This window comes from Pipistrellus kuhlii, unplaced genomic scaffold, assembly GCF_014108245.1.
Source record: "Pipistrellus kuhlii isolate mPipKuh1 unplaced genomic scaffold, mPipKuh1.p scaffold_m20_p_84, whole genome shotgun sequence".
NCBI lineage: Eukaryota > Metazoa > Chordata > Mammalia > Chiroptera > Vespertilionidae > Pipistrellus > Pipistrellus kuhlii.
In genome coordinates, this window is record NW_023425589.1 from 624,830 (window position 1) to 757,522 (window position 132,693).

The following is a 132,693-nucleotide window of genomic DNA, read 5'->3' on the forward strand; positions in this document are numbered from 1 at the left end:
CGGAGGGGACCAGGTGCGGCCCCTCTTCCTGATGCGGCTCCCCCTCCCCCCGAAGTGGTTCCGCAGGAAGTGGCAGAGCTGGTCTGCGCCTGCAGCTCCAGGGGCCTGGCTCCGGCTCCGGCTCCGGCTCTGGTTCTGGTTCTGGTTCTGGCTCCGGCTCCGGCTCTGGTTCTGGCTCCGGCTCTGGTTCTGGCTCCGGCTCTGGTTCTGGCTCCGGCTCCGGCTCTGGTTCTGGCTCCGGCTCTGGTTCTGGCTCTGGTTCTGGTTCTGGCTCCGGCTCCGGCTCTGGTTCTGGCTCCGGCTCTGGTTCTGGCTCCGGCTCTGGTTCTGGCTCTGGTTCTGGTTCTGGCTCCGGCTCCGGCTCTGGTTCTGGCTCCGGCTCTGGTTCTGGCTCCGGCTCCGGCTCCGGCTCCGGCTCTGGCTCTGGGGAGGCGCCCACACGCCCCGGGAGAGCGGGCGGCCGCGGCCGACCTGCCTGTCAGGGCCGCTGTCAGTGCCGGGCTGCTTCCGGGCCGCTCAGACCGGCCACCGGAGAGCCGCATCCTGGCGGGGAAACTGAGGCCCGGAGAGAGGTAGGTGGGCGGCCGCAGAGGCGGGGGGCCGGGGGCCGCGGCCTCCCGCAGTGGGTGATTCTGCCGGATTTGGGGGCTCCTGGTTGTTGGGCACTGGGATAAGCTTTTGGCGGGACAGTCCCAATTTTTAACGATTTGTCCCACGGCATTTTCATTTATTTTTTCATTTTTTTATTTTTTAAGATTTTTAAAAAATATATTTTATTGATTTTTTACAGAGAGGAAGGGAGGGAGATGGAGAGCTAGAAATGTCGATGAGAGAGGAACATCGACCAGCTGCCTCTTGCACACCCCCCACTGGGGATGTGCCCGCAACCAAGGTACATGCCCCTGACCGGAATCGAACCCGGGACCCTTCAGTCCACAGACCGACGCTCTATCCACTGAGCCAAACCGGCCTCGGCTGTCCCACAGCATTTTTAAAAAGTCCGGATTTTTCTCAGTCCCAATTTTTAACAGTTTGTTTTAAAACACCGCGGGACAAATTGTTAAAAATCGGGACGTCTGGTCATCTTACACTAGGAGTTTATTTAAGGTAAAACACACACACACACACACACACACACACACACACACACAAAATGGTGTTGCCTGATCTTGGAGGCTGAGGTGGTTCCCAGGACGGTGACTGGGAGAGAGGGTGGCGGTGATCGCGGCTGGAAGGGGTGTCCCTGAGTCTGCTCCTTCTAACATCTGACGCAGGAGGCAGTCCCAGGACCCGCAGGAGGCAGTCCCAGGACCCCGGAGGGCACGGCATTTCGTTTCTCTCAGTCGTTCTGCTGAGTCGGAATCCTCTGACATTACATGGACTTCTTTTTCACTGAGATAATGAGGAGTACCCACTGAAGACAAGTTTGGTTTAGTCCCTGAAAGTGTCTCCTCCCTGGCTGGGTGGCTTGGCTGGTTGCTAGCTGCCCGGTGCACCAGAAGGTTGTGGGTTTGATTCCTGGTCAAGGCACATACCTAGGTTGCAGGTTTGATCCCCAGTCCCCCCGGAGGCAACTGATTGATGCTTCTCTCTCTCTCCCCCTCCCTTCTTCTCTCAGAGATCATAGTGACCTAGATTACACTTTGAAGAGAGAGAGAGAGAAAAAAGAATGTCTTCATTTCCTTTGACTTTTAAAAAATATTATATATATATATTTTATTGATTTTTTAAAATATATATTTTTATTGATTTTTTTTACAGAGAGGAAGAGAGAGGGATAGAGTTAGAAACATCAATGTGAGAGAAACATAGATCAGCTGCCTCCTTCACGCCTCTTACTGGGGATGTACCTGCAACCAAGGTACATGTCCTTGACAGGAATCGAACCCGGGACCCTTTAGTCCACAGGCCGATGCTCTATCCACTGAGCCAAACTGGTTAGGGCACCAAGCCCCAGCTTTATAGTCAACCCTTCCCCCTCCCCTGGCAAGCAGGGGTTTGCCCCCTGCCCTGAGGTTGTCATTTCCCCGGAACACATCTCCGCCTTTAAACACTGGAGCGAGCAGTGGTGACCGTCTCACCGGCAGCCAGGGCTGTGGGGCCGGGCCACCGGCAGGCCTGCCGCTTCCTGCTCTGGGCTCCGGGCCGGCGTCTGGGAAAGCTTTGTGAGAAAAGACAGGTTTGTTTCCACTTCCTGTCTCTTCGCCTGTCTGTCTTGCTTCCTCTTTTTTTAAAGAAAAGAGATTTTAAAATTTATTTTCAGAGAGAGGGAGAAGCATTGATGTGATGTACAACCGGCGTCTGTACCCTTCGGTGGCACCGGATGCTGCCCGATCAGCGGGCCACCTCGGCCAACACTCTTTCTTTTCCTGTTACTGAGGTACATTTAAAAATATAGAGAGCCCGAAGCGGTCTGGCTCAGTGGATTGAGCGTCGGCCTGCGGACTAAAAGGTCCCGGGTTCGATTCCGGTCAAGGGCATGTACCTTGGTTGCGGGCACATCCCCAATACGGGGTGTGCAAGAGGCAGCTGATAGATGATTCTCTCTCATGGATGTTTCTAACTCTCTATCCCTCTCCCTTCCTCTCTGTAAAAAACCAATAAAATATATATTTTAAAAATTATATATATAATTGACTTCAGAGAGGAAGGGAGAGGGAGAGATAGAAACATCCATGATGAGAGAGAATCACTGACCAGCTGCCTCCTGCACGCCCCCTCCTGGAGATTGAGCCCACAACCCGGGCAGGTGCCCTGACTGGGAATCCCACTGTGACCTCTGATTGGTGGGTGGACACTCAGTCACTGAGCCACACCAGCTGGGCCATGGTTAGCTTTGAAACCTTAAAGGAAACCTGTTTCTTGGAGGAAAGACCTTGACACCTCCCTCCCCCTTCTCACAAATAGCCTGTGAACAGAAGACGTGGGTTTCGGTTTCTTGTGGAAACAAAGGTACGAGATGGAAATCCTAGAAGTTCTTTGGGTTATGGGGGGTTAGGGTTAGGGTTATGGGGAGTGGGGGGTAGCCCGTAGCACACAGAGCCTGTTTTAGAGACCTTGAGGAGCTGAGGGAAACACGGAAGGCCTCGGGGTGGTTGAGGGAGCTTGGGAAAGCTGAGGATTGGGGTGTTTAGGGGAGGGAAGGTTTGAGGGTGGGCTGGCTGTAAAGGTGGAGAGGTCTGTGGGGTGAAGCTGGGAATACTGGGAGAGGGAGGGCACAAAGGAGGTGGGGAATGGCAGAGCCAAGCCTGGGGTGGGTGCCTCCAGAGGCGGCGAGGCCTGGAGCAGGGTGAGTTTGGGCACGTTGTGTTCTGAGCCTCAGTGGGCTGTTCTGGGAAATGGGTGTAAGCATCCCGATCCCAGAGTGTGGCAAGGATTCCAGGGACTGAAGGTAAGGGCTCCCTGAATGTTAGGCACCTGGGCCAGTTTCCAGGGACTGGCGTCCCAAGAGGAGGTATGAGGACTAATAGGGACCAAGAAAAGATTCTTTAAAAATTATATATATCAATATATATTGATTGATTTCCGAGAGGGAGGTGAGTTGGAAACATCAGTGATGAGAGTCATTGATTGGCTGCCTACTGCACTCCCCCTAACCAGAGATCAACCTGAAACCTGGGCATATGCCCTGACTGGAATGAAGCTGTGACCTCCTGGTTCATAGCTCGATTCCCAACCACTGAGCCACACTGGCAGGGCCAGGGGAGATTCTAGAAGTGTCTGGGGGAGCAACCACTGGGTTTAGGGGCTTCCCAGGGTGTGAGTTTGACTCTGTCCACCCTCCCACTGAAACCTTCCCCTTCAGCACTGCGGTCTGGCCCCTGAGGGGGCTGGGCTGGGCGGAACTGCAGCCTCAGACACTTCCTGGCCCTGGGATCGCATCTGGACGTTAGCTGAGAGGCCCTTTCCCCAAAGGACAGGGCAGACTGCACGAGGTCTCCCTGGGACGGAAACTCATGTGTAAGGGCTCGGGGCAGGCATGTGTCTTCCTTTCCTCTTTGCTTGTCTGTCTGTCCTAGCTCTCCCTGCAGCCCAGGGTGGCTTTTGTGGTTAAAACAGCTTTAGGGCTGCGCCTGCTCTCCTGGTCAAGTCGGGACTCCAGGCCGGTGCACCAGGCGCCCTCCCTCTGCTCCTCGGACCCTCGCAGTGCTCCTGCTCCTCACCCTCCAGCGGTGCTGGGGGCGGGGGCTGCCCGTGGCATCGTCTCAGAACTGACTTCCTCCGGGTGGGGTGTCACCCTGGGGACTCTGGCAGGGGTGCTCGGACACCTCACAGGCTCCAGATGTGGCATAACGCACACCCCGGGCTTCTCCCGGTGCTCAGGGTCCGCCATGTCCTTCTGGGAGGGCGCCGTGTGGTGAAGGCCGGGCCCTGGCCCTCCGGCCAGCCCATCAGTGTCAGCTGTGCGCTTGTGTTCAGCTCAGTTTTACTCAACCTGCGACCATATTAAACGCTCTCAGCCCCCGCTTCCAAACTGGAGTCCTTCCAGCCTGCCTACCACGGTCACTGCCACCACCACCGCCGCCATCGCACAGCCTCTGCGCCGCCCCCCGGGCCCGGGCTCAGAGGCGAAGGAAGGCGCCGCACACCAGCCAGTCGCTTCCAAGTCCTTTATTTGGTTCCCGCGCTCAGGCCTGCATCACAGGCCGCGACTTCTCCGCCTGCAGCTTCACTCCGGAGCCCGCGAAGCCCGTGCCGCCCTGGGGTGTGGGGGGGAAGGCGGAGTGAAGGCCGTGGAGGGGCAGAGGCGGCCCGAACAGGAAGGGTGGGCGGGGCCTAAGGCAAGGGGCGGGTCTCCTGGGAAGAGGGCGAGGACCAGGATAGGTGTGACATCGAGGGCGGGGCCTTGGGGAGGGGTGTGGCCTGAGGAGGAGGCGGGGCTTGGGGAAAGTGACCTGTGAAGTGGCGGGGTCTTGGGGAGGAGTTTGTGAGAGGCGGAGCTTGGCCTGGCGAGGAGGTGGGGCTTGGGGAAGGAAGTGGCCTGACAAGGGGGCGGGCCTTGGGGAGGAAATGGCCTGGCGAGGAGGCGGGGCTTGGGGAGAGGAGGGGCCTGGCGAGGAGGCGGGGCCCTGGGAGGGCGGGGCTTGAGGAGGCGGGGCCCTGGGAGGAAGGCAGGTGGAAGGGCCCCGCTCACCCGCTGCAGCACGATGATGTCGCGGTCTGTGAGCTTCTCCCCGTTCACAGGGTCCACCATATCCTTCCGGATCAGCTTCTCCACGCACTCCAGGGTGACCACGGCGCCCCTGCGGCGAGTGGGAGTCACACGCCGCCCGCCCAGAGGGGCCGCCCCCAGCCCGCCCCTCCGGCAGGTGCCCCGTGGCTCACGAGGGCCGCAGCACGGCGCACGGCGTGGCGTTGCTCAGGCTGTCCCGGGTCACGGCGCACACGTAGCGCTCGCTGCGCGTGATGAGCCCCACGCGGTCCACGGAGCTGTCCAGGGGCGTGAACCGCACCGGCGTCAGGTCGGACATGCGCAGGGGCTTCCCGGACATGGGGCAGGTCACGGTGCGGGACTGGAGGAGGAGAGAGGCAGGGCTGGGCCGGGTGCGGGAGGAGGGGGAGGTCCCGGCGGGGAGACACTGGAGACGTGGGCGCAGGGGGCTCGCTGGCGGGGCTCACCGGCTTCTCCAGCTTGGTGGCTTTGGCCTCGGGGGTCAGCGACGGGATCCAGAAGCTGGGCAGCATCTTGTCCTTGTCCTTGTCCTTGCCTGCGGGGCCGGCGGCGCTGGGACCCGCTTGGGCATCATCTGCAGGAGGCAGAGGGTTCCCATGGTTAGGTACTTGGCCCCCAGGGACCCCCGCCCTCCCACAAGCCTGCCCCCTCACCTGGGCCAGCTCCCGGGGCGGCCTTGGGCGTGAAGGGGTTGAGGGGCCGGCTGACGATGGCCGCCTCCTTCTCCAGGAAGCCCCGCACCTGGTCCTGTGCCGCCGCCCGCTGCAGCTCCTTCTGCTCCTCCCGCCGGGCGCCCCGCTGCTTCTCGTAGGCCTGGGCGGCGGGAGGAGGGAGCGGTGAGCGAGGCCCTGCTTGGAGCTCACATCCAAACACCAGCACACCTGCGCTCCCTCCTCCCGCACCTTCAGCTGCCGCGCGATCTCCTTCTTCTGGTGCAGAATGTACTCCAGGATCGCCTCCCGCTCATACAGGTAGCCGTCCGGGCTGCGAGAGGGCGGAGGGGAGCCTGGGCCGGGGCCATCGGAGGCAGTGACGGAGCGGGCGCCCACGCCAGCTGCGGTGAGGGGCCAGATGACAGCCCAAGAGCCCACCCTCTATTACCAACATGACACACACAGGGTCATGCCGCCTCTCAGACGAGGACGCTGAACCTGAGGGGTGGGGCAGACCCGCCCCCACAGTCCCCTCCCGTGTTCCCAGCTCACGTGACGACGGGGTCATGGCAGGGCTGCAGGGAGAGGCAGCAGCAGTCGAAGTCCTTGACGGCATCCCGGCTCAGGCGGATGTTCTGGGTCCCATAGCCTGAGGCCGCTGGGGACAGGCAAGAAAGCGCATGGAGAGCCCGGCCAGTGTGGCTCAGTGGTTGGGTGTCGACCTATGAACCAGGAGGTCCTGGTTCAATTCCCAGTCAGGGCACAGGCCCGGGTTGTGTGCTGGATCCCATGTGGTGCCTGCAGGAGGCAGCCAATCGATGATTCTCATCATTGATGTTTCTCTCTCTCTCTCTCGCCCTTTCTTTCTGAAATCAATAAAAATATATTAAAAAATTTTTTAAAGAAAAAGGTGGAGAGAAAGGAGATATGCCTCTCTCCAAACGGTGAGAGGCACCGGGAACTCAGAGGTGAGGAGACTCAGAGAAACAGGCAGTCAAGAGTAGGCTGTGTTGCCGAAACCAGTTTGGCTCAGTGGTAGAGCATCGGCCTGTGGACTGAAAGGTCCCGGGTTCGATTCCGGTCAAGGGCACTTACCTTGGTTGCGGGCACATCCCCAGTGGGGGGTGTGCAAGAGGCAGCTGGTCAGTGTTTCTCTCTCATCGACGTTTCTAGCTCTCTATCCCTCTCCCTTCCTCTCTGTGAAAAATCAATAAAATATATTTTTAAAAAGAGTGGCTGGCCCTCGCCGGCTTGGCTCAGGGGATGGAGCGTGGGCCTGTGGACCGATGGGTCCCGGGTTCGATTCCGGTCAGGGGCACGGACCTCAGCTGCAGGCTCCTCCCAGCCTGGGCCCTGGCCAGGGCGTGTGCAGGAGGCAACCAATGGCTGTGTTTCTCTCATATCGATGTTTCTCTCTCTCTCCCTCTCTCTCCCACTCTCCCTAAAAATCGGTGGGAAAATGTCCCCGGGTGAGGATCAAAAAAGAGAGAGAGAGAGAGAGAGAGAGGGCCGTGCGGTCTCTGTGCTGGGGGCGCCGCACAGCCCACAGGAAGTGTTGCCCCGGAGGGAGAGTGACAGACGCCAGTCACCCTCTGGCTCTGCCCAGCTCCGGAGCGGCACCTCTCCCGCCTCCTTTCTCCTGCGGGAACATTGCTATGGCAACAGTGCCCTCCCAGAGGGGCCCAATGCGGAGCCCTCCCACGGGTGCTGGGGCTGGGCTGTCACCCACGGGGACCAGGGGCGCGCCCGTACCTGTGTCCTTCTTCTTCTCGTGGTAGGTGTACACGGCGCCCGCCGTGCAGTTCTTGCCGTGCCGCGTCATCCTGGGGAGGAGGGAGGAGGGCGGAGGGAGGGGCCGGAGGAGGGAGGAGGGAGGGGCTGGAGGAGGGAGGGGCTGGAGGAGGGCGGAGGGAGGGAGGGAGGAGGGAGGAGCGGGAGGGCCGCGGGGAGGCAGGGAGGAGGGGGGGAGGAGCTGGAGGGCCGCGGGGCCAGAGGGAGCCGCTGCGGGGCCAGGGGCAGGGAGGACAGGCCTGGGACAGGGAGGACGGGCCTGCACGGCCGGGGGCTGAGCTGCGCCCGCGAAGGGGAGCGGGCGGCGGGGCGGGGGCCTTAAAAGCTTACGAAACCCCTGCACGTCCCAAAGGGAGGCGTCGCTTTACCTTGGAAAAGGCCCGGGGTTCGGGGTTCGCTTGCAGAAGCGGGCGTCCTGCTGGCAGGCGTGGCCTTAGGAGGCGTGGGAGGAGCTACCTGAAACCGGACGAAAGGTGGTTATTATTATTATTATTATTATTATTATTATTTTTAAAGCTTACAAGGATGTTCTCTCTTTTTTTTTATTAAATTATCTGTGTACATATTTTAGCATTGCGCCCCCTTCCATACATACCCTCCCTCCCCAGAGATTTGTCTCTTTTTTAAAAAATATATTTTACTGATTTTTTTTTTTTTTTTACAGAGAGAAGAGAGAGGGATAGAGATTAGAAACATCGATGAGAGAGAAACATCGATCAGCTGCTTCTTGCACACCCCCTACTGGGGATGTGCCCACAACCAAGGTAAGTGCCCTTGACCGGAATCGAACCTGGGACCTTTTAGTCCGCAGGCCGACGCTCTATCCACTGAGCCACACCGGTTCCGGCCGCGGGCAGAGCTCGGAGGGTGGAGAAGACCGGGCTGCGGGCAGAGGGACGGGTCAGCCTGCCTGGGAGGGCTGTGGGTGCTTCAGCAGAGTGGGCGCGGGCCTCTGCCGGGGTGCATGCGCCCGAAGCCTCAGAGACGCCAGCACGGGAGCAAGACCACAGCGGCTCCCCCAACGGAACGTCCCCCGCCCGGGAGGAAGGGCCGTAACTGCCCGTCATGGAGACCAGCACAGAGATGCGACTGAGTAGGCGTGTGCAAAGCATCATGGGTAGATCATAAGAACACAAAGCTGCCTGGCCGGCCTGCTCAGTGGTTAGAGCGCTGCCAGAGGCCAGAAGGGGTCGCAGGTTCGATTCCTGGTCAAGGGCACGTATCTCGGCTGCAAGTTCCATCCCTGGCCCTGCTCCGGACTCGAGTGAGAGGCGACCAACCACGTGTCTCTCTCCCATGGATGTTTCTCTCCCTTCTCGCCCTCTCTCCCCCACTCCACCCCCTCGTCCACTCTCTAAAACAGCGGTTCTCAACCTTCCTAAGGCCGCGGCCCTTTGACACAGCTCCTCGTGGTGGTGGCCCCCAACCATAAAATTACTTTCATTGCTACTTCATAACTATAATTTTGCTACAGTTATGAATGGTAGTGTAAATATCTGTTTTCACACAGTTACAATTCATAACAGTAGCAAAATTACAGTTATGAAGTAGCAATGAAAGTAATTTTATGGCCGAACCGGTTTGACTCAGTGGCTAGAGCGTCGGCCTGGGGACTGAAGGGTCCCGGGTTCGAATCCGGTCAGGGGCATGTACCTTGGTTGCGGGCACATCCCCCGTGGGGGGGCGTGCAGGAGGCAGCTGATCGATGACTCTCTCTCATCGATGTTTCTGGCTCTCTGTCTCTCTCCCTTCCTCTCTGTAAAAAATCAATAAAATATATTTTTTTAAAAAAAGGAGGAATTGTTGTTCCTGCAGCCTCTCCCCAGGAGGTCTGACAGGGACCCGCCTTGTGGATCTTGGACACAGTGTATCCCACAGGTGGGAATGTCACTCACGTTCCTCCCCTCCCTCCCCTCCCCCGCTCCCTTCCACTTAAAAAAAAAAATCAATGGAAAAACTATCGTCACTCCTTGGGTGAGAATTTAAAAACAAAACAACAACAACAAAACATAATGCTGGGTGAAGGTAAGAAATTAAAGATCAGCCCTGGCCAGTGTGGCTCAGTGGACAGAGCGCCGGACCATGGAAGGAAGGGTCCCAGGTTCAATCCCTGTCAAAGGCATGTACCTCGGTTGCTGGTCCTGGTCGAGGCCCATGTGGGAGGCAACCAACTGATGTATCTCTCTCACATCGGTGTTTCTGTCTGTCTCTCCCCCTCCCTTCCACTCTCTCTAAAAAAAGTGAGGATTAACAAAAAACAAACAAACAACAACAAAAAAAGTAAGGATTAACAAAATACTACAACAAAAAGTAAAGGAGATCGCTAACAAGCTATGTGCCCAAACGATACATTTTAAACAACACCTACACACGAAAGCAACTGCACAGATTAGAATGTTTGCCAGGTAAGGGAGGGACTGACTAGGGCCGTGGTCGGCAAACTGCGGCTCGAGAGCCACATGCGGCTCTTTGGCCCCTTGAGTGCGGCTCTTCCACAGTACACCACCGCCTGGGCCGGTCTGTGTGGAAGAAGTGGCGTTAGCAGAGGTTTAGGTTTAAAACATGTGGCCCTCCAAAGAGATGTCAATCGTGGTCCTGAGGCTATCTGGCCGAGGGGATGGGCAAGAACAGGAAAAGGAAGAGGGCGGGTGCAGGGCCAGTGTGGGGAGGACTGAGCGGTAGGACCTGCCGGGCCCGAGTCTCAGGGCGGCCCCCACTCCGTGTGGCTCCAGACGGCTGGTCCTTTTCCCCCCCGAATCTCAGTTTCCTTTGGGGACCCCCAGGGGGTCTCGCTGCGGGGCCTGGACTGCAGGGAGGTCACACCCAGAGCTGGAACACACGGGAATGTTCTATCCGGCTCTCCGGTTTCAGGGGGATTGAGGGGTGTGTGTGTGTGTGTGTGTGTGTGTGTGTGTGTTTGGGGGCGACATGCCCAAGGGCTCCCACATGTAAAAAGCAGCTAAAGCAACTTCATCATCACTCCCCTTTGCTTCTGGTTACTCAGGAACCCGCTTGGCCCTGGCCAAACCCGAGGCGCAGCCTCTCCGGGCCGTGGCTCTCGCTCGCCCCCTAGTGGTGCCTTCCAGAAGCCGCTTTTTCGTGGTGAGGTCTGTTTCTGCAGACCACGGCCCTGACCTTCCGGACGCATCCCTGACCTTCAGGACGCATCCGGGCGGCTTAACAAGTGTGCTCACCCCGGCAGCCGCCCCCGCCCCCCAAAGCGGCCTCTGCAGGAGCGCACCGCGGTGCACCCCCAGGCGACCCAGAGCCCAGACCCCCGCTTCCTCCCGCCCCAGCTTCTGAGCCAGGGCCCCGCACCTGTGCCCCTGCCCCGCCCGCCCCGCTTCCGCCCAGCCCCCGCCACCCGGAGGGGCGAGCTGACCTCCGGACACAGCCCCGCTCTATTCTTAGTCGCCCACTGCCTGCCCCGCTGCGGTGTCTGGCTCCGAGCGGCTTGTCCCCTGGCCAAGGGCAGGCTATTTCCATGTCTTTGGCCTCCGGGCGCGGACATTTCCCTTCAGGAGAGAGAGGCACAGCCGGAGGTGTGTGTGTGTGTGTGTGTGTGTGTGTGTTCACCTGGCCAGGAAACACTGGGATAGCAGGGTGACGCTGCCCGACCCTGACCACAAGCCAACCCTGAGCCCCGTCTCGTCCATCCTCCAACCCCAGCCTCCCGCAGGCCGGTCCCACCACCGCCCCGCTCTGCACAGAGCAAACTGAGGCTTAGAAGTGAAGCCCTCGCCGGTGTGGCTCAGTGGACAGAGCGTCGGCCTGCGGACTGAAGGGTCCCGGGTTCGATTCCGGTCAAGGGCATGTACCGTGGTTGCGGGCACATCCCCAGTAGCGGGTGTGCAGGAGGCAGCTGATGGATGTTTCTCTCTCATCGATGTTTCTGGCTTTCTATCCCTCTCCCATCCTCTCAGTAAAAAAATCAATAAAATATATTAAATAAAGAAAAAACCACACTGAATGGTACACTTTAAATGGATGAGTGTTATGTTAATTATATAATAAAAAAATAATGTCTGTTTTAGTTTCTGAAAGGGCAAGTTTTTTTTTAATCCTCATCTGGGAATACATTTTTATTGATTTTTAGAGAGAGAAGGGAGAGAGAGAGAAACATTAATCCGATGCCTCTCATCCAATGCCCCCGCTAGGGATTGAACCTGCAACCTAGGCAGGTGCCCTGAGCAAGAGTCGAGCCCTCGACCATTTGGTGTATGAGATGATGCTCCAACCCACTGAACCACCCGGCCAGGGCCGGCGAGGGCGCGTCTTCACAGACAGAATCACCCCACAAAGGCTCGTTGGCGCCCTCAGTGACTTCTGAGACCCTGAGGCCAAGGGGGCGGGGGCAGTGCCAGGATTCTGGCCACCGGGTGACACTGTCTCCTGCGTGAGGCCAGTTTCTAAATAGAAAGCAGGGCGGTGCCACCTGCTGCCACTGGTATTTCGGAGGGCACATCGAAGTAACAGCTAAGTCCTCACCAGAGGATATTTTTTCCATGATTTTTTTTTTTATAGAGTGGAAGGGAAGGAAGGAGAGGGAGGGAGGGAGGGAGGGAGGGAGGGGGAGAGAGGGAGAGAGGGAGAGAGGGAGAGAGGGAGAGAGGGAGAGAGGGAGAGAGGGAGAGAGGGAGAGAGAGAGAGAGAGAGAGAGAGAGAGAGAGAGATAGATCAGCAACCTCTCACACGGGATCGGATCGAACCTGCAACCGAGGCACATAGCCCTTGACTGGGAATCGAATCTGCAGCCCTTCGGTCCTCAGGCCAAACCTGAGCCAAACCGGCCAGAGCACACCAGCTAATCTTTTTTTTTTTTTTTTTTTAAACATATTTTATTGATTTTTTACAGAGAGGAAGGGAGAGGGATAGAGAGTTAGAAACATCGATGAGAGAGAAACATCGACCAGCTGCCTCCTGCGTACCCCTCACTGGGGATGTGCCCACAACCAAGGCACATGCCCTTGACGGGAATCGAACCCGGGACCCTTCAGTCCGCAGGCCGAGGCTCTTTTATATATATATAAAAGCAATGTATCCGTGCAAGCATACATTCACTGCCGCAGTTGTTCCAAACACACTAAAAAACATTCCAGCCCTGGCTGGTTTGGCTCAGTGGATACAGACAGCATCAGCCTGTGGACTGTAGGGTCCCGGGTTCGATTCCAGCCAAGGGCACAGGCCTGGGTTGCAGGCTGGATCCCTAGGAGGGGGCCTGCAGGAGGCAGCCGATCACTGATTCTCTCTCAGCATTGGAGTTTCTACCTCTCTCTCTCTCCCTTTCTCTCTGAAATTAATGAAAACGTGTAGTTAAAAAAAATAAAAATAAATGTCAGCCTCTTCCACGAAGCCCACCCTGACCAATTCTATTAAAATACAATACAATACAACGAAAACATGACCATGATACCGTGAGCACAGTAACAATTCCTAAGCATCACCTGCTACCCGGCTGGTGTGCCAGTCTCCCTGGCTGTCTCCCAACTGGGCTGAATTCTGAACAGTGGTTCTTTTTTTCCTTTTAATACATTTTTATTGATTTCTGGGAGGAAGGTAGAGGGAGAGAGAGACAGAAACATCAATGATGAGAGAATCATTGATCGGCTGCCTCCTGTCCTCCCCCGACTGGGGATCGAGCCGCAGCCCAGGCCTGTGCCCTTGACTGGAATCGAACCCGGGACCCTTCAGTCCGCAGGCCGGTGCTCTATCCACTGCGCCACACCGGCTGGGGCTAAACAACGGTTCTTGACCTCGTGGCAGGGACGGCAATTCCTAGGAGAACCTAAAGGCGGCGCTACCAGCCTCTCTCCCTAGACGGCCAGGCCAGGGGGCAGAGGCCTCGGCGGGAAAGGAACCAGGAGGGCTGATGGCACTGGAGGAACCGCAGACGCAAACAGGCTGAGAGCAGGAAGAGAGAATTCCCGGAGAGCAAATGCAAGCCTCTGAGGTTTATGGAGGCCTGGTGGTCAGGCCCTGTGCGGGGCATTTTACACAGTTACCTCCGCCAGGCTCCACCCCAGCCCCGTGGGTGCTCCGAACAAGGAAACGGAGGCACAGAGAGAACCCGGGCCGGCAGAGGGGGTCAGACAGCTGTGCAGGCCTGGCCTAGATCGCCAGGCGCCGTGCCGGACTCTGCAGGTAAGAGTGTGTGTGCCCGTGTGTGCCCGGCCCCTCCGCGTGGAGACCGGCCCTTCTCCTCCCGCGGAAAAGCCGCTCTGCTAAGGCCCCGAGCCGCCACCCTCAGTGCTTCACCCTCTGGGCTAGGAGCCCAGGCGGGGCGGCTGGACTCCTGACTGGGCGCTGGCACTGCCCGGCGCCTGGGGGGCAGGGAGCTCAGAGCTGGCACCATGGTATCAGGGAACCCCTCCTGCCACTTCCCACCTGCGGGGAGGTGTCATCGATGCCCTGATCACCCAGCCAATCAGAACATTTATCATAAAAGCACCAAACCCATAGAAACGGTCATCATATCCTTCAAACAGTTATGTCCCGGGCAGGTGCAAAGTGCTTCCACGTCTCCAGCCCTGGGCCCTCATGTCCGACTGGGGAGGTGGGCTCTCCCGTTTGTAGGTGAGAAAATAGCACTGACCTATGAACCACACTGTCAGGGCACAAGCCCCAACAGGGGGCAAGCAGGAAGTAGCCCATCACTGATTCTCATCATTGATGTTTCTCTCTCCCTCTCCCTCTCTGAAATCAATAAAACATATACATTAAAAAAAAAAAAAAGTTTGGTCGGCAAACTCATGAGTCCACAGACCCAAATACCAACAGGACAACGACTGGAATTTCTTTGGAGAGCCCAAGTTTTTTAAACTTCAACTTCTTCTAACCCCACTTCTTCAACATAGGCTCGCCCAGGCCGCGGTATTTTGTGGAAGAGCCACACTCAAGGGGCCAAAGAGTCGCATGTGGCTTGAGAGCAGAGGTTTGCCGACCACTGCCCTAGCCGGTTTGGCTCAGAGGATAGAGCGTCGGCCTTTGGACTCAAGGGTCCCGGGTTCAATTCCGGGCAAGGGCATGTACCTTGGTTGCGGGCACATCCCCAGTAGGGGGTGTGCAAGAGGCAGCTGATCGATGTTTCTCTCTCATCGATGTTTCTAACTCTCTATCCCTCTCCCTTCCTCTCTGTAAAAAATCAATAAAAAATATATCTTTAAAAAATAAAAACAAAAAGTCAGTGTGGAGGAACTGGAACCCTCACACAGGGAGAGTGGGGGTATAAAGTGGAGTACCCGCCTTGGAAAACTCTGGCGGTTCCTCAAAAGGTTAGACATAGAGTTACATTTGCTTCAGCAATTCCACTCCCAGTGTCCACAAAAAACACCTGTACACCAACGTTCACAGCAGCATCTTTCATAATAGCCCCAAAGTGGGAACCACCCAACTGTCCATCGATTCATAAACAGATAAACAAAATATGGTATAGCTCATGCAGAGGAACATTCAGCCAGAAGGAAGTACTGGTATAGGCTACAAGACAGAGGGACCTCGGAAACATTATGCTAAGTGAAAGGAGCCAGACGGAATCCTGCAAAATCCAGATGAGGTCAATCCATTCAGATAGAAAGTAGATTTGTGGTGGCCTGAGGCTGGGGAGGGAGTGTAAAATGGGGAGTGACAGCGAATGATGAAAATGTTCTAAAACTGATCATGCTGATGGTTTCACAATTCTGCAAATATACCAAAAATCACTGAATTGTACATTTTAAACGGGTGAACTATATGTTAGGTGAATTACCAATATAAGCCAATAAAGTTGGGTTCCAAAAAATATATATTTTATTGATTTTTTTTTTTTTTTTTTTTTTTTTTTTTACAGAGAGGAAGGGAGAGGGATAGAGTTAGAAACATCGCTGAGAGCCGGGACCGGTTTGGCTCAGTGGATGGAGCGTCAGCTTGTGGACTGAAAGGTCCCGGGTTCGATTCCAGGCAGGGGCATGTGCCTTGGTTGCGGGCGCATCCCCAGTGAGGGGTGTGCAGGAGGCAGCCGATTGATGTTTCTAGTTCTCTATCCCTTTCTCTTCCTCTCTGTGAAAAATCAATAAAAAAATATTTTTAAAAAAGAAAGAAACATCGATGAGAGAGAACCATCCATCAGCTGCCTCCTGCACACTCCCTACTGGGTATGTGCTGGCAACCAAGGTACATGCTCTTGACGGGGACTGGAATTGAACCTGGGACCCTTGAGTTCGAGCCAAACCGGTTAGGGCTGGGGTTTTTGTTTGTTTGTTTGCTGTTGTTGTTTTTTTTAAAAGGAGGCCAGCAGGATTTGAGTTTGGCCTGCTGACGCCTGGCATAACGGAATCGGTGAAATGAGGTGACAAAGAAGCAAGAAGACAAAACTCAGATGGCAGGATTATCAACAGAATAACCGACCCAGTTTCTTCCACGAATCAATTGCGCACACACACAAAAAATCAGAGTGGAGTGAAGGGGAGATTGCTCTAAGTTAGGAGAAACTTAGACACTGAGAGACGACTGTTTTATGGAAATTCTGTCCCGGCCTTCCTCCGGACCCTGAGACTCCAGCCCGCGGGAAGGAGGCCGCAGCGCTCCCACCCCTCCACCTCCTGGAACTCACCTCGCAGACGACTCCCGGCTCCTCCGTGGATGCTCCAACCGTGCCCCTACCCCGGAAAGGAGCGCTTGTTTTCCCTCTTAGCTCCACCCACTTCCGCGCCGGCGAAGGAAACCGGAAGTAAAGCTGCCCCTACTCGCGGAGGTTCCTCATCTGTCTTGGTAAGTCTTCCCTTTTTCTCTTGCTCCCACCGGAAACCTAAGTGTCAAGTCGAAGGTTCCGGTTAGAAAAGCTGGTTTAAATTACGGGGTGCGCTTGGTGCGCTTAGTATCTACGAGGCATTTCCCGGGCCGGGCGATTTCCTGCTTGTACCCAAAGCTTTGCGTCTCTCCAAGCCCGAGTTTAAGGACTAATCTCTTCCCCCAGACATTGGGAACCCACTTCTTAAATATATATCCACTTTTTTGTTATTGTAAATAAAGAGACCATTAAGAGGGGACAACGTCTCTGTCCCCATTTCTAAATGGAACAATAGAGGAATCGAAAGCCAGAGCCCTTCGCATCACCCCAGGAAACAGGAATTTATTACGGCATACTATTCACTTGCCCCTAGGGGACCAAGGCATGCAGTTCCTGCCAGTTTCTAGAAATATAGAAATCTGATATCTGGAGGCCTAGACGTTTAGTTCCCTAACTTGGCGGGGCTCACTCCCGCTGGGGAAGCAGGAGAGAAGCAGAGCAGGCGCCTATCCAGTTCCCTAAGTGTGGGGGTGTCTTAGGCCTTCCTATAGGGCCCTGGACCTTAGGCCCTTCAATATAAGGTCCCTTTAAATATTTTGTCCCTTACCTGAGTCCCGCCCAGGGCAGGTAGTCGCAAACCCCGCCCCTCTGCCAGAAACCGCGGCGGGGGAGGATTACAGAGAGCCGGAGCCAGCAGGGAAATCCCTCCTTTTTTCTTCCCTCCCCTCCCTCCTGCCCCTCTTCACAGCTGGCCTCAGCTGGCTGAGGAGGCCCCGAGATTGAGGAGGAGGGGTCAGTGCTCACAAGTCTGGGCAGGTAGGTGAATACCCCTGGAGGCAGGGCCTGGCTTGGGGACCTTGGCATTAGGCTCCTTGACCCTTGGGGGGCGGGGGGTCCCATAAATGTAGGGCCCTCCAAGCCCAGGAGTTCAGAGCTTCTTCCCCCACCTCCCCCTGGACTCAGGAATCCAGGGCCCTGTTCTTGCCCTCTTCCTGTAATCTTTGATCTCTGTGGCTGGATGTGGCAATGGGCATAGAGACAGAGGGATGCATGTGGAAATAAAAGGGAGGAAGGGATCCTGATGGCCAGTGGGCACGTTTAGGAGCGCTTACTGTGTGGCAAAGCTGTGCTGGGGCCGGCAAGCACCGAGGGGAAAAAGATGAGCTCCCTGCTCACGTCCTCGGAGGCGCGCTGCCTCTGCTGGAGTCCTGCTCCTGAATCTTGCAGACCGTATACCTTGGGCAAGTCCTGTGACCTCTGTTTCCTCACCTATAAAATGGGGATAATAACAGCACTATTGTGAACATTGAACTGTTATATAGGCAAACTGCCTTGAACAGAGTCTGGCCCCAAATACAGGCAAGGGCAGTATCTGCTATTATTATTATTATTATTATCATCATCATTATTATTATTATTCATGAGCCACAGCGTCCAGGCAGGGAGACCTTGCCTCTTTCCGGAGGGGCGGAAGCACTGGTCATCTATACCTAAGGTGACCAGACATCCCGCTTTTTAAAAATGTGTCCTTCCAAACATCGGGACTTTTTAAAAATGCCACCGGGTGCGGGACAAATTGTTAAAAATCGGGACCGTCCCGCCAAAAGCGGGACATCTGGTCACCTTATCTACACTCCCCCTCCCCCCGTTCCAGGTGGTCCGCAAAATATGAGGGGCAGGGGCCACCCCTCTCTGCTGCTGCTGTACCTGGGCTTGACCACCTGTCTGGACACCTCACCCAGCAGGGAGCAAGACCAAGGTGAGGTGCTTGGGGGGGAGACTCTGACGCCCACCTTCCCCGATCCTGGAACCATGGTGTCTGCCCGCCTCCTCCCCCAGGGCCCCCCAGCACTCCTTCCGCTCGGGTTCGGCTCCCTCCATGTCCCTAGTCCTCCATTTTGTCCTGTCCCTCCTGTTCTCTGGGCCCAGAGGTCTTCCTGGACCCCCCCGAGGCTCAGAGCTACCTGGACGGCCACCACCGGGTTCGCCGAGCCAACCACTGGGACCTGGAGCTCTTCACGCCCGGGAACCTGGAGCGGGAGTGCCTGGAGGAGAAGTGCTCCTGGGAGGAGGCCCGGGAGTACTTTGAGGACAATACTAAGACGGTGAGAGCCTGGGGGGGGGGCGCTCCAGGCCATCTTCTTCAGGCGGGGGGGAGGGGGGGGGCTGGTGCTCAACTCCCTCTTTCCCCCCTGGTCTCAAAAACCTGGGTGGCTGGTTGGGTGTGTAGGATCTGCCAGCTGACACCTTGTCTTCCCGCCTTCTGTACGCCCACCCCTTCCAGGAGCGCTTTTGGGAGACGTACATCCACAATGGCAAGGCAGGTGAGTGGGAGCCACACCCTCCGGTGCCGGCGGCTCAGGCACTCCCCGCCCAGATTCTGCCAGCCCTGGGTTCCTGGAGGTGGTTAAAAGCGTCCTCTCTCTCTCTGATTAATATATTTTTTAATATTTTATTGATTTTTCACAGAGAGGAAGGGAGAGGAACAGAGAGTTAGAAACATTGATGAGAGAGACATTGATCAGCTGCCTTCTGTACACCCCCCACTGGGGATGTGCCCACAACCAATGCACATGCCCCTGACCGGAATCGAACCTGGGACCTTTCAGTCCGCAGGCCGACTGAGCTAAACAGGTCAGGGCTGATTAATAGTTTTTAACTTTGGTTTTGAGAGAGAAATAGAAACATCAATTGGCCGCCTCCTGCACGGGGATCTGACCAGGAATCGAACCGGCAACCTCTTGGTTGCATGGGTCACTGCTCAACCACTGAGTCACACCAGCCGGGCAAAGCATCCTCTCTTTTGAGATGATAGGTGGGCCTGAGGGAACCCACCATACCTCGTGGCAAGAGGTCCCGTGCTCCCAGGAATCAGGAAGTGAGGGTGGAGGGAGGAATTGCAGCCCGGCGCCTGTCAGGCCTCAGGCTCCCAGCCGCTGGCCCACCTGGGAGAGCCCCAGCCCTTGTGCAGCGTGGTTGCTAGGGGGGGTTGTTCCCTAGCAACACATCCTGGTCAGGCCAGGCCATGGAAACCTGTGCATCCTCACCGGACCAGTCTGCCCACCCTCAAACCCTCCCCTCTGAGGCCCTGGCATGGCTGCAGCCTTGCTGCTAAGGGGGGGAGGGGCCGCTCCCTAGCAACGAGGCCCGGCCAGGCCGGACCCCGGAAGCCAGCCCGCCTGCCACCGCACTCACTACCTGGCTGGCTTCTCCTCCCCGCAGCCCATCCCAGCCTCTGTCTGGTTGCTAAGGAGGCCTTCTCCCTAGCAACCACACCTAGCCACACTCAGGCTTCAGGACCCTAGGCCTCCTGCCCACCGGAGGACCCCCCTTCCAGGCACCAGATGCCCCACCCCCTTGTGGCCTGGTTGCTAGGGGTGGATGTACCATAGCAACAGGCCCTAGGTCTGGGCAGGAGCCTTCACATTGGAGACGGGTTGCTAGGGGGAGGTAACAGCGTTGCTACAGGCGGATGATGCCTGGTTACTGCTTGAATCCACCTCAAACGTGTCCGAGGGCCTGCCTTCTCAGGGCAGCTTTTTGTCAAGAGGGCCAAGAGCCGGGGTTTGCTGTTTGAGGGGAGCACCTCCCTGCTCCCCCCGCCCCCAGCCCCCCAAGTGCTGAAGATGGACTCCCCAGCAGCAAGACCTAGCAGAGCCTCGGGAAGCTGGAGTCCGCCCTGCACACCCTCCCCTCCCCTCCCCTCCTCTCCCCTTCTCTCCCCTCCCCTCCCCTCCCCTCCCCTCCCCTCCCCTCCCCTCCCTTCCCCCACACACTTTCCGTAGACGCAGGCCTCGGTGGGCTAAGGGGGCTGCAGCTTAGGGAAGGGGCCATCTGCTACTGGAGGAAGGTCTCGAAATTCCTCCACTGATAAGTGAAACAATTTTTAATTGATTTCAGAGAGGAAGGGAGGGGGGAGAGAGAGAGAGAAGCATCCATGATGAGAGAGAGAGAGAGAGAAAGTCATGGAGCGGCTGCCTCCTCACGCTCCACACTGGGGATGGAGCCCGCAACCCGGGCCTGTGCCCTGGATGGGAATCGAACCTGGGACCCTTCAGTCCGCAGGCCAAGGCTCTGTCCACTGAGCCACACCAGCTGAGGCGGTAAATGAATTTTTTCTAGCCTTCTGGTAAATCCTAAAGCTTTCCTGTGGGTTCTGCAATTCCCCCAGAGTGGAGAGCTCGCCCCTCTGTAAAAGGGGCTGCATTCCAGAGGGGGGCAGGGTTGCCAGATTAAATACAAGAACTACCCCCACCCTCTTTCTGAGTTACCGTATTTTTCGGACCATAAGACGCTCCGGACCATAAGACGCACCAGTTTTTAGAGAAGGGAAATGAAGAAAAAAAGATTCTGAAACAAATAGTGTCCTAAAATATTTTATGTGCATTAAAACCCAACATCACAGTCATAAACACATGTAATCAACCCTGTAAAGTAAACAGCAGCATTTAGAACCATTTTAGAGCCGGGCAAGCACACAGAGACCACACAGAGCCGGGCAAGTAAAAAAACTTTTTTTTTAAGTATATGTGTAGGCTATATTTGGACCATAAGACGCAGGGACTTTTTCCCCCCACTTCTGGGGGAAAAAAAGTGTGTCTTATGGTCCGAAAAATACGGTAAATTTCAAACACACATGAATCTTTTTTTTTTTTTTTTTTTTTTTTTAGTATAAGTATGTCCCCACTTAATAGATGGGATATATCTGTATTTAAAAAATACTTGCTGTGTATGTAAAGTTTTGTGGGGTGTCCTATATTATTATTTGTTAAATCTGGCAGTGTTCAGGTCGGGGGGGGGGGCTGGGGCCTTGAGAGCTGGCCACCTGACCTCCCTACCTTACCTGAGATCTTAGGATCTTAGCAGATGGATTGCTTAGGACGACGGTCTTGAACCACCCTCCAGGGAGGGGCTTCTGTGGTCAGGGGGAGACAGCTGCCATGTTTCCTAGTGCCCGTTGAAGGTATCGTAGGTCCTCTACGCATTTAATCTCATTGGATGTTTGCAGCCTGTCAGAGCGGGACGATGGTCCCATTTCAGAGCGGGGAACGGGGGCCAGAGCAATGAGCCAGGTCAGCCAGCTGGGAAGTGGCCCCAGCTCTGCCCGGCTTCCTGGCCGGTGTTCCTCCCTCCGGAGAAAGGCTTTGGATGTTGGGGTGTGTGGGGTGGCAGCCCCTGGGCAGTGGCTCCCTCTCCCCCCTCTCCCCGTCCCCCTCCACAGGGCGTGTACGAGTGGACGTAGCAGGCCTGGTTGTGGGGCTGACGTCTGGCATCCTGGTCATTGTGCTGGCCGGCCTGGCAGCCTTTTGGTACCTACACTGGCGACGTGGCAGAAGCCAGCTACCCAGCCCTCAAGAGTAAGGGGACTTGGGGGGGGAGGGGAGAGGGGGGGAGAGAAGGGTGAGCAGGGCGGGAGGACGGGCCAGCCGAAGGAGATGGGCCAAGGGTTGGGGACTGGTGGCCGCTGCTGAGAGGTCTCAGGAGACAGCCCTGAGGAGAGAGAGTCTGTGAGGTGTGTCCGGTTGTGGCGTGTCTGTCTGTCTGTGTCCTCAGTACCTGGCACACAGTAGGAGCTCCATCAGCACTGACCGCCCGTCTTTTTTTTTTAAACATATTTTATTGACTTTTTACAGAGAGGAAGAGAGAGGGATAGAGAGTTAGAAACATCCACGAGAGAGAAACATCGACCAGCTGCCTCCTGCACACCCCCTCCTGGGGATGTGCCCGCAACCAAGGTACATGCCCTTGACAGGAATCGAACCTGGGACCCTTCAGTCCGCAGGCCGATGCTCTATCCACTGAGCCACACCGGTTTCGGCTACCTCCCGTCTTTGCAGTACTGGGTGTCGTTGTGGTTATCAGTGTGCGACTCTTGTCTCTGGCAGAGCAGCAGCCTGTGGGCGTCGGTGGTATGTCAGTTTCCGTGCTGCAGGGTGCAGCGAATGTTTGTGTGCGGGCGCCTGTAGGAGCTGTCTAGGTGTGTCTTTCTCGGTGGCGGTGGCGTCAGTCTGGGAAGGATGGTGGGTCGGGGGATTGTCAGGAGTTTATTGTCAGTGGGTGGTGTCTCCGTGCTGTGTCTGTCTCTGTGTGTGTCCACCTGCCTCCAAAGGCTGTCGTCTTTTTCCCCCCTTTCTCTGCCTGTCCCTGTGTGTCTGTGAACGAGTCTCTCTCTCTGGGCAGTTGTTTTCTGGGTCTGCCAGTCCCTGTGCCTCTGCCTGTCCTTTTGAGGTGCCTTTCTGCGCGTGTGAGATTGAAGGTGACCCTCTTTCTTTCTTTCCTGGCTCCTCACTCCCTTCCACATGTCCCCCTCCCAGCCCCAGTCTCTGGGTCCCTAAGTCCTCCCTCCTTCTCCCTAGGAGTCTTCCTATATCCCTAGGTTTCCCCCTGCTCACGGTGCTCCTTCTGTTCCCAGGGCCGACCTCATCAGCCCTCTGAGCCCCCTCAGCTCTGCGGGCTCGCCCACGCCCCTGCCGCCGCCGCCCCAGCCGCCGGGCCTCCCCACCTACGAGCAGGCCTTAGCGGCCTCCGGGGTGCACGACGCACCTCCGCCGCCCTACTCCAGGTGCGGGGGCGGAGCCATGGGCGTGGTCTGGCGGGGCGGGGCGTGGGTGGGGCGGGGCTTGGAGCTCATTATTCCGGGCCGGGTTTCGGCGCGGGGGGCGTGGCCCAGCCCGAGGGCGGAGCTTCCGAAGGGGTGGGCCTTGTGCCCAGAGGGCCTGGGATTGGCTGGGGCGCCCGGAGCGGTTCGCGAAGGTCTGGGTTGGCGAGGAAGAGGGCGGGGGGTGGAGGGTGGAGGGCGGAGGGGGGCGGAAAAACAGCCGGGTCTTTGACTCCCCACGGCGCCCCTCCCCACGCAGCCTCCAGAGGCCTCGGTGAAGGAGCTGCTTCGGAGCCGAGCCGGCTTCCCCGAACCATGCCCCAGATTCACACCGGATTCCGGAAGCTCTCCGAAGACTCTGAAAAAAAAACTGCGGAGCTGAACTTGGGGGGACGGGGGGTGCCGCGGGTAGGGGTCGTCCGGTTCGAGGCCTACCCTGCCTGGCACACGTGTTTCCGCCGCGTACGCTGGACTCACGTCTTCGCGAAAGTGTTCCCGCGCCCCGGCACCCCGCGGGCTCCGACGCGTTCTTGACCTTGTGGGGGGGGGCGCCGTCATCCCCGCCCCCGGGGGCAGGCTCGGAGCCAGGCACGCAGGCCGAGTGTGCAGACTCGCGTGTGAGGTTGGACACGGCCACCTCCCTCCAGGGACACGGGACACACACACGCACACACAGGCCCCGCCCGTGCACACGCGTGTCTCCATGCGCTCCCCGCGCGCGCACAGGGGCCCTTTGCAACCCGGGGGGACAGGGGGGGGGCATATTTGCAACCTTACTCATCAGGGGCAGGCTCTTCCCCCTCAATAAAAGCTCTTTGGAAAAGACATACACACACACACACAAAGTGAAAAAATGCACACAAAAAATGGAAATAAACGGAATCGCGACCCCAGGCGCGTCTGCGCGCAGTGGAGCTGGTTGTCTGTGCCCGTGTTGCGCCCTCCACCCCCAAGCCCGGCCTGCGCTGTCTCTCGTTCACCCTCTCCCTCTCTCTCTCTCTCTCTCTCTCTCTCTCTCTCTCTTTTTTTTTTTTTTTTGCATTTGCACGGGATTGTGGGAGGAAGCGGAGAACAGCCAGACACCCCGCCGCCCGCCCCCCTCCCCTCCCCCCTCCCCCAGCCGCCTTGTGCAAAGATGGCTGCACCGTGAGCGCCGCGGAGGAGGCGGCGGCGGCGGCGGCGGCGAGCGAGCGAGCACCCAGCGCCCGCACCCACCCCGGGGCCGCCCGGGACGCCCCCTCCCGAGCGGCGCGCCCCCCCTTCTCTCTCTTGCAAGCGCCGGGGCAAAGGCGGAGACAGCGGGGTCCCTCCCCCCCTTTCCCTCCAGGGGGAACCCCCTTCCCCCCTCCTTGGCTCGGCGGCTGCACCCCCTCCCTTGTCCGCCCCTCCGCCCCGTCCCCTCCCTCCCCTGCCCGGGCCCTTCCCGGGCCTTCGGCGGCGGCAGCAAAGGAAAAAAGAGAGAGAGAGGGAGGGAGCGAGAGGGAGAGGGAGCGAAGGGGGGAACGGCGGCAGCAGCGGAGGGAGCGGCGGCGGAGGAGAGCGCGCGCGCCCCCTCCCTCCCTCCCGCCCCCTCCCCCTCCCCCCAATCTCCACCGCGGCCAATTCATGGACAGGAACTACCCCAGCGCCGGCTTCGGGGACCCGCTCGGCGCCGGGGCGGGATGGAGTTACGAGAGGTCAGCTAAAGCCAGGTAAGGAGCCGGGGGCGGCCCGGGGGAGGGGGCCCGGGGGCGGGGGCCGCGCGGAGCCGGGATCGGCCCGTCCGGCCCGGCCCAGCCCGGCCCGGCCCGCCCGGTGACGCGTGCATCGCGAACTCCCCTCCGGCTTGCAAGGGAGCGGCCTTCCTCGGTTTGCAACGCCGCCGTCGCCGCCCCAGTTTGCAAATTGCAAACTCCGCCGCCAAAGCCAGCTCCGGCGTGCAAGGGGAGGGATGCAGCGGGTGTGTGCGTGTGTGTGTGTGTGTGTGTGTGTGTGTGTGTGGAAGTGGGGCTGCAAAACAATTTCGGACGGGAAAGGCCTTGGGAAAATGGGAGGGACTGGCGAGGCCAGGCCTGGATTTCCCCCCATCCTCGGATTCCCGGCTCGCCGACCCCTCCCCCCCGCACCCCAGGCTTCTGCGCTTGCAAAGGTGGCGAGGGAAGGGGAATCGGAACGTGCATCTGGGGGGCGCGCCCCCTCCCAGGTCCCATTGTTCCGGGACTTGCTCGAGGCCGCGCCACTCGGGCCTCACCCCCCCCCCCGAAATTCCGCGCGCAGAGTGGGCCCGGCCCCGCCCCCTTCCGAAGCTGGGGTTCCGCGTGTGTAAGGCGGGGGCGGGGGGGCTGCTCCTGGTATCTGAGACACGCCCCCTTTCACCCCCCCCCCCCAGGCAGGGAATCCTGTTTGATGGCCAGGAGTGGAGTGTTTGACCTCTTTGAGTCTGGGCCACGGATTGGGGCCCCGGGGTTTTGTGCATTATTGCCTGGGAGGATTGGGGTGTGTGGTTGTGTGTGTTGGTGTGTGTGTGTGTGGCCGGCAGTCTGTGGGCCTTCGCCTCTGCCCCTTCCCTGCTGTTTGTTTGTGTCGCGCCCTCACTCCTCACCTGCCCTGAGCCACCTCCCTCCCCCACACACCTGGGCTTCCCAGCATGGCTGGGCATGACCACACGTGTGTTCCATGTGGGGCTCTTCCCTCTGTATCTACCCATCCTTCCCCCCATCCCCCCCCCCTCCGGAGTTGGATACTCTTTGCAACACATACTTGGCTTTGCGTGGTTCCATGCATTTGAACCTCAGCCCGAAGGGGGGCTGGGCGGTGTTCACGGTCGCACTTGAACCTGGTCCTTTATTATCCCCTTCCCCTCATCCCGCATCCCTCCCATTGGGAGAACGGCCTGCCTCCTGCTCCTGACTGGCTCTGCACCAGTCCTGGAGGTCCGGGGCCTGTGTGTCCCCACGTGTCTGCAGGAGCAGGGTGTGTGTGTGTGTGTGTGTGTGTGTGTGTGTGTGCGCAGCCTTGGGGTTGGCCCCAGGTTTTGTGTCACCAACTGGGTGCCCTCCCTCCCATGTAGCCCCTCCATTTTCAACTCGAGGCACTTTCTCTGACTCCACCCTCTCAGGGTTTGTCTCAACCTGGTGCATGTCTCTGTTTGTAAACGGGAGGCTATAGGGGCCCTATTTGCTGGAACTCGGGGTTCCTACTGCTGCCGGGGCTCGAGTGGGGACCATTTCTATGGCTCTTTCGTTGGGCACCCCATTCCCTCAGGGCCCAAGTTCCTTAAAAATATCCCCCTCCCCAGTTCAGCTGGAATATTCTCCCCCAGCTCCCCGAGGGATTTGCTGAATTCCCTTCTCCGAGGTCAGCTTAGGAGGTTACCCTAACGTCTCCCCCTCCCCACCCTCCGCCCCAGCTTGGTCTATGGCAGCTCCCGGACCTCGCACCCCGAGACGGACATCTTACATCGCCAGGCCTACGGGGCCCCCCACCCACTGCAAAGCTATGCCACCAACCACCACCCTGCAGGTACGGGGACACCCCCCCATCCCGCTCCCACTGAGTCCTCCCCTCCCTCCGAGGCAGCTGATTGGCTGGGGCAAGCCCCGCCCCATTCTCATTGGCCTTGCCCCTGGCTTTCGGCCCGCCCACGTCTGTCCTTCCTCTGATTGGTTGGCCTGGAGCAGCTCAATTTCACGCCGGATTGGTCCGCCTCTGCTCCTGGCCCCGCCCTCTTCCCCTCCCATTGGTCCCATCCCCACAGCCCCCACATCCCACCTTCTCTTCCTGCCTTTTCCTTGTCTCCAGTCCAGCCAATCGCTTCCTTCTGGGTTTTACCTGATCTCTCTGCTCCGGGTTCCTCTGAACTCTTCCCTTCTGATCGCCGTTCTTCCTGATTGGCAGTGATTCTTTGGACAGCCTCCTTCCCCCCTTAGATTGGCCCTTTCCTTATCCTCCCCCGTGGCTCTGCCTCTAAGGCTTCTGATTGGTCCATTTTTATTATTTATTTTTATCCTACTGCCCTCCCTGGATGGGCCAGCAATGAGACTGGGGAGTCCCATTTGATCGTGACCTTCCTGGTTGGCTCTGTTTTTCCTTCCCCTATTATTTGTTTTTCTGGATCCTTCTCACTTTGACTCGGCCCCTTTTCATGTGTCCTCTTAGTCCGACTGCATAGCTCAGGCCAGGCCATGCCTTGTCCTTGCTGGAATTGCCCAGATTCTTTAGCCTCACCCTCTGCCTCCAATCCTAGCAACTCCCTGCCCGCTGGCTCTCTCACTTCCTTCCCTTCCGGATTTTTCTATTCCTTTGCCTACCTTTCTCTTCTTGGGCTCCCTGCCCTGTGACCGCATTGCACCCCATCCTGCTTCCCCTTTCCACCCTGCCCTGTCCCCGGCCTCGCTGACACTCTGTCCCCTGTTCCTGGCCAGGCCTCTCTGGACTCTTTGACACTGGCCTCCACCACGCAGGCTCCGCAGGGCCCGACGCCTCCGTCATGAACCTCATCTCGGCCCTGGAGTCCCGGGGCCCCCAGCCAGGCCCCTCTGCCTCCTCTCTCCTCTCCCAGTTCCGGAGTCCTTCCTGGCAAACAGGTAAGCCCGCTGCTGCCGGCTTCACAGAGAGGGCCGGGGTGGGGCCGGCTTGTGGTCCACCCTGACCCGCGGTCTCCTCCTCCGTCATCCCCAGCCATGCACACGCCGGGCCCCACGGAGCTCTTCATCTCGGGCGCCCTGCCGGGTTCCAGCACCTTCCCGTCCTCCTCGGCCCTGTCGGCCTACCAGCACCCGGCTTCCTTCGGCAGCCGCCCCTTCCCCGTGCCCTCGTCCCTCAGCCTCCAGGACCCCCCGTTCAGCCCGCCCGCCAACGGGCTCCTGTCCCCCCACGACGTGCTGCACCTGAAGCCCTCGCAGGCGCCCACGGTGCCCTCCTCGCTAGGCTTTGAGCGCCTGGCGGGGGGCGGTGTCTTGGGGCCCGCCGGTCTCGGCCCGGCCCAGACCCCCCCTTACCGCCCCGGCCCCCCAGACCCGCCGCCCCCTCCCCGGCACCTCCCGACCCAGTTCAACCTGCTGGCTTCCTCCTCGGCCGCCGCGGCCGCCGCCGCCGAGCAGTCCTCCCCGCAGCTCTACAACTTCTCGGGCGCCACCCCGGGGCCCCCCGAGCGGGCCCTGCCCCGCCAGGACACGGTCATCAAGCACTACCAGCGGCCGGCCAGCGGCCAGCCCCCGCCGCCCCCGCCGTCCGCCCACGCCCTCCAGCACTACCTGAGCTGCGGGGGCAGCTACTCCTCCATGGGCCACCGGGCCAACCTGGCCTGCAGCCCCCTGGGCGCCGGCGAGCCCTCCCCGGGCGCCGGGGAGCCCAGCAAGGCCGGGCCCAGCGGGGCCGGGGCCGGGGCGTCGGGCAGGGCCGCGGGCCCCGAGGCGGCCGGAGGAGGGGCGGCGGGGGGCGGCGCTGGAGGGTACCGCCCCATCATCCAGTCCCCCGGCTATAAGACGGGCAAAGGCGGCTACGGGGCAGCCTCGGGGGCTGCCAGCAGGCCCCCGCCGCCCCGTTCGACGGCCACCCCCAAGTGCCAGAGCCTGGGGGGCCCGGCCTATGCCACCGGGAAGTCCTCTGGGGCTGGCGGGGCGGGAGGCCAGGCCTATTCCCCCGGCCAGCCCCAGGGGCTTCTCGGACCCCAGGCCTACGGGCAAGGGTTTGGAGGGGGTCAAGCCCAGGACTTGAGCAAAGGCCCTAGCTACTCGGGGGGCCCCCCTCAGCCCCCGAGCGGCCCCCAGCCTCCGGGCCTGGCCACGTGTCAGAGCTACTCCCCCGACCAGCTGCAGGGGCAGCTGTACGGGGTGCAGGGGGAGCCGTACCCGGGCCCGGCCGCCCACTCCCAGGGGCTGCCCACCGCCAGCCCCTCCCTCAGCTACAGCACCGGCCACTCCCCGGCGCTGTCGGGCCACGGCGGCGGCTGGGGCCCCGGCTCCCTGGGCGGCGGCGGCGAGGCCAGCCCGTCCCACATCATCCGGCCGCTGCAGTCGCCGCCGGCCTCCTCCGGGCGCCCGCCGGGGGTCGGCTCTCCGGGGGCCCCCGGCAAGTACCTGAGCTCCGTCCTGGCCTCGGCCTCGTTCCTGGCGCCCCCGGGAGCCGGCAGCTACGCGGCGGCCGGGGCGGGCGGCTACAAAGGCAAGGGGGACGGCTCCGAGCTGCTGGCGGGCCCCGGGGGCCCGCCCGCCGAGCGCACCGAGGACGAGGAGTTCCTCATCCAGCACCTCCTGCAGGCGCCCAGCCCGCCGAGGACCTCAGGGGCCGACGGCCTGGTGGGCGAGGACGGGGCGGCCGACGCCTCCAAAGGACTCGGGGGCAGTGGCGGGGCCGGGGGTCCCCCGGGCGCGCCCTACGAGCTGGCCAAGGAGGACCCCCAGAGGTACCACCTGCAGAGCGTCATCCGCACCAGCGCCAGCCTGGACGAGGGCGCCACGGCGGCCCTGGAGCTGGGCCTGGGGCGGCTGAAGGAGAAGAAGAAGGGGCCGGAGCGGGGCGGGGAGACCCCCGAGGGGCTGGCCACCTCGGTCGTCCACTACGGGGCCGGCGCCAAGGAGCTGGGGGCGTTTCTCCAGAAGAGCCCGCCGCCCCCGCCCCCGACGGCCCAGCCCGCCCCGCCCACCCCGCACGGCCTCCTCCTGGAGGCGGGAGGCCCCGACCTCCCCCTGGTGCTGCCGCCGCCTCCCCCGCAGCTGCTCCCGTCCGTCCTCAGCCACACCCCCAGCCCGTCCTCCAGCACCCCCAAAGTCGGAGTCCACCTCCTCGAACCGGCCGCCCGGGACGGGCCGCCCCAGCCGCCCCCGCCGCCGCCCCCTCCGCCGCCCATGCCTCTGCAGCTCGAGGCTCATCTGCGCAGCCACGGGCTGGAGCCCGGCGCGCCCAGCCCCCGCCTGCGGCCGGAGGAGGGCCTGGAGCCGCCGGGGACCATGCAGGAGCTGCTGGGGGCCCTGGAGCCGCTGCCCCCCGGGCCCGGGGACGCGGGCGTGGGCCCGCCCAGCGGCGAGGGCAAGGACCCGGCGGGCGCCTACCGCAGCCCCAGCCCGCAGGGCCCCAAGGCGCCGCGCTTCGTGCCGCTCACCTCCATCTGCTTCCCGGACTCGCTGCTGCAGGACGAGGAGCGCAGCTTCTTCCCCACCATGGAGGAGATGTTCGGCGGGGGCGCCGCCGACGACTACGGCAAGGCCGGGCCCCCCGAGGACGAGGGGGACCCCAAGGCGGGCGCCGGGCCCCCGCCGGGCCCCCCGGCCTACGACCCCTACGGGCCCTACTGCCCCGGCCGGGCGTCCGGAGCCGGACCCGAGGCGCCGGGCCTGGGCCTGGACCACGGCAAGCCGCCCGAGCTGCCGTCCACGGTCAACGCCGAGCCGCTCGGCCTGATCCAGAGCGGCCCCCACCAGGGGGCGCCCCCGCCGCCGCCGCCGCCGCCGCCCGAGCCCAAGGGCGGCCTGACCTCGCCCATCTTCTGCTCCACGAAGCCAAAGAAGCTGCTCAAGACGTCCTCCTTCCACCTGCTGCGGCGGCGCGACCCGCCCTTCCAGACGCCCAAGAAGCTGTACGCCCAGGAGTACGAGTTCGAGGCCGACGAGGACAAGGCCGACGTGCCGGCTGACATCCGCCTCAACCCCCGGCGGCTGCCCGACCTGGTGTCCAGCTGCCGCTCCCGCCCGGCCCTGTCGCCGCTGGGGGACATCGACTTCTGCCCGCCCAACCCCGGCCCCGACGGGCCCCGGCGCCGCGGCCGCAGGCCCACCAAGGCCAAGCGCGACGGCCCGCCCCGGCCCCGCGGGAGGCCCCGCATCCGCCCGCTGGAGGCGCCGGCCGCCCCGGGGCCGGCCCTGTCCTCCGCGCCCGCCGACGGCGCCAAGAAGCCCCGCGGCCGGGGCCGCGGCCGGGGCAGGAAGGCCGAGGAAGCGGGGGCCCCCCGGCTGGAGCCGCTGAAGCCGCTGAAGGTGAGGGCGCGCAGCACCTGAATCGTAGCGGAAGGAAGTCCTGGAGGGTGACTAGGGATATGGGTTTCTATTTCTTTTTTATATTTTCATCTTTTAAAATATTTTTTACTGGTTTTTAAAAATACATTTTATTGATTTTTTTACAGAGAGGAAGGGAGAGGGATAGAGAGTTAGAAACATGGATGAGAGAGAAACATCAATCAGCTGCCTCTTGCACGCCCCCTACTGGGGATGCGCCCGTAACTAAGGTACATGCCGTTGACCGGAATCGAACCTGGGACCTTTCAGTCCGCAGGCCGACGCTCTATCCACTGAGCCACACCGGTCCTGGCTCTTTCTTTTTTATATTCTTATTTTTAAAAATATTTTTACTGGGTTTTTTTGTTTGTTTTTCTAGGGAAGGGAAGGGAGAGGGATGGAGAGAGAGAGAAAGACAGAGAAACACGGATGATAAATATCATTGATTGGCCGTGTCCTGCATGTCTCCCGCTGGGGATCGAGCGTGCCTCCTGGGCATGTGCATCAGGCCAGTGATCTCTTGGTTCCTGGCTCAAAACCCAACCACTGAGCCACACTGGCTCCGCTGGTTTATATTTCTAAAACCTGCGAGGGGATGACTCTAATTGGGCCGAAATGCCAGGACTGCGATCGGAGAACCGACACTCGGGTTCTAGAGGGAGCTGAGAGGTTGGCGCTTGGGTTCTTCTTCATGGCGGATCCTAGATGCCTGGGCCTGGGGGGGAGGGGGGAGGTGCGGAGCCCTGGGCCCCCTGCCTGGGCGAGGAGAGGCCAGTGAGTAATAAAAGGATGGAACCGAGTCCTGTCGTTCTGCAATCCCAGGGCGGCCGCGGACTTGAACTCAAGGACTCCGTGGGCCGCGTCTGGGGACTTCCACGTCGGAGTCTGACATCGGGAGGGCGCTGGGTTCTGGACGCCTGGGTCTGAGGGAGGAGAGAGGGGACTTGGGGCTCGACTCTCGGGCCCTGACCCCCCTTCCCTTCCCCCCCCACTGCTCCCGTATTTAGATCAAGCTGTCCGTGCCCAAGGCTGGTGAGGGTCTGGGGGCCCCGTCGGGGGACGCCCTGCCGGGCGCCGACCACAACAGCCTGGACTCGAGCCTGACGCGGGAGAAGATCGAGGCTAAGATCAAGGAGGTGGAGGAGAAGCAGCCGGAGATGAAGTCCGGCTTCATGGCCTCCTTCCTGGACTTCCTCAAGTCCGGCAAGCGCCACCCGCCGCTGTACCAGGCCAGCATGACCCCGCCGCTCAGCCCCCCGAAGGGCGGGCCGCCCCCCGGGCCCCGGGGCCTGCAGCCGCCGCCCCCCGCCGGCCCCGCCGTGCCGCACCCGCCCGCGGGCGCCTTCGGGCTGGGGGGCGCCCTGGAGGCGGCCGAGAGCGAGGGGCTGGGGCTGGGCTGCCCCTCACCCTGCAAGCGGCTGGACGAGGAGCTGAAGCGCAATCTGGAGACGCTGCCCTCCTTCTCCTCGGACGAGGAGGACTCCGTGGCCAAGAACCGGGACCTGCAGGAGAGCATCTCCTCGGCCATCTCCGCCCTGGACGACCCGCCCCTCGTGGGGCCCAAGGACTCCTCCCCTCCGGACGGGCTCCCCTTGGCGACCGAGGCTCCTGTCCCGGGGCCGCCCCCTCTCCCCGGGCTCCCCTGTGCCAGCAGCAATGGCACGCCTGGTGAGCTGGGAAAGAGGGACTGGCTGTCTGTGAGGGATGCTGGGAACCATTCAGTGGAAGGGACGCTGGGTGAGGGGGCGTAGATTTGCCTATCTATGGCGGGAGCGCTGCTGAGGGCACACAGGTGTTTTGAGAAAGGGGTGTGTTTTTTCCTAATCTGCCCGCAGGTGCTAAGTGGACGGGCAGGGGCCCCGAGGTGGGCACTGGAGAATGCTTGGGGACAGGGCAGGTTCTAAGTGATGAGGGCAGCTACCTGGTCAGGGGGTACCCGGTGAGCTTTTTATTTTTAATTTTTTAAATATATTTTATTGGTATTTTACAGAGAGGAAGGGAGAGAGATAGAGAGCTAGAAACGTCGATGAGAGAGAAACATCCACCAGCTGCCTCCTGCACTCCCCCTACTGGGGATGTGCCCGCAACCAAGGTACATGCCCCTGACCGGAATCGAACCTGGGACCCCTCAGTCCGTAGACCGACGCTCTACCACTGAGCCAAACCGGTTTTGGCTCGGTGAGCTTTTTAAACTGGCAGGGGATCCGGTCCCTGAGAAGTGTTCTGGGAGTGAGTGATGAGTGCTAAAGAGCAGGGAGATTTCGGGGGGCTGAGAGAAGGCTTAGGGAGGGTAGTGTGTGTGTATGTATGTATATATATATATATATATATATATATATACACACACACATATATATATATGTGTGTGGGTGTGTGTGTGTGTTTTAAATATATTTTATTGATTTTTTTACACAGAGGAAGTGAGAGGGAAAGAGAAACATCAATGAGAGAGAATCATTGATCAGCTGCCTCTTGCACACCCCCCAATGGGGATGTGCCCGCAACCAAGGTACATGCCCTTGACCGGAATCAAATCTGGGACCCTTCAGTCCACAGGTGGACACTCTATCCACTGAGCCAAATCGGTTTTGGCTATTTTTATATTTTTTAATATATTATTGATTTCAGAGAGGAAGGGAGAGGGACAGAGGAAGAGAAACATCAATGATGAGAAAGAATCATTGATTGGCTGCCTCCTGCACGCCCCACACTGGGGACTGAGCCCAAAACCCAGGCATGTGCCTTGGCTGGAATCAAACCCGGGACCCTTCGGTCCACAGGCTGATGCTCTATCCATTGAGCCAAACCAGCTAGGGAGGGTGGTTTAAAAAGAGACCGGAACGCTGACTGGCCTTGTGGAAGGCAAGCGGGGCAGGCGGTGGGTATGGCGAGTCTGTAGGGGGCTCTGATCTGAGGGTAGCAGGTGTTGGGGTTTGGGTGTGGAGCAGGGCATTTGGGGCAGTTAATGAGGGGGCCTGAGGGCTCGGAGAGGGATGTTACAGAGACCCATTAGGAGTTAGCACGGAGGAGGAGGGCATCGGTTATTCTGAGAATGGAGGCTGACGTGGGTGGAGGAGGATGGGACCTCGGAGCAGGACAGAGGTTTGGTTTCAGAATTGGGAAGACCAAGGAGGCACTGGGGTTGGAGCCAGGCGAGGGCGTCGGGGCCACCAAGCCACGTTCAGGACTAAAATGGGCATTGGGGTGGGCGCTGGGCATGGGCCTCGGGGGCCTGGGCGGCAATAGAGGCAGAGGGCTCGTCACGGGAAGGGACGTGCATGTTTAGGGACGAGAGGTTCCGGGGTGGAGATGGCATTTGGAAACGGGCAGATCAGAGCAAGGGATTTCGAAGGGACTGGGCCGGGGAGCAGGGGAGAGATGGCCAGAGTGGGGGACAGTTGGTGAGGACAGAGCTTTAACAGCATAGAAGACTCCTGACCATGATGGGGGGCGTGGGTGGGACTGAGCAATGGTGTTGGGATACAGAGCACAGAGACGGGGTCTTTGGAGGCTGGGAAACAGCAAGGACCGTCCGGGTGGGAGGACCGAGGAGGACATTGGAGAGAGAGGTCACAGGGACCCGGGCTTCCTGCGGGTGGGTGTCTGTGGAGGTGCGGATTGACGGTCAGGAAGGTGACTGGACAGGTTAGGAGAGCAGGTGACCAGACGCCCATCCTGCTTTCTAACAATTTGTCCTGCAGCGTTTTTAAAAAAAGCGGTTCGTCTGGTCACCTTAGGTTAGAAGAGCAGGTCAGATGGGAGCCTTGGAGGGGCCAGGGCGGAAGAGTAACAAGAAAAAAAGAGAAGAAAAGAAACGGAGGTGAAGGGTGGGTGGGGGGCAGGGGTAGCCGTGTGGGAGCTGGGGAGCTCCGTGTCATCAGGAGGGATGTCTGGGTGGGGGGTGGGGTGGGGATGGGGTGGGGGTGGGGTGGGGTGGGGGTGGGAGCTGAGGAACTGTCTCATCAGGAGGGATGTCTGGGTGCGGGGTGGGGGTGGGGTGGGGTGGGGGAGGGGGGGGGGGGGGGGGGGGGTGGGGGTGGGGATGGGGTGGGTGCGGGGTGGGGTGGGGGTGGGGGTGGGGATGGGGTGGGGTGGGGGGCGATTGGCGCCCTAGAGGAGACTGGGCGGAGCTGGGGGCACCGCTCAGACAGCAGACACCTTGATGGGAAGCAGGCTGGAGCTCAGAGGTGGGGAGGAGGGAAGGGGGCCCCTGGGGGTGCAGCCCTGATGCTCCTCTCGCCCCCAGAGCCCCCGCTGCTGGAGGAGAAGCCGCCGCCCTCTCCGCCGCCCGCCCCAACGCCCCAGCCGCCGCCCCCGCCGCCGGCCCTGCCCTCGCCTCCCCCATTGGTGGCTCCGGCTCCGGTTCCAGCTCCGGTTCCAGCTCCTCCGGCTCCGGCTCCGGCTCCATCACCGGCTCCCATGCCCGCTCCGGCTCCGGCTCCGGCTCCGGCTCCGGCTCCAGGGCCTCTGGCTCCCGCTCCCGCCCCGGCCCCGGCCCCGGCCCCGGCCCCGGCCCCGGCCCCCGCACCCAGCTCGCCTCATCCGCCGCCGCCTCCGCCGCCGCCCGCCCTGCCCTCGCCCCCCGCCCCGCCGCCCCCGGCCGCCCCGCCCGAGGAGCCCGCGCCGTCGCCCGAGGAGCCGGAGCCGCCGGACGCGCGGCCGCTGCACCTGGCGCAGAAGCAGGCGGGCGCGGCGCTGTGCGGGGACACGGACGACGAGGCGGGCGAGAGCGGCGGCGAGGGCATCTTCCGCGAGCGCGACGAGTTCGTCATCCGCGCCGAGGACGTCCCCTCCCTCAAGGTGAGCCCCGGGGACCCCGCCCGCTGGAGGCCGGGCTGGTCGGGCGTCACCCCGGGGACCCCGCGCCCGCAGGAGGCCGGGCTGGGCGGGCGTCACCCCGGGGACCCCCGCGCCCGCTGGAGGCCGGGCTGGGCGGGCGTCACCCCGGGGACCCCGCGCCCGCTGGAGGCCGGGCTGGGCGGCGGGGACAGCGCCCCTGGCGCCCCCCCCCCCCGGGCCCTTCTGAGCGCACAGCCCGCGGGGACGGGACGGCAGCCTCGGAGACGCTGTTCCGTGTGTCTGTTCCTAGAACGAGCTAACCCGCCGCTAACGGTTTGCTCTAGTTACCCTGGGTGCCGGGTGGCAGTGCGGTTACAGCGAAGCGGGGGAGCTCTGGTCCCTGGAGGGCGTTGCATGACGTAACTGTGAACGTGACGTCACCTGTGATGCCGTCGCCGATGGGCTGGGCATGCCTATGTGTCAGGCACAGCTGAAACCTTTTAGGCAGATCCCTGCTGCCCATTCCTCCACACCAGCCAGTTCCAGCCCCGAGGGCTGCATCCCTCGGCCTGGATATATAGCCACACCCGCTCATTTGCATATCAGTCTGACTGTTCATTAGCATATAACCACACCCACTCATTTGCATATCACTTCACACTCAGAGTGGGGCCTTTGCAGCCGGGCCTCGCTGGCCTGCAGAGCTGTGACCGCGTTACCTGTCTGCCCTTTGCAGAAGGTTTGCTGGCATCTGCGGTGCTTGGCTCCTGGGCAGGTAGAGTTGGGCCGGAGGGTTAATGCAGGATAAGTGCTGGGCAAGGCCCTGCCTCGCTGGTTTGGCTCAGTGGACAGAGCATCGGCCTGTGGACTGTGGGGTCCCAGGACTGAAGGGTCCCAGGTTCAATCCCAGTCAAGGGCACACGCCCTGGTTGCAGGCTGGATCCCCAGTGGGGGGCGTCAGGAGGCAGCTAATCAATGATTCTCTCCCCTCGTTGATGTTTCTCCTTCTTCCTTCTTCTCTGAGATCAATAAGAATATATATATATTTTTTAAAGTGTTCACTTCTCTAACTGGTTTGGCTCAGTGGATAGAGCATCAGCCTGCGGACAGAAGGGTCCCGGGTTCGATTCCGGTCAAGGGCATGTACCTTGGTTGCGGGCACATCCCCAGTAGGGGGTGTGCAGGAGGCAGCTGATCGATGTTTCTCTCTCATCGATGTTTCTTGCTCTATATCCTTCTCCCTTCCTCTCTGTAAAAAATCAATAAAATATATATATATATATATATATATATATATATATATATATATATATAATTTATTTTTATATATGGCAGAGCAAGGAGGAGGGTGAGCACTCGGAAGGGCAGGGAGCCATTGAGTACCCCGATGGCGACCCCAGAAGTGGAGGCCATTCTGCACATGAGTCATTGTCGCTGGCTGGGTGTTGACAAGGGGACAGGGCCCATGTTCTGGCCTCGGGGTACGCTGTCACGTTTCACTTAACCCTGGGTGTTGTTCCTTCTCACATGCAGACGGGGCGGATTAACTGTAAGGGTGATGACGGTTATTACACCCTTTACGGAGTGTTTTATGAGGTGGACGTTGTGTAGTTTCCTGGCATTATTTTTAAGCCATTTCATTGCGGGGAAAGGAGAGCGAATAGAATCCCGGGTCTGTGTGTACCCATTACTCCGCTTTCACCATCGTCCCCTCCTGGCTGGTCCTGCTCCCCCTGCCCCGCCCCAGACAGCATAACCTTTCACCCATATTTTATCGTCTTTTTTGGCATGCAATCTGACACATTTCAAAGAACGGTCAGGAGGGATTTGTAAGTTGTAAAGCAAAGTGCTAGCCGAAACCGGTTTGGCTCAGTGGATAGAGCCTCGGTCTGCGGACTGAAAGGTCCCGGGTTCGATTCCGGTCAAGGGCACGTACCTTGGTTGCCGGCACGTCCCCATTAGGGGGTGTGTAAGAGGCAGCTGATCGATGATTCTCTCTCATCGATGTTTCTAACTCTCTGTCCCTCTCCCTTCCTCTCTGTAAAAAATCAATAAAATGTATTAAAAAAAAAAAAAAAAAGCAAAATGCTAGAATGAATGCTTTTGTCCCACCACTCAGCCATCCACCAGAGCGTTCCCAGGGCCTTGAGTCTCGAGTGTCACCCCCTGGCTGGTTCTCCTGCGTCCCCCAGGGCTGTACCACCTGGTAGTGCCCTGTGTACATGATTTTACCCTCACGACCTCTGGGCCCATTTGGCCAGTCAGCCTGGGACAAGCGAGGGACGTGTTGAATAGACACCCATAGTGGGAACTGGGGCCTGGCCTGTATGGCTCAGGGGTTGAGCGTCAGCCTATGAACCAGGAGGTCACGGTTCGATTCCCGGTCAGGGCACATGCCCAGCTTGCAGGCTCCATACACAGTAGGGGGCGTGCAGGAGGCAGCTGATCAATGATTCTCTCTCTTCATTGATGTTTCTGTCTCTCTCTTCCTCTCCCTTCCTCTCTGAAGTACAAAAATAAAAAATAGTAGGAATTGGACAGGATTTGGGGCACGTCACAGTCAGAATGTAGTTTAATCTTTTTCCCCCTTTAACTGTGGCATCCTATGCATGCCACGAAGTTGATCCTCACCCTTGTGAAGTGTACCATTCGGTGACATGAAGTATATTATATTGTTGTGCAAAACTGTCTCCAAATTTTACCTTTTTTTTTTTTTGCTATAATTTTTTCATAGACTTTGTATGGCCTCATATGAGTATTGTGTGATATTTCCTTTTCTGTTTTTAAGGGATCTTTTCAACAGTGTGTATAAGGTAGTAATTAATTGTTCTTTGAACGTTTGTTACAACTGCCTATAAACCTGTCTAGGGCTCAGGGGGTAGGGTAGGAATTTTAATAATAATTATAATTTTTTTGTTTTGTTAGTATTCACCTGAGGATATTTTTTCCTTTTTTAAAATTTTCTTTATTGATTAAGGTGTCACATATTTGTCCTCAACCCCTCATTCCAACCCCCCCCCCCTTTTTTTGAGAGAGAGAGAGAGAGTGGAAGGGAGGAGGAAAGAGAAAGAAACACCGCTATGAGAGAGGCACATTGATTGGTTGCCTCCCACATCGCTCCCACAGGGGCCAGGAATCAAACCTGTAACCCAGATACGTGCCCTTGACTGGGAATCGAACCCATGACCCTTTGGTGCATGGGCTGATGCTCTACCCCCTGAGAAAAACCAGCCAGGGCTGCAAGATTTATCATATACATGTAGATAGATAGATAGATAGATATTTCAGAGAGGAAGGGAGAGGGAGAGAGAAACATCAATGATGAGAGAGAATCATCGATCGGCTGCCTCCTGCACACCCCTCACGGGGGATCAAGCCTGAAGCCCAGGCATGTGTTTGACCGGAATCGAACCCGTGACTCATCAGTCCATAGGCCGACACTGAGCCAAATAGCATGGGCTCCAAGATTTATCTTTATAATCTACCTTCCTTTTTAAAAAAAAAAAAAAAAAAAAAAAAATATATATATATATATATATATATATATATATATATATATATATATATATATATATATATATAATATTGACTTTTTACACTGGGGATGTGCCCGCACCCAGGGTACATGCCCCTGACGGGAATCGAACCCGGGACCCTTCAGTCTGAAGGCCGATGCTCGATCCACAGATCCAAACCAGTGAGGGCCTACCTTCCTTTATGAGGGATTATTATCCCCATTTCCCAGGGAAGGAAACTGAGGCACAGAGCAGTAGAGCAGTGTTCCCAAAGCTTTCCCAGCTGGGCCCTGCCCGCAGCCCCGCTGCCCTCAGCGCCAGACCCGGCGGCTCTCTCTGCAATTCTGTCCAGCACGGACGACGGAGCAGCCCGCGCTCCTGGGTGCTCAGCCCTGGGCACGGAGCAGGGCTGTGGGCAGGGACCGCGGCTCCCAATTTACAGACGAGGAAGTCCATGATCAGAGAGAGGAAATCATTGGGCTGGTGAGTTCTGAGCCGGGCACGGAGCCAGAGCCATCTGACACCACCTCCCGCTGGCCTGGGGCAGAGGAGGGGGCTGGGCGAGGACTCGGCGCTTAAAATACAACACACACGTGTGCGTTGGCATGGGGGACGCATGGCCTCGGGGCTGGGCCACCAGTGCAGTCGGGGACTCGATCGTGTGCCCGGAATCGGGGCAGGCAGGCGGCATGGTTGTGGAGGGCCTGACTCTGACTGTCCTCTAACTGGTACGAATCTCTGCCGCCTCTGAGCTAGACGGGTACAGAACCTTCCTGGGCCTCGGTGTCCCCATCTGTAAAATGGGCTGATTGCAGCAGTACCTCCACCATGCAGCGTGAGGGCCCGGCCGTCACGGTTTGCTCAGTGCCCTGACCGCGGGTGGCACGCTGAGGTGTCCCGTAAGCTTTGCCTCTCGTATTCATCGTGTTGATCTGGGGGCATTTCTGGTGGAGAGCTTCGCCACGTCTTTCTGAGGCCCTTGTGCTAGAACAGAGAGCACATATGTTTGGCTTTGTAAACCACTTAGGGTCTCTGACATATGATCTTTCCTTTTCCTTTTTTTTTTTTTTTTTAAATATATTTTATTGATTTTGTACAGAGAGGAAGGGAGAGAGATAGAGAGTTAGAAACATCAATGAGAGAGAGTCATCGATCAGCTGCCTCTTGCACACCCCCTACTGGGGATATGCCCGCAACCAAGGTACATGCCCTTGACCGGATTCGAACCCGGGACCCTTCAGTCCCCAAGCCGACGCTCTATCCATTGAGCCAAACCAGTCCCCGCTTTTTTTTTTTTTTTTTTTTTTTTTTTTTTTACAATTTTTTAAAAATGTAGAAACAGCTGAAGCCGGTGTGGCTCAGTGGATAGAGCGTTGGCCTGTAGACTGAAGGGTCCCGGGTTCGATTCCGGTCAGGGGCATATATTGTACCTTGGTTGTGGGCACATCCCCGGGTGGGGGGGGGGGGTGTAGGAGGCAGCTGATCGATGTTTCTAACTATCCCTCTCTCTTCCTCTCTGTAAAAAATCAATAAAACATTTATATATATTTTTTTAAAATGTAGAAACCGCTTGGCCAGCATGGTTGAGCGTTGATCTGTGAACCAGGAGGTCACAACTCGATTCCTGGTCAGGGCACAGGCCCGGGTTGCAGGCTCCATCCCCCGTGTAGGGTGTACAAGAGGCAGCTGATCAGTGATTTTCTCTCGTCATTGATGTTTCTCTCTCTCTCTCTCTCCCTCTCTTTTTCTCTCTGGAATCAATTAAAAAAAAAAAACCAACCCCTCATATTTTTAAATGTAGAAACCATTCTTAGCTCTTAGATGTATAAAAATGGGCCAAGGGCCATCGTTTTTTTCCTAGAGCAGCGGCAGTCCAATAGAAATATCATGAGTCATAACCGTCATTGAAACTTTCTTGGATCCACATTTAAAAAAAAAAATGTTTTATTGATTTTTAACAGAGAGGAAGGGAGAGGGATAGAGAGTCAGAAACATCGATGAGAGAGAAACATCAATCAGCTGCCTCTTGCACACCCCTCACTGGGGATGTGCCCGCAACCAAGGTACAAGCCCTTGACTGGAATCGAACCCGGGACCCTTCAGTCTGACACTCTATCCACTGAGCCAAACTGGTTTCGGCTGGACCCACATTTTTAAACAGTTAAAAGAAGGGTGAGATTAGCCACAGGAATGTCTTTCCTTTAACCCAGCCTATCTAAAATAGCATTTCAGCATGTAATTAATATAGAAAAACTTGGTGTTTTACGTGGTGTGTTGTGCTTTTTTTATACCAAATCTTCGGAATCCAGTGAGTATTTTACACCCGTAAAACATTCAGATCAGCTGCATTTCAAGTACTCAAGAGCTATATGTGGTGAGAGAGGGGCTGCCGACCCATCTGTAACCTGGGTGTGATCATAGTCACTCTCAGTTCTTGGGGGTGATGAAGACTTAGCAAGATGCAAACTCTGAGCTCATGAGTGTTGGTTGGATGGAGAAAAGTGTGGGGAGAGTCTGGGAAGCATGGGCAGCTTGTGATGGGCCGGGATACGAGGAGTCGGGCCTTGGCCAGGAAGCACCAAGTCTGGAATGAATGGGAGACTCTGCTCTGGGTGGCTCTGCAGGGAGGTGGCTGTGGAGGTGTCGGTTCTGGAGACCGTCTGCTCCCTGCATGACTTCTGTGACAGGGACTCCCCTGTTAGTGGACCTCAAAGGCTCCCTGGGTCTAGCTTCCTCACCTCCTGCTGCTGGCTGTCCTTCTCTCAGCTTGTCACAGTTCAAACTCCCAGGGCAGAATCTGATTGGTCGAACTCAGCCTTCGGGGTCAGTGGGCGGGGCCACGTCCCCGGTAAGTGGAAGTGGGTGTTGGCATGAGGAGAGGCAGGAAGGACATGGCTTTGGGAGGAACTGGCACTGGTTGAGGAGCTGGCAGGGACGTTTGCCAGTTGACTGGGTCCGATGATGTGGGCGGGGGTGGGGGGAACACCAGGAATCCTGGGAGAAAAGTGGTTTGAGGGAAGACGCCAAGCCCAATGGGAAAGCAGTGAGCCCAGGGACTTAGTCCAGCCAGCGAGTCAGCTGACTCCTTAGAGAAAGCAGACAAGCAGTGGGGAGAGGCAGAGGTGGGTGGTTTTCTCTGGCTTGGGGCGGGGGGGTGGGGATGGGAGCACTGATGGATTTCTCAAGGGCTTCTGAGAACTAGGACGGCACATTCTAGTCACAGTGAGAGAGGTAAGCACCCTTGGTGGGGGACCCAGCATATGCAAAAGCTTGGAGTTCAAAAGTATGGGGCTTGCTGAAACCGGTTTTGCTCAGTGGATAGAGCATCGGCCTGCGGACTGAAGGGTCCCAGCTTCGATTCCTGTCAAGGGCATGTACCTTGGTTGTGGGCACATCCCCAGTAGGGGGGTGTGCAGGAGGCAGCTGATGGATGTTTCTGGCTCTCTATCCTTCTCCTTCCCACTCTGTAAGAAGTCAATAAAATATATTATTAAAAAAAAAAAATAGTAATAAAGGGTCTGGGACTTGCTCCAGCCAGTGTGGCTCAGTGGTTGGGCATCATTCTATGCCCCAAACGGTTGCCAGTTCAATTCCTTGTCAGCGCACATGCCCGGGTTGCACGCTCGATCCCCAGGGGTGGGCATTCAGGAGGCAGCTGATGGATGTTTCTCTTTCACATCCATGTTTCTCTCCTCCCTTCCTCTCTAAGTCGGGGGCGTGTCTGCTGAGCGTGGAGGGGTGTGCATGGCCGGCTGTGCAGGGGCAGAGTCTCTCCGTGCCCATCTGCCGCCTGCTGAGGGCTTTGGAGCCGGGGAGGATGTACATGGACTTTCCCGTCCGTGGGCCGCTGGCCTGGCTCCCTGAGGAGCCAGAGGGAGGGCTGAGAACCACGTTCGCTGGAGGAAAGCACGTCAGGTGGGGGCGCCTGTGTCCCTTGCCCGTCCGCCTCCCGGCCCATCCTGCCTCACTCTCGTTTGAGGCTCTGGCCCGCGTTTTCATCAGGCTGTGGATCTGGTCGGTTGATCTGACTGGTCTGAGGGACGTGAGGCATCCGGACTGTGGGAGCCGTCGCCGTTGACCCCAAACCCAGGGTGGGTAACCGACACCTGGCAGCCAGCCCTCCCTGCGGCCTCTGCTGCCAGGGCAGACATTACTAATTGATCCCAGCACTCGCTCCTGCTGAGCCTGGTGCTCAGGGCAGCCACGGCCAATCGATTGGCGTGATCGTCCAAATGCTGCCGTGGCCCCCTTGACTGTGGCTTCTCCTTCCTCTCTGGGTCAGCACGATGCACGTACCCCCGTGTGCTTAGTCTCCGCGTGTCTGCACCACTGCGAGCTGCTCCCGTCTAGAGCCACAGCCGTCACACACATCCCTGTGGCCCTGGCCACCACCCAGGCCCCGCGAGGAGAGGGACACGGTGCTTCCGAGACGCATTTCGGCGTCCCTTCTTCCAGGAAGCGATCTTGGATTCAGACTGAGTTCAGGGTCCGCTCTCTAGGCTTCTGGGGCATCTGCCATGAACACATTCACTTTATTTCTTTTAAAATATATATATATACTTTATTGATTTCTTACAGAGAGGAAGGGAGAGGGATAGAGAGTTAGAAACATCGATGAGAGAGAATCATGGGTCAGCTGCCTCCTGCACACCCCCCACTGGGGATGTGCCTGCAACCAAGGCACGTGCCCTTGACCGGATTCGAACTTGGGACCCTTGAGTCTGCAGGCCGATGCTCTGTCCACTGAGCCACATTGGTTAGAGCCATTAACACATTTCTTTCTTTTTTTCTTTTTTTAAATTATTTTAAAAATATTTTTTATTGATTTTTTTTTTATAGAGAAGAAGGGAGAGGGATAGAGAGTTAGAAACATGGATGAGAGAGAAACATCCATCAGCTGCCTCCTGCACACCCCCCACCGGGGATGTGCCCGCAACCAAGGCACATGCCCTGCCCGGAATCGAACCGGGGACCCTTCAGTCCGCAGGCCGACGCTCTATCCGCTGAGCCACGCCGGTTGGGGCTGACCACGATGTTTCTGTCGAAGGGGGTGGGTACCGAGGGAGGTCGGAGGGCCGGGAATTGGGGGGGAGGGCAAGGCGCAGGCCGGTGCTGACCCACCGCTCGCCGCCCCCTCAGCTGGCGCTGCAGACGGGCCGGGAGCCGCCGCCCATCTGGCGGGTGCAGAAGGCGCTGCTGCAGAAGTTCACGCCGGAGATCAAGGACGGGCAGCGGCAGTTCTGCGCCACCAGCAACGTGAGCCCGGGCGGCGGGGGCCGGCTGCGGGGTGTCCCTCCGGGGTCCGCCCCCCGGGGGCGGGCGGGCGGAGTCTCCCCTGTGCCTCTCCCCCGCAGTACCTGGGATATTTCGGGGACGCCAAAAACCGGTACCAGCGCCTCTACGTGAAGTTCCTGGAGAACGTCAACAAGAAGGACTACGTGCGGGTCTGCGCGCGGAAGCCCTGGCACCGGCCCCCGGCGCCCGTCAGGTACCCGGGCCGGGGCCGGGCGGCTCGGCCAGGGGCTGGGGCCGGACATGGGCCAGGAAACTGTCAGGAGGCGGGACAGACCCAGAGAGAGGAGGGTCCAGGGCCGGGGACAGGCCCAGGGAGGGATGGATAGTGCAGGGAGGGATGGACAGACCCAGTGAAGGATGGACAGTCCAGGGAGGGATGGACAGACCCAGGGAGGGATGGACAGACCCAGAGAAGGATGGACAGGCCCAGGGAGGGATGGACAGTCCCAGGGGGGGATGGACAGACCCAGGGAGGGATGGACAGGCCCAGGGAGGGATGGACAGTCCCAGGGGGGGATGGACAGACCCAGGGAGGGATGGACAGGCCCGGGGGGAATGGACAGGCCCAGTGGGGGGGATGGACAGTCCAGGGAGGGATGGACAGGCCCGGGGGGGATGGACAGGCCCAGGGAGGGATGGACAGGCCCAGGGAGGGATGGACAGTCCAGGTGGAAATGGACAGACCCGGGGAGGGATGGACAGGCCTGGGGATGGATGGACAGGCCCAGGGGGGGATGGACAGGCCCAGGGAGGGATGGATAGGCCCAGGGGGGGATGGACAGGCCCAGGGGGGGATGGACAGGCCCAGGGGGGGATGGACAGGCCCGGGGGGGATGGACAGGCCCGGGGGGGGGATGGACAGACCCAGGGAGGATCCGCCTCAGTGACAGGGAAGGTCTGCGCTGAGAGCTGTGGGCTGGGCAGGGGGTCCCAAGGGGAGAACCTGGGTGTCTGGGGGTGCTGACTGTTCCCTCCGGTGTCCCCTCCCAGGCGCTCGGGGCAGGCCAAGGGCCCGGCCTCTGCAGGGGGCAGCTCGGCCCCCGCCCCCAAGGCCCCGGGGCCGCCTCCTAAGCCCGAGACCCCCGACAAGACGGCATCGGAGAAGCCCCCGGAGCAGCCCCCCGAGACGGCCGCGCCCGAGCCCCCGGCCCCCGAGGGGGCGTCCCCGCCTCCGCCTGCGGAGAAGGAGAAGGAGCAGGAGAAGGAGCAGGAGAAGGAGCAGGAGAAGGAGAAGGAGAAGGAGCAGGAGAAGGAGAAGGAGAAGGAGAAGGAGCGGGGGGCCCGGGGGGACCGGCTGCTGCGCGGGGAGCGGGGCCCGGGCGGCCGGCAGGCGCGGCCGGAGCGGGGCCTCGCGGGGCAGCCCGCCGCCCGGCTGCCCAAGACCCGGCCGGCCAAGGTGAAGGCCGAGCCGCCCCCCAAGAAGAGGAAGAAGTGGCTGAAGGAGGCGGCGGGCAGCGCGGCCGGCGGGGGCGCGGCCGGCAGCTCCTCGGACTCGGAGCCGTCCCCCGGAGTGGCCAGCGAGGACGGTGAGGCCCGGGCGGCCCGGAGCCGGGGGCGGGCGGGGGACGGGGGGCGGACAGGACACCCGGCCTTCAGGGGGAGGCATGGGCGAGGGCTGTCCAGAGAGTCCAGGTAACATGAGTAGGACTGTCACAGTAATAAGTAAGTGAACAATGCCAGCAGGAGACCAGCTGGTGTGGCTCAGTGGTTGAGCATCGACCTAGGAACCAGGAGGTGAGGGTTCGATTCCCGGTCAGGGCACATGCTGGTGTGAGGGGCATGCTGGAGGCAGCTGATCAATGATTCTCATCATGGATGTTTCTCTCCTTCTCCCTCTCTCTAAAATGAATTAAAAAAAAAATATATATATATATATATATATATGTGTGTATATATATATATATATATATATATATATATGCATGCTATGCCCTGGCCAGTTTGGTTCAGTGGATAGAGCGTCCGCCTGCGGGCTGAAGGGTCCCGGGTTCGATTCCAGTCAAGGGCATGTACCTTGGTTGCGGGCGCATCCCCAGTGGGGGCTGTGCCAGAGGCAGCTGATCAATGATTCTCTCTCATCGATATTTCTAGCTCTCTATCCCTCTCTCTTCCTCTCTGTAAAAAAAAAAAAATCAATAACATATATTTAAAACAAAACAAAACAAAAACAAAAACTAGCCAGGCTCTAACCAGGTAGTGCAGTTGGTTAGAGCAGTGTTTTTCAACCTTTTTTGGGCAAAGGTACACTTGTTTCATGAAAAAAATCACTAGGCACACCACCATTAGAAAATGTTAAAAAATTTAACTCTGTGCCTATATTGACTATATATAAAGTAATTCTCTTGAATAGGAATCAAATAAACACAAAGTATTTTATAATTACTTTATTATGAAATATTAAGTAAACAAAATAGTGAAAAATTATAAAATTCTTGTCTTGTCTGCACCTACGGCACACCAGGCAACATCTCAGGAACAGGAACAGCGGTTGAAAAACGCTGGGTTAGAGCATCATCCCAAGACCCGAAGATTGCAGGTTCGACCCTGGTCAGGGCACATGCAAGAATCAACCACTGAATGCATACATAAGTGGAACAACAAATCAGTGTTTTTCTCTCTCTCTTCCTCTCTAAAAATCAATCAATAATAAAAAATAATTAAAAAATATATATATAACTAGCCAGTAGCTAACAACGATGGGCATGTCTCATCACGTGGTGGGCGTCTTCTAAGTTCCTTGCTCATCTCGCATCCTTCTCACAGCAGTCTTAGTGGCGGGTGCTGCCCTCACCCTCACACGCAGCTGGGGGTGTGCCCGCAACCAAGGTACATGCCCTTGACTGGAATCGAACCCGGGACCCTTCAGTCCTCAAGCTGAGGCTCTACCCACTGAGCCACACTGGTTAGGACGGTAGTCGATTTTGGGGCATTTACATCATCAAAGAGGAAAACCCTGCACCCTCTGGCTATCACTCCCCTGCCCTCCCCTCCCTCCAGCCCTAATGTCCCACCTCCATAGACACGCCTCTCCTGGACTTGTCTGCTAAGTGGATCATATTATACAATTCGAGGCCTTTTGTGTCTGGCTTCTTGCACTGAGCACAGTATTTTTGAGGTTCACCCATGGATTGGTGCTCCATCCCTTTTCCTGGCTGAATACCATTCCATTGTATGGATCGACCCCGTTGTATTTATCCATGTGCCAGCTGGCGGGCCTTCGGGCGGCGCCCACCGTTTGGCTAATGCTGCTATGAGCATACACGGACAGCCCTGGGTGTTCGGGGCCTGGGAAATGGGAACTGAACTCTGTACTCTTTTTTTTTTTATTGATTTTTTTACAGAGAGGAAGATAGAGAGATAGGGAGTTAGAAACATCGATGAGAGAGAACCATCCATCAGCTGCCTCCTGCACACCCCCCACCGGGGACGTGCCCGCAACCAAGGCACATGACCGGAATCGAACCCAGGACCCTTCAGTCCGCAGACCGATGCTCCACCACTGAGCCAAACTGGTTTCGGCTGTACTCTTTTATTTATTTATTTATTTATTTATTTTTATTTTTATTTTTTAAATATATTTTATTGATTTTGTGCAGAGAGAAAGGGAGAGAGATAGAGAGTTAGAAACATCGATGAGAGTCATCGATCAGTTGCCTCTTGCACACCCCCTACTGGGGATGTGCCCACAACCAAGGTACATGCCCTTGACCGGAATCGAACCCGGGACCCCTCAGTCCCCAAGCCGACGCTCTATCCATTGAGCCAAACCGGTTTCGGCTCGGCTGTACTCCTTTAAAAAAAAAAAGTGTGTGTGTGTGTGTGTGTGTGTGTGTGTGTGTATTATTGATTTCTTGCAGAGAGAAAGGGAGAGGGATAGAGAGTTAGAAACATCAATGGGAGAGAAATATGGATCTGCTGCCTCCTGCACATCTCCTACTGGGGATGTGCCCACAACCAAGGTCCATGCCCTTGACCGGAATCGAACCTGGGACCCTTCAGTCCACAGGCCGACGCTCTGTCCACTGAGCCACACTGGTCAGGGCTGAACTCTGTACTCTTAGGGGGAGCGGCTTCCCTTCCAAGGGTCAGTATCCATCTCTGGGTCTGGGGGAACCCCCCCCCCCCGCGCGCCCTTCCCCCTGCGCCCCTCCCCCCACCCCATTCAACCAGGACTCCCTCCAGGGGGAGGACTGGATACCCTGAAGGCTTTGTCCCGTCCAGAGGCCTCAACACCAGCCCTCCCAGCCGCCCTCTGTGTGCTGGACGCGGGCACGCTCTCCTCTCCCGGGTCCCCAGAGAAAGTTCTAGAAAGACGCTGCGGTGCCGGCTCCTCTCCTCTGCCTCCCCTCCCCGCCCACCCGGCGTCCTCAGCCTCTTCCTGCGGGTGCTCATTGAGCACGTGCTGTGTGCCAGGGCGGGCCCAGCCGAGAGCAGAACAGACAGAAAACACGTGTCCTCACGGGAGCTCAGAGTCCGGCCGGGAGGCCATCAGATAGCGGGTTACGTAACAGAAGACAAAACCACACGGAAGCCCACCGGGGAGGCCGGGCGCAGCTGAGGAAAAGGGGTCGGGGAAGAGGATCCGGGCGGCACCCTGGGCGCCGTTTTTGGGGAAAGGGGAGCCGTGGGAGAGGCTCGGCAGTGACATCACCGGAGCAGCGGGGCCATGTGACTGCGAGGGAGATCGGGACAGAGGCCAGGGCTGGAGCCAGCGGGAGAGGGTGACGGGGGAGGGCAGAGAAGGAACAGGACCAGCCGACACCGGTGTGGCTCAGTGGGTAGAGCCTTGGTCTGCGGACTGAAGGGTCCCAGGTTCGATTCCGGTCAAGGGCATGGACCTTGGTGGCGGGCACATCCCCAGTGGGGGGTGTGCAAGAGGCAGCTGATGGATGATTCTCTCATCGATGTTTCTAACTCTCTATCCCTCTCTCTTCCTCTCTGTAAAAAATCAATAAAATATATTAAAAAAAAAAAAGAGAGAGAACAGGACCAGGTCTGGGAGGGACAGGGGGCCTGGGGCCGAATGGCGGGATTTCACCCCAGGCCACGCAGGAGATGGCGGTGGGTTTGGGCTGAGGCCTGATGGGTCTGACCCCCCACTGCCTAGGGGTCACGCCAGATCCTTAAACGGCTGTTAGCGGGGACCCTCTCCAGGGACCCCCGATCGGCATACACCGCGTGCACGTGTCTCCGGCCGCTTCCTCCCCGGGCCTCCTGCCTGTCTCTCTCCGCCCTCTCCCTCGCGCGTGTCCCTCCGCGGCCGGCCTTGGCCTTGGCCTTGCTGCTCCTGGCTCTCCGCCGCTCCCCAGCGGCTCCCACACGTTCCCGCGAGCCTCGGGGCCGCCCTCCAGGCCCCCCGCAGCCCCTCCCTCCGGGGCCCGCAGAGCGCCTCGTCCTAGACTCCCGTCTCAGGGGTGGTCCCCGTGGCCACCGGCCCCCGGGCCAGGCACCTGAGAGGTCCCAGTCCTCCCCCTCGCTCACTGCCCCTCCCTCTGCTCTTTCCCCATTCCCCCTCTCCATAGCCTGTCCCTCCTGCCCTGCTCCAGCCTCACCCTTTCTTACTTTAAAAAAATATATATATTTTATTGATTTTTTTAAAAAAATTTTTTATTGATTTTTTACAGAGAGGAAGAGAGAGGGATAGAGAGCTAGAAACATCGATGAGAGAGAATCATCAACCAGCTGCCTCCTGCACACCCCCCACCAGGGATGTGCACACAACCTTGACTGGAATCGAACCCGGGATCCTTCCATCCGCAGGCCGACGCTCTATCCACTGAGCCAAACCAGTTTCGGCACCTCCTCCTTTCTTTTTTTTATTAAATATATTTTATTGATTTTTTACAGAGAGGAGGAGAGAGGGATAGAGAGCTAGAAACGTCGATGAGAGCGAAACATTGACCAGCCGCCTCCTACACACCCCCTACTGGGGATGTGTCCACAACCAAAGTACATGCCCTTGACCGGAATTGAACCCGGGACCCTTCAGTCCACAGACCGACGCTCCACCACTGAGCCGAACCGGTTTCGGCTCCTCCCCCTTTCTTACCTGGCCCATCGCCCTGAGCTCTGGCCTCAGGCCTCCGGCAGTGCCCCACCGGCCTCAGTGGGTCCTGGTACACCTTCCGGCTCCCCTGCCCCCAGCCCTCCTGGCCTCCTGGCACCCACTGGGAAAGCCCTTGGCCTCTGCCCCTCCCGCCGGGGGCCCGGCCGTGTCCCGCTGGCACTGATAACGCACCGTCCGCGCCTATCTCCTCCCTCCATCTCGCCCTCTGCGATCTGATCTCTGGCTTGATTCACCGGCTCAGACACCAGCTAGGCTGCTGCTTCAGACTTGGTTGAAGCTGCATGGAACTAGTGCTAAGGTGACCAGACGCCCCGCTTTTGGCGGGACAATCCTGATTTCCAACAATCTTTTCTTTTTTTCTTTTTTTTAATATATGCTTTTTATTGATTCTTTACAGAGAGGAAGGGAGAAGGATAAAGAGCCAGAACATTGATGAGAGAGAAACATCGATCAGCTGCCTCCTGCACACCCCCCACTGGGGATGCGCCCGCAACCAAGGCACATGCCCTTGACCGGAATCGAACCTGGGACCCCTCAGTCTGCAGGCTGACGCTCTAGCCACTGAGCCAAACCGGTTAGGGCGCAATTTCCAACAATGTGTCCCTCGGCGTTTTAAAAAAAAGTCCCGACTTTTTTTTAAAATGCCGAGGGACACATTGTTGGACTCTTTCAAAAAAAATCAGGACTTTTTAAAACACCACGGGACCCAGGACAAATTGTTGGAAATCGGGATGTCTGGTCACCTTAATGCTGAAACCGGTTTGGCTCAGTGGACAGAGCGTCGGCCTGCGGACTGAAAGGTCCTGGGTTCGATTCCGGTCAAGGGCATGTACCTGGGTTGCGGGCACATCCCCAGTGGGGGGTGTGCAAGAGGCAGCTGACGGATGATTCTCTCTCATCGACGTTTCTAACTCTCTATCCCTCTCCTTTCCTCTGTAAAAAATCAATAAAATTAAAAAATAAAAAATATATATTTTTTAAAAAAATAAAATAAAGTCAGACACGAAGCTTAGCAGCGGGAAGGCTGTCGCTGGCTCCTGGCCGGCCGCCGCCCCGTGGCTGGGCCTCCCGGAGAGCGGGGTTTCTCCCCTGGTCCCCGGTGCTGGGGCCTTGGTCTGCCCCCCGGGGGCGCAGAGAGGGCGGAACCACGAACCCCGCCCCGTGTCCCCGCAGAGCGGGCGGTGCCCGGGCGGCTGCTGAAGACGCGGGCCATGCGGGAGATGTACCGGAGCTACGTGGAGATGCTGGTGAGCACCGCGCTGGACCCGGACATGATCCAGGCGCTGGAGGACACGCACGGTGAGCTGGGCGGAGGGGCAGCGGCGGGCAGCCCTCCCGTGCCCCAGCCCCACCGCGCACCGCGCACCGGGGCGGGACCCTCCTGACGGCCCTCCCGTCTCCAGACGAGCTGTACCTCCCGCCCATGCGCAAGATCGACGGCCTCCTGAACGAGCACAAGAAGAAGGTCCTGAAGCGGCTGTCGCTGAGCCCGGCCCTGCAGGTGCGGCAGGCTGGGCGGGAGGCTGGGCCGGAGGGGCTGGGCCCAGGTCAGGCGCGGAGCACACCGGGGCCGGGGCAGGGTCCCCAGAACATCTGGAGGGAGCGCGGGCTTGGCGGGGGAAACGTTGAGAGCAGGGGTGCCTGAGGTCTGGGATGGGCTGCTGGTGGGAAGGCCCAACAGAGTGCGGTTGTGGAAGGCAGGTTTGGGGACAAAAGGTAAACTGAGGCCTGCAGGAAGGGCTCATGGACATAATACAGGCTCTTTGACAGAGAATCTCAAGCTTCAATATATATATATATATATATATTTATTTATTTTTTTAATATTATTTTATTGATTTTTTACAGAGAGGAAGGGAGAGGGAGAAAGAGTTAGAAACAGCCGAAACCGGTTTGGCTCAATGGATAGAGCGTCGGCTTGGGGACTAAAAGGTCCCGGGTTCGATTCCGGTCAAGGGCATGTACCTTGGTGGTGGGCACATCCCCAGTAGGGGGTGTGCAAGAGGCAGCTGATTGATGACTCTCTCTCATCGATGTTTCTAACTCTCTATCTCTCTCTTCCTCTCTGTACAAAATCAATAAAATATATATATTTTTAAAAGAGTTAGAAACATCCATCAGCTGCCTCCTGCACACCCCTCACTGGGGATGTGCCCGCAACCAAGGTACATGCCCTTAACCGGAATCGAACCCGGGACCCTTCAGTCCGCAGGCCAACACTCTAGCCACTGAGGCAAACTGGTCAGGGTAGTATTTTTTTTAAAAAATACATTTTTATTGATTTTGGAGAGGAAGGGAGAGGGAGAGAGACATATCAACGCCCCACACTGGGGACCAAGCCTGCACCGCAAGCATGTGCCCTTGACCAGGAATCGAACCGTGATCGACACTCAACCACTGCGCCATGTTGGCCCATCCATCTGTGTGATTTCTTCCTGGAATGGCTAGGGTTCTGAGGTGGAATGGCGGGGTGGCCCCAGGGAATTCTGGGATAGAATATAAGCCCTGAGATTCTGATAGGGAAGTTGGTGTCATGCTGAGAATCTTGGGGTGGGATGTTAGGGTGACGTGGATTCCTGGGATGCGCCCTGAGAATTCTGAGGGACGTACTTGTGGGTCAGAGAATTCTAGGATGGGTTTTGGGCTGGCTTTGGAAATTCTCGGCGGGATGCTAGTTTGTAGGGCCTACAAAGTTAACTTGGATCTAGAGTCCTGCCCGGGATGTTGAGAGCGCTCTTGAGAATCCGGGATTGGCTGGTAGCCTGGCTCTGAGGAGTCTGGGTAGGATCTCGTGCTAGGGTTAACAATCCTATTATTTGGCTCAGTGGATAGAGCATTGGCTCTTGGACTGAAGGGTCCCGGGTTCCATTCAGGTCAAGGGCATGTATCTTGGTTGCAAGTTCCCAACCCTGGTCAGGGCACATGCAAGAGGCAACCAATCAGTGTGTCTCTCTCACATCAATGTTTCTCTGTCTCTTTCCCTTCCGCTCTCTAAAAATCAATGGGAAAATATTATCAGGTGAGGATTAACAAAAATAAAATGAATAAAAATCAGATCTTTTTTGGAGGGAAAAATTCCATTGTTAAGAAAAAAAGGAGCCCTGGTCAGTTAGCTCAGTAGGTTAGAGCCTCATCCTGATACACCAAGGTTGGGGGTTCAATCCCTGGTCAGGGCACGTACAAGAATAAACCTGCGAATGCATAAATAAGTGGAACAGCACATCGATGTTTCTCTCTCCCCCTCCCTCCCTCCCTCCCTTGTCTCTAAAAATCACTTTTAAAAATTATTTTAAACAAGACAAGCCATTGTAGAATATAGACATGCCTCATCTTACTGTGATTCACAGATATTGCATTTTATTTTTATTTTTATTTTTTACAAATTGAAGGTAAGACCCTCCACCAGCAAAAAGCTTACCACTTGGAAAGGCTCAGATGATGGTTCACATTATTTTGACAATACAATATTTTTAAGTGAAGACGTGTACATTTTTTTTTTTTAGACAGAATGTTATTGCACACGCAATGTTCTACGGTATAGCGCCGTAAACCTACTTTCATATGCACCTGGAAACCAAAAATTGTGTGGCTTGCTTTATGGCGATGCCCGCTTTATTGCGGCGCCTGCTTTATTGCGGCGCCTGCTTTATGGCGGCGCATGCTTTACGGCAAAGCCCGCCTTATTGCGGTGTCGCTTTACGGCAATGCCCACTTTACGGCAGTCGGCGGTGGAATGGAGCGGGTGTTGCCAGGGGATACCTGTATTGGGGTCGGCCTGTGGGTTCCGGGGTGGGACGGCAGCCTGGCTTTAGGATTCGGGGATGGAGTGTTACCTGGCTCCGGGGATTCTGGACTTCCGGCTGGTCGGAGAGTGTTGAGGATTTGGGGGTGGCTCTGAGGGTCCTGGGCCGGGAACAGGCATACAGGTCACCCGCCGCAGGCCTGGGCTCCCGGGGCCTTGGAAGAAGCGAGACTCCCCCCCGTTTTCTTTCTTTTTTTAATATATATTTTATTGATTTGTACAGAGAGGAAGGGAGAGGGATAGGGAGTTAGAAACATCGATGAGAGAGAACCATCGATCAGCTGCCTCTTGCACGCCCCCTACTGGGGATGTGCCCGCAACCAAGGCACATGCCCCTGACCGGAATCGAACCCGGGACCTTTCAGTCCGCAGACAGACGCTCTATCCCCTGAGCCACGCCGGTTTGGGCCCAGTTGTTTCTTGACCTGCAGCCTGGGGGGAAACTGAGGCATCTTGGGGGACCTGAGGCCCGGGCGGAGGGTGTGGTGCCCCCTGACCCTCCCTCCCCCGCAGGACGCCCTGCACACGTTCCCGCAGCTGCAGGTGGAGCAGAGCGCGGAGGGCTCCCCCGAGGACGGGGCGGTGCGGCTGCGGCCGGCCGGGGAGCCCTACAACCGCAAGACGCTCAGCAAGCTCAAGAGGAGCGCCGTCCGGGCCCAGGTGCGGCGGCGGGCGGGCCGGGGGGGCTGTCCGGGGCTGGGCGGGTGCTGACGCTGCTCCACCCCGTGTGCCCAGGAGTTCAAGGTGGAGCTGGACAAGTCGGGGTACTACACGCTCTACCACTCCCTCCACCATTACAAGTACCACACCTTCCTGCGCTGCCGGGACCAGGTGAGTCCCCCCCCCCCCACCCCCGCCTCCCCACATCCCCACCTCCCCGCCTCCCCGCATCCCCGCATCCCCACCTCCCCACATCCCCGCATCCCCACATCACCACCTCCCCGCCTCCCCGCCTCCCCGCCTCCCCGCCTCCCCACCTCCCCACATCACCACATCCCCGCCTCCCCACCTCCCTGCCTTCCCACCTCCCCGCCTCCCCGCCTCCCCACGGCTCCCTGGGGAGCTACCCCTATTGGCTCTAACAGGAGTCCAGGCCCCCAGTCCCCTCCTCCCTCAGACCCAGGGGTCCAGGCCCCCAGTCCCTCCTCCCTCAGACCCAGGGGTCCAGGCCCCCAGCCCCTCCTCCCTCAGGCCCAGGGGTCCAGGCCCCCAGCCCCTCCTCCCTCAGACCCAGGAGTCCCGCTCCCAGCCCCTCCTCCCTCAGACCCAGGAGTCCAGGCCCCCAGCCCCTCCTCCCTCAGACCCAGGGGTCCAGGCCCCCAGCCCCTCCTCCCTCAGGCCCAGGGGTCCAGGCCCCCAGCCCCTCCTCCCTCAGACCCAGGGGTCCCGCTCCCAGCCCCTCCTCCCTCAGACCAGGGGTCCCGCTCCCAGCCCCTCCTCCCTCAGACCAGGGGTCCCGCTCCCAGCCCCTCCTCCCTCAGACCAGGGGTCCCGCTCCCAGCCCCTCCTCCCTCAGACCAGGGGTCCCGCTCCCAGCCCCTCCTCCCTCAGACCCAGGGGTCCCGCTCCCAGCCCCTCCTCCCTCAGACCCAGGGGTCCAGGCCCCCTGCCCCTCCTCCCTCAGACCCAGGGGTCCAGGCCCCCAGCCCCTTCCTCCCTCAGACCCAGGGGTCCCGCTCCCAGCCCCTCCTCCCTCAGACCCAGGGGTCCAGGCCCCCAGCCCCTCCTCCCTCAGACCCAGGGGTCCCGCTCCCAGCCCCCTCTTCCAGGACACTGATCCCTAGACCCCTGCCTCCCGCCACCCCAGGCCGTGGCGCCCGGCCCCAGCTCCGTGTTCCCCCGCAGACGCTGGCCATCGAGGGCGGCGCGGAGGACCTGGGCCAGGAGGAGGTGGTCCAGCAGTGCATGCGGAACCAGCCGTGGCTGGAGCAGCTGTTCGACTCCTTCAGCGACCTGCTGGCCCAGGCCCAGGCCCACAGCCGCTGCGGGTGACCCCGCCCGCCTGGAACCGCGGATTGGGACAGAACTGTGTCTCCAGGCCTGACTCGAGGCCCTGTCGCCAGGGAACTGGGGAGGGTCACTGGTCAGGGTGTGTCCGTGCTGGCCCTCCGGAGCAGGGTTCAGAGTTCAACTCCCCTCCCTCCCCAGCCCTCCCGCTGTCCGGTGTACAGAGAAATTATTTATATATATGTATAAATGTCTATTTAGTAACGGTTCCCCCTCCTCCGTGCCCCATCTCCCCCCCTCCATGGCCATAGCCCTCACCCCCTCCACCTTGTACATAATGTATAGGAAAAATCTATGTATGGTTGAGGGGGGTGGGGCTGCTTTTGAGAGCTGGGGGACCCACTGACCCCCCCCCCTAACCCCCCTGTTACAGGCCAAGATCTTTGCTAAAAGGCCATTCCCTCCCCCAGGGCTTCCGGTGGGAGGGGGAAACGCATCTTGTTAATTATTTTTAATCTTATTTATTGTACATACCTGGGGCGGGGGGCGGGGGAGGTGGAGGGGGGAGACGGGTCCCCTCCTTTGGCCCCTCCCATTCCTTTTCTACTGCGATTTGTCTGTGTCTCTCCCCACCCTCCCCCCCAACACACCACCCCCATCCCATTGTTGTCTGGATGTGGTTCTATTTTTTATCGGTCTCCCCTCCCCGCTGCTCCCCTCTCTCTAACCCCCTCTGCTCCCACCTCCCCCCTCGCCCCTCCACCCGTTGTCTCTTGCTCTTTCTTGGGCTTCTGTACGACTCAACTTGTATACACTGTGTACACACAACCAGCCAAACGAAAACCCAACGGCAAACACTCGACCGTCGGCTGGCGTGGCTCTGTCCTGCGACGTGTGGGCGGGCCGGGGGTGGGGGGGTCCCCCGAGGGTCTGGGAATGGATGTGGCCTTTCTGGAGCCCTGGGTGGTGGTCGCACCGCGGACCATGTATCGGTTATGTCTCGCTGTGTAACAAGCAGCCCGCCCCAGAATTTAGTGGCTTGAAACAAGGAGCATCATCGAATGGTGTCTGAGGACCAGGAATCTGGGGGCGGGTTACCTGGGTGGGGGCTGGCCTAGCTCTGTCCCAAGGATGCCATTGGGTCCTCAGCCAGTGGGCAGGGGTTCTGGGGGAGGAGGAGGAACTGTGGGACGGTACATCTGAGCCATCTTACCCCAGGGCGGGAGGTGGGGATTTGCCTGGAGTTTCAGGATCTGATTTTTTAAAATTTTATTACTATTGATTTTTTTTTTACAGAGAGGAAGGGAGAGGGAGAGAGAGTCAGAAACATCGATGAGAGAGAAACATCGATCAGCTGTCTCCTGCACACGCCCCCCTGGGGATGTGCCCACAACCAAAGCACATGCCCCCAACCGGAATCGAACCTGGGAGCCCTCAGTCCACAGGCCCACGCTCTATCCACTGAGCCAAACCAGTCTTGGCAGGATCTACTTTTTTTTATTATTATTATTGATTTTTTTTTTTACTGAGAGGAAGTGAAAGGGAGAGAGAGTCAGAAACATCGATCAGCTGTCTCCTGCAACCCCCCCACCCCCACCCCACTGGGGATGTGTCCGCAACCAAGGTACGTGCCCTTGACTGGGATTAAACCTGGGACCTTTCAGTCCGCAGGCCGACACTCTATCCACTGAGCCAAACCGGTTTTGGCGTGAGCCAAATTTTTTAAACTTCTTCTAACGCCACTTCTTCAACATAGACTGGCCCAGGCCGTGGTATTTTGTGGAAGAGCCACACTCAAGGGGCCAAAGAGCCGCAGTTTGCCGACCACAGGTCTAGACCATCCCCACTGTGATGGATGGTTTCACAGAATGACTGGAATCATGTGAGACCGTAATGGGAGTTATGGATGGGCCGTGGACTCTCTGGGACCCTCTGAATCAGCTAAGAGCATCGAGAATGGACTTGAACCCTGGGATGCTGAGCTTATTGCCTCGGAGGGAGTGGCACCTTCCAGGTTCTTGGTTGAATGGATGCCACCTGGGGGCCAGAGTCCCCAGGATCAGCGTTGTTCTGGGACAGAGCTCTGTCTTCGGACGTGGGTGGCGCAGTCAGGTGGCCATCGGGGTTCGAATACCCTCGTGGTTGGCCCTTTGTCATTCAACTGTTCCAGCTGAGTCTCAGCTCTCCCACCCTCAGTTTTGTCATCTGTAAAATGGGCTTTCGGCGAGATGAAGGAAACCTGCGTGAAGCGCTGGGCACTGCGAGCACTTGGCTGCTGTCACCCTTAGAGGAGACCTGAGAGGTGTCGGAGGTCCAAGAGATGGCAAGAAGGACTGACAGACGGGATGGACAGATGGACAAAGGACCCAGAGAGACAGTCACTGACAGAGCCCGGGGGAGGCAGGAACCGGAGAGGAGAGCCGCACGGGGGCACAATGTGCCCAGGGCGATGCCATCTGGGTCACGCCAGCCTCTGGCTGCTGCCTGATGGTGTGGAATGGCGGTGGCAGCCAGTTGTCATGTGGGTTTGTTGTCATGTGCCTTGTTCCGGGGGCAAAGGCGAGCGCTCAGCTTCTCCCTGGGCCTCTTGGGGCCTCCGAGAGCCAGGGTGTCCCGGCCAAGGGCTTGGCGCTGTTTGGCAGCGCAGCCAGAACTCCGGCCTTGTGCTCGGGCGGGCCTCACCCCTGGCTCTGGGCCTTCGGTGGGGGTGTTGGGTCTTCTGTGGAAACTGCTAGAAACATCCCCTCCCTGTCCCCCAGAGGTGGGGAGGAGGAGGAGGAGGAGAGGGAGGGGGCGGGCTCGCGGGACAATGCATCGGAGCCTCGCTCATTCCCGGGCGGAAGGTGGAGCTGGTGCCAAGGATCCTGTGATAACGAAGCCGGGAGGGGACAGCCAGCGATCCTTGTTCTGCTCAGGAGCAGGGAACACAGAGGGACATTCGTGGTGCTGGCCTCCGGCCTGGGACATGGCTCTGTGGCCGCCCACGTCACACAGGGCGCGGAGGACCAGACCGAGGCGGTGGGGCTGGGCTCGAACCCGGGCCCAGGAAGTGGGTTCTGGGTGGGTGTGCGGAGAGCCCTCTGGCCTCGGACCCGGATGTGGGGGGAGGGGCCGCAGATCACGGACTGGGGACAGCTCTTCGGGGGGAGGTCAAAGTTCAGGCCTGGGGACAGGTGGGAGGATGGGGTTCTGGCTGGTGTGTTAAGTGTTGGGGTTCCCAGACGCCTGTCCGGTGGGCTTGGGGGATGGGTGAGGGGTGGTCTCCAGCCTTCTAGGGCAGCCAGTGGAGCAGGGAATGGGGGGGGTCCTGGGTTGAATGTTGGGGAGTCAAAGGTTTCCTAGCAACACTTCTGCCCCTCCCAGGAGAGGCCCAGATGGGGTGCGTCCACACCAGCCCAGTTGGGAACATTCTGGAACTGAGAACTTGCCAGCTGGCTGCTCGGACACCAATCCGTCCACCTGTCCCTTCCTCCTCCGGCCAGAAGCCCTTTCAAACATACATCGGAGGTGGGAGGGGGCGGGTGGGGTGTATGGCAGTTGCTGCCAGGCTCCAAAGTCTGGAACTTTCTAGAACACCCATGGACCTCCCTGCGGTGGTGGGAATCTGCCTGTTTGCCTTGGGGTAGCCACCAGCCACGTGGGAAGAAGGAATGGGCTCTTGAAAGGAGGCCAGTGTGCCTGAGGACAGGCCCCTGCCCTTGTCCCGGCCAAGTAGCTCCGTTGGTTGGAGCATCGTGCAGACCCAGCTGGGTTGTGGGTTCGATCCCCGTTGGGGCACAGGCAGGAGACGCGTGGGTGCATGGATGGGTGGAACAACGGGTCCGCGTTTCTCTCCCTCTCTGGGCTCATTGGGGGGAAAATAATAGTCACATGTAGCTTCTGGCTACCCTATTGAACAGTGTCGTTTTAGAATGTTCCAGGGGGGAAAACAAATTCTTTTTCCAACATTACACCTCATCCCGACAAATGCCCACCAACACAGAAAAGGGTGGGATGGCCTGTTGAAGGCTTACCTTGTTCTCAATGGCCCCTGCCCCGGGGTTCTAGATCCGATGGTTCTAGGTGGGCGTGGGCCGAGGCGTGTGTGTGTGTGTGTGTGTGTGTGTGTGTGTGTGTGTGTCACCGGCCTCCTCTAGCCCTTTCCCCTGCCACACAAGCACGTCCTGACGTTGGCAGTGACCTTTATTTCTCTGGGGCGGGGTTTTGTACAGCAGTGACCGGGCTGGGTGCCCGGGAGCCCCTCCCCCCACGGGGCCTGGGTGGGGGGCGGAGGCGTTGGCAGAGGCACGCGGTGGCAGTGGCCGCAGGGCCGGGGTCGTGGCGGGGGGGGGGGGGTGTAGTGTAGCCTGGGAGACCCAGGAGGGGGAGGGCGGCTGGTCCCTGGGGCTCTGCTGGTCCCCCTACAGGAGGACGCAGGGGCAGCCCTTGGCCTTCTTCCGGGGGGCGCTGGGCGGGCTGGGCGGGAGCTCCTGCTCCTGGTACTTCCTGTGGGGAGAGGCTGGTGAGGCTGGGCCCGGGGGCTGGGGACAGGTAATTGGGGGGGTGCGGGGGGGGGGTACCACGCACCGGACAGCCCGCACCAGCTGCTCGAAGGCCTCGTCCACGTTGAGACGCAGTTTGGCCGAGGCCTCGAAATAGGCGACGTGGCGGGAGGCGCTGAAGGTGTGGGCTTCCGATCGGGGCACCTGGGGGTGAGGCGGGGAGACACGGGAGAGACTCAGGTCCCTGCACCAGGACGGGGCAGAAGGACGGACACACTGTGCGCTGGAATGAGGGGAGGGGGTCACACACGGTGCGCTGGGGGCTCAAGTGGAAAGTCCCAGAGATCCTGTGGGGGACACGGAGGGGGCTCGGTGCCCTCTGAGGAGGGGAGAGCCTGGCCTGCGCAGACGTGTGCCCTCCTGCAAGTGAGAGGACAGTCCGTGGGGCAGAGAAGGGGGTGTTCCCAGCAGAGGCCAAGCAGCGAAGGTTGGAAATCCCCCAGAGCTCACTCTGAAGATGCGCTCTGCAGGCAATGCCATGGCAGAGGGAGGTGGTGGGAGCAGAGAAAGGAAGGGCCGAGACCCTGGTGGGCACCCCAGGGCCAATGTGGGGAGCCACGGAGGGCTGGGGGCAGGGGAGGGGCAGCGGGACCCAGTGGGAGGTGGACCAGAAGGGAGACAAGAGAGGCTGGTGCAGCCCTAGCCAGTTTGGCTCAGTGGCTAGAGCATCGGCCTGTAGACCGAAGGGTCCCTGGTTCTATTCCGGCCAAGGGCACAGGCCCAGGTTGCAGGCTTGGTCCCCGTAGGGGGTGTGCAAAAGGCACCCAACCAATGATTCTCCCTCATCATTGATGTTTCTATCTCTCTCTCCCTCTCCCTGCCTCTCTGAAATCAATAAAGATATTATATAATTTATTTTAAAAATAGAATAAAAAGAGGCTGGTGCAAAGGTCCCGGTGGGAACAAGAGCTGGGGGTGCCGCAGAGTCACGGCTTGGGGACCTAGGGACCAGCCACCTCTCCTGGGAACACCTGGGGGGCAAAGCCGGGGACTCAGGCTTGGGGGGGGGCGGGCAGCACATCTAGTGAGGGGCGTGGCCGCGGAGGGGGCCGGATCCCACAAGCCAGAGGATGCTGAGGTGAGGAGGGACAGGAGGCGCCCCCGCCCCCGGGCTGAGACGGAGTCCCCCGGGCGTCTGGGACCTGGCGCTGCGCTTCCAGATCGGCCTTGTTCCCGACCAACACGATGGGGAAGTCGTCTCGGTCCTTGACGCGCAGGATCTGCGTGAAGAGCTTGCTCACCTCGTTGAAACTGCGGAGGAAGCCCGGAGGGGTGCGGTCCAGCTGTTCAGCCCCGCCCCCAGGACTGGCCCTGGCCCCGGCTCAGCTCCGCCCGTCTTAGCCCCGCCCCCAAGCTAAACCCCTCCCCTGACCCAGCCCCGCCCCCAGGCTCGGCCCCGCCCCCAGGCTCGGCCACCTCCCCGCTCCCCTCACCTCTGCCGGTCGTTAATGGCAAACACCAGCAGGAACCCGTGCCCGGCGCGCATGTACTGCTCCCGCATGGCGCCAAACTCCTCCTGGCCCGCGGTGTCCAGGACTGCAGAGGCGGGGAGAGGGCCGCCATGTGGACAAGGCTCCCCTGGCCATCCCCAGGCACCTGGGCCCGGCCCCGCCCCCCCCTCCCCCGTCCCTCTCGGCCGCCCTCACTGTCCAGCCGGGCCGGGACGCCATCCACGGTGCAGATCTTGGTGTAGGAGTCCTCGATGGTGGGGTCGTAGTCGGAAACGAAGTAGGACTGGTGGGGGGGTGGGGAGAGGACGCGGTTACCCCACTGTCCCAGCTCTGCCCCTGGGGCCCGCCTTCCCTGTCCCCGCTCCCTGGATCCCGGTCCCCCCTGTCTTTTGGGCTCCATCTTCCTCTTTCTGGCTATCTGCCCCTCCCTCTGCCGCCCCCAGCCCCCCTGTCTCCAAGGCTCCCCCGCACTTGTCTCTCTCTCTCTGGCATCAAGCACGTCTCCCACATCCTGGCGACCTCTTGGCTGTGTGGCATGGGACCACTCACTTCCCCTCTCTGAGCCTGTTTCCTCATTTAGAAAAAGGAGGGTAAAAATAGCCCCACATGGAGTCAGTGTCTGTGAGACTCAGGGGAAGTCCACTTCACGTCTGGCATTGGCCACACTGCCTGCACACACACAGTAGGTGCTCAGTTATTGGGGGCCTTGTTGTCCAGGAGTCTGCCTGTCTGTATCTGTCCCTCCTCCTCCTCCTCCTCCTCCTCCTCCTCCTCCTCCTCCTCCTCCGGCGGCTCTCAGTGTCTCCTCCCAGGGGAAGGTCTGGGTTCCAATCCAACTTTGGAGAAACTGCCCCTCCTGCAGGCCGGGCCCCTCCCTTCCTGCCTGGGTCCCGCCTGTCTCCAGCCAGGCTTCTGAGCAGCTTGGGTCTGCCCCTGGGATCAGGGGCCCAGGGCTGGGGGGCTTTTTCTCTACACAGGCCAGGGCTCCCGTCCAGGCACTGGCGGGGGGGTTGGGGGGGAGGCGGGTCTCTTAAGGGGTCTGGGGCCCAGGGGCCTCTGCAGTGTCTTCTCAGGAGCAGACACCTTTCTAGGGTTTCTCTGAGGCAGGAGGGACGTTTCCCTTGGGAATGGGGTGGAGTTTTCCTTTTCAGCGAGAAGGGGTGACCTGGCAACTGGGGGTCTCAGGGCTGCACCCTGTCTGCTGGGGGTGGTGCTCAGTGAGGGCTCGTTCTGGAAGGAGGGAGCGGGGACTGGGCCCCGGGGGATTAGGAGGGCGTCTTTAGCGCACCTCCCGAGAAGCTCAGGGGAGAGAACTGGGAGAGGGAAAGCCGGAAGATAATTTGGGCACATTTGGGAGTTTGTACTAAAATAGAAGTGCCTGTCTGGAGTCTTAGAGACCCCGACATGCATTTATGAGGTCAGAAACACTCCTCAGGAGTAGCTATTTCTGGGGGTGTCAAGAATCGGGGGGGGGCCTTCTACCATGGAGACTATTTGGGGAGGGTGGTAGCCAGCGTTTCTGAGAGAGGGAGTCTTGAGTGGAAAAATTCAAGAGGAGTAATTGGTTTTCCTCAGGGGGAGGGGGGAGTCTGGGTCTCCCGGGATGTGGGAGCCCCAGGATTTGGGGTCTTCGAGTTCTCTGGAATGACCAAGGGGCACAGGGACCTTTTAGAACTTTCTTGGGTCTGAGGGCATCTGTCTTAGAACTGGGTGGTCCCAGATGGGACCCAGGGCCAATGTCTGGGCATCATGTCTAGATTCTGGGGGAGGTGCCTGAACGGACCAAGCAGCCAGACTGGGGGCATTTCCAGGGCTTTGTGCACAGGTGACCCCCAGCGAGCTCTGGCTCTCAGAGGGGAAGCTGAGGTCTGGGATTTGGGGGAGACGGGGCTCACGGTGAGAGGAAGTGGCATCTACACGGGTGGGGGCACAGGAAAGGACTTGGGGTCTGGATGGGGCGACTTAGGGATTTAACGTGCTCCCAGGAGGTGCTCAGGGTCAGGTCAACAGGGAAAGGGGAGCCCCAGGCCATGGGGGAGGGGTGGGGAGTCTTAGGACGTGAGTCGAGAAGGAAGATCCCTCAGGTAAGAGGGTGAACGTCCTGGGGGGCCTGAGTCACATTCTCAGGGGGGAGTTTTAAGATTAGAGGGCCTCCTAAGAGGGTCTCCGGGATGGATCCAGAGGAAATCGGGGTCTCAGGAATCCTCCCCCAAGGGCTATGTTCTGGGTCCCGGGGGGGACCCCCACCCCCCGAAGTGAGGTCCCCCACTACCTGGATGAACTGGATGGTCAGCGCACTCTTGCCCACGCCGCCGCCGCCCACGACCACCAGCTTGTGTGTCTCGCTGGGTGGGGGGTCCCCGGGACCCGGCCCCCCGCCCCGGGGCCGCCCCCGCCCCGTCGCGGACGCCGCCCCGCTGCTCATGTCGCGTCCGCTGCCGCCGCCGCCGCTACAGCCTGGGGGGAGCCGGGCGGGGCCTTGGAGGTGGGGCTATGCTAATGATACCACTGCATAATCATGAGCTCCTGCGAAAAGGACACAGACTCGGTACACTTAAGGGGGAGGTAAGGCGAGGTAAGAGGAGGGGCTATGCTAATAGCGATCGGGGAACGACGTCCCCCGTGAAGGGGAATTCCTAGAGGGGCGGGGATATGCTAATGAGGAAAAGAGTGCTGCGCTCACGGAGGGCGCGGCGCCATGCGCTCGGGGCTGGAGGGCCGCCTGGGGGCGGAGCTATGTTAATGAAGCTCGCGTTCTCTGGGCTCACGGGTGGGAAGAATCGTTCTGGGCGGGGCTATGCAAATCAGGAGTTCGGTGAAGCTGCGTCTCAGGGCGGCCTCCTCCCCGGGGCCTCGTTCTAGGGGGCGGGGCCGGCGGCTCCCGCGCGGCCGTATATAGGCGCGCTCCAGGGAAGGAGCAGGTCCTGGGGGGAAGCTCCACCTCCGTCCTGGGGTCCCGGCCAAACTTCCCACCCGGGCGGGCGTCCGGGCTGCCTCTCGCAGTCTCCGCCCGCTCAGGGACCCAGGCTTCCGGTTCCCGCTGTCCCAACCAAGCGGAAGGCAGACTGGGAGGGGAGCTGGGGCCCTGGAGGAGGACAGCCCGAGTAACGGGACAGGGAGGGGCCGTGAGATCACTGCATTCCTAATCCATGAGCCAGCTCGCCCAAGCCCGGACGCCTGGGTCAGGAAGGGCCTCTAGAGCCAGGATTTCTGGGTCTTTGAAAGAGGAAAAAGCTGACGGTCCAGACTCCTGGGTCTCTAGGAGAGAATAGGGCTCGAGGTCTGCATTCCTGTATCCCGGGGAGGAAGGATCTGGGGTCTTTATTATTAGGACTACCCGTGTCCCGTAAAGGAGGAAGCTGAGGGCCCGGACTTGAGTCCAGGAGTTGGAGGGGTTGGGGGCCCGGAATTCTTAATCCCGCGGGAATTGAGGTGGGGAACCAGAACCCATGTTCGTGTAAGGTACCAGATTGAGGCCAGGAATGGGGGCCCAACTCCTGGTTCTAAGGAAGGAGGAAGGCTCGGACTCCTGAGTCGCAGGGAGGAGGAGGGAAATGGGAACCCGAAATCCTCTGCCGGGTGAGACGAATAGGAATTTGGACTTTACTATCCTAAATAAGGAGGCTGGAGGGCCGGCCTTCTTGGTTCTAAATTGGTTCTAAATTTAGAGGGGACTAGAGGATCGAGATTCCGGGCTCCCCAGAATGTGGGCGGGGCAGTTTGCAATCAATCCAACTTTTTTTTTCTTCTTTTCTTTTCTTTTTTTTTTCTGCTGCACTTCCCGAACTACAATTCCCTTGCGTCTGTCGGGCTACATGCTCCTTAAGTCACTTCCTGCTCCTCGGGCTTTCCGCGCGCGCGGGGTATTGTGGGACTACCTCGCGGGCTACCGCAGCCCCGCCTACTTCACCTCTCACCCCCATGCTGTCCCCGCGTGACGGAGGCGACGCGCGGACTACGCCTCCCGGCGTGCGTCGCGCGCACCCCCTGCCCCAGGTGCCCCGTTGGCTGTTGGGAAACTGAGTCCGGAGCCTTCCCACCAGCCTTCACGGCACCATGCACGGTACTTGAAGTCCCGGCAAGCTCGGCGGCGCTTGAGCTCCGCCCCTCTCCTCCTCCGCTCGCGAACCTCCCCAGCCCGCCCCGCCCCGCGCCGGGGCCGGAGCCGCAGCCCGAGCGGCGGGGTAAGATGGCGGCGGCGGTCCGGGCCGCGGGGCTCGGGCCTATCGGGGTGGGCGGGGCGGAGTCGGGTCGCGGGTAGCCCTGCGGTCCTCCCCACACGCCGCGGGGCCTGAAGGACTTCGTGGGGCGGCCTCCGGCCGGGCAGCGGAGGCGGAGGCTGGCGCCGAACCGGGGGCCTTCTCCAGGCCCCGGGACGCGTCTGTGGGTGCCGAGGGCATCTGCGGGGCGTCCCCGTGAGAACTGGGGGCGTCCGCAGGGCCTGGGCCGGGCCTGGCGCCTGCCCTCCATCATGGGTCTTTTCCGTAGGCGCTGTGGATCGCCTTTATGGGCTGACCGGAGGCTGGGGTCTGTTCGGAGGGTTCTGGGGCCATCTTGAGATCTGGAGATCTGTCCCAGAGGTGAGGGAGGTGTGCAAGAGCCGGGGCGTATCTGCAGAGCCATCGCTGTAGCTCTGGGGTACGTCGATCGGGGCTGCGAGGTGTCTGCAGGGGCCGACCTGAGGTTGCCACTCACCTCCCCGGGTCTGGGGCCATCGAGCGGGCCTGAAGGAGCCGATCCTGGGTCAGGAAGTCATTCAGGGGTGGGATGTGACACCCCCCCCCCCCCAAGGGAGAGAGGCGAGTATTGAGTTGTGCTGCAAGGCCTGGATGGGTCTCCATCGTCTGGGGAGTGTCTGATCGGAGTGACAGGAGGCTGTGGGCAGCTAGAAGGACCTGGAACCCGCTCGGTGGTGGCTCTGAGTGTGCCTGCAAGAGTGCAGTCTCCGTGCCTGGAGCAGATGCGAATGCCTTTGGGGCCAGATAATCAGATGGGGAATAAGACAAAAGGAGAGTACTGGGAAATATGCGGAACTCAAACGTACTTGCACTTTAGAAGGTAATTCGGATGGAAAATGTCTTGGAAGTCTGCATGGCCTTGGGGGCCAGAGAGTCAGAATTCGCCCACGTGAGTCTGACGAAGCCCGTAGGATCACCTAGCTCTCCGTGCAGTGCTTTTCAAACCTTTGACCTTGATCTACAGTAAGAAATACATTTTCTCCTTGCGACCCCCAGGACCTACTGACATATATATTGAACCGTAGACCCACGTCCCACTGGTATTTCCACTTAGTTCTTGCAACCTGAAGAGTCTTCTGCTGTGTTCTACCGAATTGCTTTCTGTGACGAGCTGTGTGTGAAGCACTGACACCGCTGTCAGTGGGAACCACTCACTGATCTAGAGGGACCTAGCAACGTCTGCGGAGCCTTTTCAAGTAAAAAAAAAAAAATTTAAGGAGCCACTGGTATTGTGTCTGCAGAGCTTGGGGCATGCGTGAATGGGCAAGGGAGTGTCTGTCTGTAGCCTGCAGATCTACAAAAAGCTGCTGTTCTGCGGCTCACTGACACCTGGTGCTGGAGAGAAGCTCCAGGGCTGGGACCTGCCCTCAGAGCTGGGAACCGGCCCCAGGGCCTTTGCAGGGCGTGAGTCCATGGGGAGTGAGGGAAGGAGCCCCAGGCTCTTAGAGAGCTGGGCGGCTGCCTGGGAAAGCTTTCAAAAAGCTTCCCTGGCTCAGTGGTTGAGCTTTGACCTATGAACCAGGAGGTCATAGTTCAATTCCTGGTGACGGCACAGCCCAGGTTGCAGGCTGGATCCCCAGTGTGGGGCGTGCTGGAGGCAGCAGATCAGTGATTCTCATCCATGTTTCTCTCTCCCTCACTCTGAAATCAATTTAAAAAAATAACAATGTTGAAAATCTGGTAGGAGGGAGAGCGGGACAGAGGCCTTTGTAGGTGTGCAGGGGAGAAAGGGGGCGTGGGGGAAGCCCGGCCCCCAAAAGCTAATAATGAAAATGATCATTATTGTTACTCTGTGCTGGGCACTGGGCTGAGCTGACTCTGTGGCAGAAGCGGCTCTTTTCAGTTCTCACCGCTGTCCTCTGAGGAGGACACTCTGATTGTCCGGCGTACTGAGTGCGGGGTTAGGGGTTCGAAACTCTCTAGGAACTGGGACTGGGTATGGCTGCGGAGAAGCCCACAGCTGACACACTCCTGTTTTCTGAAGCCTCACTAAGAGCCGCAGCTGAAGGATGGCCTTTCGGCTCTGCGTCATCTCAGCATTCCCGTGACATCGCCAAGGCGGCAGCCATGCCTCCGTGCAGGGGGCAGACAGGCCAGAGGCGATGTCTGGGGTGTGTGTGTGTGTGTGTGTGTGTGTGTCTGCTGGGCAGCAGGCCCTTCTAACGTTAGTGTTTTCGTTTCAAAAGTGGCACACGGTTCCATGTTATATATGTCACAGTTCCGTGTCATGTATGTGAACAGTTCTGGGTGATGCTTAGGAAGTTGCGTCGTGCGGAGGCGCCCCCCGCACTCCCTCATGTTAGGATTGGTGCAGGCACGAGGCTGTGAGCACGCTACCGGGAATCACAGCTCGGCAGAGAGAATTCTGGGCGTGGGGCTGGATCCCACGAGGGTGGGGCTGGATCCCACGAGGGTGGGCCCGGAGGTCTTCAGGCGGGTGTGGGGGGAGCCGTGGGCTCTGCGGAGCGGGGTGTTGAAATAGGAGACGGCGAGGGCCTCCCCAGGCCAGAGGAGGCGGCTGAGACCCAGACGAGGGACGGAATGGGTCGTCTCCCTCCAGTGTCCGCCTGGGCCTGGTGCACCCCAGGCCCGGGGCGAGGGGGGGAGAGGAGGGATGCTGAAGGGGATACCCACTGTGGGAAGGTTCTCTGCTTTTGTCCCTGTGTGCGCACACCCATCGCCCTGCCCCCTGCCCCCCGCCCCGCCCCGCCCCGCCGGCCTGCGCTCCACACTCCCCCACCCTCAGGTGACCATGGAGGAGGAAGATGAGCCTCGAGGGAAGACAGAGGAGTCGGGCGAGGAGAGGGGCGATGGCCCGCCGGACCGAGACCCCGCGCGCTCTCCCTCCGCCTTCATCCTGGTGAGGCCTGGGCCCGCGGCTGCCCAGGGAGGGCTGGGAGGCTGGGCGGACCCGTGGGCCCAGCGGGAGGGGGCCCGGGGCCCAGGCTCCCCGCGCCTCTGAGGGGTTCGAGTCTGGTTGTAGGGGGTCCAGGATGCCCGTCTCCCGGGAGCAGCCTCGGGAGCATTGGCATGAGCCCCCTGACCGCCAACCTCTCTCTCCACCTCTCCTCTCCCATCTCCCGCAGCGGGCCATCCAGCAGGCCGTGGGCACCTCCCTGCAGGGGGACCTGGCGAATGACAAAGGTAGGCTGGGTTCTGGCTCCTCTTCAGCTCCCTGCCCCACCTCTGCATCCCTGATCCCCATCTCATCCACGGGCTTTCCTGAGATCTCCTGGTGCCGCCCTTGGGCTGGCAAAGGAGCTGAAGATGCGTCTGCCTTGGAGGGGTCCACAGGCGTGGTCAGGAGGTGGCCTGTGGTACCCGAGTGGGCAGGAGGCCCAGCTAAGCTAATGGAGGAACCTATCCAGGAGGGCTTCCTGGAGGAGGTGGCATGTTAGAGCTGTCTGGTGAGGGAGAAAGCCTGAGAGGCGGCAGCAGGCCTGATCTGTGTTTCCTAGGGGCTGGCGGGCAGGGGGTGGGAGGGGCGGCCATAGAAGTTTGCGGGGACCAGGACAGAGCTGGCTCCAGTGCCGAGCTGCCCTGGCTGGGTTTTGTCCCGAGGGCAGCTGGGAGGACGCGTGGGTGAGAGTTGGAGGCTCAGAAGGGTGTTGGGGAAGTGGCGGTGGAGGTTGGGAGAGCAGGCAGGAGCCAGAAGGCGGGTGGGCTCCTCTGTCCTCTGCCCCCCAAGGCCCTGCCCCAGTGCCCACGGTGTCTCCCGCAGACGGCTCCAGGTGCCACGGCCCCCGCTGGAGGCGCTGCCGGAGCCCTCGCTCGGAGTCCCGCTCCCAGGAGTCCGGGGGACCGGACACGGCTGCTGTGAGTAAGGAGGGGCGGGGAGACGGGCGGGGCCTGGGTCCCTAAGACGGGGAGGTGGGATCGGGATCCAGCCTCCTGGGTGTGGTGCTGGTCAGGGGCCATGTTGGAGTGTATGGGGTCAGGCCTTGGGGGCAGACAGGATGAGGGAATCGGTTGAGCCCAAATGTTTTCTTGAAGGGGCGGGGTCTCCGTTGTCTGGGTTCTGAGAGGTCGGGGGCTGGGGGAAGGGATCTGCGGTCCTCCCAGGATCAGGGTGAGGGCGGAGCTCTCCCCCCCCCCAGGTGTTGGACATGGCCGCAGACAGCTTCCTGGCGGGCTTGGTGAGCGTCCTGGACCCCCCCGACACCTGGGTGCCCAGCCAGCTGGACCTGCAGCCTGGCGAGTGAGTAGCGGGCAGCCGGAGTGGCAGAGGCCTCGGCGGGGCAGCCGGGAGCACCCGTCGCTCACTCGCTCCTCCATCTTGCAGAAGCGAGGACATGCTGGAGCTGGTGGCCGAGGTCCGCATCGGGGACAGGGGCCCCATCCCGCTGCCGGTGCCCAGCCTGCTGCCTCGTCTCAGGGCCTGGAGGACGGGCAAAACGGGTATGTGTGGCCGGGGCAGACTGGGCAGGCGCCGGCCGCCGCGGTGTGCGTCAGGGACAGTCATGATGATGGTGCCGGTTAGACAGAATCCTTAGTGTTCGGTTCCCCTGCGGCACCCGAATGAAGGCTGCAGGGCGCCACCCGGTCCCACCTCTCGGCGAGCTGCATGGGGTGTGTCTCCCCAGCAGGGGGCACTCTCAGCATCTCCGTCCTCCAGAGAAGAGGCTGAGGGCAATCACTTGTTCAGGTGGCACAGCCGGTTGTCTGGTGTGGGCCTGAGCCCCAGCCCAGGTGTGTCCGGGCGGAAGGCCCACGTTGTTGGCGTCTGTGCCGCACGCTCACCCACGTGACAGTCTGCCCAGCACCATGGAGGAGCGCAGGTTCTCAAACCGGAGCAGGCAGCAGGATCCCCAGGGGAATTCCTTTTTTTAAAAAAAATGTATTGTTATTGATTTCAAAGAGGAAGGGAGGAGAGAGAGAGAGAAACATCAATGATAAGAGGAAATCATGGACCGGCTGCCTCCTGCACGCCCCACACGTGCCCTGACAGGCTCATAGGTCAGTGCCTAACCACTGAGCCACACCGGCTGGGCACCAGGAGGGCTTCCTGATGCGCAGGTCGCCGGGCCTGTCCTCAGGTTTCCCGTTGGCAGGGCTGGGGTGGGGCTTGGGAATTTCCGTTTCTAACCCTGGTGATGCTGCTGCCGGACCCCGGATGCCGTAGAGGCCTAGGTTAGGCCTCACTTTGGCGTGGACCTGCATATTTGGGGAGGGTGGAGAGGACAGGAAGAGGACGGTGAAGCGGAAGGTGAGCTGCGAGCCGCTGCGGCTCAGGGACTCTCTGAGCCGGTTCACGGTTTCCTTGTCCTTTTTTTAAGCTGCAGTTTGGCTTGTCTGTTAGATTCTGGGTCATGGTGCCTAGGACCCACCGCACCCTTAGGGGCCCACAAAAGAAATGTCATTTCTTTTAAAATTAGAAGCCATAGAGGATAAGTAAACAAATGAGCGGGACCGTGTTCCAATAAAACTTTATTTACAAAAACAGATGGTGGGCCGGCCGTGGCTCCTGGGCCTTAAGTAAAATAGATGTGTGGAGGACCTAGAAGTTGTCTTCAGGGGTTATGTTTTATTTCCTTATTCCAAGTGTTCTTTTGGTCTTCATTTGGAAAATGCTAAGAACGTAGGGAGGCCGAAACCGGTGTGGCTCAGTGGATAGAGCGTCGGCCTGCGGACTGGAGGGTCCTGGGTTCTATTCCAGTCAAGGCCATGTGCCTGGGTGCGGGCACATCCCCAGTTGGGGGTGTGCAAGAGGCAGCTGATCGATGATTCTCATTGATGTTTCTAACTCCCTGACCTTACCCCTTCCTCTCTGTAAAAAAATCAATAAAATATATATTAAAAAAAATAAGAAATAGATGCCTGTGCCCCCAGACCACTCCGTCTAGACTTATATATTTTTATCATTTTGGATATATTTAGATGTTGTCACTTGGCTTATTGCAGGGTTTTATTTTATTTTTATTTCAGAGAAGAAGGGAGAGGGAGAGAGAGAAACATCAATGATGAGAGAGAATCATTGATTAGCTGCCTCCTGCGCTCCACACTGGGGATTGCATGTACCCTTGGCCGGGAATGGAACTGTGACCTCCTGGTTCATAGATGGATGCTTAACCACTGAGCCACACCGGCCGGCTGGTCCATAGACTGTTTCGCACTTCATGTTGTGATAATAACCAGGGTCATGGGCGCTCACGCTCACTGAGTCCTCCCAATGCCAGGCAGTTTGGTTCCGTGCAGCTGCTCACGTGTCCTCTCAGACCTGGGGGTCTGGATGCTCCCATCATCATCCTCCTCTCCTGCTTTCTTCTTTTTTTCTCTTTCTTTATTTTTAAAATATATTTCTGTTGATTTCAGAGAGGAAGGGAGAGGAAGAGAGAGAGAAACCTCGATGTTGAGAGAATCATTGATTGGCTGCCTCCTGCTGGCGATGGAGCCTGCCACCTGGACTTGTGCTCTTGGGGGGTATTGAACCTGGGACCCGGCTTTGTTTTACTCCAGCGCCCTCCGCAGCTGGCAGACTGTGCGCTTGGCATGTTGGTATTTCTCTCCCCACTTGCATGTGAGCTCCTCGAAGGCAGGGGTTTTTGTCTATTTTGTTCTTCATTCTATTCCTGGTGCCCGGATCAGCGGCTGGCACAAATAGGTGGCGGGTAAAAGTACTGAATGAATGCACAAACCTTGCTGATGAGGAAACTGAGGCAGGCAGGGAGGGCTGGAGCCTGGGATCCAGATCGGGAGGTGGCTCCGGAGCTGCCCTCGACCCTGTGCCTCCCCGGCACCATCCGCGTGACGTGCTGGCGTCCTTGCCACACAGGTCCCGGGTCCTTGCAGCTCCATGTGGCTGGCAGGGTCCCGCGGACGCCGATCTGTGTCTGAGTCCTGGGGCAGGGCCTGTGGCCCTGAGATGTGCTCAGAGTGTGGGCGGGTGACTTAGGACAGGATGACGGTCGTCCTGGACCCGCTGGGTGTGTCTGTACGTCCTGAGCAGATGTAGCGCCTGGAGTGGGGGCATTGCACAGGGAGGGTCTGGAGCGGAGACTCAGGGGCCGGGCTCCCTGGCCCCGCCCCTCCCTGGCTCCGCAGCGGGCCTGAGCCTGGCCAAGCAGGCGGTCTGAGGTTCGAATCCAGCTCTCCCCCAAGCCGGCGCCCTCTGAGTAACATGCCTGCCCTCAGCGGTCAGGGTGGTCTTGGGGGGGCCAGTGTCCGGCTCAGGAGGGAGTGCAGGCTGGGGGACCACACTGACCACGTTTGCACCCTGACTCCTCCCCGCTGTGTGGACCTGGGGAAGCTCCCGCAGCTCTCTGCCTCAGTTTCCTCCTGGGGCACGGTATCTGGTGTAGAGTTGTTAGGAGCTGACACATGCGAAGCACTGGGGCAGGACCTGTAGGCGCCAGGAGGGCTGAGTGCGGGCGAGGGTGTGGATGGCTGCTGGCCATCCCGGGGGTGGGGGTCCTGCAGGCAGGACCCGCCCCTGACCACAGCTCTGTCTCCCCGTTCCTTTGCAGTTTCTCCTCAGTCTCATTCTCAACCCACCCGTGCCCGCCACCTCCTCACCCTGGGCACTGGGGACGGGGGCCCTGCCCCACCCCCTGCCCCCTCCTCTGCGTCCTCCTCGCCTTCTCCTTCCCCCTCCTCCTCTTCCCCTTCCCCCCCTCCCCCACCGCCGCCCCCAGCCCCCCCAGCCCAGCCTGCCCCTCGGTTCGACATCTACGACCCCTTCCACCCCACCGATGAGGCCTACTCCCCGCCGCCTGCACCGGAGCAGAAGTACGATCCCTTTGAGCCCACTGGCTCCAACCCCAGCTCCTCCGCTGGGACCCCCTCGCCTGAGGAAGAGGAAGAGGAGGAGGAGGAGGAAGAGGAGGAGGAAGGCCTGTCCCAGAGCATCAGCCGCATCTCCGAGACGCTGGCGGGCATCTACGATGACAACAGCCTGAGCCAGGACTTCCCAGGTGACGAGAGCCCCCGGCAGGACCCGCAGCCCCCGCAGTCCACCGCGGCCCCGGGCACGCCGCCCCAGGCGGACTCCACCCGGGCGGACGGGGCCACCCGCCGCCGAGTCTTCGTCGTGGGCGCCGAGGCGGAGGCCTGTCGGGAAGGCAAGGTCTCCGTGGAGGTGGTGACGGCCGGCGGGGCCGCCCCGCCGCCCCTGCTGCCGCCGGCCGACCCGGAGATCGAGGAGGGCGAGATCGTGCAGCCGGAGGAGGAGGCCAGGATGGCGCTGCCCCTCTTCCGGGCCGGCCGGGCCGCCCGCCCGCCGCCTGCCGCCCCGGCGCCCGCCGCCCAGCCCCCGGCCCCGCCGCCCGCCGCCCGCGCCCCGGAGGGGGACGACTTCCTGTCGCTGCACGCCGAGTCGGACGGCGAGGGCGCCCTGCAGGTGGACCTGGGGGAGCCGGCGCCCGCGCAGCCCCCCGCGGACGCCCGCTGGGGCGGCCTGGACCTCCGCCGCAAGATCCTCACGCAGCGGCGGGAGCGCTACCGCCAGCGCTCGCCCTCCCCGGGCCCCGCCGCCGCCGGCCCGCCCGCCCGCAAGAAGTCCCGGCGGGAGCGCAAGCGCAGCCCCGAGGCCAAGGAGCCCGCCGCCGCCGCGCCCGCCGCGCCCGCCTCCCCCTGGGACTCCAAGAAGCACCGCTCCCGCGACCGCAAGCCCGGCTCCGGCTCCCACGCCGCCGCCCGCCGCCGCTCCCGCTCCCGCTCCCGCTCCGCCCGCCGCCGCTCCCGCAGCCCCGACCGCCGCCGCGGGGGCGGCCGCCGCTCCCGCTCCCGGGACAAGCGGCGGCGCCGGCGGCGCTCGGCCTCCCCGCCCCCGGCCGCCTCGTCCTCCTCGTCCTCCCGGCGCGAGCGGCACCGGGGCAAGCACCGCGAGGGCGGCGGCAAGAAGAAGAAGAAGCGGTCCCGGTCCCGCGGCGAGAAGCGCTCCGGGGACGGCGACAAGGGCCCGGCGCCCGCCCCGCCGCCGCCCGCCGCCGCCTCGCTGGGCGCGGAGCGCGACCGCCGCCGCGGCGCCGTGCCGCCCTCCATCCAGGACCTCACGGACCACGACCTCTTCGCCATCAAGCGGACCATCACGGTGGGCCGGCCCGACAAGCCCGACCCCCGCGGCCCGTCGCCCGCCCCCGCCGCGTCGCCCAAGCGCGAGGTGCTGTACGACTCGGAGGGGCTGAGCGCCGAGGAGCGGGGCCGCGGCGACAAGGACCGGCGCCGCTCCGGGGCCTCCTCCCGGGAGAAGGCGTCGCGGCGGAAGGCGCCGGACGCGGGGGACCGGGACCGGGACCGGGACAGGTCGTCCAAGAAGGCCCGGCTCCCCAAGGAGGCCGCGCCCTCCGCCGGGCCCCCGCCCAAGCCGCCGGTCAGCAGCGGCTCGGGGTCCTCGTCGTCCTCCTCGTGCTCCTCCTCCCGGAAGGTGAAGCTGCAGTCCAAGGTGGCGGTGCTGATCCGGGAGGGCGTCAGCAGCACCACGCCCGCCAAGGAGGCCGCGCCCGCCGGCCCGGGCTCCATCGGGGTCAAGTTCAGCCGCGACCGCGAGAGCCGCTCCCCCTTCCTCAAGCCCGAGGAGCGGGCTCCCGCCGAGGTGGCCAAGGCGGCTCCCGGCAGCGCCAAGCCCAAAAAGACCAAGGTCAAGGCCAAGGCCGGGGCCAAGAAGGCCAAGGGGACCAAGGGGAAGACCAAGCCATCCAAGACCAGGAAGAAGGTGCGCGGCGCGGGCAGCGGCGGCCCCGGGGGGCCCGGGACCCTGAAGAAGTCCAAGGCCGACAGCTGCAGCCAGGCCGCCGGAGCCAAGGGGGCCGAGGAGCCTTCCTGGTCTGGGGAGGAGCGAGCGGCCAAGGCCCCCAGCACCCCGCCCCCCAAGGCCGCCCCTCCGCCCCCCGCCCTCACTCCGGACTCCCAGACTGTGGACAGCAGCTGCAAGACTCCTGAGGTCTCCTTCTTGCCCGAAGAGGCCACTGAGGAGCCTGGGGTCCGAGGTGGGGCGGAGGAGGAGGAGGAGGAGGAAGAGGAGGAGGAGGAGGAAGAAGAGGAGGAGGAGCAACAGCCTGCCACCACCACGGCCACCAGCACGGCCGCCCCCGCCCCGAGCACGGCCCCCAGCGCGGGATCCACAGCCGGCGACTCGGGGGCCGAGGACGGGCCGGCTCCCCGAGCCTCTCAGCTGCCCACGCTGCCCCCGCCCCTGCCCTGGAACCTGCCCGCTGGGGTGGACTGCACCACCAGCGGCGTGCTGGCCTGTGAGTGTGCCCCGGGCTGGGGCCGGGGCTGTGGGGTGGGCAGGAAGGATCAGGAGAGAGGACGCCATCTGGGGACAGCCTCGGAGGCAGAGGAGGCCCTGGAAAGGGTGGGTATGCAGGGACCTGGACGGGGCCCGTCCAGGGGGCTTCTTGGTGCTTGGGTGTGATGGGCAAGGTGACCAGCTCCGTGAGTGGCAAGAACATGGGGAGTGTGGAGGGGGTTTTCAGTGGCCGAGGCCCCCTTAGTTCTGAGCCTGCGGCCTTAAGGCCTGTCCAGGGGGCCCAGGGGGTGGCCGTGGGCAGAGAGGTGAGATTCACTGTCTCATCTGTCAACCCCGGACCTCCCTGTCCTCGCCTCTCCGCCTCCTGCAGTGACTGCACTTCTCTTCAAGATGGAAGAAGCCAACCTGGCGAGCCGAGCAAAGGCCCAGGAGCTGATCCAGGCCACCAACCAGGTGGGCTCCCCAGGCAAAGCCCCCAGCCCCTTCTCTTGTCCCCTGCCTTGGGTTAGGAGAGGAACTACAACTCCCAGCAGGCCTTGGGGCAAGATATTGGCCAGAAGTGGAGCTTGTTACCCTTGGGGCTGTTGGGGAATCAGGGTGGAAATCATAGGGGTACATGCTTCCTCTTTCCCGCCACTGCCCTTTGTTCACCCTCCAACTCTTCCGCAGATCCTCAGCCACCGAAAGCCACCCTCCAGCCTGGGGGTGACACCAGCTCCGGTGCCCCCGTCTCTGGGCCTGCCCCCTGGCCCCTCCAGCTACCTGCTCCCTGGGGGCCTGCCCCTCGGGGGCTGCGGCTCCACCCCGCCCACCCCCACGGGGCTGGCTGCCGCGTCTGACAAGCGGGAGGGCAGCAGCAGCTCCGAGGGGCGAGGGGACACCGACAAGGTGAGCTGGGACCGGCGAGGCGGGGTGACGGGACGGTTTTGCAGGGAGCAGGAGCAGACACTGAGATGCAGGGCCCGGAGAGAATGGCAGAGGTGGTGCCAGCAGATGGGGCCGTAGGTTTAAAAAAAAAACAAGTTGTTAAATTGTAAGGATCTGAACTGTCAGTCTAATGGATGAATGGGTACTGGGCAGGTTTTAAAAAAGTTATTTGTGCATATGTATAGGGAGAGAGGGACAGTCAGACAGACAGATGAGGATGTAAACATACACTCATACCATCACCATGGGCCGGCGGACCAGTCCGACCCCCGAGGCCTTGTGAAGGTCCAGCAGCCTGTCGCTGGCCATGGCGGTGCCCGTCCTCAGCAGCTCCGTGCACAGAGCCGGGGAGCATGACCCCGTGGGCAGCGCCGTGTGAGGCCGGGGCGGCCCGGCTCCGCGGCCGCTGTGCACCCAGCGCCGGGCCTGCGGGACCGGACAGCGTGGCCGGAGGACTGGCCCGGCTCCCTCTGAGCCCGGAGGCTGCTCTGGTCTGCTCGCTGCCTGTGGTCTCCACTTGCCGCCTCTGAGATGGCTGTGGGAACAGCCCCCCTCCCCCCCTTTAGAAACCCACTTCCTGTGGGCTGGGGGGCCGGGGGGCCGGGGGGCCACGGGGGCGGGGGCTCTCCCAGCAGTGGCGCTGCCCGCGCGGCCAGGGGTTCCGCAGACAGTTTCCATCTTCTCTCCCGAGGTGCTGGCCCTGACGTCTGGGTGTCCTGCCCTTGGCAGACTCAGTTTACCCTTCCTGTCTTCCCTCAGCCCTGGCCCCGGAGGGCGGCCTCCCAGGGTTGGTGTTTCGGGGACTGTCCCTTGTGCAGACTGCCTCTGGCCCGAATGTGCGCTCGGCTGGAGGTGTCCTATCCGTCGGTTTTTTGCAAAGATCCCACTTGAGGTTGCAGCAGGGGTTGGGTCTCTCAGCTGCTCCTGTCCTGTCCCCACCTCAGAGCAGTCACAGCTCCCCGACTGGTTCCTTGAGTGGCCTCCGTGTGTCCCCACCCCCTCCCGCCCCCGCATGAGTCCTGTCCACTTTTTACAAGGCAGCTATAAAGGGGTTTGGTCCCTTGTCCAGGCCTCGGGCTGTAGAGCAGGATTTTAGCACCTCCCCCATGCCCCCCCCCTCTCCCCTCCCCTCCCCTCCCCTCCCTCCCCTCCTAACCGGTCCTGGGCCCCCAGCACCCCTTCGCCCGCTGTCCCCTCAGCGGCCAGGGCAGCACGCCGAACCCCGGCCATGCTTTGGCTCTGCGCTCAGAGGGTCTGAGTCTGTGAACACAGTCCTGCTTGGCTCTCGTCCTGTCCCCCCACTGGACTCTGAACTCTGTAAGGGCAGGGGCGCGCGTCCTGGCGTGGCCACCTGGGCCGGCCAGCGAGCAGCCTGGAGGACGTGCTCAGTGACTCCGAGGCCCAGCCTGTGGTCCTGGCGACCTCAGCACGGGGTGCACCGCAGCCCGGGAGGCTGAGGGGCCGGCGGGGTGCAGGCGGGCCCCCCGAGCTCACCTGCCTCTGTTCCCTCCGCTGCCCGGCCAGTACCTGAAGAAGCTGCACACGCAGGAGCGGGCGGTGGAGGAGGTGAAGCTGGCCATCAAGCCGTACTACCAGAAGAAGGACATCACCAAGGAGGAGTACAAGGACATCCTGAGGAAGGCCGTGCACAAGGTGGCCGGAGGGGCGGCCCGCGGGGGTGCGCAGGCAGGTGCACGCGGGTGGGGGCTGGGGCGGCGGCTCGTCCGGAAGGTGAGGAGGGCGCACGATCTCGCGCCTCTGGGCCCGCGCCCCCGGCAGCGGGACGAGGAGGGACGTGGGCCTGGCCCTGGGGGGCCACTGCCATCCTGTCCCCCACAGTCCCGGTGGGCGGGGCCTGGCGCTGGCAGTGATGGCGGCTGCCCCTCGCTCCCCAGATCTGCCACAGCAAAAGTGGGGAGATCAACCCGGTGAAGGTGAGCAACTTGGTGCGAGCCTACGTCCAGCGCTACCGCTACTTCCGCAAGCACGGCCGCAAGCCCGGGGACCCCCCCGGCCCCCCGCGGCCGCCCAAGGAGCCGGGGCCCCCGGACAAGGGCGGCCCCGGCCTGGGCCTGCCCCTGCCCCCGCTCTGAGACCCCAGCCCCGCGCCTTCCTCTGCCTCTTCGGAATTCTGGACGTATTTATGGCTCCGCCTCTCCGCCCCCTCCCCCGTCAGTGGGACGATTGGGAGAGGGTTGCCGTGGGGACGAGGAGAGCCCCCTGCCCGGCCCTGTGCCCACCTTCCTGGTCCCCAGCCTGGCCCATCGCCTCTCCCCTCTTCATGCCCCTCCCCCAGTTTCATTAAAGATTTCATGAGATGTTACCTTCGAGCCCCGCGATTTTAGCCCTTTTTTTTTTTTTCCCCCCAGAGTCTAATTTGGGAAAGGGTCGGGGAGCGGGGCCCAAGTCTGAGGGCGGCTCAGGGAGGCCAGGCTGTGTGGCTTGGCTAGTACCATCCCCTCTCTGGCCTCAGTTTCCTTGTCTGTGAAATGGGTGCTGTGAGGATAAGGGAGATGCAGGCAGTGAGCACGGACCCCTCCGGTGCCCCAGAAGCTGCTGCTGAGGGTGGGGTGACGGCACGCTGGGCCCAGGCCCCGGCCAGGCCCCCAGCTCGGGGCTCCTGGGCACTGCCCGTCGGCGTGGAGGTGCCGTCCCCCATTGGGGGGGTTGTGTTTCACCCGTCCTATGAGGAGGGGCGATGGAATCCACCTCCTGAGATCAGAGGGAAACTGAGGCACAGGAAGTGCCACGTGGGGGGCAGTGCTGGCCTCGCTCCGCACGGTGGCCCGGAACGCAGCCACGGTGAGGAAAGGCGGTGCCTGGGCACCGGAGCTCCTTTGCCGCTGCCCGTCCCAGCCCCGTGCGGAGGACGGGCCGGCGGGAGCTGCAGGGACCAAGGCCCCGGCTGTTCCCAGGCGAGGGGGATCGGAGGCGCCCGGCCTCCCTCGGAGGGGAGCAGCGGACTGGCCTCCGACCAGCTCGTTTCTTACTTTGTGACCTTTTCTCTGCGTCTCCCTGTCTCGGTCTGTGAAGGGCGTGGAGCTGATGAGGGTCTGCTGCCCCCGGCCTCGCCCTCATCCAGGGAGCACCTGAGGTGGGGGGCTGGCGATGCACGCACAGGTCTGAAGGAGCAACGCCCAGCGCGGGTCAGGGCTGCCTGGGGACACCGAACACCACACACACGTGGTGACAGCGGCGAGAAGGTGTTTATTGGTGGAGGGGAGGGCCCTGCCCCCGGGAGTGGCGGGTTCAGGCCCGGCCAGTGACCTAGAAATCCATGTCCTCCACCAGGTCCTGCAGGTAGGCCTTGTACTGCTCCGACGTGAGAGAGAGGGGCTGGCTGTTGGAAATGTGCAGGTCCAGCGAGGTGTTCTCCAGCGAGGAGGCTCCCCCTACCCGCGCCATTTCTACCAGGGCCCGGAGGCACGTGGGAACCACCTAGAGGAGGTGGGGGAGAAGCGGTCAGGAAAGCACCCAGCAATGTCTGCTGTAGAGGGTGGGGCCGAGTGGACTACAACTCCCAGCAGTCCCACCACAACCCAGGATGCATCCTTAGGCTCAGGCTGTAGTTTTCTCAAGTTCACAATCATGGAGGCCAGAGGGGCTCCCAGAGGCTAGGGCTCAGCAGCTTGTGTCAGAAGGGATCCTGGGAACTGAGTTCCTCACTGGCTGCCCCATGCTCCGGGGGCGGGACACCCGGAAGTCTCAGGGAACGGAGAGGCCCTGGCTGGCTGGCTGGCTGGCGTGGCTCAGTTGGTAGGAGCATCATCTCATACACTGAAAGGCTGCAGGTTCAACCCCCACACATCAGGGCACGTGTGGAGGCAACCAATGAATGTTTCTCTCTCTCCCCGCCCTCCCCCCCCCCAAAAAAAAAAATCAATGAAAATGCCCTCTGGTGAGGGGGGAAATGGTGGTGCAGAGAGTTGGAGATTTTCGTTTCTCCGGGGGTTTCTGGGAATTGTAGTTCCTGGGAGCAACCTATTCTTTTGGGAGATCCACCCCCTCAGCTCCGGGATCCTAGGGCGCAGGCACCTTGACCATCACTAGCTTCTTGGTCCACGGCTGGTCCTGGGGCCATGACTCCCCCATGCAGAACCAGAAGGTGTAGCGCGGGGAGCGTTTGCTTCCTTCGATGAAGGCGATCAGATCTGGGGGCCAAGACCCCAGTCAGCGACGGGAAGACCTCCCCCTGCCCCTCCCCCTGAAACCTGGTACGTCCCACCGTCCTCACCAACCCAAAGCCTGGCGTAACTCTGCCGGATGTGCGTCAGGTCCCCAGATTCTGGCACAAACAAAAGTACCTTTTCCCTCCCCATCAGGGTGGGGCTGGACAACCCGCTCCCACCGCCCCCAGAGGCTGAGCATTCAGGATGGGGACCGGCCAGGAGGGAATCCAAAGACGTTAACAGTTACTGCTCTTTAACCCCTGAGGCCACTCTGTCCCTAGGTAGCCATTAGCCACCAGGGCTATTTAAATGGTCACTAATTAAAATGCAAATACAGTTCACACCTCACTTCCTCAGAGGCTCTCAGCGCATCTAAGTACTCAATAGCAACATGGCTGGACACTGTTGGGTACTGGACAGTGCAAACAAATTGCTATTGGCTAGCAGTGCCCTACAGGATCTTCCCTGTGGCTGTCTGTCCACCATAATCCTCCTATATGATAAAGAGCTAATGCAAATGGTCATCACACCCTCCCACCCTCGCTGTTCAGACACTCAACACTGGGAAGGGAGGAATGGGGACCAGCCAGGCACAATGAGCTTGAGGGAGAGGAATGGGGACCAGCCAGGCACAATGAGCTTGAGGGAGAGGAATGGGGACCAGCCAGGCACAATGAGCTTGAGGGAGAGGAATGGCGACCAGCCAGGCACAATGGGCTTGAGGGAGAGGCATGGGGACCAGCCAGGCACAATGGGCTTGAGGGAGAGGAATGGGGACCAGCCAGGCACAATGAGCTTGAGGGAGAGGAATGGGGACCAGCCAGGCACAATGAGCTTGAGGGAGAGGAATGGCGACCAGCCAGGCACAATGAGCTTGAGAGAGAGGAATGGGGACCAGCCAGGCACAATGAGCTTGAGAGAGAGGAATGGGGACCAGCCAGGCACAATGAGCTTGAGGGAGAGGAATGGCGACCAGCCAGGCACAATGGGCTTGAGGGAGAGGCATGGGGACCAGCCAGGCACAATGAGCTTGAGGGAGAGGCATGGGGACCAGCCAGGCTGAGCTCTGGAGAGGGACAAGCCGCCCACCCCATGGTCCAGGGCGCCTGCGGCCCAGGCAGTGGGGCCTGCCCACGGTCCCCTGTGGCTGTGGGCAGCCCGGGTGAGGCCAGCCCGGGTCCTGGTGCCTACGGCCAGCCAGCGGGAGGGAAGCCCGTCCTGCAACCAGCTGGAGGAGGGACTTCTGGGCCCCAGGCGTGGGGCAAGGCAGAGGTGGTTAGGGGAGATCAGACCAGCAGGGGACCAGTTAGGGGCGATCAGGCAGGCAGGCCAGCGAGCAGTTAGGAGCCAGCAGTCCTGGACTGCAAGAGGCAGTCAGACAGCCCTCCAGGGGTCCTGGTTTGGAGAAGGAAACCCCACCTCCCACCCCCTTGCATGAATTCCATGCACTGGGCCTCTAGTTGGTAATAATGATGACCACTAGGGCAGCTAGCTCCTGACCACCTTCTGTGCAGGAGGCCCCCTGCCTCCCCCCAGCTCCGGGCAGGCAGAGGGGGGGAGAGGGCCCTCGGACCTGCCAGGCTCAGAGCAGCCCAGGCTAAACGGCACACAGAGCAGCAGGATCCCGCCAGGTCTGAGCCCAGGGCCTTAACCGCTGGGCCCACTCTCCACAGCAGAATGAGGCCGCCCCACTCACCGGTCACAAACGGCCCCAGGTTGAACACGCTCCCTGCCGTCTCCTTGGGGACCTCGCCGTCGGGGCCGCGGCTGCTGTCGGGGAGCAGCTCCTCGCCCACGGCCCAGTACGCGTGGCAGGGGCCCAGCCTCTGGGCGCACAGACCCTGCCCGGCCCTCCACAGGGCGAGCCCCCCAGCCAGGCCGCTCAGCACTCGACTCACGTAGCCCTTCGCCACCCTGTCCGCCAGGAGCGCCTCGGGGGCCGGCAGCGTGATCGGCTGCCCGGGGAGTGTCCGGTCCCCGCCTTCGGGCCCCGCCAGCCGCAGGCCCCCGGGGCAGAAGACAGTCTGCTGGAAGACCTGGCGGCCCCGGTAGAAGGCGGTCACCTCGAACTCCCAGTCTGAGCGGCGGCGATGTGAAGGGAGAGAGGGAGAGCGCGTGAGGGCCTGTCACCTCACAGCCAGGCCCGCCCAGCCCACGGCTGGCCCTCACCTTCCTCCAGCACCAGCAGCTGCTTCAGAGGGTTCTCAGGGGGTCCTGCGGTTGGGTAGGGAGCAGGAATGTCCGAGTTGGGGCTCAGCAAGAGCTGAGGGTGGTATTCAGGGCTTACAGCCAGGCCCGAGGCCCCCTCATCTGGAATCGGGCCCAAGTTCATGCCATTCACTAACCCCTCCAGAACGCTTTCCTAGAGAGAGAGAGAGAGAGGGGGTCCAGGCATCCCCACAGCGTTTTCTGAAGACTGGCCCTGGGTCAGGCCTGTGCTCAGCGATCTGGGGACCAGAGAGGACCCGGCCCTGAGCTGGGGAGAGGCCGCCGTGGGCGCAGAGAGCACGGTGCTCTGAGTGCTGAGGGCTGTGAGGTCCGGGAGAGCAGCTAATTCAGCCCAAGGACCTGGGCAGAGAAGTCTGGGGAGCAGGTCGCAGGGGACTTCCCGGCACCGACACCAGCAAGGTCAAGGGCAGGGAGTTTTTAGTCCCCAGGAGGCTGGACAGCGAGGAAGGCAGCGAAGGTGTGCGAGGGCCTTGCGTGCCTGGTGAGAGCCGAGCTTTGTCCTGAGGGCCGGGACGCCACGGAGGGCTGATAGCAGGAGAGGCAGAGGTCAGCTCTGCGCCGGGGGAGGGAGGGGAGGGAGGCAGGGGGGAGGCGGACAATGGTCCATGGGGAGGAGGAGGCCTGGACAACTCGGCAGGACGCAGAGGGGATGGGCCGGAGACTGAGGGGGCAGAGGGGCGGGCGGGTTCTCACCTGGGTGTCAGAGGTACTGAACCTGCCATCGGTGTCTGGAGAAGCCTCCGGCTCAGGGAAGTCGCCAGCTGCTGGCGAGAGAGGTGGTGAGTGGAAAGGGGGTGCTGGGGACCCCGAAAACCCCATTGCTCCGTGAGAACCCCGCTCCCAGCACACCTGAGTTCACAAACTCGTACACCTTGTGCGGGTCCTGGGGGTCCTTGCTATGATCCTCGGCTAAACGCAACCCTTCCTTCCTGTTCAGGGCGGATCTGAAATTCCTCTTCCAGGTCGGCAGGTCGGGCTTATCTCTCCCAGGAGTGTAGGCACCGCTGGCCTCTGCCCAGGCCTGGGAACCATGGCACCAGGATGGAGGAGAAGGTGATTCAGACCCCGCCCCAGGGGCCATCACCCTGCCGCCTCCCATCCTAGCACCCACCTCTCCCGGGCACATTTCTTTCTTTTTTCTTTTCTTTTTTTTTTTTTTTAATATATTTTATTGATTTTTTACAGAGAGGAAGGGAGAGAGACAGAGAGCTAGAAACGTCGATGAGAGAGAAACATCGACCAGCTGCCTCTTGCACACCCCCTACCGGGGATGTGCCCGCAACCAACGTGCATGCCCCTGGCCGGAATCGAACCTGGGACCTTTCAGTCCGCAGATCGACACTCTACCACTGAGCCAAACCGGCTTCGGCTCCCGGGCACATTTCTAACTTGGCAAGGTCTTATTCCCAAATCCTCAGATTCTCTGTGCCCCAAGTCGCCTGCCTCCTCCACCTTTCAAAAACCTTTGCTTTTTTATTTATTTATTTATTTATTTATTTATTTATTTATTTATTTATTTTTTAACCTTTGCTTTCTAAGCCAACCTTCCAAGTCTTACTAGGTATCTAACTCTGCAATTCACCTGCCCCAGGGCCCCCTCCCACTGTAACTGGTGTATTCATTCTCATTTGGTGGTTAGTACCTCAGCTTCAGCCAGGTCTGGTCTCCTGTCCCAAGGCCCGCCCCCAGAATTCTACAGCCCAGACCCCATTCCCAGACAGCCCCGGGCTCCCAGGATGCATTTCCTTCACGGTCTAACCGGCTTTCCTAGTTCTCTTCCTGGAACCTGGGCCCTCCAGCGATCCCACACCTATCAACTATCCTAAGCTCTCCACGGCCCATTCTAACCCCACCCCTCGGACCCACCCTCCTGAGGCTCAGCGCCCACACACCTGGAAGATGCCAAAGTCCTCCTGCTGGGCATCCTGGCGCAAACCATGCTTCCAGGGGATGCGGAAGCGCCTGCGGCTCTGGCCCAGCCAAGCCACGCCCTCCAGCCGCCCCTCGTCCAGCTGAGACACCAGCCAAGGCAGGATCCGCGGCTTTTGGGATCCCATGTCGGGCCTGCGAACAACGGGCAGGTCATGGGCCTGTCCGGACCATCCCCTCACGGGCCGCGGCGCAGGTCCCTCCTCTGTATTTTCTTGGGGAACAAACGGACCTCCCCTCCTCACAAACCCTCCGGCGACACCCCCCAATGTAGCGAGGACTCCCTCCCAAATGCATGTCAGGGTCCCCTCGTTTCCCCATCTTCTGTGCAGACCCCCACTACCCCATCAATTCCCTATTCCACTGCAAATCCCACCCTCCCCTCCCCTCCCCATCACCCAAGGCGGGTACCCCCACTTCCAAGGTGGAGCCTAATAGACGCTCCTTTTCTGTAGGCTTCTACCTCCCGCACTTACCCCAGTGTGGACCCCCTCCCACAGTTCCCCACGTAGGACCCCCTCGCCCATGTCCACCGTAGACCTCCATCCTCAGTCCCCCATAGAAAGCCTCCCTCGTTCAGGACACGCTCCCCACTTGAGTGATCGCCTCCCCGCTACTACGTCCGTGTTTTGTTTTGTTTTGTTTTGCACCTGCCACCGCTTCACTTTGCCCCCTCCTTGCTCCCCTTCCTCCAGGGTACACAGCCCCCGTCCACATCATGTCAGTCTCCTACTTTCTCCCGTCCCCTTTCCCCCTCTCCTGGCCACCACCAACTCCCCGGCTCTTCCGCGTTGCCCGCCTAGAGGGACGGGGCGGGGCGCGCTGGGTGCAGGGTGCCCGGGCCACCCTGGCTTTGCTCCGATAGCGCTCGAACTCGGAGCTGCACCCCCCCGGCCCCCTCCTTACCGTCAGCTGAGCTTCAGGGCGGTGGAGCTTTGCTTTCTGCAGATTTCTTGAAATAAAAACGACTTTCTCATCATTTGGGTAACAGGCCCCGAAGAGGCGGCACCCGAAGCCCGGACATTTCTCCTCCCCGAGCCCCTATTTGGCACTTCCGGGCACTGGCATGCCGGGAACGTTGCATGCAAATGAGGCGTGCACCGGCGCTCCGCCCCCTCGACGTTGGGCCGTCGCCAGCCCGGCCCAGTGCGCAGGCGCGGGAAAGTTGAACTACTAGAGAAGTTGGACGAGTTCAGTGGAGGAAGCGGCGGGGCCCGGGGCCCGGGCCTGGGGCCAGGTAAGTGGGGCGTTAGTGAGGGCTGCGGGGAGGTCGGAGGAGAAGAGGGCCGCGACTCAGGAGATGGAACCCCAGTCCTGTTTCGACATCCTAGAGTCACGGGTCCCCCCCACATCGAATCCAGCCTTAGACGGTGGAACTACACCTCCCAGCAGGCTGCGCGGCGACCAACTGCGGACCGAGTGGAATGTTTGCCACGAAGCCTGCTGGGATTGGTAGTTTTCGTCCTCTAACGGTTTAAATAACTTGGCAAACTCTCTCGGAGTCCAGAAGTCGAAGCCTCAAGTGCCCGTCTTGCTCGGGGCCCAGAGGACCAAGGCACAATCCCCTTTTCTCTCAGACTCAAGAATTCAGGCTCCCCCCTTTGCTTAGATCCCAGAATCGGGTCTCCAGCCTCCTCCTCTGCCAGGATCAAGGAATCTTCGTCTTCATTCCTCTTCTCCCCCTGGAGACTCAAGAGCCTGGACCTCCAGACCTCAGTTCCCCTAAAGGACCGAGGAGTTCAGACCTTCAGCCCCTTCCTGCCCTGGGGACTCCCCAGTCCTGACCCCTCTCTTCATTCACAAACTAGGTTCACTTCTGCTGAACCCTGGCGTTTATCCCTCAGCCCCCTCTCTCACAGGTGCCCCCATGGCGGGCTCGGAGGAGCTGGGGCTCCGGGAGGACACGCTGAAGGTCCTAGCTGCCTTCCTTAAGCGGGGTGAGGCTGCTGGGTCCCCCCTCCCCACCCCACCCAGGTAAGCGGAGTTGCTCTCCTCCCCCAGGGGCCTCTGCAGGTGGTGTGGGCCGTCCTTAACTCTTGCTCCTGGTCTCAGTCTGTGTCCTTTATATCTGGCTCTGTTCCTTGTCCCTGGGGTTGCAGGGAGAGGCCCTGAGTGGGAGGAAAAAGGGACTGCTCGCAAGGGGGCTCTGAGTCACTCTCTGAGGTCCCTCCCCCAGGACCCCTGCCCAGGAGGAGCCAACAGACTTCCTGAGCCGCCTTCGAAGATGCTTTCCTTGCTCTTTGGGTCGAGAAGCAGTTCCCCCTGAGTCCCCTCGGCCCTGCTCCCTGCCTCTTCGCCCCTGCTATGATTCGCAGCCTGGTAAGAGGATCCCCAGATCACCCATGAACTTGCTCATGCAAAGCCAGGAGCTTTGATTCCAACACACACACACACACACTGTTGATTTCAGAGAGGAAAGGAGAGGGAGAGAGAGAGATAGAAACATCAATGATGAGAGAGAATCATTGATGGGCTGCCTCCTGCACGCCAACCACCACGGATTGAGCCTGCAACCCGGGCCTGTGCCCCGACTGGGAATCTATTTATTTATTTTTTTTAATATATTTTATTGATTTTATACAGAGAGGAAGGGAGAGAGATAGAGAGTTAGAAACATCGATGAGAGAGAGTCATCGATCAGTTGCCTCTTGCACACCCCCTACTGGGGATATGCCCACAACCAAGGTACATGCCCTTGACCAGAATCGAACCTGGGTCCCTTCAGTCCCCAAGCTGACGCTCTATCCATTGAGCTAAACCGGTCCCGGCTGGACTGGGAATCTATTGTAACTGTGACCTCCGGGTCCCTAGATAGATGCTCAGCCACTGAGCCAGGCTGGTTGGGCTGGGAGCTTTGCTTCTTAAAAACATTGACAGGATAAGGAATTAGTTCAAGGTCTAGGGCTATAGCTAAGGCTGTATAGATAGCAGTGTGGGCTCTCCTGCACTTACCCTCAGTTTTCAATCACAACTCCTTATCTATTTGATTACATGACTTGGAAAATCCTTTTCTTCCCTGTTCCTGTGTTTATCCAATAGCGAAGTAGGAATGTTTGGCTCAGTGGATCAAGCGTTGGTCTGCGGACTGAGGGGTCTCGGGTTCGACTCTGGTCAGGGGCATGTACATTGGTTGTGGGCACATCCCCGGTGGGGGTGTGCAGGAGGCGGCTGTGCAGGAGGCGGCTGGTTGATGTTTCTCTCTCATCGCGACGTTTCTAGCTCTCTGTCTCCCTTCCTCTCTGTAAAAAATCAATAAAATATATTAAAAAAAAAAAGTAGGAATGGGGAGGAGGAGTCATTGGACTTGATCTAGAATCACCAACAGCTTTCCTGTCACGTGAGCCTGGATAGATTAGTAATGGCTACAGGGCATGCTAGCTTGCAAAGAATTTCCAAGCTAGAGAGAGAGACAGAGATAGAGAGAGAGAGCGCGTGCGCTCTGTGATCAGCTGATGATGCCTGCAATGGCCAAGGGACAGAGTGGTAATCGCTGGAGTGTCCTGTTTGCCTTCCTTGGATGGGATAACCTTCAGGGCCAGTTCAGTTCTAACACTCTAAGTCCATTTGGGGGGACGCCATACAGTGGGAAGTACCAGGGTCTTTTGCCACGTTCGCTCACTGAGCCACCATGTACCCCATTATGGAGATCACTGCGTCCAGGCAGGGTGGTTGGGAGGAGAGGATGCGTAACTTCCTGATCTCCTGGAGAGATCATCATCTCTCTTCACCCCAGGCCCAGCCACTCCGGACTTCTATGCCCTCGTGGCCCAGCGGCTGGAACAGCTGGTCCAAGAGCAGCTGAGATCCCCCCCGAGCCCAGGTGAGGGAGAGGGGCCCTGCAGAAAGACGGGGTGGGATGGCGGCCAGGTTTCAGCCCCCCAACCGAATTCTCTCCCGCCCCCCCTAGAGGCACAGGGTCCCCCAGCCACGGAAAAGGAAGCCCTGCTGCGGAGGCTGGTGGCCTTGCTGGAGCAGGAGGCGGAAGCCATCAACCAAAAGGTGATGGGCCTGGGCCAGCCCTTAGCTGGGACAGGGATTGCTTCATGACTGGCCACTGGGGTCAGAAGCTGGATCCGCAGTCTCATTGGGTGGCCGGTTGGGAGAGGGTGGGACCAGGCTTTCATGAATGACAGAGGGATGGCCAGGGCTCCCTTGCATGGATTGTCAGAGGGGCGTGGCCTAGAGGAAGCGGTGTGGCCTAGAGGAAGGGGCGTGGCCTAGAGGAAGGGGGTGGACATCAGAAACGCGATCTAGGAAAGAAACTGGAACCAGTTGAGGAAGTAAGGGTGGTGGAAGTGGAATGTGGTTTGAGAAGACATAAAATCTGAAATCCTGACTGATTATAGGAGTGAGGCTTAGAATGTGGGGGGGGGGGGGGATGGTCTGCCAGGGGAGGTGTGGCTTGTGTCCTGAAACATGATTAGCTTATTAATTGTAAATTGAAGGCTGGAAGATTAGCCCTCCTGAGCTGTGGAGGCCTGGGAAGGGGCGTGGCTTAGCTTCTGGGGTTCTAGGCCTGCTTCCTGCTACTGTTTCCCAGAAAATAAGACAGTGTCTTATATTAACTTTTTCTCCCAAAGTTGCGCTAGGTCTTATTTTCAGGGGGTGTCTTATCTTTCCATGCGCTAGGTCTTATTTTCGGGGAAACACGGTAGTAGTTTGGCAGAAACCTGGCTCGTGATTGGCTGGTGTGATGGATGGGAGCATGGCTTAGAGCTTTCGGATAGAGAAGACCCTCACCCCAGAGAGACGCCCCCCGCCCCCAGCCTCCTGTTGGCTGGCCACAGGGCGGACCTGCCTCTTCCCCGTCCACCCGCAGCTGGCCTCGGACCCCGCCCTGCGCCGCAAGCTGGCCCGCCTCTCCGCTGGCTCCTTCGCCCGCCTCGTGGAGCTGTTCTCCAGCCGGGAGGGCAGCCCCTGCCCCAGCCGTGCGCGCCCCTCCGTGGGGTGCCCGGGGCCCCCGCCGCCTTCCCCGGAGCCCCTGGCCCGCCTGGCCCTGGCCATGGAGCTGAGCCGGCGCGTGGCCTGGCTGGGGGGCACCCTGGCGGGGCTCAGCGTGGAGCACGTGCACAGCTTCACGCCCTGGATCCAGGCCCAGGGGGGCTGGGTGAGCCCCCTGGACCTCCTAGCTGTGATGGGGGGCGGGCTCTTAGGTTTGCTTTCGGACGTGGCCCCCGGTCCCCTGTTCTGTGTCCACTGGGCACCGTGATCAGGGGGTGTTGTGAGGATTACATGGGATCATCCTAAGTGCCTGGCACTCACCGCATGTGTGTGTGTGGTTACCTGGTGGCTCTGCCTGGGCAGCTCTGCCGGCCGAAGCCCCCCTTCCTCTGCTCTGCTCTGCTCGGCTGGGACCCTCCGGGAGCCTGTCCCGGTGCCATTTAAACCGCAGCCTCCTCGCCTCCCGCTGCCTCCCCGCCCTGCCGGCTGCCTCACTTCCTTCCCCAGCGCCCTGCACCTTCCGCCAGCGGGAGCGGCTGTTTGACTTACCGCCCTCACCTCCGCTGCAGACGCCCCAGGAAGGCTTCCCTGCCCGCTCCTCTCCGTCCCGCGCCAGGCTCAGGGAGTGCCCCGCGGCCTGGGCAACCGCCCCCTCCCTGAGCTTGTTTGTGCTGCCCCTGGCTGCCACCTTCCTTGCGTTGTTGCTGGGGTGATGCGGGCAGAGAAGGACGCATGCCAGGCTCCCGGGATGTAAGGAGCTGGCCCGGTGTGTTTGCTGAGCAGAGAAGAGGGGCTGGAGGGCTGAGCCAGGCCACAGGGCCCGAGCTGAGAGCAGGAGGGGCGGGCGGGCAGGCTGCTGGGGCCTGAAGTCATGGCGAGGACTTGGGGTCTGACTCTGAGCCCAGCATTCCTGGAGCGCCCCGAGCAGGGGACCAGGGGACCAGGGGGTGCTTACGTGTGAACGCCGCCCTCTGGTGGTGGCGAGGGGAACTGTGGGGAGAGGGCAGAAGGAGGGAGCTGGAGGGGGTGAATTGGCCCAGGGGGAGATTCCCAGACCAGAGGGGAACAGTAGGGGTTCTGGTTTTAATTTTTTAATTTTTAAAAAATATATATCTTATTGATTTTTTTACAGAGAGGAAGAGAGAGGGATAGAGAGCTAGAAACATCGATCAGCTGCCTTCACCACCCCCCACTGGGGATGTTCCCGCAACCAAGGTACACAAAGCTTTCAGCCCTCAGGCGGACGCTCTATCCACTGAGCCGAACCGGTTTCGGCAGGGGATCTGGATTTAATTTGGAGATAGAGGTTACATACTTTGCTACTGGCGTGGATTGGGGGGCCGAGCATGGTGGAGGGGAAGGGGGTGTGGGGAGGAGTCAGACCGGTGGCAGTGGTCCAGCTAAGCGAGGGATGCCCTCCGACCTCAGAGCAGGCGATGGGGGCAGGGGGCTGCGTGTCCGGCGCCCAGCCCGGAACCCCGCTGGTTTGTAAAACCCTTTTGTCTTAGGGAATGAACAGAAAGCCTGGCCAGTTGCTCACCAGGGATTGCAGCCGGATGATCCCATTTAAGCCTCACAACAGCCTCATGGGATTGGGCTCTTACCCGGGTCTCACGGAGGCTGGGCGGGAAAGTTCCCAGGCCGGGATCAGCATCAGCCGGGGGCTATTGATCTTTACAACCCCAGCTCCCTCTGCCTCTCCCTGGAGCCTGCCCGCCACCCCAGCTCCGTCTTCCTTTTCCTCACCGGGACTGTCGTCCCCCCCCCCCCCCCCGGGTGTCTGATCCTCTCCAGGCCTCTGTCACCCCACCCGGGTGTCTGTCCGGCCATTCTGGGTCTCCGTCCCCCCACCCCTGGGTCCCTCTCCTCTCTGGTCTGTCCCCTCCCCATTCCGGTTCCCTGCCCCCGTCTCCGCTCTCCCTGGGCTGGTGTGGATGCTGGGACCCGCCACTCACAAGGCTCTGCCGCTTTTCCCTGCAGGAGGGCATCCTGGCCAGCTCCCCCGTGGACTTGAACTTGCCCCTGGACTAGAGCTTCCTCCGCAGCTGTCACAGACTGGACTTCAGGCGCCAGGGCTCCGTGCGTGCTTCTCAAGCCTGCCTTCGCTCAGGGCTGTGAGTGGTGGCTGCCCACCCTGCTTTTGCCAAATAGAAATTGTTCAAATGTTTTTCATATTAAAAACTTGTTCAGGTGTTTAATCACTTGTTCTTTCCCTCGAGAACGCAAGTTCTAAGTAGGGGAGATTTGGTTCCGAGATCTCTCTGGTTTATCCATTGAAAGCGATTTATTCATTCTGGAAATGTTGGTATGGAGCACTTCCGGGTGCCTGCCACCTGGGCGCACAGCATGATGGGCTGTCTGTGCACACGACTCCAGCCGACCCGTGTCCCCACCGCCTGTGTGCTCCGCCTTCCCTGGCACCGAGCACCACCTTCTTCCCATTTCTCTCCTTTTCTATTTTTTAATATATCTTATTGATTTTTTTTACAGAGAGGGAGAGAGAGACAGAGCTAGAAACATCGATGAGAGAGAAACATCCATCAGCTGCCTCCTGCACACACCCCACTGGGGATGTGCCCACAACCAAGGTACATGCCCTTGACCAGAATCGAACCCAGGACCCTTCAGTCCGTAGGCTGACGCTTTATCCACTGAGCCAAACCGGTTTCAGCTCCTTCTGTGCTTTTTTGCTGGTTCCCCCTCATCTCCCTGGAGACCCGGGTTTGTCACCGTTTTAAGGTGTCGCCTCTCACAGAATTACGTTTGTAAACAGACAATGAGGTGCACAGCCAGTGGCAGTCGATCCTTGTCCTTTGCACGTTCTATAGCAGCGAATCCGCCTGCGCACTAACGTCTGTGTGTAACCCCCATGGACACACACGGCTGTGGGCACAGGGTGGGCCCGCTGTGCACCTTCTCGGCTAAGACTGGACATGGCGCTCTGCCTCCTGCTTTCGGCCCTCAGACTGTCGACATGCGTGCCCACCATCTGTTTAGTGGCCCGTGGTTTGTCTTTGTTTTTCTGCATTTTGGTGCTTTCTTGTGGTGATTTTGCAGTTTCAAAGGAACCCTCCCACCCCAGCCAGTTTGGCTGAGTGGAAAAAGCATCGGCCTGCTGACTAAAGGGTCCCAGGTTCAATTCTGGTCAAGGCCATGTACCTTGGTTGCGGGCTCAATCCCCAGTGTGGGGCATGCAGGAGGCAGCTTATGAATGATTCTCATTCTTTTTTTTCTTTTTTTTAATTTTATTTCATCGATGAGAGAGAAACATCGATCAGCTGCCTCCTGCACACCTCCTACTGGGGATGTACATGCCCTTGACCGGAATCAAACCCCGGACCCTTCAGTCCGCAGGCCGACGCTCTATCCACTGAGCCACACCGGTTTCGGCTCTCTCCCATCCTTGATGTTTCTGTTTCTTTCCTTTTCCCTTCCTCTGTGACATAAAACATCTATATAAGTAAATAAAAGGGGCCCTCCCCCCGCTGCCCCGAGCACAGCACAGCGTTGCTGTCCGGGGTCTCAGAGCCGGAGACTGAGTTAGGTGGGAGCTCCTGTGCTCTCGGCTGGGAGGCCAGTGTGGTAAGTGAGTAAGTTGTCTGAACAGGAAGCACGCAGCCCTGGCCAGTTTGGCTCAGCAGATGGAGTGTCGGCCTGTGGACCAAAGGGTCCTGGATTCGATTCTGTTCAAGGGGACACACCCCGGTTATGGGCTCGATCCCCAGTGCAGGAGGCAGCTGGTCAGTGATTCTCTCTCATCATGGCTCTCTCCTCTCCCTTCCTCTCTGAAATCAATAAGAATATGTTTTTAAAAAAATAAGTAAATAAAAATAGCCGAAACCGGTTTGGCTCAATGGATAGAGCGTCGGCTTGGGGACTAAAGGGTCCCGGGTTCGATTCCAGTCAAGGGCATGTACCTTGGTTGCGGGCACATCCCCAGTAGGGGCTGTGCAAGAGGCAACTGATCGATGACTCTCTCTCATCGATGTTTCTGGCTCTCTATCTCTCTCCCTTCCTCTCTGTACAAAATCAATCAAATTTATATAAAAAAATAAAAAAAATAAAAAAATAAAAAATAGAGGACTCCCATCTGACTAAGTCCGCCCTGGAAGATGTCCCCTTTGATTAAGTTCAAGTTAACTGGCTTAGGGCCTTAACGGCACCTGCAAAATCAGCTCACCTTTGCCGTGTAAGATAATCTCATCAAGCGTGACGTCCATCTCCTTTGTCCTGTAACCCAGCCTGGTCCCCAGTATATAACGCTGGGGGGCAGGGATCTTGGGGGCCCCCTTGGAATTCTGCCCGTCACAGCATATCGGCAATGACTGTCATGTGACATCAAGCCTCCATGCTTTATGTTGGGGACCGGCCACAGGTGCTAAGCCTAGGGTCGCCCAAATTCTTTTTTTTTTTTTAATATATTTTATTTTTTATAGAGAGGAAGAGAGAGGGATAGAGAATTAGGAACGTCGATGAGAGAGGAACATCGATCAGCTGTCTCCTGCACACTCTCTACTGGGGATGTGCCCGCAACCAAGGTACATGCCCTTCACCGGAATCGAACCCGGGACCCTTCAGTCCGCAGGCCTATGCTCTGAGCCACACCGGTTACGGCCTAAATTCTTAATTGAAGGAATGACCAAGTTCCTGTTTGCGGAGAGATGAAGCTTCTGTCCTCCCAGCTCCTGGAGGCCTGCAGGCTAGGTTAGGTACTGGATGTCTATGTGCTTATAACCCCACTTCTTTTTTTTCTTCCTTTTTAAAAAAATATATTTTATTGATTTTTTTTTTTACATAGAGGAAGGGAGAGGGATAGAGAGTCAGAAACATTGATGATCCCTAACCGGTTAGGCCCAGTGGATGGAGCATCAACCTGCGGACTGAAAGGTCCCAGGTTCAATTCTGGTCAAGGGCATGTACCTTGACTGTGGGAACATCCCCAGTGGGGAGTGTGCAGGAGGCAGCTGAATCCATGTTTCTAACTCTCTATCCCTCTCCCTCTCCCTTCCTCTCTATAAAAAATCAATAAAATAAAAAAATAGAAACATGGATGAAACATTGATCAGCTGCCTCCTGGGACCAGTGTACATACATGCCCCTGACCAGAATCGAACCTGGGACCCTTCAGTCCACAGGCCAACGTACTATCCACTGATCCAAACCAGTCAGGGCCTAACCCCACTTCCAGCCACCCTCACCCCCAGTGGTAGCGCCCACTCGGAGGGCTGTGACCCACGGCAGCTCTGGCTGATGGGACCAGATGAGCCTTCTCTGCGATTGAGAATGCATTCGGGCCCCAGCACGTGCCCGGACTGGGATCCAGCCATTGGCATTTTGGTGCCTGGGTCGATGTTCAACACTAAGCCACAGCGACCAGGCGGTCAGTTAATTTTAACAATTTTTATTAACCCTATTTATCCCAAATACGGAATTTAAAATCTCTGCCGGGTCGGCATGGCTCAGTGGTTGAGGTTCGATTCTTGGTCCGGTCACATGTCCAGGTCATGGGCTTGATCCCCCATAGGGGGCATGCAGGAGGCAGGGGGCAGATCGGTGATTCTCATCATTGATATTTCTGTCTCTCCCTCTCTGAAATCAATAAAAAAAAAAATTAAAAAATAGCCCTAGCCAGTTTGGCTCAGTGAATAGAGTGTCGGCCTGCAGACTGAAGGGTCCCAGGTTCTATTCAGGCCAAGGGCACAGGCCCGGGTTGCGAGCTTGATCCCCAGCAGGGGGCGTGCAGGAGGCAGCTGTTCAATGATTCTCATCATTGATGTTTCTATTTCTTTCTCCCTCTTCCTCCGTCTCTGAAATCAATAAATAAGTATATTAAAATTTTTTTAAATAAAAGATGTATTTTCAAAAAAGTACACACTAAAAAAATGAATGTGAGCAGACACTTGATAAAAGAAGATATAGGAATGGTCAGTAAGCCGGCAGCGGTGGTCAGAGCAATACAGATGACAGCCACGGGGGATCCCGCTGCATGCCCACCAGCCTGGTGGAAATGAAAGACGGATCCCGCCGAAACCGGTGTGGCTCAGTGGCTAGAGCATCGGTCTGCAGACTGAAAAGTCCCAGGTTCGATTCCGGTCAAGGGCATGTACCTTGGTTGCAGGCACATCCCCAGTAGGGGGTGTGCAGGAGGCAGCTGGTCGATGTTTCTCTCATCGACGTTTCTAGCTCTCTATCCCTCTCTCCTCCTCTCTGTAAAAAACCAATAAAATATATTAAAAAAGGAAAGAAAAGAGAGAAAGACAGATCCTATCGGGTGCCGGCCAGGACCTGGAGCAGGGGTCCTCTTCGTGCATCCCTGAGGGAAATGCAGAAGGGTAGAACCCCCGTGAGCCCTTGGGGCAGTTCCTTAGAAAGCGAAGCCTAAAGCGTACACCTGTCATGCAACTCTGGTCACCTGCCTCCCGGCTCACCCAAGAGGAATGACAAAGTGTCTCTCCAGAAAGAGTGTTCTTAGCCACTTGATTCACATTAACCCCCATCTGGACACTATTCAGCTGTCTGTCAACAGGAAAGAAAAGAAAGGATGATACTGTTACTGAACTGGAGGGGTTCGCTGCTTGGGGTATTTTACTAAAAAAATGAAACAGTTGTTGCAATGCCCGTGAGTAAAGGAGACGGGATTCCCATCCAAAACTCCGCCCCCCTAAGGGAGCTTAGCCATATGGCTCCTCACGATTTGGCCAACTACATGTTGATTTCTTCTTTGCAGTTGGCTACACTTACTAGCTGAGTTCTTGTTCAGTAATCCTGTTTGCAGCTGCAACTAAGAAATACTACGCTACATTTTAACATTTAGCAGAAATAACAGTAATAACATGGGGCACTTCCCAGGCCTGAAGACCCTTGTCCCAACAACACATCAGTACAAATGGAATTCTCCTGAGCAATACGAAGAATTGCACAACCTTTGCGTGTAGCAACATGGGTGAATCAAAAAAGCATGATGCTGAGTGCATGAAGACAGACACGACACAAAAAGACACAATGCAGGAATGTAGGAAACTTCAGCAAAGGAAAAGCTACACTGCAGTGGCAGACAATAGAAAGCCATCGCTTCAGGGGTTGGGTGGATAAGGAATCAATTTAGAAAGGATTATATGAAGGAACTTTCCAGGGTGACGGTTCTACATTCATCTTCATTCACTCGGTAGCCTTTTCTGCAGATCCGGGAAAGCTCCCTGGAGGAGGCAGTGTCAGCTGTGCCCTGATGGATGTATAGGAGGTGACTGTCAAAGGGAGGTGGGTGTTCCTTGCAAGGGGAGGGAATTGGCAAAGGCCAAAGGGTTTGAGGGAGGCCACTGGGTTTAGAAAACGTGGAACCGTTAAGGAGAGGGGCTGGAATTTTTTTTTAAATTTTATTGATTATGGTATCACATAATTATCCTCACACCCCCCCCATTCCCATCCCAAACCCCTCCCCACATATGCCCCCACCCCTGTTGTCCATGGCCCACTGGGTAGGCCCATATGCATGCACACAAGTCCTTTGGCTGATCTCTCCCCCTGCCCCCCACCCTCCCCTTGCGGCTGGATTTTGAATGCACTGACGCCTGCGTCCTTTCCGACTTGGTTCCAGACCCCGCACAAGCCCTCCCTCTCTTTGGGTCTCTAATGGCTTCCATTTTTCCCCCCCTCACGTAAATGGGCAAAATCTCCCTCGTTTCCCTTAGACTCCCTTGGGGCTGGGAGAATCCATCAGGAATAAGCGATGAGTGACAGTTCTTTTGAGTCAATCGCTGGAGGATAAAGCCGTCTCTCCGCGTGGGCCAATCGCCTTGTTCTTGAGACCATCCGCTGGGCGGGGCTCGCTAAAGGCCTCGTGACCTCACCTTTCCGATGAACCAATAGCAGCTGATGAGAGGCGGGTCCTCAAGGTGATGGACAGATCTATTTCAAAATGTCCGCTAGCGCGGGGCCCGTCGGGAAAGCTTTGAGGTGGTGCCGGGGAAAGGGGCGGGAGCTCCCGGATGGCTTCGCCCAATCACCAGTCGCGGCTCCTGTGACAGACGAGAAATCTTTCCCATCCCCGTCGACTTCAGTGGGCGGGACTTTCCACTCCAGGCTAGACGCGTCCCTGGATTTTGACGGGCGTCTTCCTTGTCCAATCAGTAGACGGCATTCCCAGACGGACCGCCTCCGTCGCCAATGAGATCTCCTGGCGGTGCCGCGGTGGGCGGGCCCAGGCCCTCCGGTATAAGGCGGTCTCGGGAGAGTGCGGAGAAGGGGGGGGGTCTCGGCGGCTCGAGGAGCAGGAGCGGGTGAATATGGCGGCAGCCGAGACCGCGAACTGCATCATGGAGGTGAGCGTCTGGAACGCGGCCGGCGGCGGAGGCCGGTTTGGGGGTCGGTGGCGGACGGCTTGGAGAAGGGGCTGTGAGTCGGTGGATTGGAGTCGAGGCCTCCCGCCGTGCGGAGGGGGTCCACATGCTCCGGGTCGGGGCCGCCGTCTCGGTGCGGGTTCCCCAGCTTTGGGGGGGGGGCTGCGGTCTCCCGCCCGGACGCGGATCTCGCGCCCCCCCACGTGGAGGCGGGCTGGGGGCGCTTCCGGCCTGGCCCCCACGTGGCTGCGGCGCGGCGGGTGGGGAGGGGGTGTGCCGCGCCCGGTGGCCCGGCGGGCGGGCTCCACGTGCGGGACAAAGGCCCCGCCCCCGGCCGGGGGAGGGCCGCCCGGGGGGGGGGCTCCCACCCTTCTGGGCCCCCCAGCGCCTCCCGGGGATCGCGACGTCCATTTCCGAGTGGGACTGAGCCCAGGGCCTCCTGGAAGGGGCCGTGTGTCAGGACCCTCTCCATCCATCCATCCCCCCTCCCGGGAATGGGGCATTTCCTTAGGCATCGGCCCGGGTTTTGTGCACTTTTGGGGTTCGGATTGGAGGGAGACAAAGGCTTGGTTTTCTCTGCGCGCCCCCCCCCTTCTTCCCCGTTTCCTGTCGCTGGATTATCCTCGGGGGCTGGGGGATCGGGATGCCCCTGTGACCTCTCGGTGGCGGCGGCGGCGGCGGCGGCGGCGGCGGGGCCTCCAGCTGAAGGCGATCTCTCCCGATAAGGCGCCAGGCACCCCCTGGTGGCCATCTCTGGGCGTGTGGGAGGGCCGTCTTTTTCACGGGGCGTGTCTCCGAGCCCCCCTCCCCGCCGGCGCCCGCGGGGGAGGGGAGGGGGCTGCGGGGAGGGGGTCTGCGTGATGGAGGCCGCGAGCTCTCCCCCCATTCCTCCTCTGGGCATTGGTGGAGGCGGGAGATGTACTCCCCCCGCCCAAGCCCCCCTCCAGAATCCATGTCTGAGGGTCCGAGCCCGGATGCCTGAAATGGCTTCCCAAAATGGGGGTTCTCGTGCCGCCATGCGGGCTGGCTCCGGCGCCGGGCTCCAGCTATTTGGGGAGATGAGTGTGGCCGGGAGATGAGTGATGTTGAGAAATGAGCCCCAACGGGGAATCCCCCCAACGGCCGCCCTCCTTTGTGGGCATCCTGGCTGGTTGCGGGGATGGGGTGGGGCCTGGGCCCTGCGGGTCACCTCCCCCCCGGCTTGGCGCTCCCCGCAGCCTGGGCACGGCTGTCATCGGGTGGGGGCCGCCGGATTCTCACCCCTGGCCTTGGTCGGCCTCTGGGCTCGGAGGGCAGCTCCCCAGGGTCACTCCAATGACTCCCATCCCCCTCGGCTCTCCCGGACCAGGGCCTGAATAGGGGGGGAGTATTCCCCCCGGGTTGTCTCACGTGGGGGCTTCCGAGCCTGCGATGTGTGTCTGGATGGGAGGAGGTGGGCGGGAGCGTCCAGAATGCAGCCTCTCCCCCCGGGAATCTGGGCAGAGCGGTCATAAGCAAGGAGATTGGCTCCCAACTGGTTTCATTTGGGGCTTCCTGAGCCCAAGCAGGAGGGGGAGCTGGGGTCCGGGTGCCAGCTGCGGTGGGGGTGCCACATCTCCATGCCGGAATCCTCTTACGAAAGAGGCCGGTTTCCAGAAGTGGCAGGTGCCCAGTGGGTGCGCTCTGCCAGCCAGCTCTTCAGCTCCGGGTGTGTGTGTGTGTGTGTGTGTGTGTGTGTGTGTGTGTCAGGGTCAGGAGTGTCACCTAAGCTGGGGGATTAGTTGATGGAGGGGTGACAGCTGGCAGTGCCTGTGTGCCCCCGGTGGGTGCCAGATCCTCTGGGCTGGGTGGGGGAGGGGTGCGCGGTCAGATGCCCGGCCAGAGAGGGGCAGCTTGGGATCCGTCCGCCATCTCTCCAGCCACAGCTGAGACAGAAGCCCTCTCTCCTCCCCCGACTCGCCCCTCCCTGTTTGAAACAGCCCTGCCCCGAGACCTGCTCTCTCTGCCCCCACTCCCCCCCCCACGGAAAAGGAAAATCTCAGAAAACACTCCCCTCGCCTACCGGCCAGGATCGCTGGCCTGGCCTGCCCCTAGCCGCTCCCAGTAGCTAACCCTTTCTCCCTGTCCTCTCTCCTAGAATTTTGTAGCCACCTTGGCTAATGGGATGAGCCTCCAGCCGCCTCTTGAAGAAGTAAATATCCTTTTGTGAGACCCCTCCCCTTATAAGATACCTGCACACACCAGGCCCTTTCTCGTGGTCTAACCATGATCCCTCTTGCTTCAAACCAGCTTGCCCCCTGCCCCCCGAAAACACGCAGTACACACTCCCTGCAGGTCCGTGGCCCCCACCTTGCCTTCCCCAAGACTGGCCGCTTCCTTAACTCCATTTCCAGCTCCCCTTTGCCCTTCCCCGTGTCTGCTCCAGTCCTGCCTTCCCCTCCCCTCCCAGCTGTGGGCTGAGCTAGAGACGGGGGCAGAGAGACTGGAGAGATGGTAGGCATGGCTGAGGTGTCGGCATTCCCTGTCATAGGAATATGGGGCTTTCGGGTTCTGGGGAGGCAAGCGTTAGATGGGAGCTGTAGGGTTGCCATGATTTGGGGCGTTTATTCCAGGGAGAAGTAGGGACCTGGAGGCTTACGAGGCGTTGGGGAGCCCAGATTTGACCCACCGCCCTGTCCTCCCTCTCTCAGGTCTCCTGTGGCCAAACGGAATGCACCGAGAAGCCCAACGCGGAGGACATGACGTCCAAGGATTACTACTTCGATTCCTACGCCCACTTTGGAATCCACGAGGTGCGTGCGTGCGGGCAGCTTCCAGGGTTGCTGAATCCGGGGAGGTAATTTATGGGAGGGCTGGGACTGAATTTCCCACCATGCACCCTGCCTTCCCTGGCAGCAGGCTGCCCCTCTGCGCATGCCCCAAGCTCACCCTGGGGTCTGCTCTCCCTGCGGTTGCCTTGGAGACCAAGGTTAGCCAGGTGCTCTTCAGGATCCCTCCGAGAGGCAGGGGTGGGAGCCCACGAGCTTGGCTGGGATGCAGCTGGCGGGCGGGCAGGCTGGTTTCTGCCGCCCCCTAGTGGCCAGCGGTGGGATTGTCCTCCCAGCGGCTCCTGTCTCTGCAGATGGCTTCTCTGCTCTGGTTCACAGAGGCTGCCGGCCCAGTGGTTGGGATGGATTCTGAGGATTTTTTCTTTTGGTCTTTTTTGTTTTTCTTTGTCCTGGGTGTACAGGTCAGTGGATTATTGATTTCAGAGAGAGAAAGAGATAAAAACGTCAATGATGAGAGAATCATTGATCAGCTGCCTCCTGCACACCTCCCACTGGGGATGTGCCCGCAACCAATGTCCATGCCCTTGACCGGAATCGAACCCGCGACCCCTCAGTCCGCAGGCCGATGCTCTCTATCCACTGAGCCAAACCGGTTTCGGCTGCTGAGGACTTTTCAAAGCAAATACAACTGAGGCTTAGGAGGCAGTGGTAGAGCCTGGCTGATCTGGAAGGGAGGTTAGTCTGTCCGGTCTGATTTGACAGATAGGGAGACTGAGGCACATGGCAAGGAAAAGACTTGTTCCAAAGGGACTGAGCAAGTGGGAGGCCTGAGCTCTGGCTCTCCAAACGGTTAGCATGTCAGAGGCCAGACACCCCGTTTGCAGCTGTGAGCGCAGGCCCCTCATGGTGCCTCCGCGGCCTTCCCCCCAGGAGATGCTGAAAGACGAGGTGCGCACCCTCACCTACCGCAACTCCATGTTCCACAACCGGCACCTCTTCAAGGACAAGGTGGTGCTGGACGTGGGCTCGGGCACGGGCATCCTCTGTATGTTCGCCGCCAAGGCCGGGGCCCGCAGGGTCATCGGGGTGAGTGTCCTGGGCAGCTGGGTGGGCGTGGGCCCTGGGCGGAAAGGTCCCCGTGGGGCTCAGGGATTGGGTAGAGGGGGCGGGACCGTGGAGAAGGGGGGGCTCATCCTCACCTCTCCCTGGACCCCCCAGATCGAGTGTTCCAGCATCTCCGATTACGCGGTGAAGATCGTCAAAGCCAACAAGTTAGACCACGGTGAGCCCAGGAGGAGAACGGGTGTGTGCGGGTGGCACGGGCGGGCGCAGCTCCCCTGGGCCCTGGGCAGGAGGGAGGGGGCCGCTAGACGCCAGTTCAGCTTGTCCTCTCCGGTGGGCTCTGAGAATTCAGCCTTCTCAGCCCGAAACCTGATGAGCAGGCTCTGCTGTCTTAGCATCTAAGTGTTGAAGTCCCAGACTTAGCGCCTTCCTCTGCAACGTCAGGCAAGAAGCGGTCTTTGGATTTTTCAGCGAGGAGGTCATGCGGGCCCACGTGAGAAGGCGCCCAGCCGCCCTTCTCGGAGCTCAGCCAACACTCCCAGGCCTCTAACTGCGCGCACACATGCATGTAAAGGTTTTTACATTCACGTGCGTCATTTTTACACACGGCATTTCACGCAAGTCTTTCCCTTTGCCTTTTCTTATTTAAAAAAACACACACACCCTTTTATTGATTTCGAAGAGGAAGGGAGAGAGAAACATTAGTGATGAGAGAGAATCATTGATTGGCTGCCTCCTACATGCCCCCTCCTGGGACCAGCAATCGAACCGTGACTTTCTGGTGCATAGTTGGGACTCAACCACTGAGCCACACCAGCTTTCTCTCTGGCCATCGTGTCGGTTAACATGTTGCAGGACGTTGAGAGGATCTTGTTCTTTTTGATCCACACACACCCGGGCTGAGAGCTTCCTCTCCTGCGTATAATGCCGTTCCACAACAACTGGCACATCTGTGAGGTCCGTTTATAAAAGTTCTGTCCCATGGGTCAGACATGGAAGTTGGTAGATGCTGCCGAGATGGCCTTTGAGTTCCCACCTGCGAGGTGTGAGGGGCAGAGTGTGAAGGCTCCTGGCATTTAGTAACTGAAGCGATTCTTTCTTTCTCAGTAAGACTAGTATAGTGACCCCCTGTACCCAACACTCGGCTGTAAATATGTCCGTTGGAAGCAAATTCCAAATGTGATGCCATTTAGATCCTGCCGTGTATGTTTCTAATAGATGATCACGCTGTTATCGGCAAAACCTGAACATCACCCACTGCCTAATCCACGTAAGATCTCTGCTCCTGGCTCAGGAAATATAGAGTGGGTGATTTTAAAACTGAGCGACCAGGGTTGCTTCAGCTGGCGGAGTTCTCTGAAGAGGCTTCAGAAGACAAGGGCTGCCCCAGTGGGGTCCCCAGGGGGAGGCGGTCGGACAGGCTGTGCCCTCTCTGCCCCCGCAGTGGTGACCATCATCAAGGGGAAGGTGGAGGAGGTGGAGCTTCCGGTGGAGAAGGTCGACATCATCATCAGCGAGTGGATGGGCTACTGTCTCTTCTACGAGTCCATGCTCAACACCGTGCTCTACGCCCGAGACAAGTGGCTGGTGAGGCCCCGCAGGCGGGCGTGGGGCGGGGTCCTGAGTGCGTGTGGCCTGGGTCCGTGGGGGCCAGGTGTGTCCCACACAGGATCGCCGTCGCAGATGTTGGAGGGCCCACAGGCAAACGAGTAGAACAATTTTTGGGAGCTACATGGTGACAGGGAGATGGTCAGGAGGTGCTAGCGCTGGGGCAGGGAGGGACGGGGGCGGGGTGAGTCCCTCAGGTTCTCACACCAGAGACGTGCCAGGCAGAGGGAATCCCCAAGGAGATGGCTGAGACTTGATCAGAGGAGGGGAGGCGGCCACACAGGCTCTGCATCTGAGGGGAAGAACACACTGGGCAGGACTGCAGCCAGTGCAAAGGTCCTGGGGCAGGATGTGCTGTGTGTGGAGGAGAAGCAGGGAAGCTAGTGAAATGAGCATCTGGAAGAACAGTAGGAGGTGAAGGTAGAGGTGAGGGGTGGAGGGGCCTTGTGGACCCTCATGAGACATTGCTTTCCCTCTCAGGAGCAGGGCGGGTTCTGATGACCCCTGAGAACCTCCGGGCAGGGTCTGGTTTAGGTGCCCATGATTCCACCTGACAGCCATGTGGGGAGTGATTCGGGGCGAGAGCAGAGCAGGGGACCCTGAGGCCGGGCAGGAGCCCAGGCGGGAGGTGTCAGTGGCTCAGAGGAGGCGGATAAAGAGCCAAACGGGAGAGGTTGGGCTGCAGTGTTAAGGCCCCCTCTCCTCACCCCCTCACCCTGCCCTCACACAGGCGCCTGATGGCCTCATCTTCCCAGACCGGGCCACGCTGTACGTGACGGCCATCGAGGACCGGCAGTACAAAGACTACAAGATCCACTGTGAGCTCGGGCCCAGGAGCTTGTGGGCTGGGGCGGGCTCCGGCTGACCGGGCGCCTGGCGTGCTCACCCCTGCTCCCTGCCTCCCCCCAGGGTGGGAGAACGTGTATGGCTTTGACATGTCTTGCATCAAAGACGTGGCCATCAAGGAGCCCCTGGTGGACGTGGTGGACCCCAAGCAGCTGGTCACCAACGCCTGCCTCATCAAGGTGAGGGGATGGGCTGGCCAGGTCCCCCGGGGTTGGAGCCGAGGAAGGACCGGCTCCTGTCCCGCATGGGAGACGTCAGGGCGCAGAGTGCTGGCCTCGGGTCCTGTCAGCCAGGGTGAGGCTAGAGGCCCAGCGAAGCCGTGTCACCCATGAAAACGCTCTGGGCCAGCCAGGGCCCGTGGTTCCAAGACGGAACCCATGGAGCTGGGCTTGCCCTGCCGGGGACACTTTGCAGGGGAACACAGGCTGGCAGCTAAGACCCCTGCGGGGCTCGCCCGAGCACCAAATGCAAGAAGCGGCCAGGAGCGAGCTGATGTCACAAGGAAAGCGTCCTGGCTGCGGTCAGGTGTTGAGCTCCCTCCCTGCCACGTCGCACGGCACTCTGTGAGGCAGGCAGCCCGGGCGGAGGAGTGAGGAGAGGAGGCGGGATGAGCGGGTGCCTGACCGGCCCGGCCTCAGGCTGCATCAGGCCAGGAGCCGTCGGGCGAGGCACCGTCTGATGGGCTTGGTTTGCAGCTGCCACTTTGGTGATAGACCTGCCGGCTGTTATGTGGGCGGGGCGGGGCGGGGCACAGAAGCAGGAGCCCCGTGGGGAGGGGTGAACGGCCGATCCAGTGAAGCGGCAGGTCCGGGGATAAACTCGGGTGGAGGTTCGGGTGGGAGGGGAGGGAAAGGCCTCGGGCCCTGGGCCAGGCGAGGTGGAGGGCGCTCACGGCCTGTCCCGCAGGAGGTGGACATCTACACGGTGAAGGTGGAGGACCTGACCTTCACCTCGCCCTTCTGCCTGCAAGTGAAGCGCAACGACTACGTGCACGCGCTGGTGGCCTACTTCAACATCGAGTTCACACGCTGCCACAAGCGCACCGGCTTCTCCACCAGTGAGTCCGCCCCGCTCCGCCTCAGTTTCCCCACCAGGCCCAGGCGGGACTGGGGGTGGTGAAGGGATTCACGGGCAGCTGGCCACAGTCAGCGCTCCGTAAGCAGCCACGGGGGGGGGGGTGCCAGGCAGAGGGGCGGGCGGGACCAGGGTGGCGCGGGGGCCAGCCGGCTGACCCGGCTCTGCCCTCAGGCCCCGAGTCCCCGTACACGCACTGGAAGCAGACGGTGTTCTACATGGAGGACTACCTGACGGTGAAGACGGGCGAGGAGATCTTCGGCACCATCGGCATGCGGCCCAACGCCAAGAACAACGTGAGGCTGGGCACGGGGTGGACTGGGGGCGCCTCTGCCTGTCCGGGCTCCCGGGTCTGTCTGGACTGAGCACCTCCTGGGAGCAGGCTCTGGGGACCCCTGCTGCACCCCTGCCCCCCCCCCCATGCTCCCGATCTAGACGTGGTCACAGTCACTGGTGATGGCAGCTGGAGGGACTGGGCCAAGCTGGCGAGGGGGATCGGCTGAGGAGGCCAGAGGAGAGCCTGGGCCTGGGATCGAGGGACGCAGGGGAGGGCGGGCCGCTTGTCCCTCCTGCGCCCCTGGCCGCGTGCAGCGGCCACCCACGGGGGCAGACTCGGGCTCCAGCTGGGCCTCCGTGGGAGGAGGAGGGTCTGATTCCTGAGGGGAGCGTGCTCTGCACCAAAACATGGGGCCCAAAAGGCACCCACTTCCCAAGTCAGGGAGACGAGCGCGTTAAAGCAGGGACTCGCAGCCAGGGCCCTGTACCCCGGATGCTGTTGGCCACTAGGGACCTGGGGGGTATTACAGCCGAGAGGGTGCTAATGGCATCTGGGGGGTAGAGGCTGGGGTGCACAGGATGGTGGAGTGGCCCCAGTGCCGGTAGTGTGGGGGCTAAGACCCCCCAAACTGAAGAGACAGAGCCTGAGGGGGGAGAGGGAGGCGGGTGAGGGGACGGAGGGCAGCATTCCCGGGGAGAGCCGGCGGCTTCGGGGCAGGGGCAGGGGAGGGGGAGTGAGGCCAGTGGGGGCCGTTTTGCTGTCAGGTTTCCAGGAGGAGGGAGTACGGTTGAGAGAGGGGTTCGCTTTTACGCGGGGAGACGTGCTGTTTTGCTGATGGGGTGGTTCTCAGGAATAAGCAGTTGAGTGAGGCCAGGCAGCTGAGCTCTGCCTGAGGGACCAGGAGGGGTGCTGCCCGGAGTCCGGCCCAGAGCGGGTGCTCGGACCAGCGATGTGGCATCTCCGTCCTGGCCATGGGCTGACAGCAGGGCCCTCGGGCCTCCAGGGAGGCTGGGCACAGGCCTGCACCCCCCCATCCCCTCCCGGCTCGGACAGTCTGCGTCCCTGCCTGCCCTCCGGTCCCTCATGTCCCCCTCTCCCCGCAGCGCGACCTGGACTTCACCATCGACCTGGACTTCAAGGGCCAGCTGTGCGAGCTGTCCTGCTCCACCGACTACCGGATGCGCTGAGAGCGCCCGGTGTCCCCCACCCCGGCCGGCCGGCCTCGGGCCCAGAGGCCGCGGCATTTCTGAGGGTCCGGGACCCCCTCCGCCCCTTTCTCCGAAGGGAGTCACAGGGGCCTGGGCCCGGGATGGGAGGGTGGGGGGAGGGCACCTTGTGACTGTTTTTCATAACTTATGTTTTTATATGGTTACATTTATGCCAATAAATCCTCAGCTGGGACAGCGTGGCTTCCGGGGGGTGGGGTTCTGTGTGCAGGTGCTGAGGTCTCAGTCTGAGCCGCCAGGAGTACCCGGGTGACGGCTGGAGGTCTGTCCTCGCTGTGTCTAGTTCTGTCTCTCCACAGCCCTGAGTCTTGTTCCTACTCACCTCTTGCTCCCTCCTAGGATCTCCCCCCCTGCCCTCCCCAGGAGAGTGAGTCTGTGCCCCCCCCCCCCCCCATTGCCTGAGTCACTATTATCTCGAGTGCCCATTGGGCATGGGCTGCTTCCAGCTGCACTGCCAGGCTGGTGGCGGGTTGGGTGTGGGTTCCCTGTACAGCTGGGCCCTGAAGCTTCTCAGAAGGCCATTTCCTGCCTCCCCCAACACGATTCCTGTTTTCTCTGTCCAGGCCCCTCCAGTGCCATGCCAGGCTGCCTGGGCAGCTAAGACACTGAGCTGCAGAGGAGTCGCCCTGGGGCTCAGAATTCCTTTGGGGGGCGGGTATCCGAGGTGGGGTCCCATCTTAGGGTAACAGCCTCCCCACTCAGAGGTGGGCACCAAGGTCCCATGACCTTCCCGTGCCAGGCGGGAGTCCTCATCCACCACCGTCCCATGCCCTCGTCCACAGCCCCACCCCAGCCCCTGGGCTGCCTGGCACAGCGCCTACTCTGCCTGCTGAACCTGGGCTTGCAGGTCACTGGTCGTTCTTCCAGGCTGGTGTCCACTCTGGCAGTGCTGAGCCCGGCTCTGTCCCTGTCCCCAGGGCCCTTGGGTGGCGGGGTCTCCCTGGGTGAGGGTGAGGTCTGGTCTATACTGGAGCCCTCCCCCCCTTTCCTCAGAACCAGATGCTGACACCACTTGAAAGTGTCAGCTGTGCCCTCACGGGTTTGGCTCAGTGGATGGAGTGTCAGCCTGCAGACTGAGTGGTTCTGGGTTCGATTCCAGTCGAGGGCATGTGTCTTGGTTGCAGGCACATCCCCAGGAAGGGGTGTACAGGAGGCGGCTGATCAAAGTTTCTCTCTCATCGATGTTTCTCTCTATCCCTCTCTCTTCCTCTGTAAAAAAAAAAAAAAAAAAAAAATCATGAAACATTAAAAAAAGGAAAAATGTCAGCTGTCCCGTCCCTCTTTCCTAGGCCTTAGAATTGCCTCTCCTGAGGCACCACCCAGCACCCTGAGGGCTCCCCGGGGAGGGGGAGGGGGAGGAGGGGGGGTGTCTGGGTTCAGGAGAAGGGGGAGGGTCTGGGTTCTTATCCTGCCTTTCTGGCCCCATGTGGCCCCAGAAACGGGCCTGTTTTTCTCTTGGGAGGTGGGGGTCGGTCCCTGACTCCTTGAGCTACATCTTACCCTGGAGGAGGGCTGCCCTGCCCCCCTTCCCTCACTGGTTCTTCTGGTGACCAACACCCACCTGCTGTTACAGCTCCCTCCAGCCTGGGGGACCCGGCTCCTTGGGCAGGTGAGAAAGGGTATGGTGACCTGACAGGTTTGGCTCAGTGGATAGAGCGTCTACCTGTGGACTAAAGGATCCCGGGTTCGATTCCGGTCACCGGCATGTACCTTGGTTGCGGGCACATCCCCAGTAGGGGGTGTCCAGGAGGCAGCTGGTCGAAGTCTCTCGTCATTGTTTCTAACTCCATCTCTTTCCCTTCCTCTCTGTAAAAAATCAGTTAAAAATTAAAGGCTGGTGGTGTCGGGAACATGCCTACAAGGAGCCCTCAGGCCAGGGCTGTCCGGCTAGGAATGGGGAGGCCCCTCAGATCTGCCCTATCGGTTGCCGGTCCCGTTTCTCTAGTGGCTTGCTCGTGCCTCGGTATCACTCTCCTCGGTGGCCCTCTGTTCCCTGGGACATGCCAAATGTACCACCTGCCAGAGACCAAGTACTGGCCCTGCTCTGCCTCCGCCAAGGAGCTCAGGAAAGTTGGGCTGGACCCATGGCAGTGAGGCCTGCAGTGTTCAGCTTGCTGGTGACATTGAACACCTCTGCACCTCTCCTAGCCTCAGTTTACCCATCTGTATATTGGGGCCACAACCCCAAGTTTCCTCCTAGTTCTACATGGACTTGCCCAGATATCATATTTCTCCCCTCCTGTGACTGGGCTGGGCCCAGGGGCACCCCAGAACCAGCATGGACAGAATATTAATGTCCCAAGCCAAATAAAAGGTGATACCCATGTTTCAGTCTTTGCTCTTTCTGGTCTGACCACCTGAGTCCCGCCCCTAACACTTCCCCCCTGTGCCATGCACACTTTCCCTCATGGGAGTCCCTCTGACCATCTAACTCTGCAGCCGCCTCCTCCGCGCCAGCGCAGTTGCACCTTGTGTGGGTAGCTCTGGCTCTGTCTGATCCCAAACCAGCTTTCCTCCCTCCCTGGGATGGCAGGGCGGAGATTCGCTCCAGCTCCTGGACACCCCACGCGCGTGACTGGGCTTTACCGGAGGTGGGCTGCGAGTCCCCGGGTAAGCCCCGTTCCGGAGGAGAAAGGAGCGCGCTCCCCGGGGGAGACAGACCGGAGCCCGGGAACCTGGGGCTCAGAGGACCGATGCTGCCGGCGGCTGATGGAGAAGGAGGCGGGGAGAGAGGGACAGCGGGGACCCACGCTGGGAGCGGATTGGAGGCTGGGGCTCGGGAGGCGGGGACAGCGCAGAGCCATCGGGAGGGGGCGGGGATAGAGGGACAGTGGGGACCCACGCCGGGAGGGGATTGGAGGCTGGGGCTCGGGGGGCGGGGACAGCGCCGCGTCATTGGGAGGGGGCGGGGATAGAGGGACAGCGGGGACCCACGCCGGGAGGGGATTGGAGGCTGGGGCTCGGGGGGCGGGGACAGGGAGCCGGATTGGAAGGGGCGGGGACAACCAGGGGAGGCACACGCTGGACAGAAGTCGGGGGTCCTGGGTGGTGGATGATCGGGGCGCGCAGGAACCCCTGAAGCCCCTCGGCCAGGTCGCGGACTCGCCGCCCTGGGCCGCACATCTCTATGCGAGTGGGGGACGGGCCTGGCGCTCCGCACCGGGGGTCGGGGAGGGGTGAGCCGGCCTGGTCCCCAGGACCCCATCGGCGGACGCCTGCCCGGCGGAGTAAGTACGGACGGGAGGGGCCGAGCCGCAGCGGGGCGGGAGGCCCGGGTCTCAGGCTGGGCGTCCAGCTTCTCCATCACTTGTCCTCGCAGCATCCCTGGCTGCGGGGCATGCGCAGTGGAGGGCTCCCTCCCCCACCCCCGCCGGCCCCTGCTGCGGGGGAGGGGGCGCCGGGCCAACCCGAAGCGGGTGCATGATAGACAGTCCACCCACCCTCACCCTCACCCACCCCACCCCATCCAACCCTCACCCCACTCCACCCTCACCCACCCCACCCCACCCCACTCCACCCTCACCCACCCCACCCCACCCGGCCTTGGAACGGGAAACGGAAACGGGTGGGCAGTGCCAGCGTCTGGCAGGTGTTTGTTTTAAGAGAGTCCAGGACTGATATTTTCCTCGGAGACCCCGTAACTCACCCTGGACGGACTCCCCCTCTCCGCCGCCCCCCCCCCCCCCCCCCCCCGCTCCACCTCCGAATTTTGAAAGTCCTCTATTGGGAGGAGGCACTGCCCCCGCACCGCATCCTCAGCACAGACACCAGTTAGCCCTCCCGCCTGTGTGTGGGTTCACAGAGGTCCCCCACGGAGGTCCCCCCAACACCGAGCGTCTGGCCGGGACCCTCAGACCCTAAGGTGCTTAGGACCGGGGAGCTGTTTGGGGCTGAGGGAGGGGAGGCTGGACCCCAGGGTCTGAGGGAGGGGGGGCTGGGGGCCTGGACCCCTGGCTCTGAGGGAGGAGGGCTGGGGGCCTGGACCCCTGGGTCTGAGGGAGGAGGGCTGGGGGCCTGGACCCCTGGGTCTGAGGGAGGAGGGCCTGAGGCCTGGACTCCTGGGTCTGAGGGAGGAGGGGCTGGGGTCTGGGTCTGAGGGAGGAGGGGCTGGGGTCTGGGTCTGAGGGAGGAGGGCCTGGGGCCTGGACTCCTGGGTCTGAGGGAGGAGGGCTGGGGGCCTGGACCCCTGGGTCTGAGGGAGGAGGGGCTGGGGTCTGGGTCTGAGGGAGGAGGGGCTGGGGTCTGGGTCTGAGGGAGGAGGGGCTGGGGGCTGGGTCTGAGGGAGGAGGGCCTGGGGCCTGGCCCCCCGGGTCTGCGGGAGCAGCGGGCTGGGAGCTCAGGGCCTCTGTCCTCCCAGGGCCGGCGGGACATGGCGGAGGCGCACCAGGCGGTGGGCCTCGGGGCCGCGCTGCCCTCGGGGGCGGAGGCGGCCCCGGGCGCCCTGCTGCAGGACATCTACCTGTCCGGACTGCGCTCCTGGAAGAGGCACCTCGCCCGCTTCTGGGTGAGCAGGGCTGCGGGTGGCCGCCCTCCCGGGATCCTGCTTCCGCTTCCGGGAGCCCTGTCCCCATCCAGGGCTCCTTACAGCTGCTTTCTGGTCTGGGGTCCTCAGCCTCCTCCACGGGGACCCCTGCTCACCGCTTGCACCCACTTCTGGGACCCCCGCCTTCCCCACACCCCCAACTCCACTTCCACCCCAATTTCTAGAACTCAGTCCCCTTCCCACGGTGCACTTCTCAGCTCTCCCACTCATCTGCAGGAGTTAAAGTGGGTGGTCCTGCCAGGCAGGGTGGCTCAGTGGTTGGTGTAACCTGGGTTACAGTTTTCTCCCCACCCCCTGTCCGGTGGGTGCGGGAGGCAACTAGTTGATGTGTCTCTCTCACATCGATGTTACTCCCCTCTCTCTCTCTCTCTCTCTCTCTCTCTCTCTCTCTCTCTCTCTCTCAGTGAAAAAAAGTATCCTCAAGTGAGGATTAACAAAAAAGAAAGAAACAAAAATAACCACATTTGCCTGTAATGTTTCCTGCCAAGCCAAAGGCAGACAAGTAAATAAACCCCAAGGAACAGTAGAGTAGCGATGGAAAGGATCGCCGTAGTGACACTTATTGAGCACCTGCTGAATGCCTGGCTCCGAGCTACGCCATGCAGGCCCTCCCCCCGACCCCTTCTCTGCTTTATTTTTCTGCACAGCGCCTAGCGCTGTCTGACACACTGCACTCAGCCCTTCGCTTATGTACAAGTTATCTCTGCCCACCCCCCATGTAAATATCTGTGTTTTCCGATGGTCTTAGGCTCACAGCAGCGGTTCTCTCAGTAGATAGTTACATTACGGTTCGTAACAGTAGCACATTTACAGCTATGAAGTAGCAACAAAAGTAATTTTTTAAAAATACATTTTATTGATTTTTTACAGAGAGGAAGAGAGAGGGATAGAGAGTTAGAAACATCCATGAGAGAGAATCACCGATCAGCTGCCTCCTGCACACTCTCCACTGGGGATGTGCCCGCAGCCAAGGCACATGCCCTTGACCGGAATCGAACCCGGGACCCTTCAGTCCGCAGGCCGACGCTCTATCCACTGAGCCAAACTGGTTAGGACTTCATCCTTTCTTTCTTTTTAAAATATATTTTATTGATTTTTTTACAGAGAAGAAGGGAGAGAGATAGTTAGAAACATTGATGAGAGAGAAACATCGATCAGCTGCCTCCTGCACACTCTCCACTGTGGATGTGCCCCTAGCCAAGGTATATGCCCTTGACCGGAATCGAACCCGGGACCCTTCAGTCCGCAGGCCGATCCTCTATCCACTGAGCCAAACCGGTTTCTTGACTGACCTCCCTGAGGACAGACTCTAGATCATTCTGCTGCCCCCTGCGTCTTGGGCACCCAGCTCGGAAGCAAGCACGCGCTGGACGCTCGATCAGTGTCTGAGGGTTGTGTTCAGAGAACGCGATTGCATGGATGCTCTCCCTTCCCCACAGAACGACTTCCTCTCTGGTGTGTTCCCCGCCAGTCCCCTCAGCTGGCTCTTCCTCTTCAGCGCGATCCAGTTCGCCTGGTACCTCCAGCTGGACCCTTCCCTGGGCCTGACGGAGAAGATTAAAGAGTTGCTGCCAGACTGGTGAGTTCCCACTTCCGCCCAGTAACCTCGCTGGTTCCTTTCCCAGCACCTGGTAAGTTGCTCTGTCAGTGTGCTGTGCCCGCTACGGAAAAGTAACCTCTGATTGCTACTTTGGGACAGATCACTAAAGGTACGGCCTCAGTAAAAAAGGAGGTGCTTTTCTTTCTGCTTTCCATCCTGGCTGCTGCTTGTTAAGAGGGATGGTGACAAACTAGAAAATGTCTCATATGGTTTTGCATATTAATGCAAGTGTGAACTCTGCTAGTCACTTTTAGGTAAGACACTTCACCAGTTTAGGTATTGGAGTTTTTCGTTTTTGATTTTTACTGATTTCAGAGAGGAAGGGAGAGAGAGAGAGAGAGAGAGAGAGACAGAGAGAGAGAGAGAGAGAGAGAGAAACATCAATGATGAGAGAATCATTGATCAGCTGCCTCCTGCATGCCCCCTACTGGCGATGTGCCCGCAACCAAGGTACATGCCCTTGACCGGAATCGAACCCGGGACCCTTTAGTCTGCAGGCTGACGCTCTACCCACTGAGCCAAACCGGTTTCTGCAGAAATACTACATAACCACCCACCAATTTCCATGAGACCCTGAGGAGTGCTTTTAGAAGCGGGGGTCCCCACAGTCTTTGGAGGAGGAGGAGGGGCTGAGAGAGGATCCTGCCTCCTTCACAAAGGAGGACCCTGGGCCCTCTGACTGACTGTTCCCCAAGAGAAGCCTCGGGCAGCCAGGGCCCAGTGAGGACCATGGGGAAGGGTGGGGCCCGCGAGGCTGGCAGCAGGGTCTGAGGCCGGGAGACCGCCCACCCTCTCTCTCCGCCCAGGGGCGGACCGCACCACCGGCTCCGGGGGGTCCTGGCGGCCGCCCTGTTCGCCTCCTGCCTGTGGGGCGCCCTGATCTTCACGCTCCACGTGGCGCTGAGGCTGCTGCTGTCCTACCACGGCTGGCTCCTGGAGCCCCCCGGGGCCATGTCCTCGCCCACCAAGACCTGGCTGGTATGTGAGGGCAGAGCCCTGCTCGGGCCTGGGGGGCTTCCTTCTCTGTACCCCTCTCTCTCTGAGTCCCTGTCCCCCTCTCTCTGGGTCTCTGTCCCCCTCTCTCTCTGGGTCTCTGTCCCCCTCTCTCTAGGTCTCCATCCTCCCCCCTTTTTTTGGGGGGGTGGGTATCTGTCGCATTTGCTCTGTGGGTTTAATGACCCACAATTCCCTCTCCCCCAGGCCCTGGTCCGCATCTTCTCCGGCCGCCACCCAATGCTCTTCAGCTACCAGCGCTCCCTGCCGCGCCAGCCGGTGCCCTCCGCGCAGGACACCGTGCGGAAGGTGGGCCGGGCCCTGGAGGGGAGGGGAGGCGGCCGGGCGGGCTGGGGGGCGCTTGGGGTGTGACCCACCTGCTCCTCCGCCTCCTCCCGCAGTACCTGGAGTCCGTCAGGCCTGTCCTCTCGGACGAGGACTTCGCCTGGACGGCGGGCCTGGCGCAGGAGTTCCTGCGGCTGCAGGCGGCGCTGCTGCAGTGGTACCTGCGGCTCAAGTCCTGGTGGGCGTCCAACTACGTGAGTGCCTGTGGGAAGGCGGAGTCTGAGCCAATCCCCGCCCCCGGCGGGGTAAGCCCCGCCCCCGACCCGCCCTCAGTCCTGAGGCCCTGCGGCGATTGGAGGCCCCAGACGCCAGGCATTCTGGGCCCCGCCCCCTGCTCAATCAGCCCCGCCCCCGCGCTCCAATGATGAAAACCCAGCCCCAGATGCTCCAATAGACCAACCTCCTCTGCACTCTCAGTACTCTGAACACCCTCCTCTGCCAACAGTGTGAGCCCTCCCTTTATGCTCTGATGTTTATATATATGTTTTTTTAATTGATTTTTTACAGAGAGGAAGGGAGAGAGAGAGAGAGCTAGAAACATTGATCAGCTGCCTCTTGCACAACCCCTACTGGGGATGTGGTGCAACCAAGGTACATGCCCTTGACCGGAATCGAACCTGGGACCCTTCAGTCCGCAAACTGATGCTCTATCTATCTACTGAGCCAAACTGGTTAGGGCTTGGTTGTTGCTTTGTTTAATCTCAGATGGGATCGATAAACATGTCTTGTTGTGTGCCCAGCCTTTGCCATGGGCAGTGTGCCTTGGTGCTCACTCTGTGTCGGTAATATGGAGATACCTTGTTCTTTTTCTTTTTAAAAAAAAAAATATATTTTATTGATTTCTTACAGGGAGGAAGGGGGAGAGATAGAGAGTTAGAAACATCGATGAGAGAGAAATATCAATTAGCTGCCTCCTGCACACTCCCCACTGGGGATGTGCCCGCAACCAAGGTACATGCCCTTCACCGGAATCGAACCTGGGACCCTTCAGTCCGCAGGCCGACACTCTATCCACTGAGCCAAACTGGTGAGAGCTAGCTTGTTCTTTTTAACAGCTGCGTGATATTTCACAGCCTGAGGCTAGCTTCTAGGGCACATGTGTCAAACACAAGGCCCGCGGGCCAAATCCGTCCCGCCAGGCCTTGCAATGTGGCCCGAACCGCGCTGTCATCACTGCACTCTGCTGCGTTTCCATCACAATGACAGTTTATGACTGTTCAGTAAACCATTCGGCCCGCGATTTAGGCTGGATTTTAGATTTTGGCCCCTTCTCTGATTGAGTTCGACACCCCTATTCTAGGGTGTTGCTAGTGACTAACCAGGCTGGCCTCCTGCCTTGGGCCCCGCCCTCCCCGTTAGACACAGCCAAGTCTCGGGTGGCTGGACCCTCCCCCTGTCCCCCCTGCATGGGCCCCGTCACCCCAGCTTCGTGTCTGTGTGACCCATCCCCAGGTCAGCGACTGGTGGGAAGAGTTCGTGTACCTTCGCTCCCGCAACCCGCTGATGGTGAACAGCAACTATTACATGATGGTGAGGGGGAGACGGTGGGTGGGGGGGGGGGCTCCTAAAATGTGGGGTTTAGGGTCAGGGACCCACATCACAGTCTTGAGTTCCCCATTCGCCCTCTGTGGGGAGCAGGGCCTGTGTGGGGGGGTCTGGGGCAAGCCTGACCCCAGGCGTTCTGCTGTCCCCCCTCGGCGCCCAGGACTTCCTGTACGTCACGCCCACCCCGGTGCAGGCCGCCCGCGCCGGGAACGCGGTGCACGCGCTGCTGCTGTACCGCCAGCGCCTGGAGCGCCAGGAGATCCTGCCGGTGAGGCCCCGGGGGCGGGGCCGGGGCCGCGGGGCTGCGGGGCCCCTGGGGGGCAGCTCCCGAGCCCTGGTCTCCCGCAGACGCTGCTGATGGGCATGCGGCCCCTGTGCTCCGCCCAGTACGAGAAGATCTTCAACACCACGCGGGTCCCCGGGGCCCGGAAAGGTGAGGCCTCCCCGTCTGGCTCTGGGGGCGGGACGTGCAGCCGCCAAGGGACCTGCTCTGGAGCCCGCCGCCCCGGTTGGCATCCCAGCGCCGTCCTCCTCGCCCTGTGACCTTGAGCAAGTCACCCTCTCTGGGCCTCGCCGCCCCGTCTCTCAAATGGGATAAGGACAGTCATTTTTTGTCTTTTTTCTTTTTTCAAATATATCTTTCTTTTTTTTAATAGAGAGGAAGGGAGAGGGATATAGTTAGAAACATTGATCAGAGAGAAATATCAATCAGCTGCCTCCTGCACACCTCCTATTGGGGATGTGCCCGCAACCAAGGTACACGTCCCTGACTGGAATCGAACCTGGGACCCTTCAGTCCGCAGGCCAAGACTTTGGCCACTGAGCCAAACCAGCCAGAGCCTAGTTGTTCTTCTTTTTTCTTTTCTTTTCTTTCTTTCTTTTTTTTTCTTTTTTTTTTTTTTAATATATTCCATTGATTTTGAGGAAGGGAGAGGGATAGAGAGTTATCGATAGAAACATCGATGAGCAAGAAATATCCATCAGCTGCCTCCTACACACCTCCCACTGGATATATGCCACCTACAACCAAGGTACATGCCCTTGAACGGAATGGAACTCCAGACCTTTTAGTCCGCAGGTCAATGCTCTATCCATTGAGCAACACCGGTCAGGGCTGCAGTTGCTATTCACAGTTGCTATTCTTTTCTTCTTTTTCTTCTTCTTCTTCTTCTTCTTCTTCTTCTTCTTCTTCTTCTTTTTTGCTTGTTTTTATTTTATTTTTGTGTGTGTTTTTTTTGGTTTTTGTTTTTGTTTTAATTTTTTCTTTTTTTGTTTTTATTTTGTTCTTAGTAGTCTTCTTCTTAATGTTTCCAACCCTCCCGCCTCCACACTCTGCCTCCTGTCCCCCCAGACCACCTCCGCCACCTCCCGGACAGCCGGCACGTGGCGGTCCTCCACCGGGGCCGCTTCTTCCGCGTGGCCACCCACGGCCCCGGCGGCCTGCTGCCCCCGCGCGCCCTGGAGCAGCAGTTCCAGCGCATCCTGGACGACCCGGCGCCCGCGTGTGCCCACGAGGAGCACCTGGCGGCGCTGACGGCGGCGCCCCGGTGAGGGGGGTCTCCCCGAGGCTGGGGGGGTCACCCCGAGGCTGGGGGTCACCCCCAGGCTGGGGTGTCACTCCGAGGCTGGGGTCTCACCCTGAGGCTGGGGGAGTCTCCCCGAGGCTGGGGGGTCTCCCCGAGGCTGTGGGTGTTACTCCGAGGCTGGGGAGTCTCCCCGAGGCTGGGGGGTCTCCCCGAGGCTGGGGGTCACCCCCAGGCTGGGGTGTCACTCCGAGGCTGGGGTCTCACCCTGAGGCTGGGGGGCTCACCCTGAGGCTGGGGGGGTCACCCCGAGGCTGGGGGTCACCCCGGGGCTGTGGGCGGGGGCTGGGGGGCCGGGCTCAGGCGCCTCCCCGCAGGGACGTGTGGGCACAGGCGCGGAGGGCCCTGCAGGGCTGCGCCCCGGAGGCCCTGGAGGCCGTGGAGGGCGCCGCGTTCTTCGTCTCGCTGGACCCGGAGCCCGCGGGGCTCGCCCGGGAGGACCCCGCCGCCTCCCTGGACGCCTACGCGCACGCGCTGCTGGCCGGCCGCGGCCACGACCGGTGAGTCCGCCCGGGGCCTGGACCCCACCCCGACCTGCGACCCGGACCCGGGTTTGGGCCTGATGCTCTGGGCCCTGGACGCACAGACCCTGAGCCCCAGACAGGGTACCTCCAGGCCCAAGGGCCCCCTCCATCTGAGGACCCCAGACTCAAAGGCTTGCGACCTGGGGGCCTCTGAGCCAGAGAACCCCAGACCCAGACCTGGACCCTCAGACCCAGAGAACCCCAGACCCGGACCCCAAGACTGGGATCTCAGACTCAGAACCCGGAACCCCCAGACCTGAATGCTGGCATCCCAAACCCCAAAACAACCCTCCCCCCCAAGACCTGAGACCCTCAGAGAACTTCCTGGATGCCCACCAGTCATCCGGGTCTCTGAGCCCCAGGACCGCGCCCTGACCTCCAGCACCCCGAGCCTCGCACCTTCCCGGGTCCGTCCTCGCAGAATCCCCGCTCTCCACGCCCCGGGCCGGCCTCCACGCCCGTCCAGAGCCTCCCCTTGGGGGCCCCGCCCTCTTGGGGATCCCACACCAGCCCCGATTCCAGAAAAGTCTCCCCTCCTGGAAATCCCACAGGACCCTCGGGGCACCCCGACTTCCCCCCGCCCCCCCCCTTTGGTGACCTCTGTGACCTCTCCCGCAGCTGGTATGACAAGTCCTTCACCCTCATCGTCTTCTCCAACGGCAAGCTGGGCCTCAGCGTGGAGCACTCGTGGGCGGACTGCCCCGTCTCAGGGCACATGTGGGAGGTAGGGCGGTCGGGGGACCCCCACCCGGGTTTCCAGGGACCTTCCTCCCTGGGACTTAGGGTCAGAGGAAAACAGAGGCTGGGGGAGAGAGGGGAGAGACCGGCCAGGGCTGCCCAGAAACCAGGAGCCTGGGTGGACAGGGGGGACTCAGAGAAGGAAGCAGATGTGCCCAGCCACCGAGCCAGGAGCTGCAGGGCAGGACTGAATCCGGAATGTTCTGAGGCCAGAACAGGGAGGAGCTGGAGCCGCCTCTGAGCTGGGCTGCGCGGCCTCACCCATTCCTCCCCTCCCCGAGCCTGAGGTTCCCCTCCCACCGGCGAAAGGCTGGGTTTCCTTTTATCTTTTTAATTGATTTATCTATTTTTAAATTATCCATTTAAAAAAATATATTTTTATTTTATTATTTTAACAAAAAATTTTTTAAAATATATTTTATTGATTTTTCACAGAGAGGAAGAGAGAGGGATAGACAGTTAGAAACATCGATGAGAGAGAAACATCGATCAGCTGCCTCCTGCACACTCCCTACTGGGGATGTGCCCGCAACCAAGGCACATGCCCTTGACCGGAATCGAACCTGGGACCCTTCAGTCCGCAGGCCGACGCTCTACCCACTGAGCCAAACCTGTTTCGGCAGGTGCTCGATTGGGTTGATTTAAAATAGTTAGCAGGCCCTGCTGGCGTGGCTAGTGTTTGAGCGTCAACCTATGAACCAGGAGGTCACGGTTTGGTTCCCAGTCAGGGCACAGGCCTGGGCTGAGGGGCCCCATCCCCAGTGCGAGGGGGGGGGGGGGGGCGCGTACACGAGGCAGCTGATCAATGATTCTCTCTCATCATTGATATTCCTATCTCCCTTTCCCTTCCTCTCTGCAATTAACAAAAATGTATTTTTTAAAAAAATAAAGTATTTAGCAATATTGAACAATAATAAAAAGCAGGGTGTGGGCCCTGCACAGTCAGATGGATGCTGAGGGGGTCCCCAGGAGGGCGGGGCCTCTGAGCCTGTGAGGGGGTCAGGGATAGGAGGCGCCATTGGGTGTCAGCTTCACTCGGCTCTCGATGGACTTGAACTTGAGAGCCCACCTGGGAGCATCGGGGTTTCTCCTCACAGACAGACCCCGGCGCTAGAGGGCCTGGCCCAAGAGGTCCCGGTTAGACGGACCAGAGGGAGGGAGGGAGGGGGGCCGCTCACCGCCTGCGTTTGCACACAGTTCACTCTGGCCACAGAATGCTTTCAGCTGGGCTACTCGGTGGACGGCCACTGCAAGGGCCACCCTGAGCCCGCCCTGCCCCGGCCCCAGCGGCTGCACTGGGACCTCCCAGACAAGGTGAGTCTGGGGGGCCGGGCCTCCCCTCCGAGTCCCCAAATTCCTGGCTTTGACGCTTAAACTCAGTCTCCCCCCCAAACTCAACCTCGAGACCAACCTCATCTCCTACAACCGCAGCTCTGGCCCTGTCCCCACCACCAATGCCATCCTCAACCCCAACCTCACCTCTTGATCCAGTCCTGCCCAACCCCGTGCCCACTCCAAGCTCATCTCCATCCCAACTCCGTCACCATCACCATCACCATCCTCAGTTCAGTCCTGTTTCCAACACCAAACCCACCTGAAACCCCAGCCCTCCCTCCATCCCAGCTCCAGCCCAACCTCAGCCTCCTTCCATCCACAACCCCATTCCCGCCTTTCTCCACCTTTAACCTAGCCCAGTGGTTAGCAAACTCATCAATCAACGGAGTCAAATATCAACAGTACAATGATTGAAATTTCCTTTGAGAGCCAAATTTTTTAAATTTAAACTACTTCTAGCCGAAACCGGTTTGACTCAGTGGATAGAGCATCGGCCTGCGGACTGAAAGGTCCCAGGTTCGATTCCGGTCAAGGGCATGTGTCTTGGTTGCGGGCACATCCTCAGTGGAGGGTGTGCAGGAGACAGCTGATTGATGTTTCTCTCTGATCGATGTTTCTAACTCTCTATCCCTCTCCCTTCCTCTCTGTAAAAAAATCAATAAAATATATTTTTTTCAAAACACTTCTTCTAGCGCCACTTCTTCAAAATAGACTCGCCCAGGCCGTGGTATTTTGTGGAAGAGCCACACTCAAGGGGCCAAAGAGCCGCATGTGGCTCTCGAGCCGCAGTTTGCTGACCACGGGCCTCGCCCTTCAACTCCATTCCCAATTTCCAGGATCCACCCCAACCCGACCTCCATTCCCATCACCACTTCCGGCCTGGCCCCCAACCTGCGCCTCACTCCCATCTCTGACCCGCCTCCCCTCCCTCCTCCGGCAGGTCCACCGGTCCCTCTCTCTCGCCCTGAGGGGAGCCCAGGCCTTGTCCGCGGACACTGACTGCCACGTCTTCCCCTTCTCCCGCTTTGGCAAGGGCTTCATCAGGCGCTGCCGCCTGTCCTCCGACAGCTTCGTCCAGGTGGCTCTGCAGCTGGCCCTCTTCCGGGTCAGTCAGGTCCCCTCCCTGCCCCACCCCCTCCGGACCTCGGTGCCCTGGCGCCCCAAGACCCCCGCGTCAGCCCCTTTCATGACCCTTCTTGGCCATTGTGGGTCCACTGTCTCCCCCCGCCCAGAGCTATTTTAAAAAATATATTTTTTAAAAATATATTTTATTGATTTTTTACAGAGAAGAAGGGAGAGGGATAGTTAGAAACATCGATGAGAGAGAACTATCCATCAGCTGCCTCCTGCACGCTCACTACTGGGGATGTGCCCACAACCCAGGTCCATGCCCTTGACCGGAACCGAACCTGGGACTCTTCAGTCAGCAGGCCGACGCTCTATCCACTGAGCCACACCGGTCAGGGCTCTTTAATACTTTTATTTTATTTTTATTTTTTATTTATTATTATTTTTTCCCTTTAGTATTTTTAGAGAGAGAGAAGAATGGAGAGGGGGAGAGAGAGAAACATTGATGTGACAGGGAAACCTTGATCGGCGGCCTCCTGCATGCCGCCCCACTGGGGATGGTGCCTACAACCTTTGTGTTGTTGTTAATCCTCACCCGAGGATATTTAGCCATTGATTTTTTTTAGAGAGAGAGAGTGGAAGGGACAGGGAGAGACAGAGAGAAACATGGATATGAGAGAGACGCCTTTGACCAGAATCTAACCCTGGACCCTTCGGTCCGAGGGCTGGCGCTCTAGCCACTGAGCCACACCAGCCGGGGCGAGCCAGCAACCTTTTGTTGTGCAGGACGACGCCAGCCAGCTAAGCCGCCCCGGAGGGCGGGTCTGCCATCCCCATTCCTCTCTCCCAGCCACTCAGGGCAGGGAGGGCGGAGGCTGTGGGTCCAGAGGGGGGTCACGTCGGGGAGACTCCCTGAGCCCAGAGGGGGGTCACGTCTGGGGGACTCCCTGAGCCCAGAGGGGGGTCACGTCTGGGGAGACTCCCTGAGCCCAGAGGGGGGTCACGTCTGGGGGACTCCCTGAGCCCACATGACAGGCTCCTCTTTTCCTTGTCCCCCAGGACAGGGGTCGCTTCTGCCTGACGTACGAGTCAGCCATGACCCGCCTGTTCCTGGAGGGCCGGACGGAGACGGTGAGGTCCTGCACCCGGGAAGCCTGCGACTTTGTGAGAGCCATGGAGGCCCGGGAGGCGACCGCTGGTGTGAGCCTCCTCCGGGGCCTCCGTCATGTCCGGTCCGCGCCCGCACCTGCGGATGGGCGCGGAGCGCCCGCTGAGGGCGCCGGGCGGGGCGCACAGGCGGGCTCTGACCTTGAGGAGCTCACTGATGGGGGAAACAGTGTGGTTCAGCATAGTGTGATTCAGGCATATATATAAATATATATATATATATATATATATACACATCTCAGAGAGAGAGATAACCGTCAATGACGAGAGAGAGTCATTGATCAGCTGCCTCCTGCACACCCCCTACTGGGGATCCAGCCTGCAACCCAGGCCTGTGCCCTGAACAGGAATCAAACCGTGACTTCCGGTTCATAGGTTGACACTAAACCACTGAGCCACACAGGCTGGACTGACATAGACTTGAATGGGGTCTCGCAGGACACTGGGGGAGCACCCTAGAGGGAGCCCTTTGGCCACAGTGCAGCCCTCTGATGATTACTTACCCGGTGTGACCTTGTGACTGCCATTGGCACCATTGCTCCTGCTCCCTCTCTGCTCAGACACACCCCCCCCCTCCGCCCCAGGCACCTCTGCTCCCTCTCCCCGCCTGTGTGGTTCAGTGGGAGGGGTTTCAGGAGACCTGGGGACCCCGCTGCCTCTGCTCTGCCCTGTGTCCCCGCGCAGGTGACTTCCCCGCACTGAGCCCGTTTCCACCTGTAAAACAGCTGCTGTCTCGCCTTGTAGGGGTGTTGCAAGCTGGGGTGAGGAGGCCAGGGGTGTGACAGACCCCCTCCCCTCCCCGCAGTAAGCCCACTCCCTGTTTTTCCATGACCTGTGACCTCCGGGGACCCCAGGACTCGCAGCGCCTCTCCCTGTTCCGCCTGGCGGTGGACAAGCACCAGGCCCTGCTGAAGGCGGCCATGAGCGGCCAGGGCGTCGACCGCCACCTGTTCGCGCTCTTCATCGTGTCCCAGCTCCTCCGCCTGCCTGCGCCCTTCCTGGACCAGGTTGGGGCGCAGGGGAGTGGTGAACCCCGGGAGCAGGGAGGCACGTAGGGGCAAGGACGGGGAAGTTGGAAAAAGGAGGTTACAGCGGAGGAGAGAGCTAGGATGACCAGGCCGAGAGGGAAGGGAAAGAGGCCAGGCCGGGGAGAGGGGCGTGGTCATAGATAGAAGGGGCGGGGCTTGTCAAGGCGAGAGCTCCGTGACCTATAATAGAAGAAGGGCGTGGCCTTTGGCAGTGGGCGTGGCCGGGGAGAGGGGCGGGGCTGGTCCCAGGGAGAGGGACGCTGAGACCTGGAAGAAGGGCGTGGCCTGGGCAGTGGGCGTGGCCGGAGAAAGGGGCGGTCCGGAGGGGGGAGAAGGGCAGAGGGCAGGTGGGGGCAGATTTAGGGGGAACGGGCAGCCAGGGGGGCAGGTCAGAGAGGGCTACAGGGCCCTGTGGCCTGGAGCGGAGCCGAGGGGCGCGGACCTGCGAGTCTGTTTGTTTTTCTCTTTTGGGGGAGGGGTGTCTGTGACCCGCCTCCTCCCTCAGGTTCACTCGGAGCAGTGGCAGCTGGCCACCAGCCAGATCCCCGTCCAGCAAGCCCACCTGTTCGACGTCCACAACTACCCCGACTACGTGTCCTCCGGGGGAGGATTTGGGCCTGTGAGTGGAGCCCCCGCCCTGAGGGAGGCGGGCGCTGCCTCCTGCCTCCTCCTCCTCCTTCTGCTCCTCTTCCTCCTCCTCCTCCTCCTCCTCCTCCTCCTCCTCCTTCTGCCTCCTCCTCCTCCTCCTTCTGCCTCCTCTTCCTGCTCCTCCTCCTGCTCCTCCTCCTCCCCCTCCTCCTCCTCCTCCTCCTCCTGCCTCCTCCTCCTCTTCCTCCTCCTCCTCCTCCTCCTCCTGCTGCCTCCTCCCCCTCCTCCTCCTCCTCCTCCTCCTCCTCCTCCCCCTCCTCCCCCTCCTGCCTCCTCCTCCTCCTTCCTCCTGCCTCCTGCCTCCTCCTCCTCCTTCTGCTCCTCCTCCTCCTCCTTCTGCCTCCTCCTCCGCCTTCTGCCTCCTCCTGCTCTTCCTCCTGCTCCTCCTCCTCCTCCCCCTCCTCCTTCTCCTCCTTCCTCCTCCTTCTGCCTCCTCCTCCTCCTCCTGCCTCCTTCTGCCTCCTCCTCCTCCTCCTCCTCCTCCCCCTCCTCCTCCTTCTCCTCCTCCCCCTCCTCCTCCTAGTGGGGGAGGCACGGGGCCTCCTCTGTGCCCCTCACTCTGCCCCTCTCCAGGTGAATGACCACGGTTACGGCGTTTCTTACATCTTCATGGGGGATGGCGCGATCACCTTCCACATTTCCAGCAAAAAATCCAGCACAAAAACGGTGAGACCCGCCGGCCACCTCCTGCCTCAGGACCCAGGAGCCTGGACCCCTCCTCCCTCCTCCCTCCCTCCCTCCCCCAGCCCCCAGCCTTCCCTCCCTCCTCCCCCAGCCCCCAGCCCTCCTCCCCCAGCCCCCAGCCTTCCCTCCCTCCCTCCCCCAGCCCCCAGCCTTCCCTCCCTCCTCCCCCAGCCCCCAGCCCTCCTCCCCCAGCCCTCCCTTCCTCCTCCCCCAGCCCTCCCCCCCTCCTCCCCCAGCCCTCCCTCCCTCCTCCCCCAGCCCTCCCTCCCTCCTCCCCCAGCCCCCAGCCCTCCCTCCCATCTCCCCCAGCCCTCAGCCCTCCTCCCCCAGCCCTCCCCTTCCTCCTCCCCAGCCCTCCCCCCCTCCTCCCCCAGCCCTCCCTCCCTCCCCCCCTCCCTCCCCCCCTCCTCCCCCAGCCCTCCCTCCCTCCTCCCCCAGCCCCCAGCCCTCCCTCCCATCTCCCCCAGCCCTCAGCCCTCCTCCCCCAGCCCTCCCTTCCTCCTCCCCCAGCCCTCCCTCCCTCCTCCCCCAGCCCTCCCCCCCTCCTCCCCCCTCCCTCCCGCCTCCCCCAGCCCCCAGCCCTCCCTCCCTCCTCCCCCAGTCCTCCCTCCCTCCTCCCCCAGCCCCCAGCCCTCCCTCCCTCCTCCCCCCCCCTCCCTCCTCCCCATCCCCCGCAGCCCCCCGCCCCCCCGGACGCGGCCGTTCTCCCCCAGGACTCCCACCGGCTGGGGCAGCACATCGAGGACGCGCTGCTGGACGTGGCCTCCCTGTTCCAGGAGGGGCAGCGCCTCAAGCGCGGGCGCGGGGGCCCGGGGGACGAGGGCGCGGGGAGCAGGCGCGGGCCTCTCCCCTGCCGCCAGGGCCTCCCGGGCACCCCTGCCGCCCCCCAGCTCTGATCTCCGCCAGCGGGGCCCGGCTCTGCGGCGGCGGTGAGGACGGAGGCCCCTGTTTGCGTCGGGAACCCCCATCTGGGCCAATAAAGACGTGTGCGCTGGGTGTGTGGTTTCCTCTGCTCTTGGCCTGGGCAGGGCTGGGGGAGGGAGGAGACAGGCCCGACCCTGAGGCCCCAGTTCCAAGCACAACGCAGTGACCGCCCTGGCACCAGCGCAGTTCCCCGCATTCCCACCTCCGGTCAGAGGCCACCCCAACACCCAGGCCAATCCCATCAGACAACCACGCCCTCAGCCCCGGTCCCGCGGCCCCAGCATCAACTGTCCACATGGGGGGGAGTGCATTTCTTATCAATGCGCTTGCCAACTCTTGTTCATCCAATCTAATTAATGTAATATTATTATTTTTAAAAAAATAGATTTTATTGATTTTTTACAGAGGAAGAGAGAGGGATAGAGAGCTAGAAACATCGATGAGAGAGAAACATGGATCAGCTGCCTCCTGCACACCCCCTACCGGGGATGTGCCCGCAACCCAGGTACATGCCCTTGACCGAAATCGAACCCGGGACCTCTCAGTCCGCAGGCCGACGCTCTACCCACTGAACCAAACCGGCTTCAGTATAATGTTATATTATTGATACAGTGAACTAACAGGGTGTCTGGAGGGATATTTAAGCCAGTCATGTGAGCCACTAACGTAATTAAAAATGGTTAATACAGCCGAAACCGGTTTGGCTCAGTGAATAGTGCGTCGTCCTGCGGACTGAAGGGAAGGGTCCCGAGTTCGATTCCGGTCAAGGGCATGTACCTTGGTGGCGGGCACATCCCCAGTGAGGGGTGTGCAGGAGGCAGCTGATGGATGTTTCTCTCTCATCGATGTTTCTTGCTCTCTACCCTCCCTTCCTCTCTGTAAAAAAAATAAATAAATAAAAAATCAATAAAATATACTTCAAAAAAAATGGTAAATACCCGGTGAACCTGGGTTGGAAAACGTAAAATTGCTAAGGTGTCAGTACTACCCAAAGCATTCTACAGACTCGACACAGTCCCCATTGGAGTCCCAATAGCATTTTTCGCAGAAATAGAAAAATTCCAGAGCAATCTAGGAAAGGAAGCACAACGTTGGAGGTCTCACACTTCCCGATTTCAAAACTTGTTATAGCCGAAACCGGTTTGGCTCAGTGGTAGAGCGCCGGTCTGCGGACTGAAAGGTCCCGGGTTCGATTCCGGTCAGGGGCATGTATGTTGGTTGCGGGCACATCACCGGTAGGGGGTGTGCAAGAGGCAGCTGGTGGATGTTTCTAGCTCTCTATCTCTCTCCCTTCCTCTCTGTAAAAAATCAATAAAATATATTTTTAAAAAACTTGTTATAAAGTTACTGTCAGCACAATAGTGTGGATAGTGTGTTGCTGGCAGAAAGATAAACACAGGGGCCGATGGAATAGAGTAGAGAGTCCAGAACTAAACGCTCATGTATGTGGTCCGATGGACTCTGACAAACGGAGTCAGGATCACTCCATGGGGAAAGGGCAGCCGTTTCGATAAATGGAAACTGGGTTCTCAGATGCCAAACAACCAACTTGGACTCTCACCTCACTCCATAGAGGACACTCAACTCAAAATGGATCAAAGACCTACATGTAAAAGCTAAAACTTTAAACTTTTTTTTTAAAATATTTTTTTATTGATTTCAAAGGGGAAGGGGGAGAGAGAAACATCAATGATGAGAACCCTTGATCGGCTGCCTCCTGTACCCCCACACTGGGGATCAAGCCCGCAACCCAGGCCTGTGCCCTGACTGGAATTGAACCTGGGACCCTTCAGTTCGCAGGCTGACGTTCTATCCACTGAACTACCCCAGTTGGGCTAAAACTAAACTCTTAAAACGGGAGAACAGCTACGTGCCACTGGATTTGACAATGATTGGCTGGACATGACAGCAGAAGCACAGGCAGCAACAGAAAAATAGATAAATTGGGCTACCTCAAAATTCAAACCTGTGCAGCGAAGGATATAACAGAGTAAAAAGACAGCCCACGCAATGGGGGGAAGTATTTGCAAAGCATTTATCTGACTAGGAGTTAATATCCAGAACTACAACACAACAGCAACAACAACAAAACATCCCCGTTCAGAAGTGGGCCAGGAACTGGAAGAAACGGTTCTCCAGAGAAAATATGCAAATGGCTAGTCAGCGCATGAGAAGATGGTCCTGGTGGTTGCCAGGAGCTGGGAGGAGGGAGAAATGGGGAGTGAGATTTTATTTAATGGGGACAGGAGTGACTTTGGGATAGTGAAAAGTTCTGGGAATAGATAGCAGTGACGGTTCCACCACATTGTGAGTATAATTCATGCCACTAATTTGTACACTTTTAATCCTCAAAATGATATTTTGAACAATTTCGCTATCTTGGTTGCTTTATGATGACATATTGGTCAAATATGTATGAAGTTTTAATGTTTATCATCTTTCAGGACCAGACTGATTAGTGTTACCTTACATTTTATTTATTTATTTATTTTAAATATATTTTATTGATTTTACACAGAGAGGAATTGAGAGGGACAGAGAGTTAGAAACGTCGATGAGAGAGAAACATCGACCAGCTGGGATGTGCCTGCAACCAAGGTACATGCCCTTGACCGGAATCGAACCCGGGACCCTCCAGTCCGCAGGCCGACGCTCTATCCACTGAGCCATACCGGTCCCGGCTTATTTTATTTATTTTTAGTATACTAGTATTTTTATTGGTTTCAGAGAAGAAGAGAGAGGGACAGAGAGATAGAAACATTAATGAGAGAATCGTTGATCGGTTGCCTCCTGCAGAGGTTTGAGCCGAAAACCCGGGCATGTGTGCAGTGACCTCCTGGTTCATAGATTGACGCTCAGTCACTGAGCCACACCAGCTGGGTGTGTCACCTTATATTTTAAAACATATAGGCTTATCTCTGACTGGTTTGGCTCAGTGGATACAGCCTATGGATTCAAGGGTCTCAGGTTCGACTTTGGTCAAGGGCATGTACTTTGGTTGTGGGCACATCCCCAGTGGGGGGTATGCAGGAGGCAGCTGATCGATGTTTCTCTCTCATTGATGTTTCTAACTCTCTATACCTCTCTGTAAAAAATCAACAAAATATATATTTTTTGAAAACAACAAGAAACAGCCGGAACCGGTTTGGCTCAGTGGATAGAGCGTCGGCCTGCGGACTAAAAAGTCCGGGGTTCGATTCCGGTCAGGAGCATGTGCCTTAGTTGCGGGCACATCCCCAGTAGGGGGTGTGCAAGAGGCAGCTGATCGATGATTCTCTCTCATCGATGTTTCTAACTCTCTATCCCTCTCTCTTCCTCTCTGTGAAAAATCAATAAAATATATTTTAAAAAAACAACAACATTTAGGCTTAGACCTATCTTATTCTCTATAGAAAAAAAATTGCTTCTTTCGTTTACTTATTTCTTCAGAAGACCTTTAGAATAATTGGGTTTAAATATTCTAAAAGTAATCTAATGGACGATGTCATTTGGGTGGAGTTAACCTCAGCACGACATTCAGACTAGCTAACCAGGAAAACAAGTCTTTCATGTAGTCAAGTTCCCTTAAGAATATATTTGGGCCTTAGAGGTATGGAATTGGATGGCTCGTCGTCCCTGGCCCCTGGCACGCTCTGCTGTTAAGTGTGCTAGTTATTAAGTATTATCTCTTGGTTCCTGTTCTTAAGTGTGCCAGTTATTTATTATCTCTCGGTTTCAAATCCATTCCCCTCCGATGGGCTTTGGGAATCTGAGGCGGGGACTCTGAAAGCCCGCCGGCGGTGCCGCACCCTGCCGCTAGGGGGCACCAGCGAGACCGGGCGCCTGGAGGACTAGAGGGGACTCGCTGCTTCCGGTTGGCTCTCCGCTCATTTCCAGGCCGTTCCTGGTTCCCGTCGGCGTCTCCAGCAGTTTTTCACCCTGGCGGAGGCGCTTCCTTCTTCTGACTGCTGGTGAGTCTAGTTCGCAACTTTTCCGAGTGTTCACACCCTCAGCGACGTCAGCGCCGTCTCCCCGGGGCTTCCGGGAAGGCCGGCGCCCGGCGCTCCTCCCAGCGCCCGGCGGTCCTCCCAGCGCGGACGCGCCTGCCCTGCCCGGCAGCGCCCCCTGGCGGTCCGAGTTCCGTCTCCAGCGGGAACCTCATCCCAGCGTTCAGTCTCAATGCTGCTAACCTGCTTTCTTCAATGTTTCTTTGTTTGTTTTGCTTGCCCACGGCGGTAGCTGCTTGCTGTAGTGAATGGCACCATAATACCACAAGGTTATTTTTTTTGCCTTTTGGTTACCTAGTTACCAACCCTGTATACCGAAGAACAGCAGTGCCTCTTATCCTGGGGGGTATGTCCCAAGACCGCGAGTGGATGCGTGAAAGCCTGTGCGTGTGCGTGTGCGTGTGCGTGTGCGTGTGCGTGTGAGATATATATATATATATATGTATACACACACACACACACACACATATTTTTTTTTTACTGAGTGGCCATATCATGATGATCTCTGAACGCATAATAATCTGGCCACTCAGTGTCTATCCTATATAATAAAAAGCTAATATGCAAATTGTCCCCTCGACCCGGAGTTTGATCAGCAGGTAGGCTGGCCAACCGCCCATGTCCCTTCCCCCTGGACCAGGCATGAGTGTGTGTGTGTGTGTGTGTGTGTGTGTATATAGCCAGATTATTATGCGTTCAGAGATCATAATAATCTGGACACTCAGTGTATCTCTCTAATGTATACCAAACCCTATATATACTGCTTTTTTTCCTACAAATTCCTATGATAAATTTTAACTTACAAATTAGGCACAGTAAGAGGTTAACAGTAATTGATAATAGAACACGTCTAACACTATATTGGGTGGGGCAAAAATCGGTTTGCAGTTGTTCATATAGGAAACAACACAATAATAAATAATAATACAGGAATAAACTGTGTTTCCCACTCTCACAACTGTAAACCGACTTTTGCCCCACCCGGTACCGTGATGAGCGGGGGTGGCTTGGGGCGGTTATAAAGGAAAAGCAGGGCTAGCCGAGCGCTCACTGGGACACAGTCCATCTTATAACCAAGTCGCTACTAAGTGACCAGCGCGTGGAGACGCTGGACAAAGGGACAGTTCACGTCCGGGCGGGGCGGGCCAGGCCACAGGAGATCTCATCATGCCCTCGGCGTGGAGCCCAATGTAAATCGAATGGATTGTTTACTTCTGGAATTTTCCATCGGACATTGTCTACATCGGGATTTACCACGGAAAGTGAAACTGTGAATAAGCAGGGGTGGGGTGGGGTGACTACTGTAACATTTCTTTTTTGGTTGTTGAAATAATTAATATATATATTATTGATTTTTTACAGAGAGGAAGGGAGAGGGATAGATAGTTAGGAACATCAATCAACCAAGGTACATGCCCTTGACCGGAATGGAACCTGGGATCTTTCAGTCCGCAGGCCGACGCTCTATCCACTGAGCCAAACCGGTTTCAGCTAATTCCTCTATTTTAATGATATTCCCAACATTTGTTGCTGTTGCTGTTAACTTTCACCTGAGGATATTTTCCCATTGATTTTTAGAGCGAGGGGACGAAAGGAGGAGAGACACAGAGAGAAACACAGTTGTGAAAGACACTTTGATTGGTTGCCTCCCACACAGGCCCTGGCCTGAGGCTGGGGACCGAGCCTGCAAACGAGGTCCATGCCCTTGACCGAAATCGAACCCGGGTCCTTCAGTCCGCAGGCCGATGCTCTGTCCGCTGAGCCACACAGGCAGGGCCGTTACTTGTTGATTGGGTCTTGAATGCTAGTGTTGTTCTTGGTGCCAAGAGTGACCTCAGGGA

The 132,693-nt window shown here is 59.5% G+C and overlaps 9 protein-coding genes and 1 long non-coding RNA gene across 34 annotated transcripts in view; 7 read left to right on the forward strand and 3 right to left on the reverse strand.

Moving 5' to 3' along the window:
- Positions 1 to 4,596: 4,596 nt before the first annotated feature.
- LOC118712210 (nitric oxide synthase interacting protein) lies at positions 4,597 to 16,319 on the reverse strand. Its single transcript, XM_036425767.2, has 10 exons — positions 16,205 to 16,319; positions 7,986 to 8,073; positions 7,579 to 7,649; positions 6,379 to 6,484; positions 6,076 to 6,157; positions 5,827 to 5,986; positions 5,620 to 5,747; positions 5,326 to 5,513; positions 5,135 to 5,243; positions 4,597 to 4,700 (listed from the first exon to the last, which is right to left on the reverse strand). Exons 3-10 carry the CDS (start codon positions 7,646 to 7,648, stop codon positions 4,629 to 4,631), a joined length of 915 nt encoding a protein of 304 aa, XP_036281660.1. The 5' UTR covers position 7,649; positions 7,986 to 8,073; positions 16,205 to 16,319; the 3' UTR covers positions 4,597 to 4,628.
- Positions 16,270 to 23,872, forward strand: PRRG2 (proline rich and Gla domain 2). Of its 6 annotated transcripts, none has more exons than XM_045577172.1 (7): positions 16,270 to 16,362; positions 18,036 to 18,140; positions 18,305 to 18,486; positions 18,666 to 18,705; positions 21,603 to 21,738; positions 22,794 to 22,943; positions 23,239 to 23,872. In XM_045577172.1, the coding sequence occupies exons 2-7, from the start codon at positions 18,050 to 18,052 to the stop codon at positions 23,255 to 23,257; spliced, it is 618 nt and encodes a 205-aa protein (XP_045433128.1). In that variant the 5' UTR covers positions 16,270 to 16,362; positions 18,036 to 18,049; the 3' UTR covers positions 23,258 to 23,872. The 6 variants fall into 6 exon arrangements, with proteins under 6 accessions (XP_045433128.1, XP_045433130.1, XP_045433126.1 ...); XM_045577174.1 differs by having other exon boundaries at positions 16,277 to 16,362; positions 18,311 to 18,486; XM_045577170.1 differs by lacking the exon at positions 16,270 to 16,362 and adding an exon at positions 16,416 to 17,197.
- Positions 23,873 to 24,077: 205 nt separating this feature from the next.
- On the forward strand, positions 24,078 to 63,137 carry PRR12 (proline rich 12). Of its 2 annotated transcripts, XM_045577133.1 has the most exons (15): positions 24,078 to 24,670; positions 26,368 to 26,480; positions 27,383 to 27,544; positions 27,639 to 30,931; positions 31,957 to 32,617; positions 35,196 to 35,749; positions 44,383 to 44,499; positions 44,598 to 44,731; positions 45,529 to 46,064; positions 51,779 to 51,904; positions 52,009 to 52,106; positions 54,921 to 55,067; positions 55,143 to 55,238; positions 56,253 to 56,402; positions 63,086 to 63,137. In XM_045577133.1, the coding sequence occupies exons 1-14, from the start codon at positions 24,585 to 24,587 to the stop codon at positions 56,397 to 56,399; spliced, it is 6,270 nt and encodes a 2,089-aa protein (XP_045433089.1). In that variant the 5' UTR covers positions 24,078 to 24,584; the 3' UTR covers positions 56,400 to 56,402; positions 63,086 to 63,137. The 2 variants fall into 2 exon arrangements, with proteins under 2 accessions (XP_045433089.1, XP_036281597.1); XM_036425704.2 differs by lacking the exon at positions 63,086 to 63,137 and having other exon boundaries at positions 56,253 to 57,402.
- RRAS (RAS related) lies at positions 60,519 to 64,810 on the reverse strand. Its single transcript, XM_036425779.1, has 6 exons — positions 64,619 to 64,810; positions 62,542 to 62,629; positions 62,329 to 62,431; positions 62,038 to 62,146; positions 60,921 to 61,039; positions 60,519 to 60,839 (listed from the first exon to the last, which is right to left on the reverse strand). Exons 1-6 carry the CDS (start codon positions 64,769 to 64,771, stop codon positions 60,755 to 60,757), a joined length of 657 nt encoding a protein of 218 aa, XP_036281672.1. The 5' UTR covers positions 64,772 to 64,810; the 3' UTR covers positions 60,519 to 60,754.
- A 1,565-nt stretch (positions 64,811 to 66,375) lies between these two features.
- On the forward strand, positions 66,376 to 80,027 carry SCAF1 (SR-related CTD associated factor 1). Of its 5 annotated transcripts, none has more exons than XM_036425705.2 (11): positions 66,376 to 66,530; positions 69,331 to 69,444; positions 69,671 to 69,728; positions 70,306 to 70,400; positions 70,682 to 70,782; positions 70,867 to 70,982; positions 74,048 to 76,768; positions 77,141 to 77,223; positions 77,440 to 77,658; positions 79,222 to 79,350; positions 79,593 to 80,027. In XM_036425705.2, the coding sequence occupies exons 2-11, from the start codon at positions 69,337 to 69,339 to the stop codon at positions 79,788 to 79,790; spliced, it is 3,828 nt and encodes a 1,275-aa protein (XP_036281598.1). In that variant the 5' UTR covers positions 66,376 to 66,530; positions 69,331 to 69,336; the 3' UTR covers positions 79,791 to 80,027. The 5 variants fall into 5 exon arrangements, with proteins under 5 accessions (XP_036281598.1, XP_045433091.1, XP_045433090.1 ...); XM_045577135.1 differs by lacking the exon at positions 66,376 to 66,530 and adding an exon at positions 66,577 to 66,984; XM_045577134.1 differs by lacking the exon at positions 66,376 to 66,530 and adding an exon at positions 66,577 to 66,926.
- Positions 80,028 to 80,884: 857 nt separating this feature from the next.
- IRF3 (interferon regulatory factor 3) lies at positions 80,885 to 88,113 on the reverse strand. Of its 7 annotated transcripts, none has more exons than XM_045577157.1 (8): positions 88,058 to 88,113; positions 85,988 to 86,159; positions 84,945 to 85,116; positions 84,789 to 84,859; positions 84,036 to 84,228; positions 83,563 to 83,943; positions 81,733 to 81,848; positions 80,885 to 81,135 (listed from the first exon to the last, which is right to left on the reverse strand). In XM_045577157.1, the coding sequence occupies exons 2-8, from the start codon at positions 86,150 to 86,152 to the stop codon at positions 80,965 to 80,967; spliced, it is 1,269 nt and encodes a 422-aa protein (XP_045433113.1). In that variant the 5' UTR covers positions 86,153 to 86,159; positions 88,058 to 88,113; the 3' UTR covers positions 80,885 to 80,964. The 7 variants fall into 7 exon arrangements, with proteins under 7 accessions (XP_045433113.1, XP_036281638.1, XP_036281639.1 ...); XM_036425745.2 differs by lacking the exon at positions 88,058 to 88,113 and adding an exon at positions 86,931 to 87,072; XM_036425746.2 differs by lacking the exon at positions 88,058 to 88,113 and adding an exon at positions 86,824 to 86,970.
- BCL2L12 (BCL2 like 12) lies at positions 87,130 to 93,154 on the forward strand. Of its 3 annotated transcripts, none has more exons than XM_036425773.2 (7): positions 87,131 to 87,261; positions 87,884 to 87,998; positions 88,201 to 88,343; positions 89,758 to 89,844; positions 89,932 to 90,023; positions 90,844 to 91,131; positions 92,946 to 93,154. In XM_036425773.2, exons 2-7 carry the CDS (start codon positions 87,892 to 87,894, stop codon positions 92,994 to 92,996), a joined length of 768 nt encoding a protein of 255 aa, XP_036281666.1. In that variant the 5' UTR covers positions 87,131 to 87,261; positions 87,884 to 87,891; the 3' UTR covers positions 92,997 to 93,154. The 3 variants fall into 3 exon arrangements, with proteins under 3 accessions (XP_036281668.1, XP_036281666.1, XP_036281667.1); XM_036425774.2 differs by having other exon boundaries at positions 87,160 to 87,261; positions 87,869 to 87,998; XM_036425775.2 differs by lacking the exon at positions 90,844 to 91,131 and having other exon boundaries at positions 87,130 to 87,261.
- A 5,975-nt stretch (positions 93,155 to 99,129) lies between these two features.
- On the forward strand, positions 99,130 to 124,221 carry PRMT1 (protein arginine methyltransferase 1). Of its 4 annotated transcripts, XR_006740771.1 has the most exons (12): positions 99,167 to 99,283; positions 101,418 to 101,471; positions 101,971 to 102,072; positions 102,979 to 103,134; positions 103,267 to 103,330; positions 104,555 to 104,697; positions 105,449 to 105,536; positions 105,628 to 105,743; positions 106,471 to 106,621; positions 106,813 to 106,934; positions 108,019 to 108,167; positions 124,209 to 124,221. XR_006740771.1 is itself a non-coding variant. In XM_045577159.1 (11 exons), the coding sequence occupies exons 1-11, from the start codon at positions 99,248 to 99,250 to the stop codon at positions 108,100 to 108,102; spliced, it is 1,116 nt and encodes a 371-aa protein (XP_045433115.1). In that variant the 5' UTR covers positions 99,167 to 99,247; the 3' UTR covers positions 108,103 to 108,316. The 4 variants fall into 4 exon arrangements, 3 of the variants coding, with proteins under 3 accessions (XP_045433116.1, XP_045433115.1, XP_036281651.1); XM_045577159.1 differs by lacking the exon at positions 124,209 to 124,221 and having other exon boundaries at positions 108,019 to 108,316; XM_045577160.1 differs by lacking the exons at positions 101,418 to 101,471; positions 124,209 to 124,221 and having other exon boundaries at positions 99,130 to 99,283; positions 108,019 to 108,316.
- CPT1C (carnitine palmitoyltransferase 1C) lies at positions 111,141 to 127,068 on the forward strand. Of its 4 annotated transcripts, none has more exons than XM_045577137.1 (20): positions 111,141 to 111,368; positions 111,944 to 112,003; positions 112,499 to 112,645; positions 114,124 to 114,263; positions 115,091 to 115,262; positions 115,485 to 115,586; positions 115,679 to 115,816; positions 117,075 to 117,152; positions 117,328 to 117,435; positions 117,516 to 117,600; positions 118,519 to 118,714; positions 119,068 to 119,250; positions 119,893 to 119,998; positions 121,210 to 121,326; positions 122,288 to 122,452; positions 123,475 to 123,615; positions 124,437 to 124,589; positions 125,116 to 125,229; positions 125,832 to 125,924; positions 126,656 to 127,066. In XM_045577137.1, exons 3-20 carry the CDS (start codon positions 112,511 to 112,513, stop codon positions 126,836 to 126,838), a joined length of 2,409 nt encoding a protein of 802 aa, XP_045433093.1. In that variant the 5' UTR covers positions 111,141 to 111,368; positions 111,944 to 112,003; positions 112,499 to 112,510; the 3' UTR covers positions 126,839 to 127,066. The 4 variants fall into 4 exon arrangements, with proteins under 4 accessions (XP_045433093.1, XP_036281607.1, XP_045433094.1 ...); XM_036425717.2 differs by having other exon boundaries at positions 111,202 to 111,368; positions 123,475 to 123,609; XM_036425714.2 differs by lacking the exon at positions 111,944 to 112,003.
- Positions 127,069 to 130,346: 3,278 nt separating this feature from the next.
- The window catches only part of LOC123651817, a 5,706-nt gene continuing 3,359 nt past the window's right edge, over positions 130,347 to 132,693 (forward strand). Inside the window, exon 1 of the long non-coding RNA XR_006740772.1 lies at positions 130,347 to 130,816. This is a non-coding gene — a long non-coding RNA (uncharacterized LOC123651817). The remainder of the gene's footprint in view (positions 130,817 to 132,693) is intronic.

Coding starts and splice junctions, on each gene's coding strand:
- LOC118712210 (XM_036425767.2), bottom strand. CDS start 7,648: ATGACGCGGCACGGCAAGAACTGCACGGCGGGCGCCGTGTACACCTAC. Junction 5,748..5,826: donor CGCCCCGGGAGCTGGCCCAG/GTGAGGGGGCAG, acceptor TGCCTCCTGCAG/ATGATGCCCAAGCGGGTCCC. Junction 4,701..5,134: donor ACATCATCGTGCTGCAGCGG/GTGAGCGGGGCC, acceptor CCCACACCCCAG/GGCGGCACGGGCTTCGCGGG.
- PRRG2 (XM_045577172.1), top strand. CDS start 18,050: ATGAGGGGCAGGGGCCACCCCTCTCTGCTGCTGCTGTACCTGGGCTTG. Junction 18,706..21,602: donor CATCCACAATGGCAAGGCAG/GTGAGTGGGAGC, acceptor CCCCCTCCACAG/GGCGTGTACGAGTGGACGTA. Junction 21,739..22,793: donor CAGCTACCCAGCCCTCAAGA/GTAAGGGGACTT, acceptor TTCTGTTCCCAG/GGCCGACCTCATCAGCCCTC.
- PRR12 (XM_045577133.1), top strand. CDS start 24,585: ATGGACAGGAACTACCCCAGCGCCGGCTTCGGGGACCCGCTCGGCGCC. Junction 44,500..44,597: donor AGTTCTGCGCCACCAGCAAC/GTGAGCCCGGGC, acceptor TCTCCCCCGCAG/TACCTGGGATATTTCGGGGA. Junction 55,068..55,142: donor GGAGCGCCGTCCGGGCCCAG/GTGCGGCGGCGG, acceptor CCGTGTGCCCAG/GAGTTCAAGGTGGAGCTGGA.
- RRAS (XM_036425779.1), bottom strand. CDS start 64,771: ATGAGCAGCGGGGCGGCGTCCGCGACGGGGCGGGGGCGGCCCCGGGGC. Junction 62,630..64,618: donor TGACCATCCAGTTCATCCAG/GTAGTGGGGGAC, acceptor CCCCCCCACCAG/TCCTACTTCGTTTCCGACTA. Junction 62,432..62,541: donor CGTCCCGGCCCGGCTGGACA/GTGAGGGCGGCC, acceptor CCGCCTCTGCAG/TCCTGGACACCGCGGGCCAG.
- SCAF1 (XM_036425705.2), top strand. CDS start 69,337: ATGGAGGAGGAAGATGAGCCTCGAGGGAAGACAGAGGAGTCGGGCGAG. Junction 69,445..69,670: donor CTCCCTCCGCCTTCATCCTG/GTGAGGCCTGGG, acceptor CATCTCCCGCAG/CGGGCCATCCAGCAGGCCGT. Junction 70,401..70,681: donor GGGGACCGGACACGGCTGCT/GTGAGTAAGGAG, acceptor CCCCCCCCCCAG/GTGTTGGACATGGCCGCAGA.
- IRF3 (XM_036425741.2), bottom strand. CDS start 86,570: ATGGAGGTCTACGGTGGACATGG. Junction 84,860..84,944: donor GTACGAGTTTGTGAACTCAG/GTGTGCTGGGAG, acceptor CTCTCTCGCCAG/CAGCTGGCGACTTCCCTGAG. Junction 81,849..83,562: donor CCTGGGGCCGTTTGTGACCG/GTGAGTGGGGCG, acceptor CTTGGCCCCCAG/ATCTGATCGCCTTCATCGAA.
- BCL2L12 (XM_036425773.2), top strand. CDS start 87,892: ATGGCGGGCTCGGAGGAGCTGGGGCTCCGGGAGGACACGCTGAAGGTC. Junction 87,999..88,200: donor CCCCTCCCCACCCCACCCAG/GTAAGCGGAGTT, acceptor TCCCTCCCCCAG/GACCCCTGCCCAGGAGGAGC. Junction 88,344..89,757: donor CTGCTATGATTCGCAGCCTG/GTAAGAGGATCC, acceptor TCTTCACCCCAG/GCCCAGCCACTCCGGACTTC.
- PRMT1 (XM_045577159.1), top strand. CDS start 99,248: ATGGCGGCAGCCGAGACCGCGAACTGCATCATGGAG. Junction 99,284..101,417: donor CCGCGAACTGCATCATGGAG/GTGAGCGTCTGG, acceptor CCTCTCTCCTAG/AATTTTGTAGCCACCTTGGC. Junction 105,744..106,470: donor CCAACGCCTGCCTCATCAAG/GTGAGGGGATGG, acceptor CCTGTCCCGCAG/GAGGTGGACATCTACACGGT.
- CPT1C (XM_045577137.1), top strand. CDS start 112,511: ATGGCGGAGGCGCACCAGGCGGTGGGCCTCGGGGCCGCGCTGCCCTCG. Junction 115,263..115,484: donor CGCCCACCAAGACCTGGCTG/GTATGTGAGGGC, acceptor CCTCTCCCCCAG/GCCCTGGTCCGCATCTTCTC. Junction 115,587..115,678: donor CGCAGGACACCGTGCGGAAG/GTGGGCCGGGCC, acceptor CTCCTCCCGCAG/TACCTGGAGTCCGTCAGGCC.